Genomic DNA, 124955 nt, shown 5'->3' with positions numbered 1-124955 from the left:
GGTAAAGTGGTTGGAAAATTTCATCTAGAAGACCTTTTTCCATAATGGTAATAAGTTCTGATTTCTGATAAATCTTGGAACAGTTGATACTGGGGATTGAACCCTGAGGTATTCTACCGGAGCTACACCCCAGCCCTAATTTTTTATCCTCAGGGCACTCCACCCTCTCAGGTGGGTGTTAATCTCACACTCACTCTTCTTTTAATTAGATGTCATGAAGCATGAACTTGGAGATCTTGTCACCTTTCATAAAGAACCTGCAATTTCATCATAAGTAAATCTTAAAAAAAAAAAAGTGGGGTAAACCGGGCATGGTGGCGCATGCTTGTAATCCCAGCATTCGGGAGGCTGAGACCCGGAGGATCGCGGTTCGCGAACAGCCTCAGCTACTTAGTGAGGCCCTCTGCAACTCAGTGAGACCTGGTTTCAAAATAAAGAATAAAAAATAGGGCAGGGGGTGTAGCTTGGAGGTCAAATACCCCTGGGTTCCATCCCCAGACACGCAAAAAAAAAAAAAAAAAAAAAAAAAAAAGAGGGGGTAATAGCAAGGTTTGAGTACATTACCATGAACCTGTATATACTAAATATGGGAGGGTTAAAAGAACTGAAATGCTCATGCCACCCCCAATAAAACTGTGGTCATAAAGTATTTTTCAAACATCAACTATAAAATTAAAACTCAGTTCTTATCCTGGCATTAACTTGCAGTTTTTGGATATCAGCAACTTATGGATTACAAATCCCCTTCAAGTCATTTCAATAAATCATCAATTTTTTTTTTTTTTTTTGCAGTACTGAAGATTGAACACAAGCATATAACCTCTGAGCTACATCCCCAGCCCGATTTTATCCTTTATTTTCAAACAGGGTCTCACTAAGCTGCGGAGGGCCTAAGTAGCTGAGGCTGGCTGCAAACCCTGATCCTATCTCAGCCTCCCAGGGACTGGAATGATAAGCGTGCGCCACCACGCCCGGCACAAAGCATTTATTTTAAGGAAGAACTTATACTAAGACAATTTTGGTTCTATCAATAGTTTAGTGAAGACATTTGAGAAACATAAAAATTAACTTGCATAACCATAAACTAAAATCTCTAATTTCTCTGTTAAGAAGATATTAGAACTTAAATCAATATACTAAAATCTGATTACTACACGCTGACAAGAAAGGAATTTTTATATAATTGGAATAAGAAATATCGCAGACTATAAAACTTCAGGAAGTAAGAGAGCACTCCTCCAACATATGGCATAATTTTGTGCTTTGCCATCACCTTGGTATATTTGCAACATGAATTATATTGCAGTCACAGCCTACAATTTAGATAAATAAAATCAAGCCAGTATTGAATTTCTCCCATCCTATACAAGGGTATCCTTGGGCCATCTATTATGATCCTGATCAGTTTTGCTCTGTAGCAATTTAAAAGCTGTAAAAAAAAAAAAAAAAAAAAAAAAAAAGACACAATGGGTGAGGTACAGGAGAAACAAACCCACACCAGAAGTTACTGAACCTTGCAGGTCTTTGCAAGTGTCTATTGACATTTAGGTGTGAGTTACTATGCCACAAAATCATAAAGTACCCCCTACACTCCATTGATATTGGTAGTTAAATGCAAAGAAAAGCCGCCTCAGATAAACAGCGACAGGGCTGGCCCACCGCAGGCCACCCAGCTCTTCACTGTTCTGACCGGTCACTTCGGCCAAGTGCGGTTTCTCTTTTTGTCCAGTTTCCAACTATGTTCCCAATTCAAATCCTATGCCAAAGGAATGATTAGTGTAGTCATTCTGTTCCTCCTTGCTCTGAAATTATTGGGTAAGCAATGGGATATTTACTGAGGACCCAGGAGGCGCCAGACACTGCATGGGCCCTGGGTCTACTCCAGTCTTCAACCCAGGGATGAAGACTCGAAGTTGTCCTTGGTTGAGTCCACTCCGGTCGGCACCTTCTCCAAAGGCTGTCATATAAAAAAGCTACTTAATTAAAATATCAAATTGCATAGCTTGCTTAACCTTCCGAGTGTTATTTGCCCTACTTATTTCACAGAACTGTTGTTGGAAAAGAACAAAATATTCCAGGCCTGGAGTTTTCTCTGTGGGATAGATACTGGAAGAGGAGAGTACTGGGGGTTGAACCTAGGAGTACTACCTGTGCTATACTCCCCACCTTATTTTTAGACAGAGCCTCACTAAGTTTCTGAGGCTAATCTCAAACCTGTGATAATCCTGGTTCAGCCTCACAAGTACCAGGATTACAGGTGTGCACCACCACACCTGGCTTTTTAAATTTTAATTCCATTAGTTACTGTCTTAATTTTTCTTCTGTTTACTTTGGATTTGGTTTATTTTTATTTTTTCAGCACTGGGGATGGAACCCAGGGCCATTCTACCTCCAAGCTGCACCCCCAGCCCTATTTTTTATTCTGTATTTGTAAACAGTTTCACTGAGGTACAAAGGGCCTAAGTATCTGAGGCTGTCCTTGAACTGCGATCCTCCTGTCTCAGCCTCCCAAATGCTGGAATTACAAGCCTGTGCCACCATGCCTGGCTGGATTTAGGTTTATTTGAATTGGGGTCTAATTCACCAGGCTAGCCTTGAACTCCTGAGCACAAGGGATCCTCCAAGTTTCACCCTCAGACCTTTTTGTTTATTGATTTTGCAGTACTGGAGATGGAACCCAGGGGGATTCTACCTCCGACCTACACCCCCAGCCCTATTTTTCTTTATTCTTTAATTTTGAAACAGGGTCTCGCTGAGTTAAAAAGGGCCTCCCTAATTAGTAGCTGAGGCCCGCTCCAACCATGATCCTCCAGTCTAAGCCTCCCAAATGCTGGGATTATAAACATGTACCACCAGGCCCAGGATTATTTTTTGTTTGTTTGTTTTGAAATAGGCTCTCAATAGGTTGCTAAAGTCTTGCTAAATTACTAAAGCTAATCACAGACCTGAGAGTCTCTTATCAGCCTCCCAAGTACTGGGATTATATGTGCACCACCACACCTAGCTTTTTTTCCTAGTTTTTTTTTTTTTTTGGTGGTACTGGGAATTGAACCCAGAGGCATTCTACCTCTGAGCTACACTGTCAGGCAGATGTTACTTCTTATTCGTAAACAGGGTCTCACTAGGTTGCCGAGAGCCTCACTAAACCACTGAGGCTGTGATCCTCCTGTCTCAGCCTCTCAAGTACAGAGATTATAAGCGTGCTCCACCATGCCTGGCAGAAAATATTTTGAACTGAATGAAAATGAAAAAATGGCATTCAAAATTTTGGGGATACAGTTAAGGCAGTGTTTGGGGGAAGCTTTTTTTGGTACTGAGGATGGAACCCAAGGGGCATTCTACTTCTGAGTTACAACCAGCCCTATTTTTTATTCTTTACTTGGAAATAGGGTTTCAGTCACAAGGGGCCTCACTAATTAGCTGAGGCTGTCAGCAAACTGGGATCCTCCTGTCTCAGCCTCCCAAATGTTGGGATTACAAACTACTTAATGAGGCCCTCCACAACTTAGTGAGACCCTGTCTCAAAATAAAGAATAAACCGGGTGTGGTGGCGCACGCTTGTAATCCCCGCGCTTCGGAGGCTGAGACAGGAGGATCGCACAGATTCGAAGCCAGCCTCAGCTACTTAGTGAGGCTCTCAGCAACTTAGTGAGACCCTGTGTCCAATTAAAATATAAAATAGGTCTGGGAGTATAGCCCAGAGGTAGAAAGCCTTTGGGTTCCACCCCCAGTACCACCAAAAGAAAAAAAAAAAAAAAAGAATAAAAAATAGGGCAGGGAATGTAGCTTGGAGGTAGAATGCCCCTGGGTTCTATCCCATCCCCACAAAAAAAAAAAAAAAAAAAAAAAATCTAATTTTTTGTGGTCATCTTTTCCTCCTTTTTCCTTTTCCTTTTTTTTTGGCGGTGCTGGGGCTGCAGCCTAGGGCTTCTTGAATGCTCAACATACAACACACTCTACCACAGATCCTCAACCCATAGTTTCCTCTGTGATTCCTCCATGAATTACTTAAGTGTGTATTAAGCAGTGTTGAAATATTTGGAGATTTTTCAGATGTCTTTTGTTGCTTTCTAATTTAATCACACTATGGTAAAAAAACATACTTTTACAGGGCTGAGGATGTAACTCGGTGGCAGAGTGCTCACCTAGCATGTAAGAGGCCCTCGGCCCTCGGTTCAATCCCCAGCATTGACGGGGGTGGGGGAAGGAACCTGACACAATCATCTGTTTTTCTTTTCTTTTCTTTTTTTTTTTTTTTTGTGTGTGTGTTACTGGGGATGGAACCCAGGGGCATTCTACCTCCAAGCTATACCTCCAGCCCTGTTTTTTATTCTTTATTTTGAAATGGTCTCACTGAGTTGCAAAGGACCTAAGTAGCTGAGTGAGGCTGTCTACAAACCGTAATCATCCTGTCTCAGCCTCCCAAATGCTGGTATTACAAGCGTGTGCCACAATCATATGCTTTTGAATTTGAGACTTGTTTTCTGACCCAGGAAGTTTTTGTATATGTTCCATGTGTATTTGAAATGCATTCTGCTCTTATTGTGGGAGCTATTCTACAAACTTTTACCTTTTTGTGTAAAAAAGTACTGGGGACTGAACCCAAGGGCATTCTACCTCCAAGATATACCCCCAGCCCTACTTTATTCTTTATTTTGAAACAGGATCTTAAGTTGTGGAGGACCTCACTAAGTAGCTGAGGCTGTCCGCGAACCGCGATCCTCTAATCTCAGCCTCCTGAATGCTGGGATTGCAGACGTGCGCCAAAACGCCCGGCTTGCTTTTATTTTTAGTTACATAAACATTTAAGATTGCTATGTCCTCTTGATGAACTGATTCCTTTATTACCTGACATGCTGTTATTTACCCTACCTATCTCATAGGTCTGTTATGGGGGAAAAAAACAAGAAAACACTTCAGAAAATATATAGGAAACAGAAGGTAAAACGTTTGATAAGAGGAAGTTAAAAAATAACTTTAATGAGTTTTCTGAATTATCTGTAAGTTTTATCTATGCTTGTCTCCAACTACTCATATAAATGATGAGGTTCGCTGATGTTTTATCAGATCGTTAGACATAATTTATTGCTGCAAAATATTGAACAAATTAGCAGTATATTACCCTCCACAACTCCCTGTGAGGTAAGTGAGTCTTATTGATTTAGGGATGAAAAACAAGGCACAAGGAGTTCAAAGGTTTGCCTCAGAAACCAAACTTAAGATTTTCCAGCCTATTAGTTGACCTTTTTAGTACAGGGCATTTTATTCCGACATAATTATCCTTTTGGCTTAGGTATGAACTTGCGTTATTCTAAGACACATAGATTACAATCATAGAAATACTTGAATTCAATCTGGTTCCTCTGCTCCATGGAAGAAATAAATAATGTGTGTGTTATAAAACTTGATCTTGAAATAGTCCTTTCAAATCTTCCATCTCTCTGGATTTCATGCTTTCTAGTTATTCTTCCTAGCAATGAAGCACAATAGAGCAGACGCTCAGTAAGTTTGAAGATTAAAATTGCATGTGAAATTTTTTACTCGGCATGACCTAGCTTCAGGTAGAAAAATCTGTCAGTGTTTAGATGAACTATTACTGGAAAGGAAAATTCAAACTATCCCGTCTTCAGCGTCACTAGGAAGACAGTGAAAATGGTCTGGCTAGTTCACCACCTCTGCAGAAAAACGTTTCTTTAAAAAAAGGTACAGTAAGCCAGGCATGGTGGCACATGCTTGTAATCCCAGCATTTGGAAGGCTGAAAACGGAGGATCCCAGTTTGCCGACAGCCTCACCTCAGCTACTTAGTGAGGCCCTCTGCAACTCAATGAGACACTGTTTCAAAATAAAGAATAAGAAATTAGGGTTAGGGTTTTAGACAAAGGTAGAATGCCTCTGGGTCCCATGCCAAAAAAAAAAAAAAAAAAAACCAACAGTAAACTGGGCGTGGTGGCACACACTTGTAATCCCAGTACTTGGGAGGCTGAGACAGGAGGATCACAGGTTCACAGCCAGCCTCGGATACTTAGGCCCTCCACAGTTTAGTGAAGCCCTCCACAATTTAGTGAGATACTGTGCAAAAATAAAGAATAAAAACTGGGGTTGCGGGTGTAGCTCGGAGGTAGAATGGGTTTAATACACACACACACACACACACACACACACACACACACACACACACACACTATAGTAGCCAGGCATGGTTGGGAAGAAGATCACAAATTCAAAGTCAGCATCAGCAACTTAGTTAGGACCCTGTTTCCAAATATGAAATAAAATACAGCTAAGGTTATAGCTTGAAGGTAGAATGTCTCTGGGTTTCATCCCTAGTGCCAAAACAAAACAAAAAGGTACAGTAATGATGGTCCAGATCAGTAATCCCAATATTTGGGAAGCTAACACCAGAGGATTGAGGTTCAAGGTTAGCTTCAGAAATTTAATGAGACTGTTTCAATTTAAAAAATAAATAGAAGGCCAGGCGTGGTGGGGCACGCCTGTAATCCCAATACTTGGGAGGCTGAGACAGGAGGATCGCACAGGTTCAAAGCCAACCTCAGCTACTTAGTGAGACCCTATTTCCAAATAGGCCTGGGAGTGTAAGCCAGAGGTAGAAGACCCCTGGGTTCCATCTCCAGTAAAACACACACACACACACACACACACACACACACTAAAAAAATCAGGCTTAGCCGGGCGTGGTGGCGCACGCTTGTAATCCCTGCACTTGGGAGGCAGAGACAAGAGGATCGCGCAGGTTCGAAGCCAGCCACACTGGCTTAAGAGACCCTGTTTCCAAATAAAAATGTAAAAATAGGTCTGGGAGTGTAGCCCAGAGGTAGAAGGGCTTCCAGGAACCCCAGTACCACAAAAAAAAAAAAAAAAAAAAAAAAAAAAAAAAAAAAAATCAGGCTTGGGTATAGCTTCGGGGTTGGAATGCCCCTGGGTTTAACCCCCAACCCACCTCAATGAATAAAAGAAAAGCCAGGCATGGTGGTGCACGCTTGTAATTCCAGTACTTGGGAGGCTGGAGGGCCACAGGGTCCTTAGTGAGACCCTGTTTCCAAATAAAATTAAAGTAGGTCTGGGAGTGTAGCCTGAAGGTAGAAAGCCCCTGGTGCTACTTAGCAACTTAGTGATATACTGTTTTCAAATAAAAAATAAAACAGGGCTAGGGATAGTGACTGAAGTAGAAGCCCCTGGGTTCTACCCCCCCAGTGCACCTCCCCACCCACCCACAATTCTCCAAGGAGTTGATAATCAACCAGCAAGTCGGTCTTTTTTCTTTCAAGTCCTAGACAAGAGTATCAGAGGGCTATAATGGCCCAAATGTTAGAGTGAGTTCCTGACTGGACTTTATAATTACTGATAGAAAAAAAACAAATTTTGGCCAGCTGTGGTGACTCACACTTGTAATCCCAGTACTTGGCAGGCTGAGACAGGAAGATCACAGGTTGGAGGACAGCCTCAGCAATAATGAGATTCCTCAACCTAGTAAGACCCTATTTCAAATGAAAAATAGGTTGAGTGTGTAGCTCAGAGGTAGAGTGCTCCTGGATTTAATCCCCAGTAACACAAACACACCACACACACACACCCATAAAACTTCCAAGAGGGCTTAAGAGTCACTTACGCATCCATCTCCTACCTTATAAGATAAACTAAAGGACCAGAAGACAAAATGGCTCACCCAACATCATACCACTACTTAACAGCAGAAATAGGACGAGTACAGCTAGGTATGGTGGCGCACACCTGTAACTCTGGTACTTGGAAGGCTGAGACAAGAGGATCACAGGTGCAAAGCCAGCCTTAGCCAGTTCAGTGAGGCTTGTATCAACAGATGTGTTGGTACATGGCTGTAATCCCAGTACTTAGGATGCTTGCTTCCAAGTAAAGAATAAAATAGGGCTGAGGGTATAGTTCAGATGCCTCTTGATTCAATCCCCAGCACCACTAAAAAAAACAAGAACAAAAAAACGATACCCAGGTCTCATAAGCTTTCGTGTGTGTCTGTGTGGTACAGGAGATTGAACCCAGGGGCATTCTACTTCTGAGTTACACCCCCCACCCCATCCCTCTTTTTAAATTTTAATTAATTAATTAATTAATTTTTATTTATTTATTTTTGCAGTACTAGGGCCAGGGACATTCTACCTCTGAGCTACACCCTCAGCCCTATTTTTTTATTCTTTATTTTGAAACAGGGTCTCATTGAGTTGCAAAGGGCCTAAGTAGTAGCTGAAGCTGTCCGAGAACCGCGATCCTCCTGTCTCAGCCTCCCAAGTACTGGGATTGTAAGTGTGCACCATGGGCTTTCTTTCTTTCTTTTTTTTTTTTTTTTTTTTTTTTGCGGGTCTGGGGATGAAACTCAGGAGTATTCAACCTCCAAGCTACAGCCCCTGCCCTATTTTTATTCTTTATATTTTTAAACAGGGTCTCACTAAGTTATGGGAGGCCTCACTAAGTAGCTGATGTTGTCCTCGAGCCACAATCCTCCGGTCTCAGCCTCCCAAATGTTGGGATTACAAGTGTGCGCCACCACGCCCGGCTTGGGCTTTCTTTTAAATTCATTTTGAAACAGGGTGTATATTGTGGAGGGCCTCGCTAAATAGCTGAGGCTTGCCGTGCAACTGTGATCCTCCTGTCTCAGCCTCCCAAGTTCTGAATTATAAGCATGTGCCACCATGCCCACTAACCTTTTGTTTTTCATTTATCTATCTTTCATTTGGTGGGGGGGAGGTACTGGGCAACTGAACCCCGGGGCATTCCATCACTGAGCTACATTCCCTAGCCCTTTCTATTTTTGTTTTGATAGAGTCTCACTAGGTTGCTGAGGCTAGTCTCAAACTTGCAATTCTCCTGTCTCGGCCTCCCAAATACTGGGCTTACAGGCATTCACCACTGGCCCTGACTTTCTCCTTTGTTATTAAAAGCAACCTTCTAAACGGGGTGTGGTGGTGCAAGCATGCAATCCTAGTATTTGGGAGGCAGAGGCAGGAGGATCTTGCCCGTTCAAAGCCAGCCCCAGCTACTTAGTGAGACCCTGTTTCCAAATAAGATGTCAAATAGATCTAAGGGTGTAGCCTGGAGCTAGAAGACTCCTGGGTTCCTTCCCTAGTAACACACACACACACACACACCCTTCTCTTTTATTTGGATAGACATCAGGGAAGCAAGGTATAGTGGTTTGAATGGAGGTCCTCAAAAAGAGATACTGGGGATCAAACCCAGGGATGTTCTACTACTCAGTTATATCCCCAGCCCTGACCCCCCCCTCGTGTGTGTGTGTGTGTGTGTGTGTGTGTGTGTGTGTGTGTGTAACCCAGGGGGATTTGACCTTCGAGCTACGCCCCTTGTCTATTTTTTATTCTTTTTGGTTTTTTCCTATTTTTTATTCTTCATTTTTAAACAGGGGCTCACTAAGTTCCAAAGGGCCTCACTAAGTAGCTGAGGCTGTCTGCAAACCATAATCCTCCAGTCTCAGCCTCCCAAATGCTGAGATTACAAGCATGTACCACCACGCCGTCCATCCCCAGCCCTTTTAATTTTTTACTTTGGACAGGTCTTGCTAAATTGTCAAGGTTAACCTCAAACTTGCCATTCCCCCACCCTCAGCCTCCCATCTATCTCCCCTTACAGGCATGCAGCTAAATTCCTGTGTGTGTGTGTGTTTTTTAACCTATCGAGACTGTAGTGTTTTTATAGGAGCTGCAGAAACCTAATAAACAGGGAAAATAAAATTTCAAGAACCATAAATTGGATGCAGTTAAATAGTATGGTGCCTGCCTAGCACGGGTGCAGCGCCGGTTTCATCGCCAGCACTGCAACAACAGGGGCTGGAGGTGTAGCTCAGAGACCCAAACATGGGCAGAGCCAGGCGTGGTGCTAAAAGCCTGTAATCCCTGTAATCCCAGTGCTTGAGAGGCTGAGGCAGGAGGATTGCAGATTCGTGGCCAGCCTCAGCAACTTAGTGAGGCCCTATTTCAAAATAAAAAATAAGCCGGGCATGGTGGCGCACACTTGTAATCCCAGCACTTAGGAGGCTGAGACAGGAAGATTGCGGTTTGGGGGCAACCTCAGCTACTTAGTGAAGCCCTCTGCAACTTCGTGAAATCCTGTTTCAAAATAAAGAATAAAACATAGGGCAGGGGGTGTAGCTCAGAGGTTGAATGCCCCTGGGTTCCTTCCCAGACCCACAAAAAAATAAAGAATAAAGCTGGGAATGTAGTTCAGAGGTAGAATACCCCTGGGTTCCACCCCCAGTACAAAACAAAACAAAGCACGAACAGCATGCTCACGGCCCTGGGTTCAATCCTCAGCACCCACCCACCCACACACAAATCATAAACTGGACACACTCAAGCCATTTATTGATCCAAAAAGAATTGTTTCAAGTGACCCAAAGAATGACTAAAATTTCTTCAATCCCTTATTTCAAAAAGTAAATTGAGGCAACCACAAGATAATTTGCCCAAAAAATAAACTGGCAAGACCTGAGAAGACAAACTCAGAAAGGTCTAATATTTACATAGCTGCTAACATGAACAGTGTAGGTTTTTCCACAAACACTCTAGCTGGTTGAGGTCCTGGGCAGACTAAACATAGACAGCAGTTGTCACTGTGGGTGTTCTGCCAACACAAGTGTAAAGTTGTCATCAGAAATGAATACATGGCTTCAAGTGGCTTACAGAAACCCAACAAATGTGCATCTTGAACTCTGCATAAGCCAACTCTTCTCAGAATGACCTGGACTGCTTCCTATTAGTACAAGGAACAGTCAAAATGATCCTCTATGAGCAGGAAAGTTTATGTCACAGAAAAAAGAATCCAAGTCCATGAGTAACAATGTATAAATAGTCAAACTGAATCAAATGGTAACTCATACTGTAACTTATTGCTTTTAAAATCAACATCCATAGCAAGGCTTTAGGGCCAATTTCAGTTAGGGTGTATGAAAATAAGACCAAGATAAAAGACAAGAGTTAGATGGGGGGGGGGGATGTGTGAGAGAGAGACTGGGAAATGAAACCAGGAGCATTCTCTCTCTGAGCTATACCCACAGCCCCAAATTTTTCTTTTTCTTTTGGCAGGACTGGGGATGAAACCCAGGGGCATTCTAACTTCCAGCTACATCCCCAGCCATATATATATACATATATATATATATACATATATATATATATATACATATATATATATTTTTTTTTTAAACAGGGTCTCAGAATTACAAAGGGTCTAAGTAGCTGAGGCTGTCCGCAAACCACAATCCTCATCTCAGCTTCCCAAATGCTGTGATTACAAGCCTGTCCACCACACTCAGCTCCAATTTTTCTTATTATTTTGAAACAGGGTCTCACTAAATTGCAGAGAGCCTCACTAAGTAGATGAGGCTGGCCACAAACTTGCAATTCTCCTGTCTCAACCTTCCAAGTACTGGGATTACAAGCATATGCTACCTTGCCCGGCTAGATGGTTATTAAATGGGTGATTCCAATAAGAAATGGGAATCAGCCAGGCATGATGGCGCACACTTGTAATCCCAGAATTTAGGAGGCTGAAACAGGAGGATTACGGTTTGCAGACAGCTTCAGTTACTTATGCCCTTTGCAACTCGGCTAGAATGTTTCAAAATAAAGAATAAAAAAAAAAAAAATAGGGATGGAGATGTAGCTGCTCAAAGGTAAAATGCCCTTGGGTTCCCCCTCCAGTACCACAAAAAAAAAAAAAAAAAAAAAGGAAACCATGCTACTGGTCCAATAAAATACCTTGAAGGAGGGGGCACTTGTTGCTGTAGCTCAGTGGCAGGGCACAGGCACACAAGATTGTGGTGGGTTCAAATCCAGCACCAAAAAAGAAAAAAAAGATTTACCAGTCTTCCTCAAAAACTCTTGTACCCAAGCCAGGCAAGGTGGCACATTCTTGTAATCCCAGTACTTGGGAGGCTGAGACAGAAGGATCACAGGTTTGTGGCCAGCCTCAGCTACTGAGTAAGGCCCTCCCCAACTTAGTGAGACCCTGTTTCAAAGAAAAAGAAAAAGCCGGGCCTAGTGGCACACACTCTTAATCCCAGCATTTGGGAGGCTGAGACAGGAGGATCACGGTTCAAAGACAGCTTTAGCTACTTAGGCTCTTTGCAACTCAGTGAGACCCTGTTGCAAAATATAGGGCTGGGGCCAGGTGTGGTGGCGCACGCTTGTAATCCCAGAATTCGGGAGGCTAAGACCGGAGGATCTCGGTTCACCGACAGCCTCAGCTACTTAGTGAGGCCCTTTGCAACTCAGTAAGACCTGGTTTCTTTTTTTTTTTTTTTTTTTTGGTGGTACTAGGGGTGGAACCCAGAGACCTTCTACCTCTGGGCTATACTCCCAGGCCTATTTTATATTTTTATTTGGAAGCAGGGTGTCACTAAGTTGCTGAGAGCCTCACTAAGTAGCAGAGGCTGGCTTCAAACCTGTGCAATCCTCCTGTCTCAGCCTCCCAAGTGCGGGGATTACAAGCGTGCGCCACCACACCCGGCCTAAGACCTGGTTTCAAAATAAAGAATAAAAAATAGGGCAGGGGGTGTAGCTTGGAGGTCGAATACCCCTGGGTTCCATCCCCATACCTGCAAAAAAAAAAAAAATAGGGCTGGCCGGGCGTGGTGGCGCACGCTTGTAATCCCCGCGCTTGGGAGGCAGAGACAGGAGGATGGCGCAGGTTCGAAGCCAGCCACACGTGCTGGCTTAGGAGACCCTGTTTCCAAAATAAAAATGTAAAAATAGGTCTGGGAGTGTAGCCCGGAGGTAGAAGGGCTTCCAGGAACCCCAGTACCACCAAAAAAAAAAAAAAAAAAAAAAATAGGGCTGGAGCTGGGGGGGGTGGTGCACCCTTGTAATCCCAGCATTTGGGAAGCTGAGACAGGAGGATTGGGATTTACGGCCAGCCTTAGCTACTTAGTGAGGCCCCTTGCAACTCAGTAAGACCCAATTTCAAAATAAAGAATAAAAAATAGGGCTGGGGGTGTAGCTCAGAGGTAAAATGCCCCTCAGTTCTATCCCCAATACCACAATAAATAAATTCTACCTCCAAGCTACACCCTCAGCCCTATTTTGCTTTTATTTAGAAACAGGGTCTCTCTAGCTGGGCTTGGTGGCACACACTTGTAATCCTAGTATTTGGGAGGCTAGGACAGGCTAATCATAGGTTCTCAGCCAGTCTTAGCTACTCAGTGAGGCCCCCTGCAACTCAGTGAGACCCTGTTTCAAAATAAAGAATAAAAAAAAAAAATGGGGCTGGGGAATGTAGCTTGGTGGTTGAATGCTCCTGGGTACTACAAGAAAGAAAGAAAGAAAGAAAGAAAGAAAGAAAGAAAGAAAGAAAGAAAGAAAGAAAGAAAGAAAGAAAGAAAGAGAAAGGAAAAGAAACAGGGTCTAACTAGGTTGCTGAGAGTCTCAATACTTGCTGAAGCTGTCCTTGAACCTGCATTACTCCTGTCTCAGCCTTCCAGATACTGAGATTATAGGCATGTGCCACCACAGCCCCTAATATGTCTTTTCTAAATGCTTTCACGGGCTCTGAAAATCTCCAGACTTCTCATATGTTTTTTAAGTGCAGGGTGTGGTAGCACATGGCTGTAATCCCATAATCCCGGTAGTAATTGGGAGGCTGAGAGAGAATCACCAGTTGAGGCCAGACTTAGCAATTTAACAAGACCTTATTATTATTATTATTTTTTTTTTTTTTTGGCAGTACCTGGGATGTTTGCAGTATCAGGGGGTATTCTACCTCCGAGCTACACCCCCAGCCTTTTCTTTTTTTTTTTTAACTCTTTGTGAAACAGAGTCTCACTACTTTGTGGAGGCCTCACTAAGTAGCAGAGGCTGTTTGAGAACCTCTGATCCTCCTGTCTCAGCCTCCCAAGTACTGAGACTGATTACAAACATGCACCACTACACCTGGCTTTCGCAAGGCCATTTGGAAACAAAAACTAAAATAAAGATGTAGCTGGGAGGTAGAACTCCCCTGGGTTCAATCCCTAGTGCCACACACACACACAGAGTCACTTTCAGATATATGCTTCTTTCTTCTGTCCCCAATTACCACGCTGCTCACCTACTATTCATATAAAAACTTTCTATTTATTAGTTTGCAGACAAACCCGTGAAGATGTGTTAGTTTCTATTTTAGTAAGTAATCCTTTTAGGTTAAGTAGCAGTTGTAGGCCTCTAAGCTCTAGAGCTTTAACTTCTGTAAAAAGGCTCAGCACAGTATTTTTGTAGAGTGGTTAAGCTAGAGGTTCTCCAAAGGTAAAAGATAAATCTAGTTAGGATTTTCAATGTGGTATTCTGAAAATTTCAATGAAGAATTACCCATTAAAATTTCCCAGCCTGGCGTGGTGGCCCACACTCGTAATCCCAGCATTCAGGAAGCTGAGACCGGAGGATCACAGTTTGTGGACAGCCTCAGCTACTTAGTGAGGCCCTCTGCAACTTAGTGAGACTCTATTTCCTGTTTAAAAATAAAGAATAAAAAAACAGAGCAGGGGGTGTAGCTCAGAGGTCAAATGTCCCTGGGTTCCATCCTCAGACCCCCCCCCCCAAAAGAAATCCCTACCACAAAGAAATGTTTATCAAATCTACTATCACATTGTAAGGGTCTTCATAGGAAAACAAGCGATTTTTACTTGCAGAGTAGAGTATGCTAGGAATGCTCAATTCACATTCTAAAATCTTTAAAAGTAAACCAGGCATGGAGGCACCCTCTTGTAATCTCAGTACTCAGAAGACTAAGGCAGGAGGACTGAAGGTTCAAGGACCGCCTCAGCAAATAGTAAGACTCTCTTCAACCTAGTGAGCCCGTTCCCAAATAATAAAATTGAGCTGGGGGTAAAATGCCTCTGAGTTCAATCTTCAGTTACATTAAAAAAAAAAAAAAAAAACTGCTGAGCGTGGTGGCGCACGCTTGTAATCCCAGCCTTTGGGAGGCTGAGACCGGAGGATCACGGTTCGCGAACAGCCTCAGCTACTTAGTGAGGCCCTCTGCAACTCAGTGAGACCCGGTTTCAAAAAATAAAGAATAAAAAATAAGGCAGGGGGTGTAGCTCGGGGGTCGAATGCTCCTGGGTTCCATCCCTACACCAGAAAAGAAAAGAAAAGAAAAGAAAAGAAAAGAAAAGAAAAGAAAAGAAAAGAAAAGAAAAGAAAAAGACTGGGAATGTAGCTGGGAAGGAGAATGTCAGGGGTTCAATCCCCATTAAATAAGGGGCCACCAATTAATTTATGAATTCAAATAGCTGGGGCTGGAGATGGGAGGAATCCACTCAGAGCAACCTAAGGAGCCTGGCATGGTGGCAACACCCTCCCTCCCATAAGCCTGGTACTCTGGAGGCTGAGAAAAGAAGGACCAACAGGTTTGGGGCCAGTCTCAGCAACTTAATGTGACTGTTTCAAAATAAAAAATAAGGACTCGGGGGTATAGCTCAGAGATGGAATGCCCCTGGCTACTATCCCTAGTATCACAAAAATAAAAGAAAAAAACTAAGGTATGACCTAAATGCCCATTTTTCGGATCAACATTTTTCCAGAAAAACAAAAAACTGAGTCTGTAAAACAGCTGCAAAATCAGTTCAGTGGAAACCAACCTGGTTTTTAAGAAAATGAAATAATATACTGTAGATGAGAAAGTATCTGAGTACTTTGTGCCTTTGTTTGGTGAAACTTTCTCCAACATTTGTGCAGAATAATTTTTTTTTTTTTTTTTTTTTTTTTTGCGGGTCTAGGGATGGAACCCAGGGGCATTTGACCTCCAAGCTACACTCCCTGCCCTGTTTTTTATTCTTTATTCTCCCTAAGGTGCAGAGGGCCTCACTAAGTAGCTTAGGGTGTCCGCAAACTGTGATCCTCTAGTCTCAGCCTCCCCAATGCTGGGATTACAAGCGTGCGCCACCATGCCCAGCTGTAAAAACTTTTTCTTACTGAATCAAGGTCATAAGAGTCTGAAAGACACTGATCTAAAGGAACTCCAGAAAAGCAGAAAAGGGGCTTAATAAGTCAGGTGAAATGTAAGAGACTTTGAGGCAAAGTCCTCGTGTGTGTGTGTGTGTGTGTGTGTGTGTGTGTGTGTTACTGGGTTACTGGGGATGGAACCCAGGGGCCTTCTTCCTCTGGGCTAAACCTCCAGACCTTTTTTTTTTTTTTTTTTGGGTACTAGAGATGAAGCCGAGAGGCCATTCTACCTCTGAGCTAAACCCCAGCCCTATTTTTTATTCTTTATTTTGAAACACGGTCTCATTGAGTTGCAAAGGGCCTAACTAGCTGAGGCTGTCTGCTAGCCGAGATCCTATCTTAGCCTCCCAAATGCTAGGATTACAAGCGTGCATCACCACACCTGGCTCCAGATCTATTTCTTTATGTTTTATTTGGAAACAGGGTCTCATTAAGTTGCTGAGAGCCTCACTAAGCTGCTAAGGCCAACTTTGAACCTGCAATCCTCCTGTCTCAGCCTCCCAAGTACTGGGATTAAAGGTGTGTGCCGCCACCACGCCAGGCAAAGTCAACCTTTTCAAAAACATAGCTTTTTTTTTCCAGACTGAAGATTGAACCCAGAGATCACACACCCTAAATACAAGCTCCAGTCCCATTTTTTGTCATTATTTTAGCGTACTAAATAGACACAAGATGTAATCAACTGTATGGTTAAGCTGTATTCTACATCTGGAACTAAACATATTAGGATTTAGTGAAGCATTACCAAAAGCTACTCCCTAAGTACTCCACCCATCTTCTAATTTTCAACTGATGAAATATTTTGAAGATAATTGGCCTGGTATGTTATGTCAAGATTGTATTTTTCAGTCAGGCATGTTGGCACACATTTGTAATCCCAGTACTTGGGAGGCTGAAACAGGATGATCACAGTTCACGGCCAGCCTCAGCTACTTAGGCTCTCCACAACTTAGTGAGACCCTGTTTCAAAATAAAGAATAAAAATAGGGCTGGGGAAGTAGCTCGGAGGTAGAATGCCTCTGGGTTCCACCCCTAGTGCTGCAAAATAAATAAATAAATAAATAAATAATCATATTATTTCTTTCCTTCTGGTATTTCTTTCAAACCTAAATAAACCTAGGATAGATTATCCTTAATTACCACTTTAGTTCTTAGAAGCTCAGAACTGCATTATTAGTATGCCTATAAATAGGCTTATAACTGCTTATAAAATACAGCTTTATCCTTTTTCAAGTACCAGTGAACACAACTCTCTCCTCTGTTCATTATAAGCTTCACTAAAATCATGTTTTAGTACAAAGTTGGAAAGGTTCCTAATCATGAGTGTTCTTCATAAGCAGTTGATTTTATTAGCATTTAAGTATTCCCCCCTGACCCTACATATATCAGTGAACAATAAAAATTCTGATACCGCCAGTATATAATGAAAATTTACGTATTTTTCCAAGAGACCCTGTAACAAGCACTGGGCACTAACAACAGAAGGTAGACTGGATGTGAAATTCACTTTGAAGGGAATCTACTCAAAAGGCAGTGAATGATGATCCAGGTGATGGATGATTCTTCTGTTCCCCAATCCCTAAATAACACCTTTCTTAAGCAGCTTGCTTTTTTTCCCAAATCAGACATCCTCAAAGAATAGCAGAAAGAGAGACTTAGGAAATCTTTAATGGGGTAAAGCAAGATATATATTGGGAGAAAGTGCCTCATAAAAAGAGCAAGATAAAAAAGCATTGAGGACATGGATAATGAAAAAGAGAAAATGAGTGTTGAGAAGTATATGATGATTGGAAACACAAAAACATTTGATTTCATTTTTTATTTAATTTTAATGACATTATTCTCTGCAAAGATTTGCACATAAAAATCCAACCTGCCTTGATCCCACTGTGTCCCTAGAAAGACACTTTGATGTGTAGCCTCCCCAACTTTCTCTATGGACCTACAGTCACACCTATTTGTCGTGAAAATATGCGTAATTATGTAGATTTTATTTAGATGCCTTCCGTTACAGTACATGCAGATTTACTCTAGTCTATTATTTTAACAGTCTTGTAAGCAAGTTTGCAGTCTAAAGACTTGCCCCATCCCCCAAAATCTACGGTGGTAGATAGCGGGATGTACCCAGGTGTGTGTGTGTGGCGGGGGAGTCCCGCGCAAGGGGCAAAATTTAAGCTACCTTTAAGCAGGTGGTGTATGGAAACCAAAAGGGTTCCTCAGAGACGCCACTGTGAATAAAATGTCCACCCACACACACACCATCACAGGTATCGAATAACCCTCCTCACAACTCCAAGTCTAATTAATATCTCCCTCTTTTGGAGAGCCGGTCCGGCTACTGGCTCCGGATTTGGTCCATTCATTTAACACTCCTGGCTCCCCACTGGAGTCAAACCGCTGGCTCTTGGAGAAGGCCAACCTACCGCGCGCTTCATGCTCATTGGCTCAGGGAGACGCTGCTCAGGAGGGGAAAACCCGCCTCCCACATTCCGATAGCCCAAAGGCCGATCAGTCAGCAGCTCGAGGCAGACCCAATTGGCCTACACACTCGCCAGTCAAACTCTTCGGCTGTACAGCTCCAAACAACCTGCAGGGATTAAAACATCCCGCCCCCTGTTCTCTATTGGTTGGCCCAACCCATCGCTACCCCTTCACTAACCCCCCCACCCCCGCGGTCCATTCATTTCACACAATAACGGGCCCAATCGGAGCCCGTTCAAGACCTCGTATGTGTAGACGAGACTCTCTTCCACTTACCCGGGATCGAGAGTGCGCACTCACACTAAGGTCTGCCCTGTTCCTCTGTGGTGCGGCAGAACCACAAGCCACCGCTGCCGCCGCCTTCTGCGCAACGCCAACCGCCCGCCAAAACGGATCCTTCCTTGCGCCTGCGCAACCAATCCTGTGGCCGGACCCTTTCTCCGCCCATAACGCCTGCGCAAAACAACACACAACTCCCGCCATTACGCAGGCGCTTTAGGTACACGGCCCTCTCCCGCCCGCCATTTCACGTGTTCAAAGCGGCAGGCGGAACGTCTTAATACGCCTGCGTAAACTCGCCATTTTACTACACATGCACTCGATAAGCGGTCGTTGTAAAAAAAAACTTGTCACAGCCTACTTTTCTAGTGTACAGCATGTCATGCTCTGTCAAGCGAGTCGAATGTAATATTTGAACCTGCAATATGAAAAAAGCGTTTCGTTACTTTAGGTATATTCAAATATGAATGATTGGTAAGCTAGCCAATCAGACAGGCTAAGACTAACGCAGCTCCGGAACCAATGGACTGCAAGGGGCGGAGCCTGCGTAGAACGCCCAAACGGATGACGTTTCCTAGCAGTGCGGCACCACAGACCAATCGTGAAAGGAAACGATTTCAGGTCTCCAATCAGAGACAGGAAGGGGCGGAGTCTACCAATGCCGAAAGCCAGGAGGCGGGATAAATAGGCGAGGCTGAAGGTAGGCTGGTGGATACGTTCGTTATCTTACTCCTTTCTGCCCGTGGACGTCGCCGAGGAAGCATCGTTAAAACCTCTCTTCCCGTTGCCGTCATGTCTAAGTCAGAGGTGAGTTAGACGGGTTTACAGCTTGGTTTTCTTCCTCGCCCCTGAGTTCGTCAGAATGTGGCCTGCTTTTCTTGTTTGCACTAGAGCTTTCGGCAGCTCCGTAAGTCGGCCAGGGCCTACTCCTTCCAAAGTTCAGGCCGCCATTTTGTCCTCGTCGCCATGAGGCCTTCGTCCGCCAATTTTCACGACGGGGGGGCGTTACTCATGGCTAAAATCGATAGGCGCACACGCGCCCTTTTTTGCTTTGTCTGTTAGACGAGTTTCTCAAAGCTTTTAGCGGTCCTTGTGGCGCTGCACTCCTCCGCCCAGGCCTTTTGTTGCGCGTGCGTGTGGGGCAGGAACGCATGCGCTGGGCGCACGCAGCGCTCCACACCCCGGGTGGTGGGGAGAAGCACGTGGTCCATTGGGACCCGAACGAACAATAAGTGGTGTGCATGTTGGTGTCTGATTTTGCTTGTGCTAAATCGAAACTTACTTGTTTTAGCCCCGTTAAACAATCTCCCTCCCACACTCTAGTCTCCTAAGGAGCCCGAACAGCTGCGGAAGCTCTTCATCGGAGGGCTGAGCTTTGAAACAACTGATGAGAGTCTGAGAAGCCATTTTGAGCAATGGGGAACACTCACGGACTGTGTGGTAAGACTCGGAAGGGACAAAAGGCAGTAGACTAATACTGTATCCTTGGCGTATCTTGCTGTGTTTCCTCTCGGAATGTTTTATGGAAGTAGTTTATAGGGTAGTAGAAGTAAGGCGGCGGAGGGGCGATTGATTGGTCTTTAAAACTACCTCTTAAGGGTCGTGGGAAACTGAAGGCCTTTGTATTCAGGGCCGTTGGAAAGTTTGGGCTATACTCAAAATAGAAATAGCGTTAGCTTCTGGCGTGGGCTGTGTATTAAGTGAACTTAAACTGTTCTCAGGTAATGAGAGATCCAAACACCAAACGCTCCAGGGGCTTTGGGTTTGTCACTTACGCTACCGTGGAGGAGGTGGATGCAGCCATGAATGCCAGACCACATAAAGTAGATGGAAGAGTTGTGGAACCGAAGAGAGCAGTCTCGAGAGAAGTGAGTGGTTTTTTTTCTCTTACTCATTTGGAAGTGTGCTGTAGTGACTTCGTTTTTGAGAGGGTTTCAAACATTTCCAGATTGGGGAATAAGTTTTGCTGACCTATGTAACTTAAGTGTTTTTCCTCTTAGGATTCTCAAAGACCAGGGGCCCACTTGACTGTGAAAAAGATCTTCGTTGGTGGCATCAAGGAAGACACCGAAGAGCATCACTTACGAGATTATTTTGAACAGTATGGAAAAATTGAAGTGATTGAGATAATGACTGACCGAGGCAGTGGAAAAAAGAGGGGCTTTGCTTTTGTAACTTTTGATGACCATGATTCTGTGGATAAGATTGTCAGTAAGTATTGGGTCACTGGCCTTAACCTAAGGATTCTAAAGTCTTTAATAGAATTCTAAGTCCTTTATCTTTAAAATTCCTTAGTTCAGAAATACCATACTGTGAATGGCCACAACTGTGAAGTGAGGAAAGCCCTGTCAAAGCAAGAGATGGCTAGTGCTTCTTCTAGCCAAAGAGGTACGTTAATTTTGTTAAGCTTTAGAAGGAAATCTGAAGTTTAACTCAAAGAGCAAGCTCTATGATTTAACACTTAAACTTTTCTTTCAAGGTCGAAGTGGTTCTGGAAACTTTGGTGGTGGTCGTGGAGGTGGTTTTGGTGGCAATGACAATTTTGGTCGAGGAGGAAACTTCAGTGGTCGTGGTATGTATGGTTTACCTAAGACTTATTAAAAGTTGGCGGGTATAGCAACCTTGTAATTTCATTATTGTGCCTTCTGCAACCTTCATTGGTAAACTCTTGGCCTATATTTTCAAAGTTAAGCGCTTTATCCAAATGTAGTTCTGGTCCTTACTAGGCAGGATGTAATTAAAATACTTCAGGCCTACCTTAAAACTTAACCTTCCTTCCAGGTGGCTTTGGTGGCAGCCGTGGTGGTGGAGGATACGGTGGCAGCGGCGATGGCTACAATGGTTTCGGTAATGATGGTAAGTTTTGGTAGGAACATGTAAGTAAGTTTTTGACATCCTGTACATTTAGAATAGGCTAGTAGAGACTAAAATTCCTAGTGCATGATGAATTGAGCTTGGCCCATAATCTGCATGTTGTGAGTAGGCTTTTCACCATTACACTTGCACAGGTGTTTGCTGTTGTTACATTCTTTTGTCTTATTGAGAAGAATTGTATTCTTGTAGGTGGTTATGGAGGAGGCGGCCCTGGTTACTCTGGAGGAAGCAGAGGCTATGGAAGTGGTGGACAGGGTTATGGAAACCAGGGCAGTGGCTATGGCGGGAGTGGCAGCTATGACAGCTATAACAACGGAGGAGGCGGAGGCGGCTTTGGCGGTGGTAGTGGTAGGTATCCAGTGATCCAAGTACTTGGTGTGGTAGCTAGATTAGTCTTTTAGAGTTTGTGCCCATATTGGAATTTGAAGCTCTTAAAGCATTCTGTGGTACGCTGCATGTTAATTAAAAACAGGCTTGCTGTGCTACCTCCTCCTGGCTTTAAGCTGGGGCCGCCTCACTCCCAATAAATAGATGGATAACTGGGTAGTGGTTTCATTAGAGTTAGATTAGCAGTCCCGTGGCAGGATTTAGGATCTGAACTCATTTGGGACCTTAGGCACTTGGTTGATAAGTCCAAGAGACTCATGTTTGCACTGTCCCTGAATGCTTAAAGAATGGCCTTTGGGGTTGGTGAGTGCTTATAAGTACCAGTAGGAAAGGCTTGTGTTGTGAGTTGGGTTGGTTTTCATTAAAGGCTGGTTTATTCAACTGAATGCCTTGGCAAGAGAATAAAACAAAGACGTGGAGCCCCCTTTGGGAGGAAGGCAGGCAGCTGATAAAGCATTTTATTCTGAGCACTAGACAAAATCAGACACTATCAGTTTTCCTCAAGTAACAGACAAAGGCCCTCTTTCCATTCCCAGGAAGCAATTTTGGAGGTGGCGGAAGCTACAATGATTTTGGCAATTACAACAATCAATCTTCAAATTTTGGACCCATGAAGGGAGGAAACTTTGGAGGCAGAAGCTCAGGCCCCTATGGTGGTGGAGGCCAATATTTTGCCAAACCACGAAACCAAGGTATAGTATATGTAAAATTTAGATAGCTCCAGAGATCTAGTGACTTCAGTTTCCAGGGACATTATAAGTTTTTTTTTTTAACATTGGCACAGTACTTAAAAGGAAGTTTTTTTTTACTTCAGGTGGCTATGGTGGTTCCAGCAGCAGCAGTAGCTATGGCAGTGGCAGAAGGTTTTAATTACTGCCAGGTAAGTAAGCACATTTTTTGTGTTGTCTTAATTTTATAATTGCTGATAAACCCAGCAACCCTAATGTAGCTGAGTGGTGCAACATAGTTAACATTATAATTGCAGTAAAATTGTGGATGTTAAGCTAATATTCAGATCAGCAAAATTTGTGGGAAACAACTTGGTATTGGATTATAGCCTTGAGTCTTAATATGTTTAGATTAACAACTTTATTCCATATTGTTCAACAGGAAACAAAGCTTAGCAGGAGAGGAGAGCCAGAGAAGTGACAGGGAAGCTACAGGTTACAACAGATTTGTGAACTCAGCCAAGCACAGTGGTGGCAGGGCCTAGCTGCTACAAAGAAGACATGGTTTAGACAATACTCATGTGTATGGGCAAAAAAACTCGAGGACTGTATTTGTGACTAATTGTATAACAGGTTATTTTAGTTTCTGTTCTGTGGAAAGTGTAAAGCATTCCAACAAAAGGGTTTTAATGTAGTAGACTTTTTTTTTGCACCCGTGCTGTTGATTGCTAAATGTAATAGTCTGATCATGACGCTGAATAAATGTGTCTTTTTTTAAATGTGCTGTGTAAAGTTAGTCTACTCTGAAGCCATCTTGGTAAACTTCCCAACAGTGTGAAGTTAGAATTCATTCAGGATGGTGCCAGGTTCCCTTTGAAATTATAACTGCTTGGGTAGAGACACCATTGTCTTCAAATACCTTGGTTTGGTGTAGTTGAACTGACAGTTACTGTTGTGACCTGAGTTTTCACCATTGAAGGGGTCACCCAAGCAGTCACAGAATTATTTGGTTATAAAAATGATTGTTGGCACATCCTATGCAATATCTAAATTGAATAATGGTACCAGATAACTGATAGATGGGAATGAAGCTTGTGTATCATCCATTATCATGTGTAATCAATAAACGATTTAAATTCTCTTGAATGGAATGACAACTGTATGGATTTGGGACTGGCAGAGATTTGGACTTTCCTACCCACTACCCCTGATAAATGTTGATTGCTTCTATCACAACACAAATTCAAAGCTCTGCCAGAGAATAGAAACCAGCTGCTGGCTAGTGTCATCCCATCAGCCCACAGATTAGAAATGTTGGGAGACCTTTATAAAATACCAGTAAGAATTTAAGTAACAAATAGACTTAAAGGAAAACTGCAGTTTTACTGGGTCATGGCAGGGTGGGGTCTTCAGAGGTTTATAGGTTAATCCTATAATTTAGAGATTAAAACTAAAAATATGGATTATGTGTTCTATACAGTCTCATCTTAACTGCAGTTTTCCTTTAAATATGGTACAGGGCCACATAACCTGAAGTGTGATTGTATAGAAATCCTAAGCTATCCAATAATTGTTATTTGTACAGATTCTTTTGAGCCTTTGGTACCCTCTTTCCAGTGCCATTGTACCTAGTAGCATAGATAATTGTTTTATCAGTAGGACTGTATATTCCATCCCATGGGTGTGTTGCCTGGAAGTTTGGGGAGGGGGTGGAAGAATGGGGTGGGAGGGGGTGGGGTGGGGAAGCATGGGTGATAGTGCCATGATACTGGCTGAGTTTGCAATAGCAGGTGGAACCTTAACTATTAAGGGAGTTTGCAGATACCTCAGGATTCGTGACAATGCCTTTAAAGATCCAGGAGATGTTCAGCTACTAGGAACTGCTAGCAAGTATAGCCCGAATGGCTCCGAGCTCAGACACTCTGCAGCTGAGAGTAGACACTTGTGGTATGTGGAGTACAGATAAGCCAGGGGCAGGCCACGGCACGCTCCATGAAAGCTAGGAGGGAGTGAAGTTTCAGTGACCATCGCAAGGAAGGAGGCAGACAAGAGTAAGGCACACCTGACTCTTAGGACTAGCAGTCAGAACCAGGAGAAAAGGTTTTATTGCTATGCTGGTAGGTAAGAACAGATTTTACTTACATCCATATAGTTACCTAAAATCCAGTTTTCTGTTGCATTCTCCTTAATTTATTGAGCCAAAACTAGTCCAGTTAAGCTAAACTTGGTTTTTCTGGAGATGAATCACTTTAAATTGACACCTTATTCTTACCCTCCTAATTGAAGGAACTGAGCATATTAAATTATATTGTGAAGGTATTTTTTGCCCTTTAATTTTATTACCTTCCTTTGACCCATTTCCTTAAAACAATGGCTCAAAGTAATGCATTAGAACCCTTTCCCCAAAATGGTGGGAGGTTGGGTGGGCCATTAACGGGAGGTGGGAGGTATAGCTTTGAAAATGGGACTTGGTCTCAGAAAGGGGCTAGTTCTAAAGGTTCTTTACTTTTCTAGGGAAGAATCTGCTACAGCAGGCTTGTCAACTCTGTTTTCTAGAAAACAGAAACTTCTGCCCAAGTTCATGGCTATAAGGTAAGTACAAAGTAATACCTGAGTTTTGATCCCTAGTACCACCGTGAAAATGCAATGTTAACCCCTCAAACCAAAATCAAATCTCATTTAAGTCTTAATTTTTCATAAAAAAGCAACTAGGTGTTCTAATAGTAGCTGATTATAGAATTCTTTGACTCTGCTTACATAAATGTCTTGTCTCTTCCTTCTGCAGGAACATCCTTGAGAGGACAACCTTTATCAAGCCACTATACTTCATTCTTACTGTTAAACAGTTGGTTTCAGCTGCTTGCAGCTCTATTCATTCAATTTTGTGAATGGGTTTTCTAATAAAACTATTTAACTCATCCTGCTCTTCCTTGTCTGTGGGGGGCGTCACAAGTTTCTGAGGCTGATGAGAACCTTGAGTCCTGTCTCAAGCCTCCCAGGTACTGGGATTACAAGCATCCGTTGCCATGCCCAATTTACCAGTATTTTCCAGTGTTTGGCACAAAGCATTATGTAGGTTTATTGTCAGTGCTACACCCCCAAGCTGCCTACTATATCTCCAGTTTTATCCTCAGTCATGCTTTAATGAAAATAGAAACAGGCACTCACAGCAGGAATAACAAGACCCAGGAGAAGTATGTTTACTATTGCTCCACTGGAGCATGTCCTAGCTTCCCTGGCAAGGAAAATTGAAGTAATACAAGGCTAACAGCTGCCACTGAGCTCAGTTCTCTACTGGGAACTGGGTTTACTTGCAGAGGGACATGATAAATCTCAGGTTAACAGGTTGTATTTATTGGCTGGCATCTCAGACTTGACATGTCAAATCAGCAATAAGAAAATACTAAATATGCAGGGGAAGCCTTAGCCTCTCAAAGGTATGAGTGCATAAGCAGCAAGCAGGTATCCTGAAATTGAGGGTATTCTGTGTGACAACACTATATCAAAAGATAATTTACAACATTTGAGAGGTCAAGACAGGAGGATCCGGGTTCACAGCCTCGTTTACTTAGGTCCTTTGCAGCTCAGATCCTGTTGCAAAATAAAAAATAGGGCTGAGGATGAAGCTTGGAGGTAAAATTCTCATGGGTTCCATCCCCATGGTGGCACATCCTTGTAATCCTAGCACTTGGGAAGCAGACAAGATTGCCTTCTGTAGCTCAGACCCTGTTTAAAAATGAAGGCAAGGGTTATAGTTTGGAGGCAGAATGGCCCTGGGTTCAATACCCAGTACCTCAAAAGGGGTCAGAGGCTTTGCTGAGGCTGTTCTCAAACTCAGATCCTCCTGTCTCAGCCTCCAAAAATGCTGGGATTACAAGTGTGCCACCACACCTGGCTGGCTGGACCATGTTTTAAAATAAACCAGGCATGGTGGCACATGCTTGTAATCCCAGTACTTGGGAGGCTCACAGGTTTGCGGACAACCTCAACTTGGATCTTAGGTTCTCAGCAATTTAGTGAGTCCCTCTTCGCAAATAAAAGAAGTATAAGGTTTCCCTGTTGGAATTGGAGCTAGTAAAGTTGAATAGTAGCATGGCTGTGTGATTGGGAACCACCCAACTCTAAATGAAATTGTGGTATTAGGGAAGTTTGGAGTTTTTAGCTAATCTGAAACAGCCAGGAGTGGTGGTGCACGCCTGTAACATCAGTACATGGGAGGTCGAAACTTGTGAATTGTAGATGTGAGGCCAGCCTCTTCAATCAAGCAATACTCTGTTTCAAGATAAAGGGAGCCGGGCGTGGTGGTGGTGCAGGCTTGTAATCCCAGCATTCGGGAGGCTGAAACCATAGGATTGCGGTTCGTGGACAGCCTCAACTACTTAGGCCCGGTTTCAAAATAATAAAAAATAGGGCAGGGGGTGTAGCTCGGAGGTCGAATGCCCCTAGGTTCCAGACCCACAAAAAAATAAAAAGGTAAAAAATAAAGGGCTGAGGGTGTGGTGTGTGGCTTAGAGGAAGAACACCTCTGTGTTCAACCCGCATTACCATAGGGGATTAAAATCAAACTTGGTGCTGGACACAGCAGCACACCTTTAATCCCAGTACTTGGGAGGATGGGGGTTGGGGAGTGGGAGTAACAGATGCAAGGAGTCTCAGCAAGTAATGAGACTCCTCAAACCAGTGAGACCCTGTTTTCAAAATGAAAATAGGGCTAGGGGTATATCTCAGGTAGGATGCCCCTGGGTTCAATCCCCAGTATCTCAAAATCAGGCTGGAGGTATAGCTCAGAAAGAATGCTGTGGTCAGGCGTGGTGGCGCACACTTGTAATCCCCATGCTTGGGAGGCAGAAACTGGAGGATCACAGAGGTTCGAAGCCAGCCTCAGCTACTTAGTGAGGCTCTCAGCAACTTAATGAGACCCTGTGTCCAAATAAAATATAAAATAGGTCTGGGAGTATAGCCGGGAGGTAGAAAGCCTCTGGGTTCCATTCCCAGTACCACCAAAAAAAAATGCTATGGGCTCAATCCCTAGTAAAGTCTAAAACAATTGTATTTAGTTTGGGGAACAGGGTAGAGCAGTAAAAGGCAAATATTCAAGGCCTTGAAAAGGATCTCAAGAATTAGTAAATGGCTGGGCGTTGTGGTGCATTGTAATCCCACCATTTGGGAGGCTGAGACAGGAGGATCACATTCGTGGACAGCCTCGGCTACTAGGCCCTTTGCTACTCAGTGAGACCCTATTTCAAAAATAAAGACTAAAAAATAGGGCTGGGGGTGTAGCTCCAAGGTCGAATGCCCCTGGGTTCCATCCCCAGTGCCACACACACACACACACACACACACACACACACACACACAGTAAATGTTTAGCAACCAGCTTTACAGGAATACATATTTCACTCCACTGTGTAGTGGCTCTGATTTATTCATTTTTGTTTGTTTCTAGTCCTGGGGATTGAATCCAGGGGCATTCTACTTCCAACATACCCCCAGCTGTTTTTTATTTTGAAATAGGATTGTGACAAGTTGCTGAGGTTAGACTCAAACATGTGACCCTCCTGTCTCAGCCTCCCAAGTACTAGGATTACAGGTATGGGCCATCACACCCAGGCTTGGGTGTGAAATTCTCTGGTGTCTAATCAAACTTATTCCAATCAAAGACAGCTCCCTGTCTTTTGAGAAAGCACTGGCAGGTCAGGATGATATAGGCTGAGAAGTAAGCAGGAGGAGGCTAATGGATCACCTGTGTGCTATTCTGTGCTCCAAGGATAGAGAGGTGACAGACTTCAGAGACATTGCACAAAGGGGCCATCAGAGAGTAGGGGTTCCTCAGTTCACCGTGGCCCCTGACACTAGAAACAGGAATGAAGGTGAGTAGACTTCCTACTGCTCACGCCCAAGTTCTGTGTGTACTCCAAATCAGCTTGACAGGATTTGCTTCCTCAGCCTCCCTCAAGAAAGAAGACACAATGAAATATTTCTGTAGAGCTCTTTATAGACAAAAGCCTATACTGGAGGTGGAGGTTGGAGGTGGAGGGAGCTAAGTCCTTCCTCTGGCCTCGAGGCAAGCCTGTTTGTTTTCAGTTTGTTTTGTTTTACTGTACTGGGGATAGAACCCAGGCCTTTCCCTTTGCACATGCTAGGCAACTGCTCTACAACTGAGCTGCGGCCCCAGCCAAGGTAAGCCTCACTGAACACAACCTTGGAGCTTCCAAATACCAGGGTTCCCCTGGTCTTTTTTCAGTGTAGGGAACTTAGCACCTTCTGGGTCTCAGGGTTCCCTTTATTAGGAGGGAATGGGGGAAATCTCCATCATCAGTCCCCCTCCCCGTGGGGCCAGCTCAGTCTGTGGCCTCCGCTTTGATTCCCCGGGGCACAAGGAAGATGGTCCCATCCGCAGCCTGTTGCAGTGCATACTCTTCAGGGGAATAGCTGTTGCCAGATTCATCCCGAAGGTGCTGGAAAATGTCACGGTACAACTCTGCCAGCTGTTGGCGCATGACCTCCAGGGTACGGTCTGCCTCCCCTCGAGCCCTGAGGAGCCTTTCTCTTTCATTGCCCAGCCGCTCCAGCTCCCGCTCCAACTGCACAATGGTTTCCAGCTTTCTCTTGCGACAATTCTGGGCGGCCACTTTGTTCTTGCCCCGGCGTCGGATGTCCCGAACTAGTGCCAACTGGCTCTCCGTCAGTGGGTAGCGTGCCAACAGCTCATTAAAGTCATCTACCGGCAAGTTGACAATCTTATCCGTAGGGAATGGGATCTTCATGGCCAAGGCCCGACGCTCATCCCGACTCCCCGCCTCCCCGCGTGTAGTAGGCTTAGCCCTCGAAGGGCCTGAGGAGGGATCTAAGGCCAAGGGGGTCTCAGCAGGTGGTAAGGCATAGTTGGGGTGGGCCAAGGAGCCGGGCATAAGTGAGTAAGGGTACTCCACCGGGTACATCTCTACATACTCGCTCCGCCGCCGACCAGCCTCCGTCCCCTCCAGCTCAAGAGATTCAGCATCACTGTAGTTGAGGGATAATCCTGAGTCGGATTCTGGGTCCTCTTGGGGCTTGGGTGGCCCCGCGGGCAGCCCAATGTCCAGGAGTGCTAAGGGGTCTGGAAGGGGCTCACTGAGCAGGCCTGAGAGGGTTAGCGGCTTGGAAACTGGAATGCCCATGTTGCCACAAGGGAATGGGGGGTCTTCTGGGACCTGGGTTGCGGATACTTGGAGCTCATAAGGTGGTGGAGGAAGAGGGAAGCCCGCTTCCTGGCTGATGGAGCAGGGGCAGTAGACTGGGGGTGGTGGAGGTCCAGAATAAGGGCCGGAGACTTGGGGCTCAAATGATGGCTCACTGGGAGCAGTTAGACCCTGCAAGGAAAGACAAAGGGTATGAAGACATGCTAAGGAAAAGCAAGCAGCACTGCCAGGGATCAGAGGGTCCTTCTGAAAGACCCAGCGAGTACCGAGGGAACAGAAAGGTGCCAAAGAGCATGGCATGGCAAGAAGAAAGCCATGTAACCGAGAATAGAGATCACTGAGGTCAGACCTCAGAGACCACCTAACGCTAGAACGTTACAGAGCCACCGCAGGAGAAGAGCTTACTAGGTTGAAAGGGCTTGTGCTCCTTTAATTCCCTCAGAAAAACAAGTACCGTCATTCCAGATGACCCCTCAGAAGCCTTCCTGCTGTGGTAATCTAGGGTCAAAGGGTCAGGTGTGGTTCCTGGCCTTGCCCTGGGTGCCCAGCAGAGGGAGCTGCTGCGTGGGCGGAGGGCTAGGGCAGATCCCAAGGGCACCAGGCCTGGGGGCAGGGAAGGGAGACAGGGCAGGCCCAGCGCCAGGGCTGGGGGCTAACAAGCCCTGGAGAGCAGGCACAAGCGGTACCTTCTCTTGAGTCCCTCTGTCTCTGCCCAGGTGCGGTGAAGAGAGAACACGCTGGAAACAAGGCCCCCAACCCACCAGCGGAGCCACCCTGCTCCAGCCCAGCTGGGGACAAAGGCATCATTGTTAGGCCAACAGTCACCCCTTTGTCCAACTTGCAGGAGGAAAGGACCCCAGCATAGTCTGACTCCCCTTCCCGAGGCCCCTGAGCCCTGCTCTGCTACCTGGGGAAAAGGGGCCCAGTTGCTAAGGGCAGGAGAGGAAATGAGGGAGGAAGATGGTAGGACTGAGAGAGAGGTCAGAAGACTGTGAGAAAGCCAAGGGGGAGGGAGGGCCAAACAGAAGCAGAGAGCTAGAAGCTGCTGAGAGGAGCCACCACCCCAATCAGATCATCCCATCCCACTGGGCCTACCTCCTTCTCCCCAGTGCTCAACTCCCTCCACACGTCCCACACACTCTTGTAGTTTTTGGGTATTTTTTCCTCTTCAGTACTGGGGGTGGAACCCAAGGTATTCTACCTTCGAGCTACACTCTCAGCCCTATTTTTTATTCTTTATTTATTTATTTATTTATTGCAGGGGCATTTGACCTCCAAGCTACACCCCCTGCCCAATTTTTTTATTCTTCATTTTGAAAGAAGGTCTCAATGAGTTGCAGAGCCTCACTAAGTAAGTAGCTGAGGCTGTCCGTGAACTGCAATCCTCTGGTCTCAGCCTCCCAAATGCTGGGATTACAAGCGTGCACCACCACGCCCGGCTTATTCTTTATTTTATGGTATTGGGGATGGAACCCAGGGGCATTCTACCTCCTAAATTACACCCCCAGCCTTTTTTTTTTTTTTTTTTTACGGGTCTGGGGATGGAACCCAGGGGCATTCTACCTTCAAGCTACACCCCCTGCCCTATTTTTTATTCTTTATTTTAAAACCAGGTCTCACTGCGTTGCAGAGGGCCTAAGTAGCTGAGGCTGTCTGTGAACCGTGATCCTCCGGTCTCAGCCTCCCTAATGCTGGGATTACAAGCGTGCGCTACCACGCCTGGCTTATTCTTTATTTTAAAACGGGTCTCACTGAGTTGCAAAGGGCCTCACTAAGTAGCTGAAGCTGCCCGATCCGCCGGTCTCAGCCTCCCGAATGCTGGGATTATGAGCATGCACCACCAGCCCAGCTTTGGTGTTTCCTTTTCCAGAGTCTGCAACACTGTCAGCCCCAGCCCTGCCCGGCCCACCGGCCTGTCCAGGTGCCTCCACCTTCCCTGCTCACCTGCAGCTCAGTGATGGACATGATCTCTTGCCAAGTCAGTTCCATTTCGCCAAGCTCCGGGGTGGGTGTCTGTATCACCCTGTTCCTGCTCTGCTGAGGAGGACACGGGGGCATCCTACTGGGCCAGGGCCCAGGCCAGGTTTCCCCAAAGCCCAAAGGGCCCCCAGCAATCTGCATGAAGAGAGAAAAGTATTAGAGCTGCTTCTGGTAGGGTGGCAAGCCTGTCCTTCCTGAGGGGGGGGGGGGTTCCTCCGCCTTCCCCTGAGAGGAGGAAAGACCTCATCACCTCCCACATGTGAGACTCACCAACCAACCCTTAGGCTGAGCCGGTTTCTGTGGTGTGGCCTCTCTTACCAACTGCTGCAGCCATACTCACTTTCTCTGGGAGCACAGTAAGTCTTTATCTGTTTTTCAGACAAGATGCCTTCTCTTTCCCCTACTTCTTACTCCCCAAAACTGTATTCTTGGCCAGAGACAGTGTCAGATTTCCTGGGGGATGCTTGGTTTGGTTTTCCATTGGGAGGAGTCACCTCAGTTTTCCTCCTGTGGCCTGGGTTTTAGGATCTCAGCCTTGCCTTTTCTTTCCAAGAGGAGAATGAGTGCTTGAGGATCCCCAAGGAGTGTGTTTGGGAAGTGCTAAGCAGACAGCCCCTCCCCTTCTGTGAGATATGACCCAGGCCTGGTGGCTGATAGCAGCCCAGCCCTCTCCTCCTACCCTGACCCTGGGCTCCTCTGCCTGGACCAGATAAGAGGGCTATCAGCTGGCCACAGGCAGCTGAGGCAGAGGAGGAAAGGGCTCCGGAGACACTAGACCCCCCACAACATCATCTTCATACTCAACTCACACAACCAGGGGTCTTTCCTTTTCTGAATAGTGACAATCATAGCAAAGGCCTGTTAAGCATTTGTCAAGAACTGTCCTGGTAAGCCAGGCATGGTGGTGCAAACTTGTAATCCTAGCATTTGGGAGGCTGAGACCAGAGGATCGCAGTTCTCGGACAGCCTCAGCTACTTAGTGAAGCCCTCCGCAACTTAGTGAGACCCTGTTTCAAAATAAAAAATAAAAAATTAGGGCAAGGGGTATAGCCCAGAGGTCAAATGCCCCCGGGTTCCATCCCCAGACCCGCAAAAAAAAAAAAAAAAAAAAACTGTGCTGGTGCTTTACAAGCATGAGATTATGAGGTTGATTTTGTAAGGTTCATTGAGAAACAGAGCCAAGCTGAAAAATGGCAGGATGAGGTCTGGAACCTGGCTCTGCCTGCCTGTAATGCCTTCCAGGCCCCTCCCCAGCCCACTCTACAGCATCCATACTCTAGCCTCTGTTGGCGGGCTACCTCGGTTGATTCTTCCTGTGGAGTGTCAGTCTCTTTTCTTCTGGGCAATAGCTCTTTAGATTCTTTTTTTTTTTTTTTTTTTTTTTTTTTGGTGGTACTGGGGTTCCTGGAAGCCCTTCTACCTCCGGGCTACACTCCCAGACCTATTTTTACATTTTTATTGGGGGCTACACTCCCAGACCTATTTTTACATTTTTATTGGGGGCTACACTCCCAGACCTATTTTTACATTTTTATTGGGAAACGGGGTCTCCTAAGCCAGTGCACGTGGCTGGCTTCAAACCTGTGTGATCCTCCTGTCTCTGCCTCCCAAGCACTGGGGATTACAAGCATGCGCCACCACACCCGGCTAGATTCTTTAATACAGACTTCCCGGCAGCCCCTCTTCCTTTGGATTGAATAAAGCCGCAGTGTGATGTTGGGCAAGCCTTCTCGCTGCTCTGGGCCTCTGTTTCCTCATTTGAAAAACTAGGCAGCCTCAGAGGTCCTTTTCTACTTGGACAGCTTTAGAATTCTCAGCAAAGTCTCATCCCCGTGTTGACCGCTGTACCAGTCCCTCTCCTCATACTAACTCCTTATTCCCTGACACTCATCTATCCCTGCAGCCTCTGTTCTCCTTGTTCAGCAAGAAATTCCAAGGAAGCTGGGCATGGTGGCGCACGCTTGTAATCCCCGCGCTTGGGAGGTGAAGACAGGAGGATCTCACAGGTTCGAACCCAGCCGCACTGGTTTAGGAGACCCTGTTTCCAAATTTTTAAAAATTATAAAAATAGGTCTGGGAGTGTAGCCCGGAGGTAGAAGGGTTTCCAGGAACCCCAGTACCACCAAAAAAAGAAAAAAGAAATTCCAAGTCGATTTGGCTAGGCCCTCCAGATTGCTTAGGGCCAGATGCTGCACACACACACACACACACACACACACACACACACACACACCACTACCACCATCATATAAGTAAAGACTAGCAGGCAAAGGCTAGCTGAGAAGAGGACAGATGACAGGACTGGATTTCATCAAGTTGCACAGCCTTAGACCACCTGCCGTAAGGATAGAACATCATGGTGCTCAATACAGATTGACTTACCACAAGATTGGCAAAATTACAAATTACCCTCTTTCTTTCTTTTTTTTGGGGGGGCGGTAGCAGGGATTGAACCCAGGGGCATTCTACGCTGATCTACACCGCCAGCCCTATTTTATTTTGTATGTTTTATTTTATTTTATTTTATTTTTTTATTTTTTTATTTTTTTGGTGGTACTGGGGTTCCTGGAAGCCCTTCTACCTCCGGGATACACTCCCACGGGCTATACTCCCAGACCTATTTTTTTACTTTTTATGTGGAAATAGGGTCTCTTAAGCCAGCAAGGCTGGCTTCGAACCAGCGTGATCCTCCTGTCTCTGCCTCCCAAGCGCGGGGATTACAAGAGTGCGCCACCACGCCCGGCTTTATGTTTTATTTTGAAACAGGGTCTCACTAAATTGCTGAGGGCCTGGCTAAGTTGCTAATGCTGGCCTAGAACATGCAATCCTTCGGTCTCAGCCTCTCAGATACTTGGGATTACATGCATGCACTACCATGCCCAGTTAAAATTTGTGTGTGTGTGTGTGTGTGTGTGTGTGTGTGTGTGTGTTACCGGTAATTGAACACAGGAACATTTTACCTCCAATCTACACCCCAGTCCTATTTTTGAAATGGGGTCTCACTAGATTGCTGAGTGTCTCACTACTTGCTGAGGCTGCCCTCAAACCTGCAATCCACCTGTCCCAGCCTCCCAAGCACTGGAATTACAAGCATAGACCATGCCCTGCTCAAAGTATCCTTTTGAAAGAGGATCTCCCTGCCTGCTAGCCTCTACCCCGCTGTTATACTGCCATCCTCAGCACTGGGTGCTGATGTAAGCACGGGACCTTGGCCAGTGGGCAGAGTAAGTAGGGTGTTTATGTCTGTCCAGGATGCCATTTCAACATCGGAAACCGCCCTCCCTCACACAGGTTTGGCGGAAATTGCCCAAAGGCAAAATGAATGGAGAAGGGGCTGGGAGGGCAGGGACCTGACTCTTGCTTCATAGTTCCTCACCACCCCACCCCTCTTCTGTCTCTCCTACCTTCCCGGATCTGAGTCTAAGGTGCAATACAAAGATCCTGCTCTAGGAGGCAGGAGACCAAGTTCTCTGGCCTTCAGGATGGATGGCCTGCCAGGCATCAGCTGTGGTGGGGCACACTTGTAATCCCAGTACTTGGGAGGCTGAGACCAGAGGATTGTGGTTCACAGACAGCCTCAGCTACTTAGCGACGCCCTCTGCAACTTAGTGAGACCCTGTTTCAAAATAAAAAATAAAAAATAGGCAGGAGGTGTAGCTCAAAGGTCAAATGCCTCTGAATTTCATCCCCAGACCCGCAAAAAAGAAGAAGAAAAAAGAAGAAAGCCGGGGTGTGGTGGCGCACGCTTGTAATCACAGTATTTGGGAGTCTGAGACAGGAGAACCGCGGTTTGAGGACAGCCTCAGCTACTACTTAGCGAGGCCCTTTGCAACTCAGTGAGACTCTGTTTCAAATAAAGAATAAAAAATAGGGCTGGGCATCTGGCTCAGAGGTAGAATGACCCTGGGTTCCATCCCTAGTACTGCAAAAAAAAAAAAAAATGGTTTTTAATTAAAAATAAAATAGGGCTAGAGGTATAACTTGGAGGTAGGTTGCCCCTGGGTTCAATTCCCACTACCACACACACACACACACACACACACCCCTCTTCCATTAAATGGACTAGAGGATCCTTGTTGTTATGAGCAGAAGTAGAATGTATTTAGCTCAAGGAGTCACAAATTTTATTGTGGACCACATTCACCTGTAAAAGCAGCTGCCTGAAAGCCGCCATAGACCTGCCGGCTGAATTCATAGCGCAGGTGCCCAGGAAATAACATTTTAACAAATGCCCTGGTGATTCTGACAGGAGGCCAGTTTCACCTTGAACAGCACTGGGGTGGTCCAGCTATATGGGTCCACAGGGAGACAGAGAGAACAGTGAATGGTTTCTAGACTCTTCTAGCTTCAAACCCTTGATCCAAGCAGTCCCTCTTTCGGAGCCTAGACAGCCCTCTTTTTATATTTTTTCTTTGTGTGTGTGTCTGTGTGTGTGTGTGTGTGTGTGTGTGTGTGTGTGTGTTTAATACTCAGGATCTAGCCCAGGGCCTCGCATGCTAGGCAAGTACTCTAAGCACTGAGCTACACACACCCCCAGCCCTTTTTAAAATCTTTGCTTATTTATTTATTTATTTGGGGAGGAGCTGGTGATTAAGCCCAGGGGCGCTTACCCTCCGAGTTACACTGTAGCCCATTTTACTTTTTGTTTAGAAACTGAGTCTCCCCAGGTTGCTGAGTCTCACAAATTTGCTGAGGCTGGTCTTGAATTTGTAGCCCTCCTCTCTCAAATACTGGGATTACAGGCGTGCACCACGGAACCCACCCCTCTTTGTTTTTATTTATTCAATTATTTTTTTGAGACAGGATCTTGCTCAAATATTCAGGCTGGCTTCAAACTTGTGATTCTCCTGTCTCAGCCTCCTGAGCAGCTGGGATTACAGGCAAGCACAAGTGCCGCTAAGCCTGGCAATATCAGCCCTTTCTAGTGAAGACCTAGAGTTCAGTCTCTCACTCTCCCTGTGGCAGGAAACTGAGCACACACAACGGGACTGGGAAAGGCAGGAGTCTGGGAGGCTGCGGGAAGGCAGTTGAGGACCTTGGCCAGTTTTAGCCAGCTCTCTGGTGAAGCAGTGAGTTTGCACAGGCTGCGGGTCGGGTCATGGGGAGGCTGACTTCCCTAGACACGCAGGATAAGGGGTGGTCTATTCATTGGGCATAGGCCCTTTGTGGTCTCTGGAGCCTGCCTTTCAGAGGACTAGCAAGCTGGCAGCAAATGAGTTAAACTGGGCTGGGCGTGGTGGGGCAAATTTGTAATCCCAGCGCTTGGGAGGCTGCGACAGGAGGATCGCACAGGTACAAAGCCAGCCTCAACTACTTAGTGAGGCTTTCAGCAACTTAGTGAGACCCTGTTTCCAAATAAAGTATTAAAAAATAAGTCTAGGAGTATAGCCTGGAGGTAGAAAAGGCTGAGTTCTACCCCAGTACCACCAAAAAAAAAAAAAAAAAGAAAGAAAGAAAGAAAAGAAAAGAAAACAAGAAACAAACAAACAAACAAAAAGGAAAAAGAAAGAAAGTGCAGAAACTGGGGAGATCTTAGGAAAGTGAAGTGGGCTCCTGTACAATTTACCTTAGACGTGTGTGTGTGTGTGTGTGTGTGTGTGTGTGTGTGTGTGTGTTACTGGTAATGGAACCAACGGGTTTTCTACTTCCAGGCTACACTCTCAGACCTATTTTATATTTTATTTGGAAAGAGAATCTAAGTTGCTGGGAGCTTCACTAAGCAACTGAGGAACTGAGGCTGGCGTGTGTGTGTGTGTGTGTGTGTGTGTGTGTGCACGTGTGTGTGTGTGTGTGTGTGTGTGTGTGTGGTACTGGGGATGGAGCCCAAGGGCATTCTACCTCCGAGCAACACCCCCAGCCCTATTTCTTATTCTTTATTTGGAAACAGGGTCTCACTGAGTTGCAAAGGGCCTCACTAAGTAGCTGAGGCTGTCTGGGAACCGAGATCTTCCTGTCTCAGCCTCCAGAATGCTGGGATTACAAACCTGCCTGTGCCACCACACCCGGCTGAGGCTGGCTTTGAACCTGTACAATCCTCCTGTCTCAGTCTCCCAAGTACTAAAATTATAAGCATGTGCAACCACGCCCAGCTTTTTTTTTTTGTACTGGGAATTTTACCACCAAGTTATACTCCCTATACTCCTAGTGCACACGCTCTCCTCCCTCCCCCCACCCCGATACTTGGGATTGAATCCAGGATTATTCTATCTCCAAGCTACACCAATAGCCTTTTAATTTTTTTTTAATTATTGTTATTTTTTGTGGTACCAGGGATGGAACCCAGGAGCATCCTTACCGCCGAAATACACTCCTAGCCCTATTTTTTTTTTTTATCCTTTATTTTGAAACAGGGTCCCAATAAGTTGTGAAGGGCCTCACTAAGTAGCTGAGGCTGGCCTCAAACCTGCGATCTTTCTGTCTCAGCCTCCCAAGTACTGGGATTACAAGCGTGCGCCACCACGCCCAGCATATACATTTATACTTTTATTGGTGCACTGTAATCTCAAATCATAAAGAAGTTCGGAATGCTAGGGACAAACGTGCACACAACACTTGGTGAGCTTCCTCTTGGCTCCCTCCTCACTCTCTCTCATACCTGATATTGAGACTGACCTTGGTGATTCTATATATGTACACAGGGTTGGTGAAAGTATTACTTCCTCAGCCCTTTTTAGTATTTATTTATCTATTTATTTCAGTTTTGAAACAGGGTCTTGCTAAATTGCTGAGGCTGGCCTTGCTCCTGCCCTCCTCCTGCCTCAGCCTGCCACGTACAGCCATCAAGGGCTGTGCCACCATGCCCAGTGTTCCTGCAACCTGAGATCACACAACCCCTTTACTCCACTGGGTTGGCTTATTCCTTCTCTTATTCCTCAACATTGTGAGCCAGGTAGAAGTGGAACCATCTCCAGAAACTAAAATCTGTCCCCCTCAATCATCCTTGATGGTCATAGGCAGAAAATTCTTTGCAGTGCTGGAGATTGAATGTAGGGCAATTGCTCTACCGCCTATCTACACCTTCAGCCCTGGAAAGATCTGAGCGTAATCCTTAAGTACTCACCAATGAAGCTTCTGCTTAGGGAAATAGAATCATCTGGAGAGGGATGGTAGGGAGAGGTAGACTTCTGACCTCCACTGTGGTCCTAGGCTCTTAACTTCCCTGACCAAGGAGCTTGCCTCAGGGTTCCTGTCCTAAAGCTTATTAGACATCGCCACCTCTCCAGGCATCTATGCTATTCGGACAGTGGAAGGATAGGGAGGGGTCAGATAAGCCTGGGTAAGATTAGAGTCGGGCGTGGTGGCACATATTTATAATCCAAGTATTTGGGAAGCTGAGACAGGAGGAGCGCAGGTTCGCAACCAGCCTCAGGTACTTAGTGAGGCCCTCCCCAATTTAGTGAGACCCTGTTTCAAAATAAAAAATAAAGAGCCAGGCGTGGTAGCGCACACTTGTAATCCCAAGCATTCACTTGTAATCCCAGCATTCAGGAGGCAGAGACTGGAGGATTGCAGTTCAAGGACAGCCTCAGCTACTTAGCAAGGACCTTCAATTCAGTGAAACCCCGTTTCAAAAATAAAAAGACTAAAGAGCCGGGCATGGTGGTACATGCTTGTAACCCCCGTGCTTGCGAGGCTGAGACAGGAGGATCTCACAGGTTCAAAAACAGCTTCAGATACTTAGTGAGGCTCTCAGCAACTTAGTGAAACCCTGTTTCCAGATGAAATATAAAATAGGTCTGGGAGTATAGCCCGGAGGTAGAAAGCCTCTGGGTTCCAACCCCAGTACCACCAAAAAAAAATATATATATATATATAGGGCTGGGGCTATAGCTCAGAGATAGAGGTAGAGTGTCCCTGGGTTCCATCCCCAGTACCACAAAAAAAAAAAAAAAAAAAAGAAAGAAAGAAAGATTAGGGAAGCCAGGTATGATGGCACACACTTGTAACCCCAGCATTTGAGAAGCAGAAACAGCAGGATCATGGTTCATAGACAGCCTCAGCTACTTAGGCCCTTTGCAGCTCAGTGAGACTCTTTTTCAAAATAAAGAATAAAATTAGGGCTGGGATCTGGGCGTGGTGGTGCACGCTTGTAATCCCAGCATTTGGGAGGCTGAGGCAGGAGGATTGCAGTTTGAGAACAATTCAGTGAGACCCTGTTTCAAACTAAATAATTAATAATAATAATAATAATAATAATAATAATAATAATAAGGCTGGAGGTGAATGCCCCTGGGTTCCATCCCTAGTACTGCAAAAAATAAAAAATAAAAATAGGGCTGGGGGTTTAGCTCAGAGGTAGAATGCCCCTGGATTCCATTCACAGTACCAAGGGGTGGGGAGGCACAGCCTGTAATCTCGGGAGGCTGAGGTAGAAGGATTGCAGCCTCAGCAAGCAGTCAGACTGTTATCAACCTACTGAGATCCTGTTTCAAAATAAAAATAAAATAGGCCTGGGGGTGTAGCTTGGAGGTAGAATGCCCCTGGGTTCAATCTCTAGTACTTAAAAAAAGAAGCCAGCCAGGCTGGTGGCCCACACTTGTAATCCCAGCATTTAGAAGGCTGAGACAGGAGGATGGGGTTCGCAGACAGCCTCAGCAACTTAGTGAGGCTCTTTGCAACTCAGTGAGACCCTACTTCAAAATAAAGAATAAAAAATAGGGCTGGGGGTGTTGCTTGCTTGGAAGCAGAATACCCTTGGGTTCCATCCCCAGTACAGAGAGAGAGAGAGAGAGAGAGAGAGAGAGAGAGAGAGAGGAAAGAGCTGCCAGGCGGGGTGGTTTGTAATCCCAGGACCTGGGGGGCTGAGAATGGAGGATCCAGGTTCGCCTCAGCTATGAGGCTCTCAGCAACTTAGTGAAACCCTGTTTCCATATATTAAAAAAAAAAAAAAAAAAAAAAAAAAAAACTCGAGGTAGAATGCCCCTGAGTTCAATCTCCAGTACTTAAAAAAAAAAAAAAAAAAAAAAGCCAGCCAGGCACGGTGGTACACACTTGTAATCCCAGCACTCCGGAGGCTGAGATGGGAGGATCACAGTTTGTGGACTGCCTTAGCATCCTCCTCGGATGAATCCCGGGGTGGAGAGAGAGAGAGAGGGAGAGGGAGAGGGAGAGGGAGAGAGGGAGAGAGGGAGAGAGGGAGAGAGAGAGAGAGAGAGAGAGAGAGAGAGAGAGAGAGAGAGAGAGAGAGAGAAATAGCTGAGCAGAGTAAGGGAACTCAGCCCCCTGGCAACATACTAGACTCAAATGTGGGGGCAAGGGGGGACAGGAGGGGACACATCTCTGCTGTCCTATCACTCTATCCCTAAACCTTAAACTTCAGTGGTTTGAGGCCAATGACTAGAGTCGCCAAGCTGGGCAGATCTGATACCTCTCCCTTCTCTTCCTCTGCATACCAGCCTTCTACCTCCCAAGCAGTCAGGGGCTCCAGGTAGAAGGTGCTCTGGGCTTGAGATGCCTTCCTCTCCCTTCTTGTTCCAGCTGATCTCTACTGCCCGTGGGCAGACAAGAGAAGGGACAGTGGGAGACAAGAACCTGGACCCACCAAACACCCCATCCTGCTGTAACCCTCTCAGATATCCAGATATCCTGAGCCTCCAATCCTCAGCTTCCCCCAAATCTTCCCTGGGAGCAGGACAAAGCAGAATGGAATGTTACCCTACACCTGAGAATGGCCGGCTCCCCCAGGCCAGCCCATCAGCTGGAGGGTTTCTTCTGGCCACTCCTAGCCCCTCGGGGTGCCTCCGAGACCACTATGTGGTCCCCATCCACAGCCTTCCACTTGAAGGATCCCAGAACACCCAAGAAGCTATCCAAGCCTTCTCCAAGAAGAGTTCCCAGAGATGTCAAATTCCTAAACCAGGGGCAGTCTGGGAAGCTCTCCTAGAAACACTGAAAGTTGATTATTCTCTCCCTCCACCTCCCCAGCCTGCCTCTTGGGATCCCCCAGGAACCACTTCCTCCCGCAGCCCACCTTCCAGGCACCTGTGGCAGAATCCAAGCAAGGTGAGGCGAGAGATGGGGCTCCTGGTGTTGACTCTGGAGAGTCTGGGTCACAGCTGGCACCTCCTGGGCGCGGATCCCTGCTACCTCCGAGCACCTGCGGGGGCCGAGCCCCGCCCCCGGGCCATCGCTGCGCGCTGAGTGTGGAGTGTGCAGCGCTCCACACTTCTCTCCAAGCCCTTCGCCAGAGTTCTCAGTCCTTCCTCCAACCCTCCCCTTTCCCCGTGGCCCTCCTCTCCTCCGGCCCCTCCTGGCCCAGAGAGGAAACTTGAGCCCGGAGCGGTTTCTGCCCACACCCCGCCCCCGCCTTACTCCTAGCCAGCGGGGGCGCAGGGCTCGAGCCTCTGCCGGCCGCCCTTTCAGCGTCCACTCGAAAGCGACCTCTAGACTTTATACAGCTTGAAGCCGCCTTCCTCTGCCCTAAGAGCCGGGTGTTTAGCTCGGCAGCTGCTTAGGCTGGTAGGCATTCAGGGGACCCGCTTGATTTAGGGGACCCGGGGCCCTGAGAGCTGGGGAGGGGAGCTATTTTTGGAGGAGGCTGCGCTTTGATGTGGCCCTTCACCTGTAGCCCTCTCCTTCCCTCAGCCTCAAATGTCCTGGGACAAAGGCTTCTTTCTTGGCCAGGGTTCCTTTTTTCTTCAGTGTGTGAGGGGAGTTGGATTGGGGGGCTGCCCAGTAGGGAGATTATTCAGACCCCAGGTGCCCCCTGCCTTCCTTTCTTTCAAGGAAATCGCCCTAACCACATGGCAGCCACAGGCAGGACACAGCACAGGTATCAGATTCAACCCCTAGCACCCAGGCAGCTCCGCTCAGGCCAAAGTGTACCCCTCAAAAGTCATCCTTTTGCCTCCCAACCACCTGATCCAGGCCCAGGCCAAACAGACCTCTCTAGATATTAGGAGAAATTTCCTCCCCGTGTTTAGTAGCCTCAGCTCCGAGGAAAGTCCTTCTTATGTCTAGCTACAATTTTTTGAGTAGCTCACACTTTTTCTCTATATTTTTTCCCTCATGATGTAAGCTAAATTGGAAACATTCATTTTTATTTATTTATTTATTTTTTGGTGGTACTGGGGTTCCTGGAAACCCTTCTATAGTTTAATAGTTCTGGGCTATACTCCCAGATCTATTTTTATACTTTTTTAAAAAAAATTTGGAAACAGGGTCTCTTAAACCAGCGTGGCTGGCTTCGAACCTGCGCAATCCTCCTGTCTCCGCCTGCCAAGCATGGGGATTACAAGAGTGCGCCACCACACCTGGCTAAATTGGAAACATTTAAAGACTGGGGAAGCAGACATGTGGCACCCCAACATAGGAATTGCATTCAAACAGCATGTTCTGATAGGATTGTATTCTGATAGAACTGTTAAAATAGTAAAGCCAGAAACCAGGTGTAGTAGTGCATGCTTGTAATCCCAGTATTTGGGAAGCTGAGACAGGAGAAACACAGGCTTGAGAACTGCCTCAGCAAGTAGTAAGATTCTCATCAACCTGAGACCCTGTTTTAAAATAAAAATTAAAAATAGAGTTGGGGGTATAGCTCAGAGATAGAATGTTTCTGAGTTCAATCCCCAGTACCACAAAAATAAACAATAATTTAAAAAAATAGCCAGGCATGGTGGCACACGGTTGTAATCTCAGCATTTGGGAGGCTGAGATAGGAGGATCATGGTTCGAGAACAGCCTCAGCTACTTAGTGAGGCCATTTGCAACTCAGTGAGACCCTGTTTCAAAATAAAGAAGAATAAAAAAAATAAGGCTGGGGGTGTAGCTCGGAGGTAGAATACCCCTGGGTTGCATCCCCAGTACTGGGGGGAAAAAAAAATGGAGGCAGGCATGGTGTAATCCCAGTTCTTGAGAGATTGAGACAGGAGGATCACAGGTTTATGGCCAACCTCAGTAACTTAGCAAGGCCCTCCATAACTTAATGAGAAATTAAAAAGAAAGTAAAATAAAATAGGGCTGATAGCTGGGCGTGGTAGCGCACGCTTGTAATCCCCGCACTTGGGAGGCTGAGACAGGAGGATCGATCGCATGGGTTCGAAGCCAGCCTCAGCTACTTAGTGAGGCTCTCAGCAACTTAGTGAGACCTTGTTTCCAAATAAAATATTTTAAAAATAGGTCTGGGAGTATAGCCTGGAGGTAGAATGCCTCTGGGTTCCACCACCAGTACAACAACAACAACAACAACAACAAAAATAGTTCAATCCCTAGTACCACAAGGAAGAAAGAAAGAAAGAAAGAAAGGGAGAAAAAAAGAGAGAAAGAAAAGCATAAGCCAAGCATGGTGGTACACTCCTATAATCCCAGTACTTGGGAGTCTGAGACAGGAAGATGGAAGATTTCAGCAACCTGGTAAGACCCTGTTTCTAAACAAAAAATAAAAAGAGTAAAAGAGTTGGGGGTATGGCTTGGAGATAGAATGTCCCCGGGTTACAACACACACACACACACACACACACACACACACACACACACACACACACACCTGTCCCAGATGATACACAACATTGGCCATGAGCCCTCCAGGCAAGTGATGGTGCTTGATTTCTCCTTGGCCATTCCTGTTTTCTCCTAAGATCCTCCATAACCCAGAAACACAAGGAAGCAGTTAAGAGGCAATGCTGATGCCGCAAGGTGCCTCCTGAGCTGGCTGGTGTGTGCTGGGATTAATCAGTGCCCATGCCCAAACGTGGCAAAATGCTCTGAGTTCCATCCTTAACCCAGGAGATCATGACTGCACATGCATTTTTTATGCAGGACAGGAGGCAACCCATGACTTCATTGTAAATTTCATGTGGATTCAGAATCTCCTGATAACCTGGGCATGAATCTGGATCACACACATGCAGATAGAACTCTCACTTGTATACTTATTTGGGCCCCTCAAAGGGGAAAAGGGGTGGTGATAGTCATGCTTGTGGCTGAATATATAATACCAGGTTACAGATAGTACACAAACATTTACTGAATGAGAACTACCAGTCCAGGACACTGTACATATGTCATTCATTCATTCATTCAACAAATATCTATTGTCTACCATATTTTATACTCCAAAACCACAAAGATGAATAAGACATGTCCATATACTACTGACGTTTAGTTAAAGAATCACATTAATAAAGATCTATGCAAGCCGGGAGTGGTGGCCCACGCTTGTAATCCCAGCATTTGGGAGGCTGAGACAGGAGGATCATGGTTCGTGGACAGCCTCAGCTACTTAGGCCCTCTGCAACTCAGTGAGAACCGGTTTCAAAATAAAGAATAAAAAATAGGGCAGGGGATGTAGCTCGGAGGTCAAATGCCCCTGGGTTCCATCCCCAGACCCGCAAAAAAAAAAAAAAAAAAAAAAATCTATGTATAATCCCAGCATTTGGGAGGCTGAGACAGGAGGATCAAAGTTCTCCAACAGTCTCAGTTACTTAGTGAGGCCATTTGCAACTCAGTGAAACCCTGTTTCAAAAGAATAAAAATAGGGCTGGGGGCCCGGCATGGTGTGCATGCTTGTAATCCCAGCATTTGGGAGGCTGAGACTGGAAGATCATGGTTCACAGACAGCCTCAGCTATTTAGAGAGGCCCTCCGCAACTTAGTGAGACCCTGTTTCCAAATAAAGAATAAAAAATAGGGCAGAGGGTGTAGCTCGGAGGTCAAATGCCTTTGGGTTCCATCCCCAGACCCCCCCCACACATACACACAAAAATAGGGCTGGGGGTGTAGCTCAAAGGTAGAATGCCCCTGGGTTCCATCCCCAGTACCACTAAATAAATAAATAAATAAATAAATAATAAAGATCAGTGTAGCTGGGTGTAGTGGCACATACCTGTAATCCTAGTACTTGAGAGGTTGAGACAGGAGGATCACAGGTTTTCAGGCCAGCCTCAGCAATTTAGTGTGACTCTATTTCCAAATTAAATTTAAAATAGGGAGCCGGGAGTGGTGGCGCACGCTTGTAATCCCAGCATTTGGGAGGCTGAGACCGGAGGATCCCAGTTCACAGACAGCCTCAGCTACTTAGTGAGGCCCTCTGCAACTTAGTGAGACCCTGTTTCAAAATAAAGAATAAAAAATAGGACAGGAGGTATAGCTCGGAGGTCGAATGCCCCTGAGTTCCATCTTCAGTACTACCAAAAAAAAAAAAAAAAAAAAAAAAAAAAATTAAAATAGGGTGGGAGGTATAGCTTGGAGGTAGAATACCCCTGGGTTCTATCCCCAGCACCACCAGTAAATAAATAAATAAATAAATAAATAAATAAATAAATAAATAAATAGTACTGGAAGAATCTATATAGCTGAGATAGGTACAATGCCTACTATAATCCAAGTACTTGGGTGGCTGAGACAGGAGTTTCAAGACCAGCCTCAGCTACTTAGCAAGATTCTCAGCAACCTAGGAAGACTCTGTTTCAAAACAAAAAGTAAAGCCAGGCATGATGGCACACTTTTTTCATCCCAACATTTGGGAGGCAGAGACAAGAGGATCGCAAGTTCGAGGACAGCCTCAGCAAGTAGTGAGACTCTCATTAGCCTAGTGAGACCCTGTTTCAAAATAAAATAAAAAATAGGGCTGGGTGTAGCTCAGTGGTAGGATGTCCGGGCTCGATCCCCAGTACCACAAAAGTAAATAAATAAATAAATAAATAAATAAATAAATAAAGGGCTAGGGGCATTAGCTAAGAGGTGAATTCTGTGTTCAATCCCCTGTACCACCCCCACATAAATAAATAAGATCTATAAAATGCTGTGGAGTATAAGAAGAAATCAGTTCTACCTAGTAAAGTTCAGGGAAGGCTTCACAGAGGAGGGTGAGAGTTGAGCTGGGCTGTGGAACAAGAAAAGGAAAGAGTACTCCAAGCAAAGGCGCAGAGGCACAAGGGTGCAGGGGCACAACACACGAGGAATACTTTGGGCTGGCGAAGGTCGTATGTGGGGCAATAAATAGAAGATAGGCCTTAGGGGCCGGGTTTAACTCAGTGGTAGAGTGGTTTGCTGTGTGTGTGTGTGTGTGTGTGTGTGTGTGTGTGTGTGTGTGTGTATTTGATCCCAGTCACTGAAAAATAGAAAATGAAAGAAAGGAAGGGAGGGAAAGGAAAGAAGGAAAGAAGGAGAAAAAGAAAGAGAGAAAGAAAGGAAGGAAGGAAAGATGGAAGAAGGAAGGAAGGAGAAAACGGTCCTGGAAAATTTAACCAGTGTTGTACATAAAGTGTTTTTTTTGTTGTTGTTGTTTTTTTTTTTTTTTGGTACTGGGGATTAAACCCAGGAGTGTTCTAACTACACCCCACAAACCCCAGCCCTTTTTATTTATTTTTTATTTGGAAACAGGGTCTCACTAAATTTTGTCTGGTGGTCTCAGAGTTACGATACTACTATTTCTACCTCCCAAGTCCTGAGATTAGAGGCATGAGCCACTGCACCAGGCTGTAAAGTGTCTTGAAAGGCAAGTTACAGAAAGGAAAGTGTATTCTATCTGGTAAGCAACAGGGGTTCACAGAAGTGTTTGGAGTCCTTTACTATTTATTTGTGGGGTCAGACATGGCCATCAGGGCAAGCTAGGCGGGCAGAGAACCCTCACTTAGGCAGCTATTAGGGTGTCTCTCCCACCTGTCCTCACTCCCTTCCTCAGGAGAGGCCTCACTGTGGTTCCAAGGTTGGGTCCTGCCTCCAGAGCATCCCTTACAGCCTTGAGGGAAAGGATGGTTCCTTTAGCACCACCCTCTCAGGTCCCTAAAGTCCAGAGTCCAGACCCTTCTACCCCAAGTCTCTGTTGCTCAAGTTCTCGTTTGCAAGGCTCAACAGGACAGGGATGCTGGGGTTTTCCTATCTCCAGAATCCTCCACAAAGGGAGCAGAGACAGAACACAGAGAGGAATGTAGCTTTACTATCTTCTTATTCCCCATCTCTGCCGATTGCCCACCCCCTAAAAGGTTAACTTGTTGTCACCCCTGATCAACCCGCCCCCACCCTCACCCCCACAATGTGTGTGTGCACACCAGCAGCAGCACCGGGTCAAGCCACAAGCAATGTTGCCAAACACCCCACTGGCTTATGCAACCAGCTTCCCGAGAAGAGAAGGGCAGGGTGGGTAGAGGTGGAACCAGGGGAGGGCCATGGGTCCCAGAGGGAGCTGGCTGCCCTGCCTGCTTGTCTACTGGTCTGACCGCAGTGGCCTCAGGGGCGGGGATAACACTGGCCCTTTATCAGTGCCCCACAGGGTTGCACCCGCCACCCCCTGGCTTCCTCTCTCAACAGACGGAAAAGGGCGGCAGCCACAGGGGGTAAAGGGAGGGCTGGGCGTTATCCTAGGCAGCAGAGCCTGGTGGTTACCCCGGATGGGGGAGGTGGCAGAGGAGGTCTGGGACCAGGGAAGGGGGAGGCCTTTCTTACTAAAGGACATGAGAATGCTATAAACTGAGGCCCAGGTGGTGAAGCTGGATCTAGCTCATTTTTTCCTGTGCTCCAGTAAGGATAGGATTATTATTATTATTATTTATTATTATTATTATTATTATTTTTTTTTTTTTTTTTGCGGTCTGGGGATGAAACCCAGGGGCATTTGACCTCCGAGCTACACCCTCTGCCCTATTTTTTATTCTTTATTTTGAAACAGGGTCTCACTAAGTTGCAGAGGGCCTCACTAAGTAGCTGAGGCTGTCCGCAAATTGTGATCCTCTGGTCTCAGCCTCCCAAATGCTGGGATTACAAGTGTGTGCCACGATGCCCGGCTCCTAGCCCAGTTTTATTTCTTTATTTAGAAACAAGATCTCATTAGGATTCAGAGAGCCTCCCTACATTGCCAAGTCTGGCTTTGAACCTGCAATATTCCTGTCTCGCTTTCTCATATACTGGAATTACAAGTGTGCACCACCATGCCTGGCTAAGAAAAGGATTTTTTTTTTTTTTTTGGTGGTACTGGGGATGGAACCCTTCTACCTCCGGGCTACACTCCCTGACCTATTTTATATTTTATTTGGAAACAGGGTCTCTTAAACCAGAGAGGCTGGCCTCGAACCTGTGCAATCCTCCTGTCTCTGTCTCCCAAGCGTGCGCCAGCACACCTGGCAAGGATTTTTTTTTTAAGTCTTTTTTTTTAAATTTATTTTTATTGGTGCATTGTAATCATACATCACATTGGAATATAAGACTTGAGAGGATATACAAGCACACATCATCCAATTAGCCCTCATCCAGTCCCCATCCCATTCCCTCCCCCTCCCTAGATCCCATGCTTGTTTGGTGATTAACTTTGATACATATCTTGTTTGGTGATTAACTTTGATACATTTGTTTATGTACCTCCTGCTTTTTAAAGAGGCTCCATCCTCCCCTATTCTATACCCTCTGATTGGTCACCTTAATTGCTTCACTATAGGGCCCTTTCTATAGCTCGGCCACTTCCTGTTGCCCCTTTCCTCCTAGTTACTGCTGATTAGGGGAAGCATCTGATTTTAATTTTCTGCGATATTTCTCTGTGCATGCCGCGTTGCAAATACCGATCCCACTCTTGATGGCCCCAGTTGTGGCCTGGCTACCCGGCGGACTGATCCAGACCTCGCTGCCTCAAGCAGTGGCCTTGCCTCATGGGAGGCCCCGGTTCTGGCCTCGCTGGCCCTGACACTGGCCTAACCCCTCAGCTGGCTCCGATCCCGGCCTCGGAGGCCCCAGCACCAGCCTTCCTCACGGCAGGCTCCAATGTTAACCGATGGCCCCGGCACTGGCCTAACCCCTCGGCATGCTCCGATCCCAGCCTCCGAGACCCTAGCACTGGCCCTGCCTCGTGGCAGGCTTCGATCCTGGCCTCGCTGGCCCCAGCACCGGCCTGACCCTTCGGCAGGCTCCGATCCTGGCCTCAGAGGCCTCAATAGTGGCCTTGCCTCACGGGAGACTCCAATGCCAGCCAGTGGCCCCGGCACCGGCCTAACCCCTCAGCAGGCTCTGATCCCGGCCTCAGAGGCCCCAGCACAGGCCTTACCTCATGGCAGGCTCTGATCCCGGCCTCGCTGGCCCCGGCCCCGGCCTAACCCCTCGGCAGGCTCTGATCCCGGCCTCGGAGGCCCCAGCATCGGCCTTGCCTCGTGGCATTTTAAAGTCTTCTATGAGCCGGGCGTGGTGGCGCACATTTGTAATCCCTGCGCTTGGGAGGCAGAGACAGGAGGATAGCGCTGGCTTAGGAGACCCTGTTTCCAAATAAAAATGTAAAAATAGGTCTGGGAGTGTAGCCCAGAGGTAGAAGGGCTTCCAGGAACCCCAGTATCACAAAAAAAAAAAAAAAAAAAAAGTCTTCTAAGAGGTCCCTTTCCTCAGTTAGGAACTTTCAGAGGAGCTAGGTGTGGTGCTGCATGCTTAAGAGGCTGAGACAAGCCAGGCTTGGCACAGTTATAATCCCACTTGGGAGGCTGAGACAGGAGGATCACAGGTTCGAAGCCAGCCTCAGCTACTTAGTGAGGCTCTCAGCAACTTAGTGAGACCCTGTTTCCAAATAAAGTATAAAATAAGTCTGGGAGTATAACCCCGAGGTAGAAAAGCCCCTGGGTTCCACCCTCAGTACCACACACACACACACATGCAAACACACACGAATAAAAAATAGGGCAGGGGGTGTAGCTCAGAGATCGAATGCCCCTGGGTTCCATTTCCAGACCTGAAAAAAAAAAGATAAAAATATCTGGGTGTGGTGGTGCATACTTGTAATCCCAGTACTTGGGAGACTGAGACAGAAGGATCACAGGTTCAAAACCAGCCTTGGCAACTTAGCAATGCTCTCAGCAACCTAGTAAAATCCTGTTTCAAAATAATAAATAAAGTCAGGTGTACTGGTACATGCTTGTAATACTAGACCTTGGGACACCGAGACAGGAGGATTGCAGGTTTGCAGCCAGCCTTACTTACATAGTGAGACCTTCCACAGCTTAGACCCTGTACTTAAAAAAAAAAAAAAAATAGAGAGCTGGAGGTGTAGCTGGGAGGTAGAATGCCCGTGGGTTCAATCCTTAGTGCCCAAACAGAATAAAGACTGGACATTGAATCATTTTTCTTTTCCCCTCTAGAATCTTGAATCATAAAACCTGGGCTTGGGTTCCAGCTTGGCTTGGGTTCCTGCATTTATTGGCTGTGAGATCTCGGCTAACACATTCGTTTCTCCCCCTTTTTTTTTTTTTTTTTTTTTATGCAGGTCTGGAGATGGAACCCAGGGGCATTCGACCTCCGAGCTACACCCCCTGCCCTATTTTTTATTCTTTATTTTGAAACAGGGTCTCATTGAATTGCAGAGGGTCTCACTACATAGTAGCTGAGGCCGTCTGTGAACTGAGATCCTCCTATCTTAACCTCCCAAATGCTGGGATTACAAGCGTATACCACCATGCCCAGGTCTTATTCTTTATTTTGAAACAGGGTCTCACTAAGTTGCCAGTGCCTCACTAAGTAGTTGAGGCTAGCTTCAAACCTGCAATCCTGTCTCAGCCTCCCAAGTACTGGGATTACTAGTGTGTCCCACCATGCCAGGCTTATTTTTTATATTTGAAAGAAGGGTCTCACTAAGTCGCAGAGGGCCTCACTAAGTAGCTGAGGCTGGCCGAAAACTTGGGATCCTCCTGTCCTAGCCTCCCGAGTATTGGTATTACAAGCATGTGCCACTATTCCTGGTTTATTTTTAATTTTTTTTTTTGTGTGTGTGTGTGGTGGTACTGGGGTTCCTGGAAGCCCTTCTACCTCCGGGCTACACTCCCAGACCTATTTTTTATTTTTTTATTTGAAAACAGGGTCTCCTAAACCAGCGTGCGCGGCTGGCTTCGAACCTGCACGATCCTCCTGTCTCTGCCTCCCAAGCGCGGGGATTACAAGCGTGCGCCACCACGCCCGGCTATTTTTTAATTTTGAAGCAGGGTCTAAGTTGCTGAAGGCCTCACTGAGTTGCTGAGGCTGACCTCGAACCTGTAATCCTCCAGTCTTAAACTTCTAATATTGGGATTATAGGCCTGTATCACCATACCTGGTTCCCAATTCTTAATTTTTTTATTTTTTTTCTTCCTGTGGTACTGGAGATTGAACCCAGAATCATTCTACTTTTAGTTATATCTCAGTCCTATTTTATTTTATTTTATTTATTTATTTTTGTGGTACTGGGGATGGAGTCCAGGGGCATTCTACCTCCAAGCTACACCCCTAGACTTATTTTATTCTTTATTTTGAAACAGAGTTTCCCTAAGTTGGGGAGGGCCTCACAAATTGCTGAGGGAGGCCAGAAACCTGTGATCCTTCTGTCTCTGACTCCCAAGTACTAGAATTACAAATTTATGCCACTATACATGAATGTTTTATTTTTATTTTGAAATAGGGTTTTACTAAATTGCTAAGAGTCTCACTACCTGTTGAAGCTGTCCTCGAACCTGTGATCTTCTAGTCTCAGCCTACCAAATACTGGGATTACAGGTGTGTGCTACCATGCCTGGCTTTAAATTTTATTTTGAGATCTGGGCGTGGTGGCTCACGCTTGTAATCCCAGCATTCGGGAGGCTAAGACCTGTAGGATCGCGGTTCAGAGACAGCCTCAGCTACTTAGTGAGGCCCTCTGCAACTCAGTGAGACCAGGTTTCAAAATAAAGAATAAAAAATAGGACAGAGGGTGTAGCTCAGAGGTAGAATGCCCCTGGGTTCATCCCCAGACCTGCAAAAAAAAGAAAAAAAATTTATTTTGAGATGAGGTCTCATTAAGTTGCCCCGGTTGTCCTGGAACCTGTTGGTCCTCCTGCCTTGGCCTCCCAAGTAGCTGGGGTTACAGGTGTGTGTTACCACACCTAGCACAGCCCCTCCTTTCAGAGTTTTATTTCTACACCTGCAAAATGGAGATAATTATAGCTGGGCAAGGTGGCGAATGCTTGAAATTTCTGTACTTGGGAAGCTGAGACAAGAAGATTACAGGTTTGCAACCAGCCTCAACTACTTGGTGAGGCCTCTGCAACTTAGTGAGACCCTGTTTCAAAATAAAAAATAAGCCAGGGGTAATGGCATACACTTGTAATCCCAGTATTCTAGAGGCTGAAACAGGAGACTTGCAGTTCATGGACAGCCTCAGCTACTTAGTGAGGCCCTACAATTCAGTGAGGCCCTGTTTCAAAATAAAGAATAAAATCTAGGGCTGGAGGTGTAGCTCAGAGGTAGAACGCCCCTGGGTTCCATCCCAGTACTAGAAAAAAAAAAATTTAAAGAATAAAAATGGGGCTGGGATGTAACTTGGAAGTTAGAGTGGCCCTGTGTTTAATCCCTAGTACCGCAAAAGAAAAAACCAAAACCCAAAACAAAACAAAACAAAATTAGAGATACTGACAATAATAACTACTTAGTATGCTTAGTAGAAGTTCTGGAAAGGTAAATGAGATTAATATTAAAGTAAGTATAGAAGCTGGGCATGGTGGAGTATGCTTGTAATCGAACCGCGATTCTCCTGTTTCAGCCTCTCGAATACTGGGATTTGAGCATGGGCCACCATGCCTGGATGTGTGTGTGTGTGTGTGTGTGTGTGTGTGTGTGTATATTTGTGTGTGTGTGTGTGTGTTGAACCCAGAGGCTTTCTAACTTCCGGGCTATACTCCCAGACCCATTTTAGATTTTATTTGGAAACAGGGTCTCACTAAGTTGCTGAGAGCCTAAGAAGCTGAGGCTGGCTTCGAATCTGTGGGATCCTCCTGTCTCAGCCTCCCAAGCGCGGGGATTACAAGCGTGCGCCACCACGCCCGGCTCGAGATTATACTTTTAAACCCAGCATTTGGGAGGCCGAGACAGAAGGACCGTGGTTCATGGACAGCCTCAGCTACTTAGTGAGGCCCTCTGCAACTCAGTGAGACCCTGTTTCAAAATAAAACATAGAAAATAGGGCAGGGGGTGTAGCTCAGAGGTAGAATGCTCCTGGGTTCCATACTCATACCTGCAAAAAAAAAATAAAAGAAAAAATAGGGCTGGGGGTGTAGCTTGGAGGTAGAATGTCCCTGGGTTCCATCCCCAGTATGTAAAAACAAACAAACAAACAAACAAAAAGCCTTAAACTAAGTGTGGAACCAGGGTATAGTTCAGAGGTACAGTCCATGTCTGGAATGTACTAGTTCATGGGTTCAATCCCCATCGCTGCAAAACAACAACAAAAACAGCTGGATGTGGTGGCACATGCCTGCAAACCTAGTACTTGGGAGGCTGAGACAGGAGGATCACAGGTTCAAGATAGCCTCAACATGTAGTGAGACTCATCATTCTAGTAAGATCTTGTTTCTTTGCTTTTTTTCCTTCCTTCTTTCCCTGCTCTTTCTTTCTTTCTTTCTTTCCTTCTTTCCTTCTTTCCTTCTTTCCTTCTTTCTTCTTTTCTTTTCTTTCTTTTTTTTTTGGTGGTACTAGGGTTCCTGGAAGCCCTTCTACCTCTGGGCTACTCTCCCAGACCTATTTTTATACTTTTTTTATTTGGAAACAGGGTCTCTTAAGCCAGCGCGGCTTTCTTTCTTTTCTTTCTTTCTTTGTACTGGGGATACATCGAGCTGCATGTCAGGCCCATTTTTTATTTTTTTGCGGTACTGGGGATAGATCCAGGGCATTCTACCTTCGAGTTACTCCCCCAGCCCTATTTTTTTATTCTTTATCTTGAAACAGGGTCTCAGTGAGTTGTAAAGAGCCTCACTCAGTAGCCGAGGCTGCCTGCGAACCGTGATTCTCCTGTCTCAGCTTCCCAAATGCTGGGATTCGAGCATGGGCCACCGTACCCACATATTTTTATTTTTAAATAGTATCTCTCAGCCGGTCATGATGAGCCATGGGTTTATGCTGGTAAACCCAGCATTTGGGAGGGTGAGACAGAAGGATCACGGTTCATGGACAGCCTCAGCTACTTAGTGAGGCCCTTTGCAACTCAGTGAGACCCTGTTTCAAAATAAAAAAACAAAAAAATAGGGCTGGGGGTGTAGCTTGGAGGTAGAATGCCCTTGGGTTCCATCCCCAGTACTGCAAAAATAAATAAATAAATAAATAAATAAATAAATAGTACATAAATATGACCTCCCTAGGTTGATACAAGTCTCACTCCTTGCTAAGGCTCTCCTCAAACTTGATTTTTCTATCTCATCCTCCCAAGTACTGGGATTACAGGCATGTGCCATCACACCCACTTCAGACCTTGTTTCAAAATAAACAGTAAAATAGGGCTGCAACTGTAGCTTGGAGGTAGAATGTCCCTAGGTTCCATTGCCATACCACAAAATTAATTAATTAATTAAAACAAAAATGAGTTGGGGGTGGTGGTGCATGCTTGTAATCCCAGTATTTGGGAGACTGAGACAGAAGGATCTTGAAGATTTGACACCAGCCTCAGCTACTTAGTGAGGCTCTCAGCAACTTAGGGAGACCCTGTTTCCAAATAAAATATAAAATAGGTCTGGGAGTGTATCCTGGAGGTAGAAGGCCCCTGGTTTCCATCCTCAAGTCCTTAAATAAATAAATATATAAATTGAGAAATGAAGGGAATCCTGTTACTATTAGCAGATAATTCCCTATATACCTGGGGCAAGAGTCTTCCAGGGCTTCAGAAACTAAGAATACCGTTGCTGGAGGCCTGACAGGTGCAGATTTGCTTGGGACAGGACTGAGACCAGTAGACAGGCCGATTCTGGGAGGGACCAGGACTGGGAGGCAGTGTTGGGGTTTAGCCTTCCAGGAACTAGCCTTCAGGCCAAGAATCCCATCCCGGCACTGCTGGGTGGGGCTCCAGCCAGCCACGCACTGGGCACAGTGCCAGTTTCAGAGCTTCAGTCACCTTCCAGGAACCTGAGAAGCCCTTCCCCACCCCACTGTGGCAATCCTTGCAGTGGGTGGAGCTGCCTGGAAAGCCCCACCCTCAGAGAATGGGAGGCCGGCTAGCTGCCCGGTCGCGAATCACCCCTTTTCATAGGCATCTGCTTGTTTGAGTCCAGTCTTTGCTCCATTTACTCTCCTCTTCCCAGAATGCCTTCCTTGCCCCTATCTACCCATCTGAGAAGAGAAATCTGAATTAAGTTTCAGCTCAGTTTGGACTTGGGCAAATTATTTAGCCTCCTTAAGACTCAATTTCCCCTTGGCAAATACAGAGAACAGAGCTTCCGTCACAGGATGTGCGGGACCAGATGAGGCAATGGACACACAATGTTTATTACTGCAAGGACATTTACCTGAGTTTCCTCCTCCTCCTCCTCCTCCTCCTCCTCCTCCTCCTCCTCCTCCTCCTCCTCCTCCTCCTCCGCCTCCTCCTCCTCCTCCTCCGCCTCCTCCTCCTCCGCCTCCTCTTTTGTGGTACTAGGTATTGAAACCGGGGTGCTCTCCCTCTGACCTATACCCCCAGCCCAATTTTGTTTTATTTTATTGCTATTTATATATTTATTGTGGTATTGAAGATTAAATCCAGGGGCAATATGCCTGTGAGCTACACCCTCAACCCTATTTTTTTATTTTGAAACAGGGTCTCACTAAGTTGCAGAGGGCCTTGCTAGTTACTGAGGCTGACTTTGAAACTGCAATCCTCCTCTTTCAACCTCCCAAGTACTAGGATTAGAGGTGTGCACCATCATACCCAGCTTTCCTTCCTTCCTTCCTTCCTTCCTTCCTTCCTTCCTTCCTTCCTCCCTCCCTCCCTCCCTCCCTCCCTCCATCCATCCCTCCCTTCCTTCCTTTTTTTGTTCATTTTTGTTGTACTGGGGATGGAAGCCAAGGGCCTTCTACCTCTGGGTTATGCCCTATATTTTGGTGGGACTGGGGATTAAACTCAGAGGGGTTTCTGCCTCCAAACTATACCCCCAGCCCTATTTATTTTTGTTTTGAAACAGGATCTCACAAGGTTTGATGAGAATCTTACTACTTCCCCAGGCTGCCCTTGAATCTGAGACCCTCCTGTCTCAGCCTCCTAGCCAAAACTGGGGTGACAGGCCTGCACCATGCCTAGCTCCCCATTTTATTCCTTTTTTTTTTTTTTGGCAGAACTGGGGATTGAACCCAGGGGTATTCTACCTCTGAGCTATACCCCCAGCCCTATTTTTTATTCTTTATTTTGAAATAGGGTCTAAGTAACTGAGGCTGGCCACAAACCTGCAATCCACCTGTCTCAGTCTCCTAAATAATGGGATTACAAGCGTGTGCCACCACGCCTGGCTTCCTATTTTATTCGTTATTTGGAAACAGAGTTTTGCTAAGCTGTGGAGGCCTCACTAAGTTGCTGAGGCTGACTTCAAACCTGCAATCTTCCTGTTTCAGCCTCTCAGTTCTGGGATTACGAATGTGTGCCTCCATGCTCATCTTATCTATTTTATATATGACTCAAGGTGTCTAGTTCTGAGTATAATAGCCATTCATTCAACAAATATTTATTAAGCAAGTAATAAATTGCTAAATTCAGAAGATACCAAGATAATTCAGGCGTGACTTTGCCTTTGGGCCGTCACAGTCGAATGGGGCAGACACATGTATAAAACAAGAGAATGTGGCAGGCAATATGCAAAAGCATTAAGACAGGAGGATCGCACAGGTTCAAAGCCAGCCTCAGCTACTTAGTGAGGCTCTCAGCAATTTAGCGAGACCCTGTTTCCAAATAAAATGTAAAATAGGTCTGGGAGCGTAGCCCGGAGGTAGAAGGTTCCTGGGTCCCATCCCCAGTAGCGCACACACACATACACACACACACACACACACACACACACACACACACACACACACACAAAAGCATAAATTAAGTTATTTGAGCCAGTGTGTGGGTGGTACATTCCAGCAATCCCAAGTATTGAGGACTGGGATGTAGCTCAGAGGTACAGCCCTTACCTACCAAATACTTTTTTTTTGGGGGGGTGGTACTGGGGGTGGAACCCAGAGGCTTTCTACCTCCGGGGTATACTCCCAGACCTATTTTATACTTTATTTGGAAACAGGGTCTCACTAAGTTGCTGAGAGCCTCACTAAGTAGCTGAGGCTGGCTTCAGACCTGTGCGATTCTCCTGTCTCAGCCTCCCAAGTGCAGGGATTACAAACATGCGCCACCACGCCAGGCTTCTACCAAATACTTATGAAGCTGAGGTGGGAGGATGGAGAGATCTGGACCAGGCTGGGCAATTTATTTATTATTTATTTATATATTTATTTATTTACTTATTTATTTATTTATTTATTTATTTCGCGGTATCAGGGATTGACCCCAGGGGCATTTTACCTCCGAGCGACATTCCCAGCCCTAATCTATCATTCTTTCTTTCTTTTTTTCTTTCTTTCTTTCTGGTGGTACTGGGGATGGAACCCTTCTACCTCCAGGCTACACTCCCATACCTATTTTATATTTTACTGGGAAACAGGGTCTCTTAAACCAGAGAGGCTGGCCTCGAACCTGCACGATCCTCCTGTCTCCACCTTCCAAGCGCAGGGATTACAAGCGTGCACCACCATGCCCGGCTTTATTCTTTATTGAAGCAGGGTCTCACTGAGTTGCAAAGGGTCTCACTAAGTAGCTGAGGCTGGCTTTGAACCTGTTCGATCCTCCTAAACCTCCCAAATACTGGGATTACAAGCATGTACCACCATGCCTGGCTTCCAGTCATATATATTATTATTATTTTTTTTTTGCAGTATTAGAGATGGAACCCAGGGACATTCTACCTCCAAGCTATACCCCAGACCTATGTTTATTCTTTATTTTGAAACAATGTTTCACTGAGTTGCAAAGGCCCTTACTAAGTAGCTGAGGCTGGCCCCAAACTGTGATCCTCCTGTCTCAGCCTCCCTAATGCTGTTTTATTCTTTATTTGAAACAGGGCCTCACTAAGTTGCAGAGGACCTCACTAAGTAGCTGAGCCTGGCCATGAACCTGCCATTCTCCTGTCTCCGCCTCCCAAGTACTGGGATTACAAACATGAGTCACCATACCTAGCCTATTTTAATTTGTTTATTTTGGTACTGGGGATGGAACCCAGAGGCATTCAACCTCTGAGTTACACTACAGCTGTATCTTATTCTTGTGGTATTGGAGAAGGAACCTAGGGGTATTCCACCTCTGAGCTATACCCCATCCCTAGTATTTATTTATTTATTTATTTATTTATTTATTTATTTATTTATTTTGGTGGTACTGGAGTTCCTGGAAACCCTTCTACCTCCGGACTACATTTCCAGACCTTTTTTTTTTTTTTGGAAACAGGGTCTCTTAAGCCAGCGAACCTGCGCGATCCTCCTGTTTCCACCTCCCAAGCGCAGGGATTACAAGCATGCGCCACCATGCCCGGCCCATCCCTACTTTTTATTTTTTATTTTGAAACAGGGTCCCACTAAGTTGCAGAGGGCCTCACTAAGTAGATGAGGTTGGCTATGAACCTGCCATCCACCTGTCTCAGCCTCTCAAGTATCCCAAGTACTGGGATTACAAGCGTGCACTACCACATCTTGCTCTTTTTTTTTTTTTCCTGGTAGTGGGGATTGAACCCAGGGGCATTCTACTTCTGAGCTATACCTCCAGCCCTATTTATTCTTTATTTTGAAACAGGGTCTCACTAAGTTGCAAAGGATTTCACTAAGTAGCTGAGGCTGTCTGTGAACCAGGATCCTCCTGTCTCAGCCTCTCAAGTACTGGAATTACAAGTGCACACCACCACGCCCAGTTTTAATCAGTCTTGAAGGAGGAAAGAACCTCATTTTATTTATTTATTTATTATTTATTCATTTATTTTATTTTTGGTACTCGGGATTGAACCCAGGGGTATTATGCCTTGGAGCTACACCCCCAGCCCTATTTTTTTTCTCTTTTTGTGTATGGCCCCCAGCCCTATTTTTTATTTATTTATTTTTTGTGTGTGTATGTGGTACTGAGAATGAAAACCAGGGGCCTTCTATCTCCAGGCTACACCCCCAGCCCTATTTTTTTTTTTTTTTGGTGTGGAATTGGGGATGGAACCTTTTAGGTTGAAAATAGAGTTAGGGGGTTTAGGAGGGAGGGAAAAACACCAAATGGGTTATCAGAGACCGCTGTTTTATTAGGCCTCAACCTCAGTACCCTCCGGAGAGTCAGCCAGTCCTGGGGGAAGTGACCACGCGTTTGGAGAGTTGCTCATAGTCCTGATCGGCTGGCTGAGTCACGTGGCAGATCCGAGGCACCGATGTTTTATAGGCATGCTGATTTTCTCAAGACATCCTGAGTCTCTCGATGTTTGGAGTCTCGAGGCACCTGGAGTCTCCCGACATCTCCACTTCTGGCTTCCACTTCCTGTTCCGCTGTGAGGTCACGAGGAACAGGGACCCAACTTATCAGCACCCAGGGCCATTCTACCACCAAGCTACACCATTACCCCTATTTTTTATTCTTTATTTTGAATAGGGTCTCATTGAGTTGCAAAGGGCCTAAGTAGCTGAAGCTGTCTAAGAACTGTGATCCTCCTGTCTCAGCCTCCAAAATGCTGTGATTACAAGCTTACACCACCACTTCCGGCTTTATTTTTTATTTTTATTTTTTTCGGTTCTAGGGATGGAACCCAGGGGCATTCAACCTCCAAGCTACATCCCTAGCCCTATTTTTTATTTTTTTATTTTGAAACAGGGTCTCAGTGAGTTGCAAAGGGCCTCAGTAAGTCACTGAGGCTGTCCGTGAACCTCAATCCTCCTGTCTCAGCCTCCCAAATGCTGGGATTACAAGTGTGAGCCACCACGCAAGGCTTTTATTCTTATTTATTTATTTATGTGTGGTTCTGGGGATGAAACCCAGGGGCATTCTACCTCCGAGCTATACCTCCTGACCTATTTTTTATATATATACTTTATTTTGAAACTGGGTCTCACTGAGTTGCAGAGGGCCTCACTAAGTAGCTGAGGGTGTCCGCGAACCGCGATCCTCCGGTCTCAGCCTCCCGAATGCTGGGATTGCAAGCGTGCACCACCACGCCTGGCTTTATTCTTTATTTTGAAACAAGGTCTCACTAAGTTGAGAAAGACCTAAGTAGTTGAGGCTGGCAGAGAAATTTTTCTTTTTTTTTTTTTGCAGGTCTGAGGATGGAACCCAGGGGCATTCAACCTCTGAGCTACACACCCTGCCCTATTTTTTTATTCTTTATTTTGAAACAGGGTCTCACTAAGTTGCAGAGAGGGCCTTACTAGCTGAGGCTATCCACGAACCATGATCCTCCGGTCTCAGCCTCCTGATTGCTGGGATTACAAGTGTGCGCCACTATGCCCAGCTCTGTCTGAGAACTTTTGGTCCTTCCTGTCTCAACCTCCCAAGTACTGGAATTAAAAGCATGTACCACCACACCCGGCTCTTATTTATTTATGTGCTGGGGATTGCGCTAAGGGCCTTGAGCATGCTAGACAAACCGTCTATCACTGAACTACATTTCCAGCCCTATTTTATTGTTTTGGTACTGGGGATTGGACCCATGAGCATTCTATCTATGATTTACAAAAGTCTCACTAAATTGCCGAGGGTCTTGCTAAATTTTCCAGAATCTGTCCTTAAACCTTTGGTTCTCCTATCTCAGCCTCCAGAGTATCAGGATTATAGGTGTGCACCACGACTCTGGCCAGTTTAATTTAATTTATTGTGGAACTGAGTATTGAACATAATAGCATTCTACCTCCAAGCTACATGCCCAGTCCTATTTTTTATTTTTTATTTTGAAACAGGGTCTCACTAAATTGCGGAGGGCCTCACTATATAGCTAAGGCTGGCCATGAACCTGATATCCTTCTGTCTCAGCCTCCCAAGTACTGGGATTACAAGCATGCTCCATTATACCTGGCTATTTTTTAAATTATTATTCTGAAACAGAGTCTCTCTAGGTTGCTGAGAGTCTTATAAGTTGCTGATACTGGAATCAAACCTGTGATCCTCCTGTTTCAGCCTTCCAAGTACTGGAATTACAAGTACAAGACACAATACCCAGTTCTTATTTATTTGTTTATTTTCACCTGGTGCTGGGGATTAAATGAATAAAGGGATACTCTACCTCTCAGCTATACCTCAGCTCTATTTTATTATTATTATTTTTTTACTTTTAAATAGGGTCTCTCATTAAGTTGGAGAGGGCCTTACTAAATTGCTAAGGCTGGCCAGGCGTGGTGGCGCGTGTTTGTAATCCCAGCGCTTGGGAGGCTGAGACAAGAGGATCACACAGGTTCAAAGTCAGCCTCAGCTACTTAGTGAGGCTCTCAGCAACTTAGTGAGACCCTGTTTCCAAATAAAGTATGAAAGAGGTCTGGGAGTATAGCCCAGAGGTAGGAAAGCCCCTGGGTTCTACCCCTAGTACCACCAAAAAAAAAAAAAAAATTGCTAAGGCTGGCCACAAACCTGTGATACTCCTGTGTCTGCCTCCCAAATATTGGGGTTACAGGTGTGCCCCCCCATGCCTGGTTTCTATTTAATTTAATTTAATTTATTATTATTATTATTATTATTAATTATTATTATTATTTGCAGTACTGGGGATGGAACCCAGGGGCAATCTTCCTCCAAGCTATACTCCCAGTCCTATTTTTTTATTCTTTTTTTATTTTGAAACAGGGTCTCACTAAGTTGCAGAGGGGCTCACTAAGTAGTAGCTGAGGCTGTCTGCAAACCGTGATCCTCCTGTATCAGCCTCCCAAATGGGGGGATTACAAGCGTAAGCCACCACACCCGGCCTCTATTTTATTTTTATTTTATTTATTTACAGTACTGGGGATGGAATCCAAGGGCATTCTACATCCAAGCTACACCACAGCCCTATTTATTTTTAGTCTTTTATTTCTGAAACAGGTTCTCACTGAGTTGCAAAGGCCCTCACTAAATAGCTGAGGCTGTCCCATAAACTGCAATCCTCCAGTCTCTGCCTCCCGAATGCTGGGATAACAAGCATGTACCACCACGCCCGGCTTCTGTGTTATTTTTTAAATAATTTATCTAAAGCTGGGCGTGGTGGCACACGCTTGTAATTTCAGTGCATGGGAGGCTGAGACAGGAGGATCGCACAGGTTCGAAGCCAGCCTCAGCTACTTAGTGAGGTTCTCAGCAACTTAGTGAGACCCTGTTTCCAAATAAAGTATAAAATAGGTCTGGGAGTATAGCCCAGAGGTAGAAAGCCCCTGGGTTCCACCCCCAGTACCACAAACAAAAAAAAAAAATAAAATAAAAATTCATTTTGTCAGGTGTGGTGGCACACACCTGTAATCCCTGTTCTTGAGAGGCTGACACAGGATTGCAGGTTGGAAACAAGCCTCAGTAGCTCAATGAGGTCCTCAGCAACATTGTTTCAAAAAGAAAAATAAAATTGGAGGGGGGGTGGGAAGGGGTGGGGGGTGTAGCTCAGAGGTAGAATGCCCCCGAATTCAATCCCCAGCAACACACACACACACACACACACACACACACACACACACGGCCAGACATGGTGTCCCACACCTGTAATCCCAGTACTTAAGAGGCTGAGTCAGGAGGAATGCAGGTTTGAAGTCAGTCTCAGCAACCTAGCAAGATCCTAGAGCTGGAGACGTAGCTCAGAGGTAGGACACCCCAGGTTCAATCTCCAGTACCACACACAAACAACAACAACAACAAAGATAAAAGAATTATCCTTGTTCCTAAACCATCCTGTCTCAGCTGCGTGAAGGCTGAGAAGACTAGATTCCTCTGAGCGCATGCATAGCTGACATTCAGTTCTTCTCCAAAACAATGCAGTTGTCTACACAGTTGACTATGTGTCAGGCAGTCCTGAGGAAAAGTCATAAAGTAACTCAGAGGTTGGGCAGTAGTCTAAAGAGTTCATCCAGGGCACTAGGCAACTCTACAAGTTAGCATGTGTCAGGCCCTGGGTTCAATTCCTAGCACTATAAAAAACAAAACAAAACAAAAAACATCCAGGCATCACTCTAACCCATTTCATTAAATAATGCAAATAGTATCCCAGGAATCTTCCTCTTTGTGGACATAAGTTTCATCAGAAGCTGGGTGTGATGGTGCACACCTGTAATCCCAATACAGGAGGCTGAGACAGGAGGATCGCAGGTTGAAGCCAGCTTCAACAATTTAATGAGGCTCTCAGAAACCTAGCAAAAGACCATGTTTCCAAATAAGAAATAAAATCAGGCTAGAGGTGTAGCTCAAAGGTGAAATGCCCCTGGGTTCATTTCCAGTACCTCCCTAACACACACACACACACACACACACACACACACACACACACACACGTATCCTCAGAGACCTATGTTGGCCTGGGCTGTCACACCTGGCTCAAAGCCTAGAAAATTCTATTAGCTATTTAAACTAGTCGACTACTAGCTGGATGTAGTGGCACATGCCTGTTATCCCAGTACTTGGGAGGCTGAGACAGGAGGATTGCAGGTTTGAGGACAGCCTCAGCAAGCAGTGACACTGTCATCAACCTAATGAGACTCTGTTTTCAAATAAAAATTAGAAATAATAGGGCTGGGGTTGTAGCTTGGAAGTAGAATGCCCCTGGTATTCAATTTTGTGGTATTGGACTCAATCCCCAGTAACGCGCACGCGCGCACACACACACACACACACACACACACACACACACACACACACATAGAGTTAACTACTTGGAAGGCAAATACGGTAATTAGAAGGTTGCTTATTGCACAAGTATAATGAGGTAATTTTCATGATTAATATAAAGATATAAGACATTCATTCATGTTGCTCAAACAGAATATTCTTCCCTAAATGTCACTGGAGGAATATCGCCAATTTGTGTGTGTATGTGTGTGTGTGTGTGTATGCTGCTGACACCTCACAAATTTAACTGTTATGAGGTCAGAAATATGCTACTCATTTTTTCTTTTCTTTTGGTACTGAGGGTTGATCTCAGGGGTTTTCTATCTCTGAGCTACACCCTCAGCCTTATTTTGGTTTTATTTATTTATTTATTTATTTATTTATTTATTTATTTATTTATTTTTGCAGGTCTGGGGATGGAACCCAGAGGCATTTGACCTCTGAGCTATACCCCCTTCCCTATTTCTTATATTCTTTATTTTGAAACAGGGTCTCATTAAGTTGCAGAGGGCCTCACTAAGAAACGGAGGCTGTCCGTGAGCCATGATCCTCTGGTCTCAGCCTCCCGATTGCTGGGATTACAAGCGTGTGTCACCATGCCTGGCTTGGTTTTATTTCTCTTTTTATTTAAATTTTAATTGTTTTTGCAGTACTGGGGATAAAACCCAGGGACATTCTATCTCTGAGCTACACCCTCAGCCTTATTTTGTATGTATGTATGTATGTATGTATTATGTATGTATGTATGTATGTATGTATGTATTTTTGCAGGTGTGGGGATGGAACCCAGGGGCATTCTACCTTTGACTTACACACTCAGTCCTATTTTCTATTATTTATTTATTTATTTATTTATTTATTTATTTATTTATTTTTGGTGGTACTGGGGATGGAACCCAGAGGCTTTCTACCTCCGGGCTATACTCCCAGACCTTTTTTTATATTTTATTTGGAAACAGGGTCTCACTAAGTTGCTGAAAGCCTCACTAAGTAGCTGAGGCTGGCTTTGAACCCGTGAGATCCTCCTGTCTCATCCTCCCAAGCACGGGGATTACAAGCGTAATCCCGGCTCTTTATTATTTATTTTGAAAAAGGGTCTCACTAAGTTGTTGAGGGCCTCACTAAGTAGCTGAAGCTGGCTGCGAACCGTGATTCTCCTGTCTCAGCCTCCCGAATGCTAGGATTACAAACGTGTGCCACCATGGCCGGCTCTTTCTCCCTCCCTCCCTTATTCCCTCCCTCCCTCCTTTCCTTCCTTTCTTCCTTCCTTCCTTTCTTGTGGTACTGCGGGGTGGAACCCAGGGGCTTTCTACCTCTGGGCTATACCCCCAATCCTATTTATACTTTATTTGGAAACAGGGTCTCACTAAGTTGCTGAGAGCCTCACTAAGCAGCTGAGGCTGGCTTCGAACCCGTGCGATCCTCCTGTCTAGCCTCCCAAGCACTGGGATTACAAGTGTGCGTCACCACGCCCGGCTTTATTCTTTATTCTGAAACAGGGTCGCACTGAATTGCAAAGGCCTCCTCTCTAAGTAGTTGATGCTGTCCATGAACCGCGGTCCTCCTGTCTCAGCCTCACAAGTACTGGGATTAAAAGCGTGTGCCACCACACCTGACAAAATGCTACCCTTCTTGTACTCTGAAACCTGCTGCACTGCCAGGAACACCCCTCTGGAATCCAAGGCTCAGGGTGTTCACCAGTCATCTTGAGGAAGAGCTGTGCCCACGTCTTCAGGTCAGCAGTGGAACTGCCCACACTCTGCGGTCTATGATGACAGTTGTTTGTGCCATTTCCTATTCTATGGTGTCTGCAGTTGACTGGCCTACGATGTCTACAACAAGAGGCAGGGCAAGCCTCGGGTGGAGTTAGAGCGCATCCATGCTAGCCTAGACTATGTGGCCTTAGGAATCTGAATTGCATTTCTGAGTCTGCAGTTCAACAACAGAATGAGAGGAAACAAACAACAAAAACACTCCTATTAGCCAGGTGTGGTGGTGCTTGCTGCACTCCCGGCACGTGGGAGGTGGAGATGATCCTCCTGGAACAGAAATTCAAGGCCACCTCAGCCACTTATAAAGTCCCTCAGAAACGTAGCAAGGCCCTGTTTCAGAAGAAATAAAAAAGGCTGAGGGTAGCGGAGCGTGTTGGGGCATGCTTATAATCCCAGCATTTGGGAGGCTGAGACAAGAGGAGCGCGGTTTGCGGCCAGCCTCAGCTACTACTTAGTGAGGCCCTTTGCAACTCAGTGAGACTCTGTTTCAAAATAATTAAGAATAAGGCAAGAGAACTGGGCGTGGTGGCACATACTTGTAATCCCAGTATTCGGGAGGCTGAGACCAGAGGATCACAGTTCACGGGTAGCCTCAGCTACTTACTGAGGCCCTCCGCAACTTATGAGACCCTGTTTCAAAAATGAAGAATAAAAAAATAGGGCAGGGAGTGTAGCTCAGAGGTTGAATGCCCCTGGGTTCCATCCCCAGTATTTAAAAAAAAAAAGGCTGAGGGCATAGCTCTGAGGTAGAATGCCCCTGCTGAGTTCAGTCCCCACCACGCACGCACGCACACGCACACACACACACACACACACACACACATGAGCCCGGCACAAAAAAAAAAGAGCCGAGCGTGGTGGTGCACACTTTTATTCCCAGCATTTGGGAGGCTGAGGCAGGAGGATCGCAGTTCGCGGACAGCCCCAGCTACTACTTAGTGAGGCCCTTTACAACTCTGTAAGAGCCTGTCTCAAAATAAAGAATAAAGCTGGGAGCCGGGCATGGTGGCGCACACTTGTAATCCCAGCATTTGGGAGTCTGAGACCGGAGGATCTCGGTTCGCGGACAGCCTCAGCTACTTAGTGAGGCCCTCTGCAACTCAGTGAGATCCTGTTTCAAAATAAATAATAAAAAATAGGGCAGAGGGTATAGCTCAGAGGTCGAATGCCCCTGGCTTCCATCCCCAGACCTGCAAAAAATAAAAAATAAACCGAGCGTGGTGGCACACGCTTGTAATCCCCGCGCTTGGGAGGTGGAGACAGGAGGATGCGCAGGTTCAAAGCCAGCTGTGCTGGCTTAAGAGACCCTGTTTCCAAACAAAAAAATATATAAATCTAGGTCTGGGAGTGTAGCCCGGAGGTAGAAGGGTTTCCAGAAACCCCAGTACTACCAATAAATAAATAAATAAATAAATAAATAAATAAATAAATAAAGTGGGGTGTGGTGGCACATGCTTCTAATCCCAGCATTTGGGAGACTGAGACAGAAGGATTGTGGTTCGTGGGTAGCCTCAGCTACTACTTAATGAGGCTCTTTGCAACTCAGTGAGACCCTGTTTCAAAATAAAGAATTAAAAAATAGGGCTGGGGTAGCCTCAGTTACTTAGTGAGGCTTTCAGCAACTTAGTGAGACCCTGTTTCCAAATAAAATGCAAAAAAAGGTCTGGAAGTATAGCCCGGTGGTAAAAAGCCTCTGGGTTCCACCCCCAGTACCACCAAAAAAAAAAAAAAAAAAAAAAAAAAAATAGGGCTGGGGTATAGGTCAGGGGTAGAATGCTCCTGGGTTACATTCTCAGTACTGCAAAAAAAGAAAAAAGAAAAGAAAGAAAAGAAAAACAAACAAAAGATCCAGGTCTTGAGTTGAATGCCTGAAAGCTCAATTTTGGTCAATTCATCTTGAAAGAACTCACTTATGCTGACCAAACTTAAAAGAGCATAATACGTAAGTCAAATGGTTGATTTACATATTTCTACATAAAGCTCACAGTGGCTTAGACAATTCTGTGTGTGTGTGTGTGTGTGTGTGTGTAATGCATTCTATCTCCGAGCTATACCCATAGCCCTGCTTTTTATTCTTTTTTTTTTTGTGGGTCTGGGGATGAAACCCAGGGGCATTCGACCTCTGAGCTACACCCCCTACCCTGTTTTTTATTCTTTACTTTCTTTTTTCTTTTTCTTTTCTTTAATTTTTTTGGTAGTACTTGGGGTGGAACCCAGGGGTTTGGTGAAACTTTCTCCAACATTTGTGCAGGATAAGTGTAATTTTTTTTTTCAGGTCTGGGAATGGAATCCAGGGGCATTCAACCTTCGAGCTACACCCCCTGCCCTATTTTTTATTCCTTATTTTGAAACAGGGTCTCACTAAGTTGTTGAAGGCCTCACTAAGTAGCTGAGGCTGTCTGTGAACCACGATCCTCCTGTTTCAACCTCCCGAATGCTGGGATTACAAGCGTGCGCCACCACGCCCAGCTTGGTTTAATTTCTTGTTTGGAAGAAAGAGTCTCAAGGTTGCTGAGAACCTCACTAAATTGCTGAGGCTGGCTTCAAACCTGTGACCCTGTGTCTCAGCCTCCCATATATTGGGATTACAATTGTGCGCCACCATGCCTGGCTCTGATCATTTTTTTGTGTGGAGGATTCTTTGTAGACTATCTCCCTACTTCTCCTATGAAGATGGTACAATTCAATTGATTGAGTTCCATCTCTGGCCAAGTTAATGCAATTGATTCTGTTTATATTCTCAGCTCTGCTATTGTAATTGATTGGGTTAGAGTTTGATTGTGTTACTGCTCCAGCCATTTTACTTTAAGTGATTACCTTGCTAGAGCTTTGCACATCTTAATAGAATTATGCTTTCTTGAAACTACATCTGATCGCTTGCTATTCTACAGGTGGCTGATCTAAACCATTACACTTTGACCTTTATTTTCTTTCTTTCCTTCCTTCTTTCTCTTTCTCTTTCTCTCTTTCTTTCTTTCTTTGCGGGTCTGGGGATAGAACCTAGGGGCATTTGACCTCTGATCTACACCCCCTGCCCTGTTTTTTATTCTTTATTTTGAAACAGGGTCTCACTAAGTTGCAGAGGGCACATGTTGACTTTTCTTTTTCTTTTTTTTTTTTTTTTTTCTTCAGTATTGAAGATTGAACCCAGGGGCATATTATCTCTGAGCTACAGCCCCAGCCAGATTTTATTCTTTATTTTGAAACAGAGTCTCACTAAGTTGTGAGGGCCTTGCTTAGTAGTTGCCAAGGCTGGCTACAAACCTTCAATCCTCCTGTCTCAGCCTCCCAAGTACAAGTACTGGAATTACAAGGGTGCGCCACCATGCCCGGCGACTTTTCTTAATTTCATGTGTGGTACACAATCTTTGGGGTCATTCTTTTTTTTTTTTTTTTTGCGGTACTGGGGATGGAACCCAGGGGAATTCTACCTCCAAGCTACACCCCCAGCTCTATTTTTCTTCTTTATTTTGAAACAGGTTTTCACTGAGTTGCAAAGGGCCTCACTAAGTAGCTGAGGCTGTCCTTGAACCATGATCCTCCTGTCTCAGCCTCCCAAATGCTGGGATTACAAGAGTGCACCACCATACCTGGCTCTTTGGGGACATTCTTTTGTGACTATTTTGTGTTCACTGTAAGCTGAAGAACAGTGATGGCTTCCTAGTGGATCTTCCTACTTTTCATCTCTCTCTCTCTCTCTCTCTCTTTCTCTCTCTCTCTCTCTCTCCCCCTCTCTCTCTCTCTCTCTCTCTCTCTCTCTCTCTCTCTCTCTCTCCTTTTACACTACTCGGCTTGAACCCAGAGTGTGTGTGTGTGTGTGTGTGTGTGTGTGTGTGTGTGTGTAACTGGGGATGGAACCCAGAGGTATTCTACGTCTGAGGTATACCCTAGCTCTACTTTTTTATTCTTTATTTGGAAACAAGGTCTCACTAAGTTATAGAGGGCCTCAATAAGTAGCTGAGGCTGGCTGTGAACTGAGATCCTCCAGTCTCAGCCTCCCAAATGCTGGGATTACAAGTGTCACCACCACATCTGACTCCCAGACCAATTATTTATTTATTTATTTATTTATTTATTTATTTATTTTCTGTATGGTACTTAGGATAGAACCTAAGGGCTTTCCACCTCTGGGCTACACTCCTATTTTATAGTTTTTTAAATTTGGAAATAGGGTCTCGCTAGATTGCTAAGAACCTCACTAAGTGGCTGAGGCTGGCTTCGAACCTGCGCGATCCTCCTGTCTCAGCTTCCCAAGTACTAAAATTACAAGTGTGGGCCACTATGCCTAGCTTGATTTTTTTTTGGGGGGGGGTTGGGGATGGAACCCAGGGGCATTTGACCCCTGAGCTACACCCTCTGCCCTATTTTTTATTCTTATTTTTGAATCAGGGTCTCACTAAGTTGCGGAGGGCCTCAATAAGTAGCTGAGGCTGGCCACGAACTGCGATCCTCCAGTCTAAGCCTCCGAATGCAGGATTACAAGCGTGAGCCACCATGCCCGGCTTATTCTTTATTTTGAAACAGGGCCTCACTGAGTTGCAGAGGGCCTTACTAAGTAGCTGAGGCTGTCCACGAATCATGATCCTCCGGCCTCAGCCTCCTGAATGCTGGGATTACAAGCGTGCGCCACCACGCCCGGCCTCCAGAACTATTTTATACTTTATTTGGAAACAGGTTCTCACGAAGTTGCTGAAAGCATCACTAAATAGCTGAGGCTGGCTTTGAACCTGTGCAATTCTCCTGTCTCAGCCTCCCAAGTGCAGGGATTACAAGCGTGTGCCACCATGCCCAGCTTATTTATTTATTTATTTATTTATTTATTTATTTATTTATTTATTTTGGTGGTACTGGGGTTCCTGGAAGCCCTTCTACCTCCGGGCTACACTCCCAGACCTTTTTAATTTTTTTTTAATTTGGAAACAGGGTCTCTTAAGCCAGCTAGGCTGGCTCTGATCCAGCACGATCCTCCTGTCTCAGCCTCCCAAGCGCGGGGATTACAAGCATGCGCCACCACGCCCAGCATATCTTTATTTTGAAACAGGGTCTCACTGAGTTGCAACGAACCTCACTCACTAAGTAGCGAGGCTGTCCTTGAACCACTATCCTCCAGTCTCAGCCTCCCAAATACTGGGATTACAAGCATGCGCCACCACACCTGGCTTCCAGTCCTATTTTTTATTCTTTATTTTGAAACAGGGTCTCACTGAGTTGCAGGGGGACTCCTTAAGTAGCTGAGGCTGTCCGTGAACCCAGATCCTCCTGTCTCAGCCTCCCAAATGCTGGGATTGCAAGCATGCACCACAACACTTGGCTTTTATTCTTTATTTTGAAACAGGGTCTCACTAAATTGCAGAGGGCCTCACTAAATTGCAGAGGGCCTCACTACGCAGCTGAGGCTGGTTGTAGACCTCCTGAGATCCTCCTGTCTCAGTCCCCCAAGTACTGGGATTATAAGTGTGTGCCATAACCAGCTCTTATTTTTATTTTAAAACAGGGTCTCACTAGGTTGCTGAGAGTCCTGCTAAATTCCTGATATTGGAATCAAACCTGTGATTCTCCTAAGCATCCCAAGTACCAGGATCACAAACACAAGCCACAGTACCCAGTTCTTATTTATTTGTTTATTTTCATGGGGTACTGGGGATTGAAAGAAGGGGTATTCTACCTATTCTACCTCTGACCTATACCCCAACCCTATTCTAATTTTTTTTTGTTTTTGCAGTACTGGGGATGGAACCCAGGGAATTTTACCTCCGAGTGACACCCCAGCCCTATTTTGTTATTCTTTTTTTTTTTTTGGGGGGGGGGTATGGGGCTGGAATCCAGAGGCATTTGACCTCCAAGCTACACCCCCTGCCCACTTTCTTATTCTTTATTTTGGAACAGGGACAGGGTCTCACTGAGTTGCGAAGGGCCTTACTAAGTAGCTGAGGCTGTCCACGAACCGTGATCCTCCAGTCTCAGCCTCCCGAATGCTGGGATTACAAACGTGCGCCACCACACCCTGCTGCTATTTTAGTTTTTAAAACATGGTCTTATTCCGGGCTTATTGGTGGTGCACGCTTGTAATCCCCGTGCTTGGGAGGCTGAGACAGGAGGATCGCGCAGGTTCGAAGCCAGCCTCAGCTGCTTAGTGAGGCTCTCAGCAATTTAGTGAGACCCTGTTTCCAAATAAAATATAAAAAAAGGTCTGGGAGTATAGCCTGGAGGTAAAAAGCCTCTGGGTTCCACCCCCAGTACCACCAAAAAAAAAAAAAAAAAAAAAAGTCTTGCCAGGTTGATGAGAGTCTCACTATTTGCTAAAGCTGTGCTTGAACACCCTCCTGTCTCATTTCCCTCATGTACTGGGATTACAGGTATGTGCCATTATGGGGGGGGGTGTGCTTTTAGAAACTGTCTTTAGCCGTGTGTGGTGGTGCACGCTTGTAATCCCAGCATTTGGGAGGCTGAAACAGGAGGATCCCAGTTTGCCTACAGCCTCAGCTACTTAGTGAGGTCCTTTGCATCTCAATGAGATCCTGTTTCAAAATAAGGAATAAAAAATAGGACTGGGAAAGCCGGGCGTTGTGGCTCACGCTTGTAATCCCCACGCTTGGGAGGTGGAGACAGGAGGATCGCTCAGGTTGGAAGCCAGTCGTGGTGGCTTAAGAGACCCTGTTTCCAAAAATAAAAAGTATAAAAAGTAGGTCTGGGAGTGTAGCCCGAAGGTAGAAGAGCTCCAAGAACCTCAGTACCACCACCAAAAAAAAAAAAAAAAAAAAAAAAAAAAAAGACTGGGGGTGTGGTTCAGAGGTAGAATACCCTGTGTTCCACCCCCAGTACCACACACACACACAAAATAGGGTTTGGGGGTGTAGCTCGAAGGTAAAAATGCCCCTGGGTTCCATCCCTACAACCGAAAAAAAAAAAGAAAGAAAAAGAAAAGAAAGAAAGAAAGAAAAAAAAGAAAAGAAAGCAACTGTTCTTTACTGTCCTTTAGTCCATATCTGGTCCGGGACGAAACCAATTCCTTGAGTGGATTGAGGGCAGAGCTGGTGGTGTTTGCCACTGCAACTGCGGACATCAAGGAGAACCTAGTGGGGGCGATTGGGTATAGGAAAGGAAAGGCCGGCGTTAAAGGATAAGGAGGGAGCTGGGCCGGGTGGTACACAATTGCTCTCCCAGCATTTGGGAAGCTGAGACAGGAGGATCATGGTTCGCGTACAGCCTCAGCTACTTAGTGAGGCCTTAGCAACTCAGTGAGATCCTGTTTCAAAATAAAGAATAAAAAATAGGGCTGGTGTGGTGTTGTAGCTTGGAAGGAAGTAGAATGCCCTTGGGTTCCATTATCAGTACCGCAAAAAAAAAAAAAAAAGAAAAAAAGGGATAAGGAGGCATTGCGCCCCCTAAAGGAAGTGCGGATTAAAACGGCTAAATCAAGCCGACGATGTCACGTGTCTTCCTCCTCACCAATTGAAAATTAGTAATCGCTTCCCCTGTTCCCCATGGAAACAACCCCGCCCCACTGACGCTCCCGCCCCATTCGGCAGTGAAGTTTTCGTGTTTTATTGAGTGTTCTAGCTGACAATCAAATACTTGCACCTTCTGGCTGGCCGTCTCGCTTCCGCTTAGCACGCTAGTACAGTGGTTGGTCAAAACAACACGGCTGGCTTATCGTCAACCAATAATCCTTCCCCTGGGCAGGGTCTAGTGAGGACTCAGGGCCAATCAGCGGAAGCGTTTCTTTCCCGACTCCACGTCGGCACCGGCTGCGGGGCAAGATGGAGGCGCTGATTTTGGTAGGAGCTGGAGGGGCAGCGGAGGTGCTGCGGTGCCTGGCGGGGCTGGGGAAGTCAGGGTTCATCTGACTGGGAGGGAGGAGAACGGGGAGATTCGGGTAGTTCTCGGTGACGGAAGGTTCTGCTGGCCGGTGGAGTAAGTTTGGGGCCTACTACAGGACCTAAGTCTTGGTTTGGAGCAGAAAGCCCTGCGGGGGAGAGGCCTTAGAGTCCCGAAAAAGTTGAAGAAAGCACGTGGTGCCGTAGGACCCATAGGATTATAAGTGTACTGGATTGGAGTCCCTCAAGTCGTCCACCCCAGCATTGTGGATGCTGTCTTGATCTGAATGTCCCCAAACCTCCCTACCAGTCCCCAAATTGTAAAAGTAGAATACAGGTGTTGTGTCACCAAGGCCCTTCCTGGTGACTTTCAGAGTTTTGAGTATCCAGAGATAATTTTCTATCATTTTCCTTAAAAAAAAGTTTAAATTTTCCGTTTCCTGTTAATCCTGATTATATAGGTCTGTTTCGCTATAGAGTCAGCGTTCCATCAAAGTTCTGGAATATCTGATAGGTTTAACATTGGTTATGGGATATTTTTCTGGACTCAGAAAAATTCATTCTGTGCTCCTTTTTTCTCCTCATTTAGACTTTAGGGTCCCCCCTCCCTTTCTTGTGCTGGAGGTCAAACCCAGGGCCTCTCCCACCTTACCAGCCTTGGAAGTTCTCCACCACTGGACTAACATTACCAACACTAGAATTTTTTTTATACTGGGGTCTGAACTCAAGGGCATTCTACCTCCAGGCTACACCCCTCAGGTCTATTTGTTATTCCTTTTTTTTTTTTTTTTTTTTTTTTTTTGGTGGTACTGGGAATGGAACCCAGGGTCCTTCTACCTCCGGGCTATAATCCCAGACCTATTTTATATTTTATTTGGAGACGTCTCTTAAACCAACTGAGGCTGGCTTCGAACCTGCATGATCCTCCTGTTTCAGCCTCCCAAGCGCGGGGATTACAAGCGTGCGCCACCACGCCCGGCTTGTTATTCCTTATTTTTAAACAGGTTCTCACTAAGTTTTCGAGGGCCTCACTAAATTGAGACTGGCCAGGAACTTGCCTGCTTCTGTCTCAGCCTTCCAAGTACTGGGATTACAAGCGATCACCACCACACTCGGCACTAGAATTCTTATAGGATCTAGGATGCTAATTTCTCTCCCTTTGGTTATGAGGGAATTGTGGTACCTAAAAGGGTGTGTTAGCTCTCTTGTACATATGATCCTTTTTGCTTGTTTAAATAAAATACTAATTATCTCTTCTTTAGAACTGCACCAGAGGCCTTTCTCTTAAAAGTGCCCTCTCTGACAATTTGAAGTGTGTGTGTGTGTGTGTGTGTGTGTGTGTGTGTGTGTGTGTGTAGTTTAACCTTGAACCTTGTTCCTTAGGTTTAATTCTAGGCTTTTTTTTTTTTTTTTTTTTTTTTTTTGTGCGGGTCTGGGGATGGAACCCAGGTGCATTCTACCTCCGAGCTACACCCCCAGTCCTATTTTTTATTCTTTATTTTGAAACCGGGTCTCACTGAGTTGCTGAGGGCCTCACTAAGTAGCTGAGGCTGTCCATGAACCGTGATCCTCCGGTCTCAGCCTCTCGAATGCTGGGATTACAAGCGTGTGCCACCACGCCTGGCTTCTAGGCTTCTTTACAAAGAAGCTTTCCTATCATTTGTTTCCCTTCAGGTTTCATACAAATACACATTCTGATCCTTGTCAGTAAAAAGGAATAACAATTTTTGAAATTAGCTGGGCGTGGTGGTGCACGTTTATAATCCCAGCATTTGGGAGACTGAGACAGGAGGATTGTGCAGGTTCGAAGCCAGCCTCAGTTGCTTAGTGAGGCTCTCAGCAATTTGGTGACCCTGTTTCAAAATAAAATATAAAATAGGTCTGGGAGTGGAGCTCAGAGGTATAAAGCCCCTGGGTTCCAGTCCCAGTACTGCAAAATAAATAAAATAGCTAGGTGTGGTGGCACATGGTGGGGCATTATACCTCTGAGCTACACCCCCAGCCCTATTTTTTCAGTCTTTTTATTTTTGAAACAGGGTTTCACTGAGTTGTAAAGGGCCTTGCTAAGTTGCAGAGGCTGTCCGCGAACTGCAGTCCTCAGGTCTCAGCCTCCTGAATGCTAAGATTACAAGCGTGCACCACCATGCCCAGCTTCAGCTGGATGTTTTTAGATTGCTTTCTACATGTGTTTAAAAGGGAGTCTGCTTGAAGGAGTGAGGAAGAAGATACCCAAGGAGCCCATTTCACAGTGGGCCTGCATGCAGGGGTGACTCGAGTTAGTAATGTGTGAAAGTCTCTGCCACATTTTATTTTCTTAATTCTCTGCCTCTACTTCCTCAGTGTAGTCTGTTTTAGCCTGCTTTTCCTTTTTTTTTTTTTTTTTTTGGTACTGGGGATGGAACCTGGGGGCATTCTACCTTCAAGCTACACCTGCAGTCCTATTTTTTATTCTTTATTTTGAAACAGGGTCTCACCGAATTGCAAAGGGCTTCACTAAGTAGCTGAGGCTGTCTGCGAACTGCGATTCTCTTATCTCAGCCTCCTGAATGCTGGGATTACAAGCGTGCGCCACCATTCCTGGCTTGCCTGCTTTTTCCATATTCCTCCACTTTAGTCTTTGCCTAAGAAGCTGCATTCACAGATCCCTGCCAACTTGGTCAGTTGCCTCTGAACTTTGCTTTAAACACCATATGGATAGCCAGGCGTGGTGGCGCATGCTTGTAATCTCTGCGCTTGGGGAGGCTGACACAGGAGGATTGCATAGGTTCGAAGCCAGCCTCAGCTACTGAGTGAGGTGCTCAGCAACCTACTGAGACCCTGTTTCCAAATAAAGTATAAAATAGGTCTGGCAGTATAGCCCAGAGGTAGAAAACCTCTGGGTTCCAACCCCAGTACCACCAAAAACAACAACAACAAAACATATAGATTCCTTATCATGAGGAACCTATGTAATGGAGATAGGGAAACCAAGATAGAGCAAAAGGCCTATTCACAAAAATAAGGTGTCAAAACTAGGATTAGATTGTTATTTCCTTATCCTCCCAAACCAAGGCTTGCTAAATGTTACTGTAGGATTTCTCTTTGTGGACATCTACTTCCTTAATATGCAAAACTGTCATTTGTTTGTTTGTTTGTTTGTTTTGTTGGTGGTACTGGGGTTCCTGGAAACCTTTCTACCTCCGGGCTACACTCCCAGACTTATTTTTATTTTGAAACAGGGTCTTTCAAGCCAGCAAGGCTGGCTTCGAATCTGCGTGATCCTCCTGTCTCTGTCCCCCAAACGTGGGGATTACAAGCTCTAGCACTTTCCTTTCAATCACTTCTATAATGCTTTTGGTAGAGAGGAAGTACCAACAGGTGCCAATTCTTTTTTTTTTTTTTTTGCACTGTACCGGGGATGGAACCCAGGGACATTCTACCTCCAAGCTACACCCCAGCCCTATTTTTTATTCTTTAGTTTGAGACAGGGTCTCACAGAGTTGTAGAGGGCCTCACTAAGTAGCTGAGGCCATCCATCAACTGCGATCTTCCTGTCTCAGCCTCCCAAATGCTGGGATTATAAGCGTGCGCCACCACACCTGGCTCAATAGGTGTCAGTTCTAATTCTTGTGCCCATCTCTGAGTTCTGAGGATATTAAACCAGTTATCTTTCTTCCCATATATCAGCTCTTTTCAACCTTTTTTCTTTCTTTCTCTCTTTATAAGTTCAATTTAGTCGGGTGTGGTGGCACATCTTGTAATCCCAGCATTTGGGAGGCTGAGACAGGAGGATTGCGGTTTGCAGATAGCCTCAGCTACTTAGTGAGGCCCTCTGCAACTCAGTGAGACCCTGTTTCAAAATAAAGAATAAAAAATAGGGCTGGGGTGTCACTTGGCGGTAGATGCCCCTGGGTTCCATCTCCAGTACCACCAAAAAATTCAATTTGGGGGGGCTCCCAATTAAGAATTTATACACTTTTTTTGTGTGTGGTACTGGGGTTGGAACCCAGGGACTTTTCTATCACCGGGCTATACTCCCAGACCTATTTTATACTTTATTTGGAAACAGGCTCTCACTAAGTAGCTGAGCTGGCCTCGAACCTGTGCGATCCTCCTGTCTCAGCCTCCCAAGTGCTGGGATTACAAGCGTGTGCCACCACACCTGGCCCATAGAATTTATACACTTTCAGTGCTGGGTGTGGTGGCACACACCTGTAGTCCAAGTACTTGGGAGGCTGAGACAGGAGGATTGCAGGTTTGAGGACAGCTTCAGCAAGCAGTGAGACTGTCATCAACCTAGCAAGACTATGTTTCCAAATAAGTAAAATCAGAAACCAAGCGTAGTGGTACATGCTTGTAATCCCAGTACTTTGGAGGCTGAAACAGGAGGATCACAGGTTCATGGCGAGCCTCAGCTGTTTAGTGAGGTTCTCTGCAACTTAGTGACACCCTATTTCAAAATAATGAATAAAAAATATAGGGCTAGGGGTGTAGCTCAGAGGTAGAATGCCCCTGGGTTCAATCTCCAGTACTACAAAAAAAAAGAAAAGTAAAATGAAATCAGGCTGGGGTGTAGCTTAAAAGTAGAATGCCTCTGGGGTTCAATCCCCAGTTCCACCAAAATGAAAAAAGTAACAATAAAGGGCTAGGTGTATAGCTCAGAAATAAAATGTCCTTTGGTCCAATCTCCAGTATCACACACACACAAATTCTATACACTTTCCCTATCATCCCAGCATTTCTTTTTTTTTTTTTTGGTGGTGGTACTGGGGTTCCTGGAAGCCCTTCTACCTCCGGGCTACACTCCCAGACCTATTTTTACATTTTTTATTTGGAAACAGGGTCTCCTAAGCCAGCGCGCGCGGCTGGCTTTGAACCTGTGCGATCCTCCTGTCTCTGCCTCCCAAGCGCGGGGATTACAAGCATGTGCCACCACGCCCGGCTCATCCCAGCATTTCTCAACTGGAATTCCACCAGTGAATTAAGCCCTACTGCCTTAAGGTGTTCATTGGCATAACCAGTGAACTCTCGGTATCCACCATGACATTAGTTCCTACCATCCTTGAGAGAAGTGAGAAAAATAATTATTTAAATATTCTGAGCTGGGTGCAGTGACCGCCTGGATGGAATCCTAGTACTTGGGAGGCTGAGACAGGAAGATCACAGGTTGGAGGCCAGCATGTGCTAACTTAGACCCTGTCTCAAAATAGAAAAATAAAAAACGTTGGGGGTGTAGCTCAGTGGTAAAACATGCCTGAGTTCAATCCCCATTACCGCAAAAGTCTCTATATATGCTTCTGTATTGAGTAGTTCAGGTGAGGAGGCTAAGTTGATGTTTTCCAAATCTCACAGCTGGGCATGATGGCGCACGCCTGTAATCCCAGCGCTTGGAAGGCTGAGACAGGAGGATCGCACAGGTTTGAAGCCAGCCTCAGCTACTTAGTGAGGCTCTCAGCAACTTAGTGAGACCCTGTTTCCAAATAAAGTGTAAAATAGGTCTGGGAGTATAGCCCGGAGGTAGAAAGCCTCTGGATTCTACCTTCAGTACCACAAAAAAAAACCCTCACTACCCTCGCATCCTGTCCCACAAGCGTTAGCTCCGTCTGGCTCAGAACTACCTTTCCTTACTGCTCTGTTTTCTCTCATCCCCTTGTCTGTTTACTCAGCAGTATTTGATGATTCTCAGGTCTTGTCTGTGAAAGTACAAGGGATATCTGGATTTCACCTTAGATCTCTGCTGAGCTAAAGAGTTTATTGTACCCAGATAGTATTTAACAAGCCACTCCTTAGAGAGGACAGACTTCTAAAGTTTCTTTAAGCTTCCTTTGCTCAGGTTTCTGTTTGCTGGTTTGGCTGGACCTCTGGAGAAATCTGATCAAAGCATATTCCATGAGGCACGCAGCCGTGGGATGTTGAGAAGAAGGGAAGGGTAAGATGGGGGGGCGAGGGTGAACTGGGCGTGGTGACGCACCCTTGCAATCCCAGTACTTGAGAGGCTGAGACAAGGAAGATCACAGGTTCAACAGCCAGCCTTAGCAACTTAGACCCTTTTTCAAAATAAAGAATACAAAATAGGGCTGGGGGTGTAGCTCAGAAGTAGAATGCACCTGGATTCCATCCCCAGTACTGTAAAAACAAACAAACAAATAAACAATGGGTCACATTTGTTTCTTGAATTAAGTAATCTAGCCCTAGCTTTCAAGGAGATTGGTCTAATCTTTCTCAGGTTGTTTTATAGTTTCTAAGGAAAGGGATCCTTTCATCTCTTTTCAGTTCCTAGTGCTTAATAATAATGCACTGAAGCCGGGCGTGGTCGTGCACGCAGCATTCGGGAGACTGAGACCGGAGGATCTCGGTTTGTGAGGCCCTCTGCAACTTAGTCAGCCCTGTTTCAAAGTAAAAAATAAAATATAGGGCAGGAGTTGTAGCTTGGAGGTAGAATGCCCCTGGGTTCCACTCCTAGTACAGCGCAAAAAAAAAAAAAAAATGCAGTCAGCCTTGTCTTTGGACTCAGCGTCCACTCTCCTGTTATTTCTGCTGGTTTTCCCTTTTTAGTTGGGAATGGAGAGGAATCTATAGGTCACCATCCTCCTATGGAATCATCTTAATAACCTATGGAATCTGTGTGTGTATGTGTGTGTGTGTGTTTTAACATTTAGCCCGGGGACATTTTGTTTCTGAGCTAGACCCCTAGCCCTGTTTTTTATTTTGAAATAGGGTTTCACTAAGTTGCTGAAACCCTCACTAAGCTGCTGAGGCTGACTTAAATAGTAGTGTTTGTGTGTTATGGAATTGAACCCAGGAGCATTCTACTTCCCAGCTACACTCTCAGTGCTCCCCCCCTTTGTTTTTTGGTAGTAGGAATTGAACCCAGAGGCATTCTACCTCTGAGATGCACACCCAGACTGATTTTATTTTTTATATGGAAACAGGATCTCACTAAGTTGCTGAGAGCCCTCACTAAGGCTGCTCTTGAACCTTTGATTTTCCTGTCTCAGCCTCCCAAGTACTAGGATTACAAGGGTGTACCACCATGCCGGCTCCTATTTTATTTTTTTATTTGGAAACAGGGTCTCGCTAGGTTGCTGAGAGCCTCGCTAAGTTGCAGTCATCCTATCTTAGTCTCCCAAGTACTGGAATCGAAGACATGCACTACTCTGTGCCTGGCCCCTCCATTACCATGACTTCCCCCAAAGCTAAATTGCTCTAGCTTTTTTTTGTGTGTGTGTATATGGTACTGGGGATGGAACCCAGGGGCTTTCTGCCCCCGGGCTACACTCCCAGACCTGTTTTATTTATATATATATATATTTTTTTTTGGGGGGGGCAGGTCTGGGGATGGAACCCAGGGGCATTCGACCTCCAAGCTACACCCCCTGCCCTATTTTTTATTCTTTATTTTGAAACCGGGTCTCACTGAGTTGCAGAGGGCCTCACTAAGTAGCTGAGGCTGTCCGCGAACCGTCCGGTCTCAGCCTCCCGAATGCTGGGATTACAAGCATGGGCCACCATGCCCAGCTTCTATTTTATATATATTTTTTTATTGGAAACTGGGTCTCACTAAGTTGCTGAGAGCCTCACTAAGTAACTGAGGCTGGCTTCGAACCTGCACATTCCTCCTGTCTCAGCTTTCCAAACACTGGGATTACAAGCATGTGCCACCACGTCCAGCTTTGCTCTAGTATTTTTGATCCTTAAATGTTTGTACATAGCTCTTTATTATCTTTTTATTTGGTACATTTTAATTTTATATCATATTGGGGGACAGTATGTCAGAAAAATACTTGCTAGCTGGGCGTGGTTGCAACCACTTGTAATTCCAGTATTTGGAGGCTGAGACCGGAGGATCACGTTTCATGGACAGCCTTAGCTACTTAGTGAGGCCCTTTGCAACTCAGTGAGACTCGGTTTCAAAATAAAGAATAAAAAATAGGGCAGGGGGTGTAGCTCGGAGGTCTAATGCCCCTGGGTTCCATCCCCAGACCTGCCAAAAAAAAAAAAAATAGGGCAGGCGGTATAGCTTGGTATAATGCCCCTGGGTTCCGTTCCCAGTACTGCAAAAAAAAAAAAAAAAAAAAAGACGAAGAAGAAAAAAAATACATAAAATACATGCACGCACACACAACTCTTATTGCCCTCCCCACTGGGTCTTTCCCCTTTTTACCCCCATTTTATCTTTTTTTTTTTCCAGGTCTGGGGATGGAACCCAGGGGCATGTGACCTCCAAGCTACACCCCCTGCCCTATTTTCTATTTTTTATTTTGAAACAGGGTCTCACTGAGTCGCAGAGGGCCTCACTGAGTAGCTGAGGCTGTCCATGAACTGAGATCCTTTGGTCTCAGCCTCTCGAATGCTGGGATCACAGGCATGTGCCACCACGCCCGGCTTCATTTTATCTTTTCTTTTTCTTTTCTTTTCTTTTTTTTTTTTGTGGGTTTGGGGATGGAACCCAGGGGCATTCTACCTCCGAGCTACACCCCCTGCCCAATTTTTATTCTTTATTTTGAAACAGGGTCTCACTGAGTCTCAGAGGGCCTCACTAAGTAGGGGAGGTTGTCTGTGAACCGTGATCCTCAGGTCTCAGCCTCCCAAATGCTGGGATCACAAGCGTGCGCCACCACGCCCGGCTCCATTTTATCTTTTCTAATCCTCTCTGGATTCGCTTTCTTAATGCTTTCTAGACTAGGCTTCTAATTCTATCCTTTCTCTTTCCTTAATAATACTTTATTCTAAAACAATGACAAAATCCTGATTTCCAAACCTCATTCAAGAATCAGGCCATCGTTAAGTGCACAGGATCTGCAAATATATAGAAGATGCAACTCTGCAGAATACATCAGCGACTCTTAAGGCTAGTATTGCTCCATGGCCTTTGCTTCCTGAATCATCTTAATGGGGCTTTTGTTAAATTTCTTTGGCACTAACAGTAGAGGTACTTGGCCTAAATGCCCCCTCCCCCTGCCTCGGGCAAAGGTATCAATTACATTAAGCCCCAAAGCACTCCCATCTCGTTCCTGGCAGTCCCCTGTGCCCCTCTCCCAGCTGCGTCCTTGCTGGTGCCTGGCCCTCCATTTCGTTAGGAGAAGCAATCTCCTTGCTCCCGCACTGTGGAGATATATTTCTCAGCGAGGGCTTGAGCCGTGCCAGCACTGCCCCCGGTGAGGTCCCTGGCAGCTATAAAAATTTTTATTGTGATTATGTTGGTGTCGGGGTGTCCATCTGGGTTATTGCACACCTAGTTTAATTGATTGAAGTTTAATTTATTGACACTTCAAATTAAATGATCAGAATAAACTGTGCTGTTACTCTGGCCGGCTTGTTTTAATGGTTGATTGCTGGAAGCAGACCTTGGCTTGAACTAAAACCCCCAAAGAGCAATTGACGCTGCTTCTAACTCTCCCCATATCTTGCCCTCCAAGAAGACCTCGTTATAGATTTCCGACGTATTTATATATATTTTTTCCCTCTCCTTCACAGAAGTGGGAAAGAGTTGGTCCCTGGCAAGGTATAAATTATACCAAAGGTCTGGGGAAGCTGTCACATGGTCAGAAGAGGAGGAGGAGGCCTCCATGTGAAGAAAACCAGACCCTTGAGGAGCCAGGTCCTCCCTGGAAGGCAGAGGATGAACACAATTAGCCAGATGTTGGAGGGAGCCTAGTGGCAGGTTTAGGGGCTTTTCCATCTAGATGTTAATACTGTCTCTTACTTTATGCCATTCACATGACTTGGTTAGAGTCAGGATACTGACAAGAACACTAGTGAAAAGGTGAACTAGGAGACGTAAATAAAAGATGGAGCAGGACGTTGGCACGGCAGAGCACACCTGTCACCCTGGTACTTGGGAGGCTGGAGATCACAGGTTTTAGGCTATTCTCAGCAACTCTGAGACTCTGTTTCAAAATAAAATATAAAAAGGGCTAGGGGCGTAGTGAGGCTCATAAATAGGAAGCCTTGGGTTTAATTCCTTGTACTGTGCGTGTGTACACATATACACCTACTCTTACAAAAAGATGGAACGGGAATGAAGGGTCAGTGCCTACCCACTTACACTGAGGAAGATGGGCTGGGAGGTGGTATGTTAGGAGGTGCTCGTGTGGGTGGGCCTCTCACAAAAGCCTTCCTGTGTGTGGCAGAATGGCATTCTCTCACATCAAACTACTAGAGGACTCTCCTGTCCCTCTGCTGGTCTTTGACCACCCATCTCTTCAGGAAGTCCTTCCTCTTGTGTACCAGTCTTCTATATGCTGCAGACAAGCTGCCTCCTCCTTTGGCTTTTTTCTCCTTTCACAGCAACCCATTGCCAGGTCCCCATTGATAGCCAATTGTTCTGAATAGCTGTCAATGAATTTTCCCCCACTCCTTTTCTATTGTGTAGTTTGTTTGTTTATTATGGTACTGGGGATCGAACCCAAGGGCTTTCTACCACTGAGCTCCACCCCCAGCCTGATTTTTTTCTTTCTTTCTTTCATTCATTCATTCATTCATTCATTTTTTTTTTTTTTTTTTGCAGTACTAGGGATGGAACCCAGGCACATTCTACCTCCAAGCTACACCCCAGCCCTATTTTTTTTATTCTTTATTTTGAAATAGGGTCTCACTAAGAAATGGAGGGCCTCACAGTTTGCTGAGGCTGGCAGTGAACCTGTGATCCTCCTGTCTTAGCCTCCTGAGTACTGGGATTATAAGTGTGTACCACCACACCCAGCTTTTGTATAGTTTTTGTTTTTTGATGGTACTGGGGATTGAGCCTAGGGGCATTCTACCTATGAGCTATACTCCCAGCCCTATTTTATTTTTATTTTGAAACAGGGTCTTGGTAGATTGATGAGAGGCTCACTACTTGCCAGAGGCTGTCCTCGAACCTGTGATCTTCCTGTCTTAGCCTTTCAGGTACTGGGATTACAAACGTGCGCCCCCACACTCAGGTTATTGTATAGTTTTTCTTTTTTCTTTTTTTTTTTGTGGTACTGGAGATGGGACCCAGAGGCATTCTACCTCCAAACTACATTCCAGCCTTATTTTTTATTCTTTATTTTGAAACAGGGTCTCACTGAGTTGCAGAGGGCCTCACTGAGTAGTAGCTGAGGCTGTCCACGAACCACGATCCTCCTGTCTCGGCCTCCCAAAGGCTGGGATTACAAGAGTACACCACACGCCTAGTTCCAGCTAGCTTTCTGTTTGAGGGTGCAGGTAATGGAATAAGCCATGATACAAATTATGACCAGTGATGTGTGAGAAATGGATCTATACTCTTTAATCTTTTGTTGTTGTTGTTGGGTTATGGTATCTAAGGGCTTGTGATTACAAAATGGAGAGGACAGGGTGTGTTTATGTTGCTCTAAGTTCTCGGATGTGTCATACAGTCCGATTTCGGCGTGTTCAGTCCATCTCTTCCCAGTCAGAAGTGCTGCATTGTCTCTCATTTCTGTGAATCTTGCACTGCCATGATAGTTGAGGAATTAGGGAGCCCTGCACAATTCTTTCTTTTTTATTTTTTTGGCATTGGGGATTGAACCCAGGTGTGTTCTACCTCTGAGCTACATCCCTAGCACTATTTTATTTTTTTGAAAAAGGGTCTCACTAGGTTGATGATTCTCTCATTACTTGCTGAGGCTGAACCTGTGATCCTCCTCTCTCAGCCTCCCAAGTACTGGGATTACAATCCTGGGTCGCCACACCCAGCTAGACTTTGCATTTTGTGAGTGTGTGTGTGTGTGTGTGTGTGTGTGTGTGTGCGCGCGCGCGTGCGTGCACGCGCTTTACTGGGGATGGAACTCAGAGGGGCATTCTATCTCCCGAGCTGCACTCCAGCTTTATTTTTTAGTTTTTATTTTGAAACGGAGTCTCACTAAGTCGCAGAGGGCCTGCTGAGTAACTGAGGCTGGCTGTGAATCCGCTATCCTCCTGTCTCAGCCTCCCAAGAACTTGAACTTTGCATTTCTGAAAAGCTGGAGGCTTGGTCATTTTTAGCCTGCCCATTTCAGTCTCTAGATTAGACTGCTGAAAATTGTAGGGGTGTGGTGCTGACCTTTACTCCCCCTGCTGGCTGCATTAGTTTTCTCAGCCATATTTATTAATTTATGAAGGCCACACAAGCTGTTTATTGAAATCATTAACTGCTTTGAGGCAGAGAAGAGGGGCTAATTTAGTCATATTTCCATGTTTTTTTCACCTCTCCACATCTTACTACCTTCAGAGAGAAACTCATTTAATTCTAAACCTGAGCCTGTGAACAGTTGTGAATGTGCATTTTACCAGGAACAAGGTCCATAGGTTTCATCAGCTTATGGAGAGTGTCTGCTGCAACTCAGAAAAGATATTAACCTTAACTGATCTAGGTCAAGCCTCTCATTTGTCCAATGAGGAATCTTGAGTCTCAGAGAAAGGGGAATTTGAGCTAATGGCTGATCAAGAGTGTAATACAAGGATTGTGGTTTTTCCTACAATGGCAGAACTCTTGGTAATTGAGCTTTGCACGTTTTGTGTCTGGGTTGGCTGTGAAGGTTCTTTGTGTGTGTGTGTGTGGGGGGGGTGCTGGGGATTGAACTCAGGAACTGTCTAGCTCCAAGCTACACTTGCAGCCCTTTTTTGACTTTTTAAATTTATTTTATTTTAATTTATTTATTTTTGTGGTACTGGGAATGAAACCCAGGGGCATTCTACCTCTTAGGAACACCCCCAGCCCCTTTTATTTGTTTGTTTGTTTATTTATTTATTTATTTTACGGGTCTGGGCATTGAATCCAGGGGCATTCTACCTCCAAGCTACACCCCATGCCCTATTTATTTGTTTATTTATTTTATTTATTTATTTATTTTGTGGTACTTGGGGTGGAACCCAGAGGCTTTCTCTCTTAGGGCTATACTCCCATACCTATTTTATATTTTATTTGGAAACAGGGTCTCACTAAGTTGCTGAGAGCCTCACCAAGTAGCTGAGGCTGGCTTCGAACCTGTAGGATCCTCCTGTCTCAGCCTCCCAAGCGCGGGGATTACAAGTGTGCACCACCACGCCCAGCTTGACCTATTTTATATTTTATTTGGAAACAGGGTCTCACTAAGTTGCTGAGAGCCTAAGTAGCTGAGGCTGGCTTTGAACCTGTGCGATCCTCCTGTCTCAGCCTCCCAAGCATGGGGATTATAAGTGTGCACTACCACACCCAGCTTTTTTTATTCTTTATTTTGAAACAGGGTCTCACTATGTTGCAGAGGGCCTAAGTAGCTGAGACTGTCCGTGAACCACAATCCTCCAGTCTCAGCCTCCCCAATGCTGGGATTACAAACGTGCACCACCATGCCTGGCTTATTTTTTATTTTTGAAACAGGGTCTTACAGAGTTGCAATGGGCCTAAGTAGCTGAGGTTGTTTGTGAACCGTGATCCTTCGGTCTCCGTCTTGGGAATGCTGGGATTACAAGTGTGGGCTACCATGCCTGGCTTTTTAATTTGAAACAGGGTTTCACTAGGTTTTTGAGGCTGGCCTCAAATTTTTGATCTTTCTGTCTCAGCCTTCCAAGTACTGGGATGATAGGCATTCTACCTCCAAGTTATACGCCCAGCCCTGTTTTTTATTCTTTGTGTGTGTGTGTGTGTGTGTGTGGTACTGGGGGTGAAACCCAGAGGCTTTCTACCTCCAGGCTATACTCCCAGACCCATTTATATTTTATTTGGAAACAGGGTCTCCCTAAGTTGCTTAGAGCCTCACTAAGTAGCTGAGGCTGGCTTCGAACCTGCGCTATCTTCCTGTCTCAACCTCCCAAGCGCGGGGATTACAAGCGTGCACCACCACGCCCGGCTTATTCTTTTTCTTTTAAATATTTATTTGTTTATTTATTTTTGTAGCACTGGGGATTGAACCCAGGGGCATTCTACCTCCAAGCTACATCCCCACCCCCACCCCTATTTTTTATTCTTTATTTTGAAACAGTTTCACGGCCTTATTAAATTGCTGAGACTGGCTGTGAACCTGCCATCCTCCGGTCTTAGGCTCCCAAGTACTTACTGAGATTACTTGGTTTTCTTTTTCGTGTGTGTGTGTGTGTGTGTGTGTGTGTGTGTGTGTGTGGTGTGTTACTGGGGATGGAACCCAGGGGCATTCTACCTTTGAGCTATACCCCCAGCCCTATTTTTTTTTTTTTTTTTGGTGGTACTGGGGTTTCTGGAAGCCCTTCTACATCCAGGCTATACTCCCAGACCTATTTTTATATTTTTATTTGGAAACAGGGTCTCTTAAGCCAGCAAGGCTGGCTGCGAACCAGCGCCATCCTCCTGTTCCACCTCCCAAGCGTGGGGATTACAAGCGTGTGCCACCACGCCTGGCCCCAGCCCTATTTTTTATTCTTTATTTTGAAACAGGGTCTCACTAAGTTACAGAGTGCCTCACTAAGTACCTGAGGCTGTCTGAAAACTGCAATCCTCCAGTCTTAGCCTCCCTCAGTGGCGCCACTACGCCCGGGTCTCCAGCCCTATTTTCTTTTTCTTTTTTTTTTTTTTTTTTTTTTTTTTTTTTGCGGGTCTGGGGATGGAACCCAGGGGCATTTGACCTCTGAGCTACACCCCCTGCTCTTTATTTTATTCTTTATTTTGAGACAAGGTCTCACTAAGTTATGGAGGGCCTCACTAAGCACCTGAGACTGTCCGCAAACCACAATCCTCCAGTCTCAGTCTCCCAAATGCTGGGATTACAAGCGTGTGCCACCACGCCCGGCTCCAGCCTTATTTTTTATTCTTTATTTTGAAATAGGGTCTCACTAAGTTTCAGAGGACCTCACTAAGTCTGGGATTATAATAAGTGTGAGCCACCATGCCTGGCTCTAGGTTTTGTTTTCTTTCTCTCTCTCTTTCGTTCTTTCTTTTTATTTTCTTTCTGGTCTATCTCCAAGCTGCACTGCCAGCCCTATTCTTTATTCTTCATTTTGAAACGGGTCTCACTGCGTTGCAAAGGGCCTCACTAAGTAGCTGAGGCTGTCTGTAAACCATGATCCTCCTGTCTTACCCTCCCAGATGTTGGTTTTACAAGCATGTGTCACCACATCTGGCCTTCTAGGTTCTCTTGATAACTAAGACTTGGTCTTAGTTATCTAAGTAATGTTCTGTGGTACTTTGATTTCTATTCTTTTCTGCATTGTGCTTGTTTAATGTTTGGTGCTGGAACCCAGAGGCACTCGTGTACTCTGCCACTGAGCATGCTCCCTATCCCTAAGCTCTGCTTCTTGAATCTAAATGCTGTCCTTGTCAAAGCCTTTAGCTAATGCTTCTCTTCATCTAGTGTCTATAGGCTTGATTCTAGCAAATGGGAGACCTCAGCCCCAGAGGAGCTTTTAATTTTAAAAAAGTTGGCACAGAGTCAGGGAACCGAATCCTGCTTAGTCATGTGGAGCTAGGAGTGGTATCTAGGAATTTCTTTTAGTTTTTACTGTCTTGGTTTTACTTTATGAATAGGATCAAGAAGAGAGTATCTCGTTACAGTTTCTAGTTGGTCAAGACCTATGTCATACCAGGCCCTGAGGAGTTCTCTTTAAGTAGGGAATGAAGGACTTCACAGGAATCTCATCCAGCTTCTTCCCTGGGGATAACATCTTCTAACTTCATAAAGGACCATGAATCATATAATAGAGCTTCTGCTTTAAACACTCTTTCTCCATTCTTGGTGGCATATCACGATCTTACCTGAAGGTGTTCTCTTACTATATATATTACAAATAGACTTAATTCAGTGTTTGTTTTTTCAGAATCCATCTCTACTAGTTTAACTCAAAACACACAAATAGCTGCCTTTTTTAATACTGTTGCGGACTGTAATCCCGAGGACACTGCAGGTCATCCAGAAGGCCCACAGGGGGCAGCACTAGGGATGGCGTCCCTCTCCCGCTCTAGTCCTCTCTGTGCAGAGGGAGGGGAGGGGGTTGTGGATGACGATGTGCTCACTGGCTCCAGAAGCCCCTGACTGAGATTCGAGACCCATTGGTAGCAGTGTAGTTGCTTGTTGGTGCTGTTTCAGGTATCCTGAGGAGCGCATTCTATTTTGTTGATAATAAAAACATTCATGAAAATCCATCCAGGCCACCCCTCCTCCTCCAAACCAATCTGCACTGTTAGCATTTGAGGTGAAGTTCTGTTATACACTCAGGCTGTGGCTCTCTGAAAGTCAGTGCATCACAGAACTTTGTCTCGAAAGCTTTCTAGCAGCTATTTGTTTTGGGAGTGGGAGGGAAGAATAGACCTTTTAACTCCTTTGACTATGGCCCTAAGCTTGTAGGGTCTTTCTTAACAGTCAGCATTTAATGTGTTGCAAGGTCATGCCTGGCCCATTGTCCAGGAAGCACAATTCTTAGTAGCTGGGAGTTATTTATAAACTTGCCCTTTGCGAAAACTTAAAATGAAATTACATTATCGGTAATGGCTTCTGGGGCCTTTAAACTGGCTGGTTTTATGGCGTGAGGGGAACTCCTGGCCCTCCCCAGTCCTGAGGTAAGGCCTCCGGCTGAAGTGGAACCAGCTGCGGTCAGGAGGTGGCGGGAGAAGTAAAGGAGAGCTGCTGGCTGCAGCTATCCGGGCAGCCCCAACAGGCGAGCCCTCCCCACACGCTCAGCCTTTTTATTGTGGTTCTTCCTTTGGAAGTTTGAAATAGCCAGCCTTTCTGTACAGCCTTCCTCTTCCTGAGCGCTACTATGTCAAATCTAGTCTCTTGTTGCTTTCTTTAGCCTTTTATCCTACTTGGGAAGGCTCAGTGTTTCTGATTCAGAAGTTTCTTTGATCGTGTCTTCTAGGGAGCCAGTGACAAGAGCCAGGAACCCAGGAGAGGTTTGTCTCTGCCAACACGACTGTTTAGGCACTCACACTGTGTTGGCCAGGAATGCTGGCTCTCCCAGCTGGCTGGTGGCCTTAGGGAGAGTTTTTCTTTTCTGTGGGTTCCTGTTCCTTCTAGGGATGCCAGGCTCCATGGCTGCAAGATGAAGGCCCCGTTAAATCATCAGGCAGCTCTCTAAGAGGGATAAAGTCAAGGATTTCCAGGGAAGGGTTGTAGAAAAAATAATTTCTTCTAAATTGCCTTTCTGTTTGGATTTCTTTTCTTCTGTTAAGGAAACTCATTCTGCTGTGAGTGGTGGCTCATGCCTGTAATCCCAGATATTCAGGAGGCTGAAGTAGGATGACTTGAGGTCAGCCTGGGGACTTAGCAAGGCCTTGCCTTGCAAATAAAAATCAACTGGGTGTGATGGCACACAATAGTAATTGGGAGGCCGAAACAGGAGGATGATAACAACTTCATGAGACCCTGTTTTTGTTTTTTCTTTTTTTAGTACTGAGGATTGAAACCAGAGGCATTCTACCGCTGAACTATATACCCCCAGCCCTATTTTATTTATTTATTTATTTATTTTTTGTGGTACTGGGGGTGGAACCCAGGGGCTTTTCTACCTCCAGGCTATATACTCCCAGACCTATTTTATATTTTATTTGGAAACAGGGTCTCACTAAGTTGCTGAGAGCCTCACTAAGTAGCTGAGGCTGGCTTCGAACCTGTGCGATCCTCCCGTCTCAGCCTCCCAAGCGCTGGGATTACAAACATGTACCACTATACCTGGCTGCCCTATTTTATTTTTATTAGGAATAGGGTCTTACCATATTGATGAGAGTCTCACTACTTGCTGAGACTGCCCTTAAACCCACAATCTTCCGGTCTCATCCTCTCAAGTATTAGGATTACAGCCAGCTTTTATTTTTGTTTTAAAAAAAGGTCTTGCTAGGTTGATGTGAGTCTCTGTTTGCTGAAGCTGTACTCAAATTTGCGATCTCTTTCAGCCTCCCAAGTACTGAGACTATTGGCATGTGCCACCATGCCTGGCTAGACCCTGTTTCAAATTAAAAATAAAATAGACCCAGGCGTGGTGGCACATGCTTGTAATTCCAGTACTTGAGCGGCTGAGACAAGATTGCAGTTCTCAGACAGCCTCAGCTACCTAGTGAGGCCCTCTGCAACTTAGTGAGACCCTGTTTCAAAATAAAGATTAAAAAATAGAGCTTTGGTTGTAGCTTGGAGATAGAATGCCTGTGGGTTCCATCCCCAGTACCACAAAAACAAACAACAACAAAAAAAAACAGAGCCTACTTTATAGGAAGATCCTTCTCTGGGGACCTGGGAATTAGGAGAACTGCTCCTGTTTGTGGCCTTTTTAGAGTAGACTCTGAGCTGAGCTTGGCAGGGCATGCTTGTAATGCCAGTACTTGGAAGACTGAGACAGGCAGATTGCAGGTTCGAGGCCAGCCTCAGCTAGTTAGGCCTTCTGAAACTTAGTGAGATCCTGTTTCAAAATAAAGAATAAAATAGGGCGGAGGGTATAGCTTGGAGGTAGAACATCTTTGGGTTTAATCTCCAGTACTATAAATAGATAAATAAACAAACAAACAAGTAGATTAGACTAGAAGACCTTCTGCTAGAGGACAGAGCTTTTTAGTTGGAGAGAGGAGTTCCTTCTGCCTTGTTCTAGAGTACAGTGTACATGGGGTGGATAGTGCTCTGGGGCATGTATTAGGGAGAGGTAAGGTCAGTAGAACTAAATATAAGAAATTCCTTAGGATGCTTACTGCATTCTAAAGTAAAGGCTTTTACTTTACTCTCATATTTTACTCTCAATTATGGAACAAATCTGAGTTTAGTATGCGCTGGGGGTTATTCAAAACACTCAGAAAAAGGCAATAAACAAAACACAAAAATTGCTGTCCTCAAGAACTCAAGTGGGGAGCTTACATTCCTTATCAATTTGTAGTCAAAAGAGTGGGTTCAAGCCGGGCGTGGTGGTGCACACTTGTAATCCCAGCGTTTAGGAGGCTGAGACTGGAGGATTGCAGTTCACGGACAGCCTCAGCTACTTAGTGAGGCCCTCCGAAATTCCTTGAGACCCTATTTCAAAATAAGGAATAAAAAATAGGGCAGGGGGTGTAGCTCGGAGGTTGAATGCCCCTGGGTTCCATCCCCAGACCCGCAAAAAAAAAAAAAGAAAAAAGAAAAAGAGTGGGTTCCCTTTACCCCCATCCTTTTTAACCTTTTTTTTTTTTTTTTGGTAGTACTGGGGTTCCTGGAAACCCTTCTATCTCCGAGTTACACTCCCAGACCTATTTTATATTTTATTTGGAAACAGGGTCTCTTAAGCCAGCAAGGCTAGCTTCGAACCAGCACGATCCTCCTGTCTCCGCCTCCCAAGTGCACGGATTACAAGTGTGCGCCACCACGCCCAGCTTACCCCCATCCTTTTTGTGTGTATGTTTTACTGGGATTGAACCCAGGGACATTGTACTTCTGAGCTATACTCCCAGCCTTTATTTATTTATTTATTTATTTATTTATTTATTTATTTTATTTGTACTGGGGGTGGAACCCAGGAGCATCTACCTCTGATCTACACCCTCAGCCCTATTCTTCTTTTTTTTTTTTGCGGGTCTGGGGATGGAACTCAGGGGCAGTCGACCTCCAAGCTACACCCCCTGCCCTATTTTTTTATTCTTTATTTTGAAACCAGGTCTTACTGAGTTGCAGAGGGCCTCACTAAGTAGCTGAGGCTGTCCACGAACCGCGATCCTCAGGTCTCAGCCTCCCAAAAGATGGGATTACAAGTGTGCGCCCCACGCCCGGCTCAGCCCTATTCTTTATTCTTTATTTTAAAACAGGGTCTCACTGAGTTTCAGAGGACCTCACTAAGTAGCTGAGGTTCTCTGTGAACTGTGATCCTCCTGTCTCAGCCTCCCAAATGCTGGGATTACAAGTATGTGTCACCATGCCCAGCTTTTTATTTTTATTTTGAAGCAGGGTCTTGTTAGGATAATGAGAATCTCACTGTTTGCTGAGGCTGTCTTTGAACCTGCAATTCTCCAGAGCTCATGCTGGGAGCCTCATAGGCCAGCTTACCTTTGTAGAGGCTGCAGTTTCGGGATCCTTGGCTATAATTGTTTTCTTCTGACTCTTGAGTCTCTGATAAACATGTGTAGAGAATGTGTTTGGCCCCTTGGAGGGTGGCATGTTTCCTCAATAAGGCCAGGAAAGAGGTAACAGAACAAGAACAGTAGCCTCGTCTCAGGGCACAGGGGTCTCAGTGGTAAGTAATGTTGATTAGAAAGTCAGCGTGTTGGCACTGAGTGTGGTGGTGCATGCTTGTAATCCCCGCGCTTGGGAGGCTGAGATAGGAGGGTCACACAGGTTCAAATCCAGCCTCAGCTACTTAGTGAGGCTCTCAGCAACTTAGTGAGACCCTGTTTCCTACTAAATTATAAAATAGGGCTGGGGTGCAGCCCAGAGGTAGAAAGCCCCTGCGTTCTACCCCCAGTACCACACACACAAAAAAAAGTCAGCGTGTGAGGTGGCAAACACCTTCCCTGCACAGACCACTGCCTCCTTCCCTTCCGTTCACTGGTTAGGAAAGAGGGAGCATCAGACCCCTGCAGCCTTTTCACGTTTGTGTATGGTGCTGGGGACTGGACCTGCGAGACAAGTGCTCTACCACTGGGCTGTGTCCCCAGCCACCAGTGTCACTTGTGCAAAGTCCTGTGCAGTTGATGAAGGGAATTAAGTGTAACCATTGAAACTGATGCTGTGATTTCTTTATGAGATGATTTTATTTATTTATTTATTTATTTATTTATTTATTTATGCTATGGATGGGACCCAGGACCTCCCTCCTACATGCCAAGCTACATCCCTGCCCTTCAGGTTGATTCTTGACCGTACATGAAAAACCCCATCTGTTCACTGTCTCCTGATCCCAGGGTGTTTCTCAAATCTTCCCACTCCCAAAATTCAAATTGGTTCTGTCCTAGCAAGTTAAGTGATAGTGGTTAGGTTATAGTGGAGGAAGTGGGTTTTATAGAAGAGTTTTTGAATGCTGTCTGTTTCTCTAGCTGCATTCAGAAGTGTGTGTGTGTGTGTGTGTGTGTGTGTGTGTGTGTGTGTGTGTACCAACACCCATTTCCCCTCAGTGTGTGGGTGGCTTAAGGAAAGCTTGCTTTATACCTCTGCGTGGCTACTGCATTGGGACTGCAGAAACTTCCAAGTATACTAAGGCATTCAACCCTATTTTCAAACGGCCTCGTGCAGCGCCTGTTAATTAATCTGGTCATATTCCATACCCACCTGTGCCTGGAGACTGGGGAGGGAAGGTAATTTGGAAAATAACTGTACCATATTTGGAAATATTTGGAAATAACAGCATGACCTACCTTGACTAAGCCCTTGTGAGTCAGACCGCTCCTGCTGCGGCCGGGGAGTCCTTTGTTGAAGTGCTCCCCCTCACTTCCATTCACCGGCTACTCGCTCGTCTCAATGGGAGATGTCACAGCCTAACTATGTCGTGCTGGGGCTGCAGAGGCACCTCTCGAACCCCTTTCAGCCCCAGTGGGACTAGGGGGAGGTATCTGGCTTGCCAGTGGTGGTGAGAGCCTTCCGGACTGAAGGTGTGTTCATGTCTCCCCAGGAACCCTCCCTGTATACTGTCAAAGCCATCCTGATTCTGGACAATGATGGAGATCGACTTTTTGCCAAGGTGAGATTCCCTTTCCAAATAGTTTAGGAGCAGGACATTCTGAGCTTGGAATCTTGGGACAGGCCCTGTTAACTCATATGTCTCAATAGTGTGTGTGTGTGTGTGTGTGTGTGTGTGTGTGTGTGTGTGTGTTATTTATATGTTATTTATGTATTTATTTTGTGGTACCGAGGATGGAACCCAGAAGCATTCTACCTTCGAGATACAATCCCATCCCTATTTTTTTATTCTTTATTTTGAAACAGGGTCTCACTGAGTTGCAAAGGGCCTCATGAAGTAGTAGCTAAGGCTGTCCATGAACCCAGATCCTTTTGTCTCAGGCTCCCAAATGCTGGGATTACAAGGTTGTGCCACCACGCCAGGCTGAGTATTATTTATATATATATATATATATATATATATATATATATATATATATTCAATACTTGGGATTGAACCCAGGGGCATTCCACCTCTGAGCTATACTCCAGCCCTATTTTTTATTCTTTATTTAATTTATTTTTATTTTGTTAGTACCAGGGATTGAACCCAGGGATGTTCTACTTCTGAACTATATCCCCAGCCTGATTTTTTTTTGGGGGGTCTGGGGATGGAACCCAGGGCCATTCGACCTCCGAGCTATACCTCGTGCCCTATTTTTATTCTTTATTTTGAAACAGGGTCTCACTAAGTTGCAGAGGGCCTCACTAAGTAGCTGAGGCTGTCTGCAAACCACAGTCCTTTGATCTCAGCCTCCTGAATGCTGAGATTAGAAGTGTGTGCCACCAAGCCCGGCCCTAGGCTGATTTTATGTTTTATTTTAAAAGAGTCTCACTTATTTGCTGAGGCTGGCCTCAAACCTGTGTTCCTCCTGTCTTAGCCTCCCAATGACTGGGATTACAGGCATGTGCCACCATGCTCAGTTTTATTCTTTATTTTGAGATAGGGTCTCACTAAGTTGTGGAGGGCCTCACCAAGTAACTGAGGCTGGCCACAAACCTGTGATCATTCTGTCTCAGTCTCCAAGTACTGGGATTACAAGTGTGCACCACCATGCCCCACTAACAGTATAATTTTGAGAGCTCTTCCATCTCACTCCAGATAAAACCCAAGTTTCCTCTGTCCCTTCTCTGCACTGCCTCCGTCAGAGGAGGGAAAAGCTTTGGCAGCTTGGTTCCTGAACAGAGCAGCTACTAGACGCTAAAAGCAGCCTGCTATGTCTCGTCACTCTTCCTTCCTACCTTGTTGTCCTGCCTGGGTTTCCCCTAGAAATTCTCTTGCAGTTCCAGTGTTCCAGCTCTAGGCTCACCAGGCTCCTCACCTCCTGACTCCCCCAGTGTGGCGTTTCTAACTTTGGAGCTATTGAAAGAGAGGAGAAAGGACACCCCTGTCTTCCCTCCATTTTCTCCCCCTCCTGTCGAAATTTCTTCTGTCCCTGGTGTATTAACTCCGGGCGAGCATAGCATAAATCAATCAGCAGGTAGAGATTAGTTTAGAATTCACCAGCTGTTCCTCCCTGTAATTGGATGTAACTATGCAGGACACCTTTTGAAACAGTTATCCAGTTACTAAATGCCAGACCTGTCATAGGTCTTCAGCTGACTGCGACGGATTAGCCCCTAAAGAGCAGAACGGTTTAGCAGCCTGCATCTCCGCCCCCTTACCCGGGGGAGCTTGGGAATGGGCTCCACGGATGTGCTAGGCTGCCCCCTGCTTCCTTCAGTTTGCGGGAGAGAAAGCCGAGACGCGAAAGAGCACAGGGCAGGGCTGCCCTGCCTTAGAGGAGGTTTTTACAGTCTTCCCTCATCCCCAGGCTGGTGCAGAGGGGGCTGGGACGCCATCTAATGCTTTTGTTTCCTTTGGCCTCCTGCCAGGGCTAGCTCCCAGGAAGCACTTGGTGGGGATGGTCTCCGGAGAGCTTTCCCAGAATGCAGCCAGGAGCGGGGCCAGTTGTAGGTCCGCGAGGCCTCTGCCCTCAGATAGTCTTACAAGTTTGAGGTGGGCATTACTGCAGGTCATTTTTTAATTTAAGTACTCACTGCCCATTTCTTGTGTCGCAGTCTTTTCTTCTCTGTGTCAGTATTTCTTCTTCACCCATTGCCTTGAAGGAGAGAAATCCAAGATCCCTGGGCAGAACATAACCACTAATCATTCTGGGCTCCCTGCTCTAATGACCCAACCCTGTCTCCTTTCCCTCTGACCAGTACTATGACGACACCTACCCCAGTGTCAAGGAGCAAAAGGCCTTCGAGAAGAACATTTTCAACAAGACCCACCGGACTGACAGTAGGTCATTTCCCTCCTCTGTGCCCTGTGTGGGGGGACTGTGGCAGGAAGGGGTGGCAGCAGGACTGCAGAAAAAGGATAGAATGACTCTCCCTCCTTTTTTCCTCCTCCCCTCATATCATAAACTCTTCAGAAATGTAATGGGGAGGTGAGTGTACCTCACGCGGGAATACCGTGCTGGAAGGTTGGCTGTTAGCTACCTGTCTAGTCCCTGGATTTATGAGCCTCACTTGACAAATTTAACTGCAGCTCTGCTTATTGTACCGCATCCATTAGGGCAGGTAAATGGAAGTCTGTAAAGGTGACCGCTCTGCATTTTCACCTCCGAAGGATCGACTAGTATCCTGTCTCATATACAAGGAGGGAAATAAGTGGAGTGGGCAGGAGTGGGGGAGGAAGGGTTAGAGAAGATACTTTTAGTTTCTTCCAAGTTTATATTTCCCTTCTGCTACCACCCGAAAAGAATAGATCGGCTTTGGTCTCTGGAGGTCATACAGCCTGCCTCATGTTGGCCCCAAAGAGTCAGATGCCAGGAGTTCATGGTAACTCCTTCAATTCTATTTCCTCATCTCAGGCTACTCACTCTGTGTGTGTGTGTGGGGGGGGGGTGGAACCCAGGAGTATTGAACCTCCAAGCTACAACCCCAGCTGTATTTTTATTTATTTTGTTTTGGTATTGGAGATTGAGCCCAGGGGCATTCTACCTCTAAACTATACACCCAGCCTTATTTTACTTATTATTTTTTTATGAAGCAGGGTCTTGCTAGATTGATGAAAGAATCACTGCTTGCTGAGGCTGTCCTTTAAAAACCTGCAATCCTCCTTTATTGAAATTACAGGCCAGAGATGATGGCGCACGCTTGTAATCCCAGCATTTGGGAGGTTGAGACAGGAGGATAGCAGTTTGAGGACAGCTTCAGTTACTTAGTGAGGCCCTTTACAACTCAGTGAGACCCTGTTTCAAAATAAAGAATAAAAAATAGGGCAGGGATGTACCTCGGAGGTAGAATGTCCCTGGGTTCCATCTGCAGACCCACACAAAAAAAAAAAAGAAAGAAAGAAATTACAGGCATGTACCACTATGCCTGGCTTCTGTTTTTTTTTTTTTTTTTTTTTTGTTGTTGTTGTTGTTTTGTTTTGTCTTTTTTGTTTTTAGTACTGGGGCTGGAACGCAGGAGCATTTTACCCCAAGCTACACCTCCAGCCCCATTTTTTATTCTTTTTTTTTTGTGTGTGGTTCTGGGGGTGGAACCCAGGGGCTTTTCTACCTCTGGACTATACTCCCAGACCTATTTTATATTTTATTTGGAAACAGGGTCTCACTAAGTTGCTGAGAGCCTCACTCAGTAGCTGAGGCTGGCTTCGAGCCTGTGCAATCCTCCTGTCTCAGTCTCCCAAGTGCGGGGATTTCAAGTGTGTGCTACCACACCCGGCACTTACTTTATTTTGTTTTTTTTTTGTTGTTGTTGTTTGTTTTGTTTTGTTTGTGTGTGTGTGTGTGTGTGGTAGGGGGCTTCCTGGAAACCCTTCTACCTCTGGGCCACATTCCCAGACCTATTTTTATATTTTTATTTGGAAACAGGGTCTCTTAAGCCAGCAAGTTTGGCTTCTGAACCTCTGTGATCCTCCTGTTTCCACCTTCCAAGCGTGGGCATTACAAGCATGTGCCACCATCCCCGGCCGACACTTATTCTTTATTTTGAATCAGGGTCTCACTGAGTTCAAGGGGCCTCACTAAGTAGCTGAGGCTGGCTGCAAACCACAACCCTCCTGTCTCAGCTTTCCAAATGCTGGGATTACAAGCATGCGGCACCATGCTCGGCTCCTGTTTATGTTTTTATTTTTATTTTTTAATTTTTTTGTGGTATTGGAGATTGGACTCAGAGGCGTTCTACTTTTAAGCTACACCACCAGCCTGATTTTATTTCTTTTTTTTTTTTTTTAACCTTCAAGCTACACTCCCAGCTGTATTTTTATTCTTTTTTTCTTTTTTCTTTTTTTTTTTTTTTTGTGGTACTGGAAATGGAACCCAAGGGCATTTTGCCTCCAGCTACACCCCAGCCCTATTTTTTAGTCTTTTTATGATTTTGAAATAGGGTTTCACTGAGTTGCGAAGGCCTTGCTAAGTAGCTGAGGCTGTCCTCAAACTGCGATCCTCCAGTCTCAGGCTCCCAAATGCTGGGATTACAAGTGTGTGCCACCATGCCCGGCGTTTTAGTCTTTATTTTGCAGCAGGGTCTCGCTAAGTTGCAGAGGGCCTCCTAAGTAGCTGAGGCTGGCTGTGAACCTGTGATCCTTCTGTCTAAGCCTCCCAAGTACTGGGGTTACAAGCATGCATCACCACACCCAGCTCTGATTTTATTTCTTATTTGGAAAGTAGGGTCTCATTGGGTTGATTAGAGTCTCACTCCTTGCTGAGACTGTCCTCAAAACCTGTGATCCCCCAGTCTCAGCCTCCCAAGTACAGGGATTAGAGGCGTACACCACCACACCTAGCTTTTATTTTTGAAACACGGTCACACGAGGTTGATGAGAGTCTCACTACTTGCTGAGGCTGGCTGTGAACCTGCGATCCTTCTGTCTCAGCCTCCCAAGTACTGGGATTGCGAGTGTGTGCCACCATGCCTGGTGCTACTCACTTTCTCCACCTTTCTCCCCTCAGGTGAAATTGCCCTCTTGGAAGGCCTGACTGTTGTGTACAAAAGCAGTATCGATCTCTATTTCTATGTGATTGGCAGCTCCTATGAAAATGAGGTAAGATTCCCTAACCCTCTTTTCTTTTCTTTTTTCTCTCTTTTTTTTAATGGTACTGGGTATGGAACCCAGGGGTATTCTACCTCCAAGCTACACCCCCAGCCCTATTTTTTATTCTTTATTTTGAAACCGGGTCTCACTGAGTTGCAGAGGTCCTCACTAAGTAGCTGAGGCTGTCCGTGAACCACGATCCTTCTGTCTCAGCCTCCCGAATGCTGGGATTACAAGCGTGTGCCACCATGCCCGGCTCCTACCCCTCTTTTCTATCTCTGGTCCACTTCCGGTCCACTTCCTAAGCCACAGGTAAAACATATTCATGGTTTTGGGATTAGGAGACCCATGCCCCTCTTAGCTTCTGATATTGCTAACAAAGTGGTCAGAAAGCCCCACCGGCCTCATAGATGTGGCTCTGGAAAATGAATCAGCCTAGAAAGGGTTTTTTTTTTTTTTTTTTTTTCCCCTCAGTACTGAGGATATAACTCAGGGGCATTCTACCTCCGAGCTATACCCCCAGTCCTATTTTTTAGCTGAGTTGCAAAGGGCATAAGTAGCTGAGGCTGGCCTTGAACTGGGATCCTCCTATCTCAGCCTCCCGAATGCTGGGATTACAAGCGTGCGCCACCATGCCTGGCTTGTTAGCCTGTGTATTTTGATGCTTAGTGAGTTGGAAAGTTTTGCTTTTGGATAGAAGTTTGCAGGGCCTTGAACCTTCTACCTCCTGTGTCTCCCGACAGCTGATGCTTATGGCTGTTCTGAACTGCCTCTTCGACTCCTTGAGCCAGATGCTGAGGTGAGCAGCCATTTTTAACGTTGGTTTGAGAGAGAAAGTCAAAATTCTTCAGGCCCAGGACTTGTTGGGGATCAGCAGAGGCTCCAGGGGGTTGATTTAGTTTATGACGTTGGGCTTACTAATCAAGTAAGTGGAGGACTTCATGGAGAGGATTTCCTTCCAGTGGAATAATTCTGCTGTGGAAGGGGAGTCTCTTACTGACCCCCAGCAGCTGTCAGAGTTAAAGCACCCTCCAGGTGCTTTCCTGGGCTTCATTCTCTGTATTTAGAAGAAGGGGAAAGGCAAATCTGAAGAAGTGTCCCAGGTGGAGAATCCATACTTTAGGGGGGGAAGCAACACCCCAGGTGTTGGAACCCTTAATTTTTCTCCTCTAGAGAGCAGGAAGAATGTGCCATTTGTCTTCTTCTCCCTTTCCACCTCCCCACTAGCCCTCTGTTCTCCACATAGATGGGCAAGAGGAGAGATATAAGATACTTTTCCTGAAAATATCCAGGGCTCTGAATTTCATTCCCCAGCAGCTCCCAAGTGAGCCCCGTTACAGACAGCCATCCGGAGCAAAACAGCAGGCGCTCTCAGCCCCACAAAATCAGCAGGGCAAATGGCTCGAGTTTCCTGAGGAAGGGGATGATTTATTTCTCAGCCAGGTGAATGAATAGGCTTCATTTCGGGTAATCTAGTTGAAAGAGTCAAACTGACGGATATGACGGTCCACACGCACCAACCACGGGATCTGCGGCTGGCGGGCGTGGACCTGACGGCTGTCAGCCCCTTGGCTGCTCTTTTCAGGGCCTCAGCAGAGCTGCAGCGGAGGGGGAGGGTGGAGAGCGGGGAGGCTTAGGGACCTGTCAGAGTGGAGTGCAGAGTCAACACCTCTCCACCTTCCGCCACCTCCACATTGAGTTTGAGCTCTGTTTATTTCCTTTTTTTCCACCCACTGATGTCTGTGTTCATAAGCAGTGTCCTGTGCAACATCAGAACAGGTAGGAAAGAAACAGCGCTGGGTGATCAGCCTGTGTATAGTCAGAAACTGAAGATATATTTTGAATCCCTTTCCTGACATACTCAGCAAACAAGGATAGGTAGGAAGAAGTTTAGAAAAGTTCTTCTCTTTATTTACCTCTTCATGTGGTTGTTAGAGACATTTATTGGTCTACTTAGTTTAGGGTCCACTAGCCAGTGTCCTAGGGCTCTACTCACTTCCAGACTGATTTTTCTCTTCTTTTGGGGACTCAGGAAAAATGTAGAAAAGCGAGCTCTACTGGAGAACATGGAGGGACTCTTCTTGGCTGTGGATGAGATCGTGGATGGAGGGTGAGTTCTCTGACCGGCCTGGGGCTGGGCTGAGGAAGCGAGTGGTCAGAGGCCCGTCCCCACACGAAGTTGGTCCTTCAGGACAGAGGAACAGTCATCTCTTGGTGTCTTTGTAGGGTGATCCTCGAGAGTGATCCCCAGCAAGTAGTGCACCGGGTGGCATTAAGGGTAAGCAGGAACACGTTTTGCTGTTTCCCCGTCTATCCACAAATACCCTCCAGGGCCAAGACCTGCTGGATGTGTATAAGGCATCCACCTTCTCTTTTTCCTCTCAAATACATACAACTCTCTCCTCCTCTTACTATCTGAATATCCCAAAGAAGAGAAGCAGAAGGAATGTATTTCTGCCCTTAACATGGTGCCTAGCATCTCATATAATCTTTGCACAAAGTAGATACTTAATATTAGGTACTAAATGAATGATAAAAGAAACTTTAATAGTCATGGTTCTGGAACTATTACGGAACTTGAGGTTGGCTTATTTCTTCTTTGAGGATGGTTACAAGCATTGGAGGCCGAAGACTGTCTTTCTTGTCTATTTATTTATTTATTTATTTATTTGTTTATTTATTTATTTATTGTGTGTGTGTATGTGTGTTTGTGGTACTATGGATGGAACCCAGGGTATTCTACTTCCAAGCTACATCCCCAGCCCTATTTTTTATTTTTTATATTTTGAAACAGGGTCTCACTGAGTTGCAAAGGGCCTCAGTAAGTAGCTGAGGCTGGACTTGAACCGGAATCCTCTTGTCTCAGCCTCCCGAATGCTGGGATTACAAGTGTGTGCCACCACGCCCAGCTTTTCTTGTCGTTTTAAAGTCTTAGGCAACTGAGGATAATACCTCTTTATCAGGAGTACTTATTTGCCAGAACCTCGGTCCTCTTTGGTGGCAGTGATAATCAGAAAGGGGACTCAGTTAGCTACAGAAGGCTCCAAGTGTGCTGGGGGATCATGGTTTGTGCAGAGAGAGCCCACCTGCAAACTATGGGGGTGCAGGGATGTCTGAGCAAAGCAGATCCCCCATTCACAGAACGTCCCAGCTCTGACCTCCAGAGTGGAGGCTGACAGTGCCGGGTAATGGGAATCTTCTCCCTTAACTGCCGTGGGCTCCATTTGCATAGTTTAATCTTCTCCTCTAACATATGTCTCTATGTGGCAAGAGAGAGGCCCCCGCCTCCTCCCTTCCTCTTCTCAGGCTGCTGTTGCAGCAGTTTATTTCTTCAAATTAACATGCTGTCGTTACCCATCAGGCCTTGCGGGATCCATTAAACTAACCCCAGCTCCCCCTCATCCTTTCCCCAGCGATATTGATATTCAGGGAAGGTCTTCTCTGACTAGGGAATCAGGTCCCCAGCCCCAAGTTGAGGGGCTGAGGATCAGATAACCTCCTGATTACTTGGAATGGAATAAATCTTTTAAAAAGTCATCCTGCCTTAAAATGCTAGATGAATAAAATGACCCTTTTGTGTTCATGGTCCCTCTGACAGTCACAGTAAAATTGTGACTGTCATTGTCCCTAGAAGGAACTGAAAGGTTTAGGACGTCTGTCCTTTACTTCAGTTTAAAAGACCACCACCTCTTGCTGGGCACTGTGGTACATGCCTGTAATCCCAGTACTTGGGTGGCTGGGAGAGGAACATTACAGGTTTGAGGCCAGCTTTGACAACTTAGTAAGATCCTATTTTAAAATAAAAAATAAAACGCTGGGCGTGGTGGCGCACTCTTGTAATCTCTGCGCTTGGGAGGCAGAGACAGGAGGACCACACAGGTTTGAAGCCAGCCGCGCTGGCTTAAGAGACCCTGTTTCCAAATAAATATAAAATAGGTCTGGGAGTGTGGCCCGGAGATAGGGCTTCCAGAAACCCCAGTACTACCAAAAAATAATAATAATAATAATAAATAAAATAAAAAATAAAGCTAGGCATGGTGGCATATGCTTGTAATCCCAATACTTAGGAGGCTGAGACAGGAGGATCATGGGTTCAAAGCCAGCCTCAGGAACTTCGTGAGGCCCTCAGCAACCTAGGTAGACCCTGTTTCCAAATAAGAAATAAAATCAGGCTGTGGATAGAACTTGAAGGTAGAATGATTCTGCGTTTAGCTTCTAGTACTAAAAAATAAAATAAAAAATAAATAGCCAGGTATGGTGGCACACGCTTGTAATCCCAGTACTTGGGAGGTTGAGACAGGAGGATCTCAGGTTTGCAGCCAGCCTCAGCAACTTAGTGAGACCTGTTTCCAAATAAAAAATAAAATAGGTCTGGGGGTGTAGCCCAGATTGTAAAAGGCCCCTGGGTTCCGTAAAAGGGTCTCTAGTGCTGGGCGTGGTGGCACACACTTGTAATCCCAGTATTTAGAAGGCTGAGATAGGAGGATCACAGTTCACAGACAGCCTCAGCTGGTTGGTGAGGCCCTTTACAACCCAGTGAGACCCTATTTCAAAATAACGAATAAAAAAAAAAAACAGGGCTTGGGGTATAGCTTGGAGGTAGAATGCCCCTGGGTTTGATCCCCAGTACTGCAGAAAAATAAAGTTTCCCTAGTACCAATAAATAAAAACTGGGCTGGCATTTATCTTTGAGTTCAGTCCCCAGTACCACATATATACTAAATAGATAAAAGACCGCCTCTTCTTTTCTACAAGCAGACTTCAGTCTAAATGCATATCTCTGTGCCACAGGGTGAAGACGTCCCCCTTACAGAGCAGACCGTGTCCCAGGTATGACTTTCTCCCTTCTCCCTCTGCAGATGGGTGAGGTCATGAAAGAGGCAGAACAGTGGTCCATCCTAGCCCACTAAGTCTGAATGTGATGAGACTGGAGACTAGGACATCTTCCTTGGCTCCTTCCCATTCCAGAGAACCCAGACAGCCATATCCCCTGCCCCCACTCCCAGCCCCTCTCCAGGTTGCTTGGGAGCAGTGGCTGTCAGCCCTGCTCTACCCTTCAAGCCCTTGCTGCCTGGTGCCTCATGCAGTGATTTACTCCCCGGCAGAGGCTTGCCTTAAGCAGATGGTTTGTGTGCATGTGCACACACGCTCTTTCTCTTATTATTCAAATGAGGGCTAAGCTGGAAATGCATATTCTAGAATATGCAAGTTTTGCAAATCCATCCTCACTGCAGACAGATTTTCTACCTGATTGAGAGGGCAAGGGAGAAGTTCTGTTCTTTACCCACTTAGAATCCTCACCAAGGAGTGCATCTAGATACACAGCCCCCCTTTTTAACATATGTCCAGTAACCTCCAATTTTTCCTTTTCTCCCAGGTATGCCTCTTCTCTCTTTATCCCCCGGTGGATTTGAATTTGGGAAAAATTGCCCAAAATGACAGTCCCTCGGGCCCTAGGGAGCTCTTCTGGTTCCCCTGCCCCTGGGTGTCTGCTCCTCACTGTCTGAGGGCAGGGCCCGCCAGTGAGGGGAAGCGTGCCCAGTCTCCTTGGCCCTCAGCAGCCCCTCAGTGCTGTGCTTGTCTCTGCAGGTGCTGCAGTCCGCTAAGGAACAGATCAAATGGTCCCTCCTGCGGTGAAGACCCCTGTGCCTGACTCCTCGCCCCTCAACAATACACATGTCTGCTGTGACTCCTCATCCAGTCCCCAGCCCATGCTCTCAGGGTCATCTCGGGGATCACCGGGAATCCTTACCTCTCCATCCTCTCTGGGTTTGCGTCCCCCCCCCCCCCAATCCCAAGCACACTTCTCCTTCCTTTTCGCTCTGCTGGGAGGTTTGCTCTGAGCATTTTTGGACGCAGGGCAGGGAAAGTACCCTCCCCCTTCCTAAACTGGACTGTGCTTCCCGCCCTCCTACCCCCATAGTTTCTCTTCAGTGTCTTTGCCCTTTGCTGTAGCTACTCTCCAGATCAAAGCAGGAGAGAGATGTGCTGAGTGTTTTCCTCCCTTTGCCTTTGCAGGCCTTCACCCCAGCAGCCCATCTGCCCAGCGGGGGCAGGGTGGAGAATTCTGTTCTGTAGCTGAGGGCATGGGGAGGGGAGGGATGTATCCCGTGTCCATCCCACCTACTGGCCTCAGCGTTTCTCCCCATTTCTTCATATTGCCCGTCCTTTACCTTGGGAAGGAGATTTGAAACAACTTCTAGAGGACAAAGTGGTGCAGACCGTGCTTCCCGTGTTTTTGAAGAAGGCTTATAAAATTCATTCTTTGGCGTACAGCTTTACAATGGCTGTGGTCATTCTGGGAGTGCCCATCTCGTGTTCTACTACCTTAACCCCACCTTTGCTGCCTGTGGGATCTCTGCTTGGTTTTTCCTCTGCCCCCGAACAAAGCCAGGCCCTGAAACAAAACTCCATTCTAGTTTTGGGTAGAAGAGTTTCTGCTCAGCTCTGGAGAAGGAGTGGGGACTTAGGACTTGGGCCCCTGCCCTCCACGCATGCATGTGCTACTCCGCCTTGGGTCTGGCATCTGCTTCTGAACCCTGTCCTCTCTGCCTCAGCCTTCCTTAAAAGCAGTAGGTCTGGGCTCTTCCTCGCCGAGGTGCCCGGGAGAGGATCCCCCAGGAGGAGCGAAAAGAACACTCTTGGGGCTGCGCTTTCCTCTTGACTTAGAACTCTGTCCCCACAAAATACATCTTACAAAAAAACTTCCTGAGACTTAAATATCCTGCCCCACCAATTGCCAGCTCTCCAACACTAAAGCGGAGCAGATAACTGGGCCTGTTTGTGGGGCATCTTCGTGTAAGGGATGTACAGTCAAGAGATGGCCACTTTCCTATACTGCTCTGTGCAAAGAGGAATAAAACACTTCTTTTTCCAAACTGCCTTTGTGTGATGTTTCTGTTCCTCTTCCTCTGTTTTTGGCAGCTACTCCTATTCCTCCAGCCCCCTTCCCTCCTCATCTTATAATATTTCTTCCCTCCTACCTCAGAGACTCCCAGCAACCCACCCCCCATCCCTAATTTACGGGGCTGTTTGCCTCCTTGGCATCTCTCCGTCCCGCGCCTGGAAATTGGCGCCAGGGGTGGGGTGGGGATGGTATTTTCTCAGTGGGAGTCTCAGGGAACTGAGTTCTCCCCCTACCACCCCCAAAGCCAGCTGCCTGCTCCCGCCTCAGCCATTAGTAACCCGGAGACGCACCTGCGTGGGGGCTCTCCAGCCCTGCTCCCTTCCTGCACCTCCCACTCCTGCTCTGAAACGGCGCTGAGCGGGTTATTTATCGGAGCCAGCGCTGCTCCAGAAGGTCAGGACGGTGGTGTAAATAACCTCTTCTCGCCATTCCCTGTCCCTCCAGAGCCTGCTCCCCTCCCCCTCCTCCACCTTTATTCGCACAAATGAATGTGGCTGGGCTGGCGCAGAGCCTGGCCCTGCATCTTAATGGGGCGGTGAGCTCACAAGATGGATTTAGCTGGGGGTTTTATGGTTGCCGCGGCGATAGGAGAATGCTTTGGTTTTCTTTTCCCCTTCCTCTGCAGGATTTTAAGGGGGGGCTGGTGTGGGGAGTCCTCTCTACTGCAGCTTCAAGGGTCTCCTCGGTCACCTCTGCTGCTCATGAAATGGGCCTGCGATTCCAGGATTAAGCAAGAGAGATGGAATTAGCGCCTCAGATAGGAAAGGATGAGGCACAGCAAGTACAGGATGAACGGGGACGCCCCAGGACATGGAGCCCAGAGTTATACAGTCTCGCCTGCACCTCTGGAAGCCTGGCAGTTAGGCTGTCACTGTGGAACACCAGGGCCCCAGGACCCTCTCTGCCCTTAGGGAAAAAGAAAGATGTTTGGCTTTGCCCACCCTGTCTGCACTCCCACATGGAGAGCCGGAGTCCAGGAGGGTGGAGAAGGGCTAGGGTCACTTCTGTCCTTGCCTGTCTGAGCTGTGGAGCAGTAGTACCGGCCTGAGAGTCCTAAGCTGCCTTGCCGCCCAGCATGGCCCTGGGGGAGAGTTGGCAGCAGTGCTGGAGTTGGATGCGATGACCAGCGGTAGTATGAGGAGAGGCGTTCTATCCAGTTCTCAGACTTGGAATTCTCTGAGCTTCGGTTCCTCCTGGCCTTCTGTTCCCCACTAGGAATGGAACTTTGGTGTCCAGGCCCACTCAGGACTTGGGCCCACAATTTCAAACCCATCATCAGCACTGACTGAAGCAGAGACTAGGGGGCAGGGGCTGATGAATTCTCTCCCTGACTCCTTCTCTCTGTCCGGGCCTCTGTCTTTCCCGGGGGACCCTAAGAGGTCCCTCCTCCCCTCAGCCCCTTCTTCCCCCTTGGCTGGGAAAGTGACTACAGCCTGAACTGTGCCAGACACCTGCCTGCCAGATGTGGCGATTCTCCATCCCCCCATGTCTACCCTTTCCCCACCCCACTGAGCTCAGGCAGGGGGAGCCCCCCACAGGGTGATTTACTGCAGCTTCTCTCCTTTCCCTCCCCTGGTGCCCAGGGCCCCTCTCTTCCCACCATGGCCTGCAGCTGTCTTCCTGGTGCAGCCTCTTCCCACTGCCCCTGCAGGGTGCTGGGCTGCGGAGCCCCTGGCTCCCAGCCTGGAGAGCGAATGGGTGGAGCAGGGGTGACTGGCCTCTTGCAGGCATGGGAGAGTACATCAGCAACAGGGCTGAGGAGGGTGTCAGCCAGAGCTGATGTCATTCTCACCAGGGAGGAAGGGAGGTTAAGTCAGGGGAGGGAGCCAGCAAAACCTGAAGAGGGGGAGAGCCCTCTGAGAGTGTCCTAGGTAGCAAGCGAGCTCAGGGTTGTGGCCGCACGGTGGACACTGCAATTTGGTTTCTCTGGCAGGGATTCCAGACCTTGTCCCTGGATCCATGTCTCTTATGACTCAGTAGATGCCCCTTACCGCCTTCCCTTCAGGCTGACTCAAAATACACACATCCATGGAACTCTCAAGCCCTCCTCTCCTCTGCAGTGCTGGCTCCTCTGGCCTCAGCCCCTTCCCTCCCTCTTCACCTCCCCTCCCTTGGCTGTCACCTTCTGGTGTCCCTCTCTGCTTTCATACCATTCAAAGCCTCTTTCTCCTTCCCATCCCTCCGCACATCCTGACTCCCAAAATCCCCCCCTGGGCAGAACAGGGTTCATGGTGGGACTGAGGCAGGGTGGCTAGACCAAAGAGTGGCAGAGCAGGGCAGGGACCAGACGGTGAGGGGGGAGAAGATGGGAAAAAACGCAGTGAGGGAGGAAAAGTGACTGAGAGCCAGAGAGCCAGAGGCTGAGAGTTAGCAGAAAGTGAGAGAGGGAGACCAGCAAAGGAAGAAAGCAAAGCAGAGAACGGGAAAGAATGGAGAGATGGAGGCAGGAAAGTCACAGCAAGAGTGGCTGGCGGGGAGGGGCCAGGCTAGGGGCCGGCTGGCTCTCCTGGGCTCCCTCATACTGACAGGCCATAAATCCTGCGTGTGTGTGTGTGTGTGTGTGTGTGTGTGTGTGTGTGCGCGCGCACACACACGCGCGTGTGTGTGTGTGTGTGTGTACGTGCACACGTGCACACAGCGCCTATGTAGGGGTCCAAGATGGGCATAATGATGATTCCCGCAATATTGTTCTCCCTTTTTTTTTTAGCAGCCTTTCCTGGCAGCATCCCCTACACAAACCCCCCACGCCCTGGTATTGGTGATGCTCCAGGGACCATTCCGCAGGTACTGCCACATCTCAGGGCTCCTGGCTGTCTCACTCCAGAATGTAGGCCTGCTGGAATGTCTGGGAGCCACAGACTCAAGAGGCCCAAACCCCGCCGCTGCCCACCAGCTGCTCCTGTCCATTTTCTCCTCCACCCTCTTCCTATCCCCTCTCCTCCACACCGACCCCTCCCCCAGCCTCTGACCCCCAGCCCGCCTGGGGCCTAGGTCAGAGGGGAGACAAAGACAGGATTTATCACCAGTGTAGAGAACCAGCCAGAGACCTGGGCTGAGGGCAGAGGCTGACCCCCTGCGGAGGGAGGGCTGAGAGGGAGCAGGGGACCCAGGCTGGGCGCCTGTGGCTCTGCTCTTGCTGCGCCAGCCTTGCTCTCTCCCTTGTCTCAAGACTCCGAAAACAAGAGGAATGACCCTGACATGACTTTCGGTCTCTGAAGGAAACTTGGGAGGAGGGAAGAGACAAGATCCATGTCTTATCCTCCCCACCCCCGTTTGGTCCTAGAGATTGAACCCAGGGATATTCTACCTCTCACCTATACCCCCAGCCCTAATTTTTATTCTTTTATTTTTTTGTGGGTCTGGGGGTGAAACCCAGGGGTATTCGACCTCTGAGCTACACGCCCTGGCCTATTTTTTTATTCTTTATTTTGAAACAGGGTCTCTCTCACTAAGTTCCAGAGGGCCTCACTAAGTAGCTGAGGCTGTCCGCGAACCGTGATCCTCTGGTCTGTCTCCTGAATGCTGGGATTACAAGCATGCACCACCACGTCTGGCTGTATTCTTTATTTTGAAACAGGGTTTCACTGAGTTGCAAAAGGTCTCACTAAGTATCTGAGGCTGTCCTTGAACCACAATCCTTCTGTCTCAGCCTCCCAAATGCTGGGATTACAAGTGTGCATCACCACGTCCAGCTCCTTTTTTATTTCTTATTTTGAAACAAGGTCTTGCTAAATTGCTATGGCTAGCCTCAAACCTGTGATCCTCCTGTCTCAGACACTCAAATACTAGGAATCCAGGCATATACCAACAGCTGAGATCCAAGTCTTACTCTCTTATGGACGAAGAGAATCTGGAAACCGGAGACAATCAAGCACCAACTGTTTCCAGGACTAGGAAGGAATTCAGGTATAACGTTGACTTTGCGGGGGTGGGGTTACTGAGGATGAACCCAGAAGTATTCTATCTCTGAGCTACACCTCCAGCCCTATTATTTATTCATTATTTTAAAACAGGGTCTTACTGAGTTGCAAAGGGCCTCACTAAGTAGCTCAGGCTGGCTGTGAACAGTGATCCTCCTGTCTCAGCCTCCCAGATACTGGGATTACAAGTTTACAAGCCTGTGCCACCACACCTGGCTCTAACAAGACTTTTTAAGAGTAGGCCAAGATTGCCAATAGAGAGATAAATAAGGGTCCTGAAAGATGAGAGACACAATCCTACTTGAAAGTGAAGAGAAGAAATAGAACTGACCAAGGATTACTAGCTTCAGGTCCTCTACAAAGCCTTCCCTCCCTGCTGAGAAGTATGTGAGCAGCCAGACCCTGACTTTACAGTAAGTACAGGATCAGCCTGAAATTGTCTCCACTCAGCAGATGGGTGTGCTCTGGAGAGGGATCCTGTGATCCAGGAGCTTCCGAGAAGCCAGGTCATATATCTTCAGCAAAGCTTTGCTGGTTGCCCTTGGAGGCCACCACCAGCCCCTCCAGAATCTCAGCACCGCAGAGGCCTCCACAAACCGGACACAAGTGGCTCCTGCCTTCACCCTACCGGCCTGGGAGAAGGATGCTGGAGATACCGCCACACAAGAAGAGAGTAAGCCGGGCATGGTGGCGCACGCTTGTAATCCCAGCATTCGGGAGGCTGAGACCAGAGGATTGCGGTTCGCGGACAGCCTCAGCTACTTAGTGAGGCCCTCTGCAACTCAGTGAGACCTGATTTCAAAATAAAGAATAAAAAATAGGGCAGGGCGTGTAGCTTGGAGGTCGAATGCCCCTGGGTTCCACCCCCAGACCCGCAAAAAAAAAAAAAAAAAAAAAAAAGAGAGAGTGGAAGAGAAACGGAGGCAATTGGGAGCCTCCCACCGACAGTCACCCCAGCCCCGACAGTCACCCCAGCCCCAACAGTCACCCCAGCCCCGACAGTCACCCCAGCCCCGTCACCCATTCCTACGGGGGGGGGGGGGAGTCAAGGAAAACTTGCAGTCTGCTCACACTCCTCTGCAGGCCGAAACCATTCTTTCAATTTTTTATGAAAAGCCAAAAGTTGAAAATTTTAGTGGGAAGGGGTCATGGTTAGGAGGACAGAGTGAGACTAGCCAAAATATGGGGGGGGGGGGCTGGGTAAGGAAGAAACAGGAAAAGGGAGAAGAGAGCCACTCTTCCTTGCTCCCCCTCCCCCAGTTGAGGAGGCAGATTTACAGCCATGGTTTGGGTGGGGGGAGCATAAGGAAGACAGATCTGCAGCTCTGCCCTCTGAGTGTCTGGGTACTTAGCTTTAACTCCCCCATTAGCATCAATCCCCATCTTGCTGCCCATCCGTCTTCTGACATCAGCTCCTTCCCCTCTCTGTAGCCCAGGCTTTCTGACCCTAAGTGGCTCTTAAAGGGCCAGTCTCGGCCATCTCTCCCCCCGACACACACACTAGGGCTCCAGGCAGCAGTGTGGTGTAGCAGGGGCTTTGTGACCAGCCTTGCTAAGGCCAGAGTAGATGGAGGGCAGAGTGGGGGCAGGGCGACTCTTTCCCCAGCTCTCCCCAGACTTCCCTTTTATCATGGACCCCCATCTTTATGTGCTGCCTCCCCAGGCCCAAGGCAAGGGCCCTCACTGGGCTGGGGTCACAGACACTTGGCTCTCGGAGCTGAGGGCTGGGGAAGATCCACAGGCAGGTCCTTCCTCCCTCCCTCATTTCCTGGAGGCCCAAGGCTAGGGGTGTCAAGAACTCCTGCCTGTTTTTAATTATCAGCCAGCAGTGGGGGTGGACAGGTTCGGGCCTGACACTCCTGGGACGTGTCCTGTGCCTGCATTCCTGGCCTCCTTTCCCAGGGATCTAGGCTCTGGTCTGAGGTGGGTGGGTGGGAGATTTAAAATCTTCTCCCTGTGAAGGAAGTGACAGGCCAGAGAAATCTGCCTCTAAATTTCCTGGCTCCCCCCACTCCAGCAATGGAGCTTGTGAGGGGGGGAGTCACAGGCCTCTCCCCATCTTCTGCAGAAATGCTGTAACTGCCCTCCAGGGACTCTAAGAATGCCAGGACACTTGCAAAGTTCCTTCCCTCTCTGTCCTCAGGCCTTTCTGCTGCAAAGCTCTGCAGGTCTTGCAGAGGAGAGGCAAGCCCCTTCCAGATATCTAAAACCCATTCCCCAGGACTGCGCCTTCTCTGGGTCAGGATGAGAGGGAATGGGTGGGTGGCTGGGGCAATGGGAAAGTAGCCTTGTTAAAAATAGGGGTCCCAGCTGCACCCCCACGGGCCTCTTATTTACCACTTTCTAAGCCTCACTCTAAAAGAAGCATAAATAGTCCAAATCCTGAAGGCCAATCCTGAATTCGTAAATTTAACTGGGGAGAGGTGAGGTTTAGTGGCCCGGGAGCCTCCTGGGCCTGGAGGAAGCAGAGCATCTTGGGGCAGAAGCCAGCAGGTGTGGGAGCCCTGCCTCTCAACACTTCCTCTGCAGATTAGTCTTTTTCCACTAAGCCCCCAAAACAAAACCGGACTTTAGTCTGGTCTTAGCTCTCTATCCCACCTCCCTCCCTCCCTAGACGTCCTTTCCCACTTCGCTCCCCCCCCCCCGCCCCCCTCTGGCGCCTTTGCCTCTGGGAGCCTTTCCCCTTTGGAGCCACTGTCTGAAAAGGGAGTTTCTGTCTCTGCCTCAGCCTGTACCTTGAGGTTTGATAAGTCCCCTCGGTGCCCACTGCCCCCGCCATGGCCCCTTCTCTTTACCCTGGCCGTCCTCCTCCTCGGACCACCTTCCCCGTTCTCTCTCTGACTTCCTTCTCCCCTAGCCTTCCTTTCGGGCTCCCTGTTTGCCTCCTCAGTTTCCCCTTCCTCTGCAGTCGGTGAACTCGCTTCCTCTCGGGTCCTCTCTCCTACCTACCCCCATGGCAGCCCTCAGGCCCGCTGCTCCGCTTCGCTCCCACACCATACCCCAGGTTCCCCTCCCAGAGGACGGAGAGGGTGGAGGGGCAGAGGAACCGGTAGAGGGAGCGCAATTGCTCAGGGGCGGGAGAGCGGGGAGGGGGAGAGGCGCGGGGACGCGGCGGCAGGGGAGGGGCGTCTCGCTCCCAGCTGCGCCCCCCTCTCCGCAGCCACCGAGCCATAAATCAGGACCGAGGCGATTTAGCCAATGGTAGAGAGACTCGTAAATCGGCCTGTCAAGTTCAGCCAATGGGAGGCGGCGTTAAATCAAGTGCTGTCAGCGCTTGGCCAATGAAAGGCCCTGGGCTGACCATAAATCTGCCCGTAAGAGACAGCGCGAGAGAGAGAGGGTGCGGGCGAGCGAGGGCCGCGGGGGCGGGGGCGCGAGCTCGCGAGAGCGGAGGCAGCGCGGGCGCGCGCGCGCGCGGAGGCGGCCTGCCGCGGGGACGCGCAGACCCGGCGAGACAAAGAGCGCCGGGCTGGGCGGGAGGCCGCGGTGCAGACAGACGCACGCACTGCCGCAGACACGCGCGAGCCGCGCGCCGCCAGGCCTGGTGCAGAGACGCGCGCTGCGGGCACACCCGCAGGAGGGAGGACGCCGGGAGAAAGCCTTGCTTTTCTTCTGCTTTCCTCCTTTCTGCCCTTGTCGAAATTAGGGGTGCGGGTGGGTGTGTGGGGCCACGGAGAAAGGCTCTCTTTCTTGCTGAAGTCTTCTGCGGTCTCAGACACCAGGCTTTCCTTCTGTATGCCCTGAGACTTTTTTTTTTCTCCTAAAAATGTCACTTGAGCAATCTCTTCCCCAGCGACTGATAATTGGGAAGTCCTTTCTGCGGTCTAACTTCAGCCCCTACTGCTGCTCCTTTTTGACTTTGGGAAAGGTTTTGAATCGCCTTTAAGGATTATGAGAAGGATTATTATCCAGCCCTTCACAGAGGTCAACTTTCCAGCTGTTAAAAAGTCCGAGTAGGAAAGACTCCTCTGGTTACTTGGTTCTAGTTTTAGCAAGGCAGCTATCCTATAGTAGCCCTGTGTGCTAGTAACTGTTGGACTGCCCTCAATTCGTGATCATCCACATCCCAGTAATTTGACCTTGGACAGATCAGCCTATTTATGCTCAGTTTTCTCATTCGTAAAATAGAGATTATAAACTGAGTGCGATGGTGCACGCTTGTAATCCCAGTACTTGGGAGGCTGAGACAGGTCTCTGCAATTTACCGAGGTCCTCTGCAATTTAGACCCCGTTTCAAAATAAAAATTAAAAGAGTGGCTAGGGGTATGGCTTGGAGGTAGAATGTTGAGTCCAATTCCCAGTATCATGCACATGAAAAAGATTATAATAGATACTTCATAGGGATTTTGTGAGAATTCCATGCAACAACACATTTGCAGGATTTAGAGCTACAACTGGGCTCCTGGGAAGAACACCCCCCCACACACACACCCATAAAGATCAGGAAACCTGAGGCCCAGACCCAGGATCAGCTCAGGTTCACCAGCTTGTTTTGGGAGAGCCTGGGCTCCTCCTGGGTCCCCCACTCCGGCAGGCAGTGATGCTCTTGTCAGTCTTCCATTTCACCTGTCTGGACCCTCTTCAGTGACCCCTGCCTGGCTGGCTCTTTAATTTTTTTTTTTTTTTTATAGTACTGGAGAATGAACCCAGGGGCGTACTACTCCGAGCTACACCCCCAGCCCTATTTTTTAGTCTTTTTTTTTTCCTTCAGTACTGGGGATGGAACCCAGGGACAGCATGCTACCTCCGAGCTACACCCTCAGTTCTATTTCTTTTTTCTTTCCTTTCTTTTTCTTTCTTTTCTTTCTTTCCTTTTTTTTTTTTTTTTTTTTTTGTGGGTCTGGGGATGGAACTCAGGGGCATTTGACCTCCGAGCTACACCCCCTGTCCTATTATTTATTCTTTATTTTGAAACAGGGTCTCACTGAGTTGCGGGCGGCCTCAGTAAGTAGCTGAGGCTGTCCACGAACCGTGATCCTCTGGTCTCAGTCTCCTGAATGCTGGGATTACAAGCGTGCGCCACCATGCCCCGCTCCACACCTGGCAGTTCTAATTAATCTTTTTATTTTTGAAACAGGGTCTTACTGAGTTGCGAAGGGCCTTGCTAAGTACCTGAGGCTCTCTGCATCCTCCTGTCTCAGCCTCCCAAATGCTGGGAGTACAAACATGAGCCACCATGCTGCCCCCCCCCCCCGCGCCTTTTTTTGCCATACTGCTGGTGAAACCCGGGGCATTCTACCTCTGAGCCACACCCCCAGCCCTATTTGTTTTCCTTTATTTTGAAACAGGGTCTCACTGAATTTCAAAGGGCTTGTCCACAAACCGAGATTCTCTTGTTTTAGTCTCCCAAAAACCTGGGATTACAAGTGTCCACCAGCTCGCCTGGCTTTATTTTTTTTATTTTTATTTTTTTAACATTTTGAAACAGGGTCTCACTAGCTTGATGAGGGTCTCACTACTTGCTGATGCTGTCCTCCAACTTGCAATCCTTTGGTCTCAGGCTCCCAGTACAGCAATTCCAGGCGGATGCCTCCACGCCCTTGGGAGGAAGCCTCACACCCAGACACATGTTCCAGATCAGGAGGCGGCATCCCTGGCCCTGCCGGTGTGTGGCCTGCCAGGGCGTCCATCTGTGCACCCTGACGGTGGTTCTGTCTGCCTTGTTGGAATTTCTGCAAACTTTGCTTTGTTCTCTCAAACCATGGACTTGGGGGCAGGAAGGAGACAGACAGCATGCGGCCCCAGCCTTTGTGCCAGCATGACTCCTGCCACCACAGAGCCCACCCCGTACCACCATCGATAATAAATATCTCAGAAACATAAAGGTCTTGCTCTTTCCCTTTCTTCCTGAGTGTTGGGGAAAGGGAGAGTGCAGATCCCTGGTCTCCAGCCGCTGGTCGCGGGTCCCTGGGCTCCCAGTACTGCCGTATTTCTCCCTAAACCGGGAAGCCAGAGAGGAAACGCAGGGAACCAACGCCACCTGGTGGCCTCAAGCGCTTTCCGTCTGTTAAAGAGCGTACCCACCCCAAAAGGATGTTGCCCAAGGAGGAGGAAATGGCAAGGGCTCGGAGCCCTCCCTGTGTGCGTGGGGGCAAGGGGTACTGAAGATTGAACCCAGGAGTGTTCTACATCCAGCCAATATTATTTTTGTATTTATTTGTGATACTGGTGATTGAATCCAGGAGCAGCTTATTACCTCTAAGTTAACCCCACCCCTGCCCCACGCTATTTTCTTTTTTTTTTTTTTTTTTGCGGGTTTGGGGTTGGAACCCAGAGGCATTTGGCCTTCAAGCTACATCCCCTGCCCCCCCCCTTTTTTTTTTAATTCTGAAACAGGGTCTCACTAAGTTGCAGAGAACCTCACTAAGTAGCTGAGGCTGTCTGTGAACCGCGATCCTCCAGGCTCAGCCTCCCGAATGCTGGTATTACAAGCGTGGGCCACCATGCCCGGGTAACTATTTTATTTTTTTATTTTGAAATATAGTCTCACATAGCCGGGCATGGTGGCGCACGCTTGTAATCCCAGCATTCGGGAGGCTGAGACCTGGAGGATCACGGTTCGTGAACAGCCTCAGCTACCTAGTGAGGCCCTCTGCAACTCAGTGAGACCCGGTTTCAAAATAAAGAATAAAAAATAGTGCAGGGGGTGTAGCTCGGAGGTCGAATGCCCCTGGGTTCCATCCCCAGACCCGAAAAAAAAAAAAAAAAGAAAGAAAAAAAAAAAGAAAGAAAGATAGTCTCACTAAGTTTCTGAGGGACCTCACTAACTTGCTGAGGCTGGCCTCAAACCTGTGATCCTCTTGTCTCAGCGCCCTAGGTACTGGGATTACAGGCATATGCCACCAAGCCCAGCTCCCTGAGCTCTCTTAACAAAAGCCTTGTTCTGTTTTCATCAGCCAGGATAATAAGAGCAAGGCCTGGAGCCAGGTGAATTATCCCCAAAGAGTGAGACCCCGCTAGGGCAGCTGGAACCCTGTCTGTCTTTGCCCTGGCTAAGATCAGATCATTTCCCCAGGGCAAGGACACCTCCAGGAGTCACCCCTCTGCACAGGGCCAGGCAGTGGGGGGAGGTGTGAGGGGAGGCTGGATTCACTGGAGTGGATAGCAAAGCTGGATTATCCAACATTTTTAAGCTAAAAAAAACCTGTTTGCAGGGAAAGGGGATTCTAGTAGGGGTGGGGGCTATTCTGAGAACTTAAGCAAAAAGGTAGGCTAATCCTCTTCAACCACCTCACCTGTTTTATAACCTGGAGCTCCTTTAGCTGAAGGCTGTGTCCCCGGCCCCCATTCCCTACCCTGCTCTGACAAAGGTCCCCAAATCCTCAGCTCTTAGGTTCCAGCTCCAACCCCCTGGCTTATTCGTTCTTCCCCAGAGGCTACACCTGAGCATTAAAAGCAGTAATTCATTTATTAATAATTAATAGGGCTCCTCGGGCGGCCTGGGCGGAGACGCTGGTGGAGGGATGGAGAGCTTGGTCTGGAGGATGGCGTTGTCGTCCCGCTTCTCCGCTGGCCACTTTAGCTCCCGAGAAAACTATCCTGGGCCGGGTTCTAACGGAGCCGACGGAAGCTCTGGGGCCCCCGTTTTAGGAGGGAGGCGTAGGCCTGGCGGAACTGGCGGTTCATGGCCGCGTAGAGCACCGGGTTGATGCAGCCGTTGAGCCAGGTGAGGTTGGCGGCCAGCATGTGCACCACCCGCGGAGCCCGCACCCTGGCGTCCAAGATGTTGAGCAGCAGGAACGGGATGTAGCTCAGGGCGAAGCAGAGGAACACTGCGAAACACATCCGCGTCACCTTCCCGAACTCCGACGGAGAGTCCGGGGCTCTGCGGGCCCCTTTCGCTGGCTGGGCCTTGGCAGCCGCCTGCGGGGCCGCCTGGCTGCGGCCCAGGTCCCCCACTCCCGATGAGCTCCCTTCCAGGGTCTGGGTGGTGGCAGCACTGGCCGGCTCGGATGAAACCCCCTCGCTGGGCCCTCTCGATGCCAGCCCGCTGTCCAGCTCCTGGAAGCGACCGGGCAGGGCGTCCTCCGTCCCGGCCACGTGGTCCGAGCGGACGCTGGCCTGCTGCAGCCGGTACCGGTCCAGCGCCCGCGCAGCCCGCCTCACCTGCCGGTGGATGAGGCAGTAAAAGACGCCCACGCTGCTCAGCCCCAGCACAAAGTAGATGCCCAGGAGGATGGTGGTGTAAGGGCGGCCTCTCATGCGGTCAAAGCTGCAGGTGCAGACCACAGGTACCAAGGTATAAACGGACCAGAGTGGGGCGAAGCTGGCCACGCCCACCACCCAGGTGCCCACCAGCGCCAGCGCTATCCCCCGGGCACTGAAAACCTGGGGAAAGAGGTTAGGGTGAGCAATGAGGATGTAGCGCCCCAGGGCGATGAGGCAGAGGGTGAGGATGGACACCGAGTTGGAAGCAAAAAGGAGGAGTCCGAACGCCCGGCAGAAGGTGGCGCCGCTGCGCCAGTGCAGGTGGAGGTAGGTGTCCACGGAGAAGGGCTGCAGCAGCGTGCAGTAGAGCAGGTCGGCCAGGGTGAGGTTGGCGATGAGCAGGTTGAAGCGCGTCCGAAGCTTGGGCTGGATGGCCAGGGCCAGCAGGGTGAGTACGTTGCCCACGGTGCCCGTCGCAGCCACCACCACCCCCCAGCTCACTGCAAAGTAGCGATAACCCACCACAGACTCGTGGTAGCAGGAGAAGTTGGTGTCTATGGAGGTGTTCCACATGATGGAGGCTGGGGGGAGAGGAAGAGGGGCTCGCTTGCACCTCTGCAACAGCTCTGGGCCCCTGGCCAACTGGGCTGCTGCTGGAGCCCACCTGGGCTCACCCTCCTTCCGCCTCTCCAGACCTCCCTGGTACTCCCAACCCTCTCTTTAGGCTCTCTTAGTCCTTTCCGGTTCTCAGAGTTTTCCCAGCCAGGCATGGCGGTGCATGTCTGTAATCCCAGTACCTGGAAGGCTGAGACAGGAGGATTACAGGTTCGAGGCCAGCCTTAGCAACTTAGTGAGGCCTTGTTTAAAAAATATATATGTAGGCCGGGCGTGGTGGCACACGCTTGTAATCCCAGCATTCAGGAGGCTGAGACCGGAGGATGGCAGTTTGCGGACAGCCTCAGCTACTTAGTGAGGGCCCTCTGCAACTTAGTGAGACCCTGTTTCAAAATAAATAATTAAAAAATAAGGCAGGGGTGTAGCTTGGAGGTCCAATGCTCCTGGGTTCCATCCCCAGATCTGGAATATATATATATATATATATATATATATATATATATATATATATATAGTATTATATATATGACTTTTTTGTGGAACTGGGGATGAAACCAAGGGGCACTCTACCTCCGAGCTATACCCCCCTATTTTTATTCTTTTTTTTTGAAACAGGGTCTCACTGAGTTGCAAAGGGCTTCACTAAGTAGCTGAGACTGTTTATGAACAGGGATCCTCCAGTCTCAGCCTCCCGAATGTTGGGATTATAAGTGTGTGCCACCATGCCCGGCTTAAATATTAATATTAAATATATGTATATAATATATGTGTATATATTATATATATATATATATTTTTTTTTCAGTACTAGGGATGGAACCTAGGGGCATTCTACCTCCAAGCTGTACCCTCAGCCCTATTTTTTTATTCTTTATTTTGAAACAGGCCTCACTAAGTTGCAGAAGGCCTCACTAAATTGCTGAGGCTGTTCTCAAACCATGATCCTCCTGTCTCAGCCCCTCAAATGCTGAGATCACAAGCATGTGCCACCACGCCTGGCTCTCCAAATTAAAAAAAAAAATAGGGTGAGAATGTAGCCAGAGGTAGAAGGCCCCTTGGTTTCATCCCCAGTGCCACTAAATAAATCCATAAACAATAAAATAATATAGGAGAGAGTTGGAGTGTAACCCAGAGGTAGAATGCCCCTGGGCACAATCCTAGTAACTCTCCCTCCACACACACACACAAAGATTTTCCCAATTTCTTATCACAATATTTCTTACCTAAATATGTCTTTTCGTGTGTTTGTGTGGTACTAAGGATTGAACCTAGAGGCATTCTACCTTTGAGCTACACCCCCAGCTTGATTTTATTTCTTATTTGGAAACAGTGTCTTTCTAGGTTGATGAGAGTCTCACTACTTGCTGAGGCTGTCCTTGAACCTGCAGTCCTCCTGTCTCAGCCTCCCAAGTACTGGGTTTACAGGCGTGTGCCGCCACACATGGCTCTTATTCTTTATTTTGAAATAGGGTCCCATTAAGTTGCAGAGGCTCGCCACCCTCCTGTCTCAGCCTCCCAAGTAGTGGGATTCAAACGTGGGGCCCACACCCTGCCACTCCAAGCATCCTTATTCTGTCCCTGTTCCCAAAGACCACCCAATAGTCCCTTTTTGTGTTCATGGTGCTGCTATCGTTTCTCCTGCTCCCCTCTCATTATTCACACGCACAGACAGGCCTCTGTGTCTTCTATTTGTCACCACCTAGAAGATGGGGAGTCCAAGATGGTAAAAGTATACTCACTGCAGAAGCACTCACCTGAGTTGAGTCTGTCAGCCTTCGAGTCTCTCTCCACTGGAAGAAGTCCCACTGCCCTCGCAGGCAGCGCTTTCCAGTGGGTGCTCAGGCTTCCAGTAGAAGGCAGCCTGCTCTCCTGTCTCCTATTATACTGGGCTAAAAGAATAAGAAACTCCCCAGTTACCCAACCTCAGCCACTTCCTTCCCCACCTCCGGTCGGACTAATTGTGCTTTGGCTAGTGAAATATGGGCTTCTCTGTTGAAACTCCCCTTGACTTACTCCAGAGTTGTCGCACTCTGTCCTTTCTCCTTCCTGAGACCCAAGTTCTGTTTCCTTCCCCTCTGTTCCTGGCTGGGCATCTAGAAGGTCATTGCTGAGAATTGCTGGGACATGGAGACCACATGGGGTCATCTGGGCTATTTCTCAAGGGATCAAAAAAGAAGACCAGGTTCTAGCAGCAACCCTGAACCCCCAGAAGTCTTGGGCTTGTTTTGGGGTGATGTTGCCCCTCTTCTCACTGCAGGGCCTGGAGATGGTTCAAGTCGGTGAGTCCCTGGCACATCTGAGAAATGAAGTTGGATTAAAAATAAAGAAAAGGTGGGTAACACCCACTGAGAAATGGGGTTGGAAAAAAAGATGGGGAATGGCAGGTATGGTGGTGCAAGCCTGTAATCCCAGTACTTAGGAAACTGAGATAGGAGGATCGCAAGTTCAAGACCAGCCTTGGCAATTTAGGTAAGGCCCTCAGCAGTTTAGTGGTACTTTTTAAATTTTATTTATTTATTTATTTTTGCAGGCCTGGGGATGGAACCCAGGGGCATTCGACTTTTAAACTACACCTCCTGCCGGGCGTGGTGGCGCACGCTTGTAATCCCCGCGCTTGGGAGGCGGAGACAGGAGGATCGCGCAGGTTCGAAGCCAGCTGCGCGCGCTGGCTTAGGAGACCCTGTTTCTAAATAAAAATATAAAAATAGGTCTGGGAGTGTAGCCCAGAGGTAGAAGGGCTTCCAGGAACCCCAGTACCACCAAAATAAATAAATAAATAAATAAAAATAAACTACACCTCCTGCCCTATTTTTTTTTATTCTTTATTTTGAAACAGGGTCTCACTGAGTTGCAAAGAGCCTAAGTAGCTGAGGCTGTCCGTGAACCGTGATCCTCCGGTCTCAGCCTCCTCAAATGCTGGGATTACAAGCGTGCGCCACCACGCCGAGCTGGTACTCTGTTTTAAAACAAAAGATAAAGCCGGGCATCGCACGCTTGTAATCCCCGTAATCCCCGCGCTTGGGAAGCTGAGACAGGAGGATTGCGCAGGTTCGAAGCCAGCCATGCTGGCTTAAGAGACCCTGTTTCAAAAAAAAAAAAAAAAGTATAAAATAGGTCTGGGAGTGTAGCACAGAGGTGGAAGGGCTTCCAGGAACCCCGGTACCAAAAAAAAAAAAAAAAAAAAAAAAGATAAAAAGAAAAGATGTGGGGTAAAGCTTGGAGGTAGAATATCCCTGTGTTCAATACCCAGTACCACAATAAATAAATAATATAAAGGGCTGGGGATGTAGCTCAGAGGTAAAATGCCCCTGGGTCCCGTCACTAGTACAAAAAAAAAAAAAAAAAAAAGTGAGCAACGAGGCCTCCAGGATTCTGGCAATATTTCCCACAGCGCGGGGATTACAAACTGCACCACCACGCCCGGTGTTATTTTATTTTTTTATTTTTAAACAGGGTCTCAGTAAATTAAACAGGGTCTTGCTAAATTACTGAAACTGGCCTCAAATTGAACCTGCGATCTTTCTGTCTAAACCTCCCAAATTCTGGGATTATGGGTGGACACCACCATGATGAGATTGTGTGTGTTTGAGACAGAGTCCTTTGTAATTCTCCCGCCTAAGGGTCAAGAGTAGCTGGAAGTACAGGTATGCTACTGTACAGACATATCATTACAGGTGTTCCTGTAATGGGATTACAGGTGTTCCCCACCGTGGCTGAGTATACCTGGATGTTTTCTCCATTTTACAACTATTACAGTTTGGACTGGGGGGTGTTAGTTCAGTGGCTACATAAAATGTAACTTTTCTGGGGAGTGCTGGATATCAAACCCAGAACCGCACAAATGCCAGGCAAGCACTGTACTGCTAAGCCACATTCCCAGCCTTACATTTTATTTTACTTTATTTTATTTTATTTTGGTACTAAGGACGGAACCCAGGGCCATTCTACCTCTGAGCGATACCTCCAGCCCTATTTTTTATTTTGAAACAGGGTCTCACTGGGTTGCAAAGGGACTCACTAAGAAGTATCTGAGGCTGTCCTCGAATCGCGATCCTCCTGTCTCAGCTTCCCAAATGCTGGGATTACAAGCGTGCGCCACCACAACCAGCCCAAATTTTATTTTAAATGGTTATGTAAGTACCTGTGTACCTTCCTCAGTTTTTTGACCCTTCATCAGCACAGTTTACACTTCATCTTAGCCAAGGCCAAGAAGTGATCAGCACAGTTTAAATATATATTATTGCCAGGCGTGGTGGTGCACCTTGTAATCCCCGCACTTGGAGGCGGAGACAGGAAGATTGCGCTGGTTCGAAGCCAACCACGCTGGCTTAGGAGACCCTGTTTCCAAAAATAAAAAAAAAGCATAAAATAGGTCTGGGAGTGTAGCCCGGAGGCAGAAGGGCTTCCAGGAACCCCAGTACCCCCATATATATATATATGCATACATACATATATAAGCTGGGTGTGGTGGTGCACGCATGCTTGTAATCCCTGTGCTTGGGAGGCGGAGACAGGAGGATCAAGCAGGTTCAAAGCCAGCCGCACTGGCATAAGAGACCCTGTTTCCAAAAATAAAATAGGTCTGGGAGTGTAGCCCGGAGGTAGGAGGGCTTCCAGGAACCCCAGTACCACCAAAAAAAAAATTATATATATATTATTAGGCAGATGGAACATGCTTGTAATCCTAGCACTTGGGAGGCTGAGACAGGAGGATCACAGGTTTGAGGACAGCCTCAGCAACTTAGGCCCTCTGCAATTTAGTGAGGCCTCAGCTACTTAGTGAGGCCCTGTTTCAAAATAAAGAATAAAAAATAGAGGCCGGTGTGGTGGCGCACGCTTGTAATCCCTGCTCTTGGGAGGCAAAGACAGGAGGATCGCGCTAGTTCGAAGCCAGCCTCAGCAAATTAGTGAGTC

General features: G+C 46.8%; 4 protein-coding genes across 5 annotated transcripts; 2 read left to right on the top strand and 2 right to left on the bottom strand.

Annotated features, from left to right (window-relative positions):
* Window positions 1–19533: 19533 nt before the first annotated feature.
* On the top strand, window positions 19534–22872 carry HNRNPA1 (heterogeneous nuclear ribonucleoprotein A1; the record flags this gene model as incomplete). 2 transcript variants are annotated; one of them, XM_080705807.1, is made up of 10 exons in its annotated part: window positions 19534–19548; window positions 20065–20181; window positions 20463–20609; window positions 20742–20952; window positions 21037–21129; window positions 21221–21313; window positions 21523–21597; window positions 21805–21963; window positions 22539–22694; window positions 22817–22872. In XM_080705807.1, 10 exons carry the CDS (start codon window positions 19534–19536, stop codon window positions 22870–22872), a joined length of 1122 nt encoding a protein of 373 aa, XP_080561933.1. The 2 variants fall into 2 exon arrangements, with proteins under 2 accessions (XP_080561933.1, XP_080561934.1); XM_080705808.1 differs by lacking the exon at window positions 21805–21963.
* Window positions 22873–29011: 6139 nt separating this feature from the next.
* NFE2 (nuclear factor, erythroid 2) lies at window positions 29012–31909 on the bottom strand (the record flags this gene model as incomplete). The annotated part of the gene is made up of 2 exons (XM_080705805.1): window positions 29012–30022; window positions 31796–31909. The coding sequence occupies 2 exons, from the start codon at window positions 31907–31909 to the stop codon at window positions 29012–29014; spliced, it is 1125 nt and encodes a 374-aa protein (XP_080561931.1).
* A 6865-nt stretch (window positions 31910–38774) lies between these two features.
* Window positions 38775–106088, top strand: COPZ1 (COPI coat complex subunit zeta 1; the record flags this gene model as incomplete). The annotated part of the gene is made up of 11 exons (XM_080704874.1): window positions 38775–38817; window positions 41309–41390; window positions 41778–41833; window positions 95326–95441; window positions 97625–97706; window positions 100369–100460; window positions 101195–101250; window positions 102484–102561; window positions 102678–102729; window positions 105243–105281; window positions 106041–106088. The coding sequence occupies 11 exons, from the start codon at window positions 38775–38777 to the stop codon at window positions 106086–106088; spliced, it is 744 nt and encodes a 247-aa protein (XP_080561000.1).
* A 12741-nt stretch (window positions 106089–118829) lies between these two features.
* Window positions 118830–119999, bottom strand: GPR84 (G protein-coupled receptor 84; the record flags this gene model as incomplete). The annotated part of the gene is made up of 1 exon (XM_080706282.1): window positions 118830–119999. The coding sequence occupies one exon, from the start codon at window positions 119997–119999 to the stop codon at window positions 118830–118832; it is 1170 nt and encodes a 389-aa protein (XP_080562408.1).
* Between the last annotated feature and the right edge of the window lie 4956 nt (window positions 120000–124955).

The sequence above is a fragment of the Muscardinus avellanarius genome (genome assembly GCF_963383645.1).
Source record: "Muscardinus avellanarius genome assembly, chromosome: 11".
Classification (NCBI taxonomy): Eukaryota; Metazoa; Chordata; class Mammalia; order Rodentia; family Gliridae; genus Muscardinus; species Muscardinus avellanarius.
Note: the sequence above shows the minus strand (reverse complement) of the source record. Positions and strands in the feature narration are given on the sequence as shown.